Source organism: Diabrotica undecimpunctata, chromosome 1 (assembly GCF_040954645.1).
Source record: "Diabrotica undecimpunctata isolate CICGRU chromosome 1, icDiaUnde3, whole genome shotgun sequence".
NCBI classification, from domain to species: domain Eukaryota; kingdom Metazoa; phylum Arthropoda; class Insecta; order Coleoptera; family Chrysomelidae; genus Diabrotica; species Diabrotica undecimpunctata.
The window spans coordinates 123,513,623-123,634,866 of record NC_092803.1 but is presented as its reverse complement, the minus strand read 5'-3'; the positions used below and the strand labels follow the sequence as shown (position 1 = coordinate 123,634,866).

The following is a 121,244-nucleotide window of genomic DNA, read 5'->3' as shown; positions in this document are numbered from 1 at the left end:
CTCGTGATTAAATATTTCAAGAACAATAACAAATAATGCCTTAAGATCAACAAATTCCATCACATAAAATAAGTGGGATTATATAACTAATGAATCTTCTTCTTCTTTACGTGCCATCTCTGCGACGGAGGTTGGCAATCATCATGGCCATTCTGATCTTAGATGCTGCCGCTGGCGAATTTCAAATCGGACACATGTGTAAGCCATGTCGCTTAACCTGTTAATAAAACATTACGTAAGATTACCCAAATATCCAACCGCTTCTTGAATAGAGGTCCTTTGAACGCCTTAAGACGATTAAATATATTGTAGAACGGCCTGAATTATCAGCCCTCACAATTTACACAACATTAACCAATTAAATGTTTCCAAATTATGACCTGTTTTAGTCACTGTTTCATAGTCTCTATGACGTATTAATGACTTAATCATAAAAAATGTCAGACGAATACCAGATTATGAGATAAGTTTATATGGAATCATATGGCACGGAATACATCATTTGAAAACTCTGATATCAGTAGAATTTGTGCAATACTGTCGCGGCGTTTCAAAATGTCAACCGTTCAACGTTCAAGGGAGACAGTTGAAACAAAAGTTTAGATTACCCCTACTAATTTGGTAGTCTTCGCTTTTATAAAAATAAATTAAATTAATTTTTCCAATTTCCCATATATTCTGGCAGAATTCATTTGTTTCTTTATTGGCATCTGTCAAAAATATGAAAAATGTCGATAATGTCTTATTTTTGGCAAATGTTATTAAAGAAAAAAAGGAAATTATGTCAAATATTAAATAAGTTATGGGTTTTATTAAGGACATCCGTTTTCAAATATTGTATTACTTGTATGATCCTATTTAAAATTATCTTTTATCTACAAAAGAAGCATTCGTTCGCGTTTTTAATGATAATATCACTAAAACACAATAAAAACTATGAACAGTTGTCTTAGTTCAGTTACCCAAAAGTTTATTAATTTAGTTTTCTGTTTCACAAAATAGTTAACGAGGAGGGGAGGGGATTTTTAGAAGGCCCCTTAAACTTAATTTAAATATTAATTTAAAAAATATTGCACAGCAATTAGTTCAAAATAATCTTGCCAATCGGTCTATTAAGCAAGCAAATAAAACATATGTGAGTAATAACAAAAAGTAGCCAAGACTTTGCTTGTCTATACAAACTATTTAAAGCGATGTCTTTTGCAAACGAACAATTTTCTCTTCAGGTATCCCATCTTTTTAAATAACAGATTTTAAAACGTTACGTAAATGTAGAAACCTTTATCAAAATATAGCATGTGAGAAAGTAAAGGATAATATACAGAACAGTACCAAGGAAACCGAAGGGGAAAGAACAATAAACACAAATAGAAGAAATAATAAACCATCGTTTACCCCAAAAATTAAGGATTGGCAAGGGAAAAGAAGAACGCTTAGATAAAGTACATTAACAGATCGCATGAAGAATACGAAGTACAAAAAAATGAGAAATAGAACAAATAACACAATTAGTGTAAAAACATACTGGAAAAACATCTCGATAGAAATGGAACACGTTTTACACAGAACTTACAAGAAGGTCTGGAACATGATATAAAAGAACAACTATAAAAAAATTGACGAACCGAAAATCTCTAGGTATAGATAATACTTCTAATGAATTACTTAAATATAAAGGCCCAGTGATCGAAAAAGAACTAATAAAACTATACGTAAAATAGAACGAACTGTAATAATACCTGTCGAATAAAAAACTAGAATAACTACACCGATATACAAAAAAAGCTGAAAATCGTACCCGAAGAATTACAGAGACGTAACTTTACTTACATTAAATTTTAGAAAATATAAAGAATAAGAACATAATGGCGTCTACAAAGAGAACTTAAGTCTCATCTGGCATGATGCAATGAGAGAGCCTTAGCCGACGCATTTTGAACATAATAATACAGCAATAATTGTATAAATCAGATGATGATTTTCAATTATTTAGTGGTAGAGACATCGAACCGCAGAAGTATAATGAATGAAGTGGACAATCCCTTCAAAAAAAGCCCCAAGAATATCAAGTCGTTTACGGAACATAATATGGAGAAATAATCCACATGACAAAAGTAAAAAGTAAATTTATAGGAATTGCGTCAGGTCCATTGGCGCCCGATTGGCGCTGCTGAGACTAGAGCATAATTATCAAAAACAAAAATTAAATTTAGAATCGCATAGATGAAAATGTTACGAACAGTAAAGGGAAGCACATTAAATGATAGAATAAGTAACGAAGACAATATAATATAATAAGGCTGTCAGTTTGTCAGAGTGAGGCTCAGCTATTGAATACCCCGTAGAACGGATGGATGCTGATCTAATTGCTAAATCTAAATCTAGATGGTAGGTCCCCAAAACGTTGGTATGACAGAAGGGACAGGACCTCGTCCAATTACACGAAGAATGACGTAAATATAATGAGTTTTTTAACGTAAAACAGTTTAGTAGATAAAACGAGGCATCGAAGAAGAGTCCTTATCATAGTAGGCTGTAAAAACTAAACGTTCTGGGTGCGTGATTGGGCTACTTCCACAGAATAAATATTGTTATTAGTAGCCACTTTCATTGTAAAAAAGTTTACATCTTCGAAATATGGCAAAAAAAATCATTTAATACTAAAATTATAATAAAAATTAGATAACAATACAGAACTTGTTGAAAATCATTGACATTTGGATCCAAAAAAACAATGACCCACACTTTCTTTTAATTTTACACCTGCTTTAACAAAAACGTTCCATAAGGTTTGATTTTGTTTTGAGTTGAATATTATTTGAAATTTTGATTTCCTTGGTAAAAGTTTGGAAAATTTTCATCAATACTTTCAATTTTTATTTCAAGACTTAAAATGATGCCTTCTGGAAAAAAAATAAATTATATAAAAAGATGAAAACCTGAAGTTTAAATTTAAACATATAATATTGAATGGTATAATTCGAATTATTTTTATTTTCTTTAGAAAAGTATTAATAGATATTAAAATTGTTGTTATATTTATAACGACCCACTAAGAGTTAATATTAATTTTCTTTTTTGTATTCTGATCCCTACGAATGGAGAGATTTGCCAAGGGTGGCCAGGGCTCGAATTGGACTGCAGAACCATAGGATAAATGGATGCTGTCACTTGTAAATTCTACCTGAAAGTCTTTTACTAGGACGTCGGAAAGATTTCTGGCCACAACGTGACCCGAATTAAGTACTCATTATACCACAATGCAGTAAGCCATTCTGCTCAACGATCTCAAGTTTAGTTGTAATACCAATACCGTTTGTTAATTCGAAATAACCTTTTAACTTTTACAATTGTTCTTATCTGTTGAAATTTTGTAAAAATACTGAAACAGATCGATTTTTATTTGAAAAGGGTCATCTTTTAACGATATAGACATCCGTCATTATCACCCTCTCACTTCCAGTACCACAAATCCTTAATTTTATATAGGGAATAGACCATTTGTGGCATGTTTCATTAGACAGGTATTTCGCTGGAGCATTAGACATCCATGATTTTCCTTTTCATATTAACTTTTTGTGAAAACTATTAGTCGTCAAGGCTAGGAACGACTTTCAAAATTTTGACCAACTGCACAGAGCATTAACTTCATCAAGATAAGCAACTTCATCACTCATATATAATAAAACTAATTAAAAAATTTCATGAAACGGGATTAGTGGCGGATGAAGAAAAGGGAGCGTAAAAAACTTGTTTCTTACGCCCCTGAAAAAAGGACTGAAGCGGCAGAAATTGCGCTAATGAAAATCTTTGAGTTTTCTACGAAACACATACCAAATAACTATGAAAGTAAACGTATGGGCAGGAAATTATGGAAATTGTACTGTTGGGCTATTCTTTTTGCAACAAAATTTCAACGGAGGAGCAAGTCTAGAATTATTAAAGTTAATCCCATTTTGACAGATATCATCGAAAATGATAACAGGTATTCAGAAGATGATTTATTTGTCCAGTAAGACGGCGCAACTCCGCATTATAGCATAAACGTAAGGCGATAGTTTAATGAACGGTTTCCTAGGCAATGGATCGGATGAATAAGTTTTATTATTAGTAAAAAATTATAATATTAAAAAAAATATTAAAAATTATTTTAAAAGTAAATTTGAAAACATAACCGCCAAACAAATTTGATTATAAAGACAACTCCTTAATTTAAAATAATCTGTTTTAAAAACAATTTCTGGAGTGAAAATCGAAGCGTCAAACAACAGTTATGAAATGTAATTTTCATTATAATCAAATTTTGGCTTATATATTATATTATACTATATTATATTAAGATAGATGGCACAGGTAAAATACCAACAGACTGGCTAAAATCAACATTAGTAGCATTACCAAAAAAATCGAATTCCTCACAATGCGATGATTATCGAATATTAAGCTTGATGTCTCATGTCCTTAAAACTTTTCTCAGAATTATCCATATACGAATTTACAAGAAGTGCGAATTCCAGATGTTGCGTTAACGCAACGATACAGAGACATGAATGTAGATGTATATGCATGTTTTATTGACTAGCGAAAAGCATTTGATTGCGTTAACCATCAAACGATGATCGAAATTCTGAGAACAACTGGAGTTAACGAACAAGACTTGCGAATTATCTCAGAACTATACTGGCACCAAACAGCAACAATTGAAATAGAGCTCATAACATCCGAAGATAATACAAATCCGACGAGGAGTGAGACAGGGTTGCGTCTTATCACCGCTACTATTTAATTTGTATTCGAAGTCTGTATTCAGAGAAGCATTAGACGAGGTCAAAGGCGGAATTAAGATTAACGGAATCAGCATAGACAACATCAGATATGCTGATGATATCGTCTTAATAGCAAGCAACGAACAAGAACTACAAAATATAATAAATGCGGTAGTTCACCACAGCGAAATGTTCGGTTTACATCTAAACGTTTCCAAAACTAAAACTTTGGTATTTTTAAACACACCAATAAACGTACATGTGTATGCCAAGGGTCAATTAATAGTACAGGTAAATTCCATAAAATATTTGGGAGCAAATATCAATAGTCAGTGTAATCCAAAAAAAAATCCTATCAAGGAAAGCATTCATGAGCATGAAAACAATTTTTACAAGATCAGACCTTAGTCTGCAGTTTAGAATCCGAATCATCAGATGTTACGTATTTTCTGTCTTACTGTATGGCTGTGAAAGTTGGACAATGGACTCTGAAATAGAAAAAAGAATAGATGCCTTTGAGATGTATATATACAGGCGAATGTTGAGAATTCTATGGGTACTAAGAGTTACTAATGTTGAGGTACTTCGTCGCATGTGTAAACAAAAAGAATTACTAAGAATAATCAAAGAGAGGAAAATGCAATACTTGGGTCATGTGTTGAGAGGCGAAAGATATGAATTACTTCAAGTTATACTGGAAGGAAAAGTACAGGGCAAAAGATCAGTAGGAAGACGCCAGAACTCATGGCAAAGTTTTTTCGCATACCCAATATTTTTGTGAAATAAATAAAATACGTGGACACTTCGGTGACGAATAAGGTTCTTAAAAAAACTTCTCAAAAAATATCTTCTAGATCTTCTGTCAGTTTATTTGTCGATGCAGACAGTGTTATAATGACTGTAACTCCAATATCGATGGGAATCATTAGCAGTGGCTGGGTGTTATATAGATTACTCCGTAAGAAACAAGAAGAATACAGCTAGAACAATATTAAGCTCCATAGTATATAATTTTAATAATTGCACATCAATCCTGCAATCAAAGCACAAAATAAACTTAGCATTATTATTTTTCATGTGAGAACTGATGAAAGTAATATTGATATATATTTGCGTAAACGTATATGTCTACGTAAACGTTTTTAACTCCATATTTGTTCATATATTAAACTTTTTTTCACTGAGCATTACAAACTCCACAGAAATACCCAACAGTAACATTTTTGTATTGTAAAGTAAAAACGTTTAATTTAGTTTTGGCAACATTATTTTTAATTTCTATAAATACCATTCTAAGCTCTCTTTATTTTACATTCCAGCTGTGATCCAATTAGTATAACATTAAAGGAGACAATTATAAATGTATTTACTAAACAGGAAGGTTAACTAAGTATATCACAAGAAGCACCAACGTTTGCATTTCGAGTTGACAAAAATTCAAATCATACCAAACACTTTTCTTTGACTAATGAACCAAACGAAAATAAATTAGGATATCACGCAGTTGCCAACTTTTGCCGGTAACTCGATGTGGGATAAATCTTTTTCTATTATTTCGTCGTCTTCAATCCTAAAAAATATAAAAACTTGATTAAATATGTTATTAAACAATGCAGATTTTATGAATATATGGATACACTAGATTTTAGAGTCTTTACCGGGACCAGATACTGCCAATTCAAGTAACCGAACGGCTAAGTAACCGAAAAAAATATAAAACGCAATGTTTTGTCACCGGGAAACAGAAATATGTTTCTATACATCTATTTAGATACAAATAATTCTATAAAAAGAGAATGATACAAAATCTCTGATTAGTAATAACCCAGTTCTTCTTCTTGCGAAATATCGAAGACATTTGTTTTTTCATTTATTCATGGATACTCTTTTGACGTTTTCATCAAAATACTTTTCGCTTTTCCTTAACATTATTGCCTTTCGTACCCGGATTTACCTTACTAAGTCAATTATTTGTAAGATGTCCCACAAATTTCCTGTGCTGTCGTCCATGCTTCCCATGTAGCAAAATTTATAAAATTATTCCAATTTTTTTCCTTCTACAGTTATGTTAGCATTTGTATTTGTTCTATTCTTTTATTTATGTAAGTGTAGCCAACTTTGTGACTACTAATTCAATTTGGTTTTTTGTCTTGTTACGTCAGCCCTTGGCCTACGATTAAACCGGAGGTGGGCGTTCAATGACCCAGATATTCTAGAAGTAGGTTCACCGATGCTGCAGCTGTCAGCTCTCGATTGTTCCACGCTGTTGGATGTACCGGCACTCTGACTCGTCAAACAATCCATTCAAGGGAACTCCAAATAACGGTTCACTAAATATTTTTATATATATATATATATATATATATATATATATATATATATATATATATATATATATATATAGGTAAATTTTGATTGTAAGAACTTAATCTGAATAATAAACTTGTATTGTTAAATAATAAATAAATGTATATTATAAATTAAGTAGTTGCGTTTTAATATTAGTGTAAATGAATTAAATAGCGTTAAAAATAACTGTTAGAAGATACATAAACTAAAAACTGTAAATAATTTAAATAAAAATATTCCAGTTAAATTCCTATATCATCACCTTAGCTCATTATGCCTTTATCGGCGACATAAAATCAGCTCTGAAAATAATGCGGACTTTAAAACAACTGAAATTATTGTAAATATTTAGTTCGATTAGGTAAATATATTTTAATGGCATAAAGTTCTAACAGAAGAGTGAATGAATTTTTAACAGAAAAGTGTAAATATGAAATACAATTCAATGTCGGTAAATAGTTTTCTGCGGAGAGCGGCACCTCATTCCCTCCGCCAGCAGCCACTGTGTATTAAACTAATATTCAAATACAATGTTTTGTTTCTTTAGATATGTTAGATAATGATGACCAACAATAGCTTATGCAGACGATATTGCTGTCCTGCAAAGAAGTAAGTTTGAGAACACACTATGTGACAGATTACAAGTTGCTCTCAAAGTAATAGAAACATGGTGCAAGGAATACTCACTATCTATAAATCCTAAGAATTCGTAAATGGTCCTCTTCACCAGAAAAAGAAGAATCACGGGCTTAATACCCTCCAGGATTCTAAACTACAGTCTAAACTTTCCTGACAAGATGAAATACCTTGGTATTACCCTTGACAGGAAGTTAACGTGGAACTCCTACTTAGATAGTAAAGCTAAAAGAGCATATATTGCTCATTAGAAGTGTCAACGAAGGGTCGGACACACCTGGAGCCTTTCGCCCATCTACACTGCTGTCATTAGGCCAATGTTAACTTACGGAACTATTCCTTGAGTACCAAAAGTGCTACAGGCAACAGCGATCAACAAACTAGACCATATTCAGCGGATAGCTTACCTAAATATAATTGCCATGAAAACACCACCAACTACTTCAATGCAGTTGCTCATTGGCATTACCTCTCTAGACATATGTCAAAGAGGTGGCACTGGTGACAATGATGTGAAAACCTCGATGTAGGAATGGTACAACTGAGAACTGGTTTCTGGCGGGGAGAGCTGGTTGCGCTACCCCTGATATAGGCAGGCTGCGACTCAATTAAACCTAAGTTTGTTTTTAACAAACCCTACAAAATCGAAACAAGACAGTATAGGGAGTCAAACGTAGCAAATGCGTATTGCACATACACCCATGGCTCCAAAATGGAAGAAGGCTCAGGATGCAGGATATACTCCAGATCATTTGACAGTTGGTTTTTTAACTGGTCATTGTCAAGTAAGCAAACACCTCCACACACTGGGGCTAGTAGACCAACCTCTATACAGGAAGTGTGAGCGAGAAGACGAAACTAGAGCATGTCCTATGTGAATGCCCGGAGTTATCGTTAATACAGGAGATGTCCCCTGATGACGTCCACCTTCTTAGAAATGGCAGGGTGGACAGTGAGCTAAGGATGAAAACTCCCTGGGAGGATGCACAATGGGTCAATTGTGGCCCGAGAGCTGTGGGACTGAACCTCCCTACTCTACAGATACAGATTAAGACCAACCTTACTTAACGCCTGTATTAACACACCGTGTCTTACATTATCTTTTTGGTAATCGATAAAGCAAATAAAGACATCCCTCCTCTGGTCAAAGCATTTTAGCACCAATCCTCCTCCTCCTAAGTGCCTTCTCTGTTGAGGTTGGCGATCAATATGGCAAATTTCTCTCTATTCTGAGCTTGATGAATTAATTCATTTCCTTTTGTGTGGGTCCAATCTCGGATGTTTTGTAGCCAAGATTTTTTCTTTCGTCCTATGCCCCTTTTACCTTCAATCTTGCCTTCTAATATTACCTGGAGCTGCTCAAATTCCCTATGGCGCATTATGTGTCCTAGATATGACGTCTTTCTAATTTTAATAGTATTGACCAAATGAGGGCGTGTGTTCATTGCTCTCAGTACTTCTTCATTCGTAGTTCTGCTGCTGCAGCTTATTCTTAGCATTCGGCGGTACATCCACATTTCAAATGAATTTAATTTGTTGACGTCATGATTTGTGTTCTCAATCTTATTGAGACTGATAGCTTGGGGTTACAGAGCATTTTACGCATATTCATGAAACCAGATCTTGCTATTTCAATGCGTCTTCTAATTTCTTTTGAGTGGTCTAGTTGACTATTTAGTTCTCTGCCCAGGTATATGAAGCTTTGGGAATTCTGAAGCACCAATAACTGCGTGCAAACAAGTGCAAAAAAGAATGCTTTGAGTACGTGACTCATTCAGCTGATTAGGCAATTCACTGATCAGCATTCACTGAAAGTTGATATTAGCCAATCTAATGGTATTTTTCTGCACTTACGTTGTTGGGTTCTACAGCTTTATTATTTTTTAAACCTGTGATCACATATTCCACTTCTGATTTTAATATTGGTGGGCCAGTTCAATATGTATTTTCATTCGTAGTACCTAAGTTATGATCGTGACAGAAAACGTCTAGTATATACGTTTGCCAGAGTTCGCATAGTTCGTTGTGATCTGTGATGATCTTATTCTCTTTTGTTATTTCTCAGGATTATGTTTTTTAATATTCCATATTATTTTTATTTGAGCTATAAGGGGGTTATGCTTAATATGCAAAGACGTATGCCTTTATTGAGTTGATACTATTTTTATATCTAGTATTAATCTTCAAGTAGTACATTTGGTTTTATACGGTTTGATCTGCAGTATGTTTTGGTGATGTCCAGGTCTACAGTTTTCGATTTGGAAGATTAACAAACGTATGTATATGATTACCATGTCTAGCTCTTTACAAAATTGAATTAGACAGTTTCCTAATTCAATTTTGCCAATTTGATTTCGGTTAACATAGAAATAATAAATATATAACAGTGTAAACAAACTTTTTAAAGACTATTTACAAGAATGAATGGCCAATATCATTAGAAACGATCACAAAGCTCATACTTGAAAAAATTTGACAGTTAAATTCAACTTACGCTTTTTCTTGGCTATCCAAATGATGAACTAATTCGTCCCTCTTATTAACTATTTGAACTAATTCCTCTAGTAACACTTGTTCTCTGTTCCGTTGCTCTTCCGTTTTCCTCCAGTCTTCAATTGACGCTATTTTCTGCAATTCTTCATTAAGCATTTTATACCTTGTTTCAAGGTCCGCTTCTTTCTCCCTAAAACAAATAATTAATCGAGATTATTAATTTTGTGCCCATAAATTATTGACAGACATATATAAAGAGGTAAAATTTAAATATTGTTATCATTTTTAATAATGTCTCTAGACATCGGAAAATACACAAAATTAATAATACAAAATAAACTACGCAAATCGCAAAATTTGACTGCCATAAAACTCTGGACCAAATTGAAACCATTTTAGAAACTACCACTACTATTATATATTATTATAGCATCGTAATATACTCGGTGCGTTATCTAGATCTATGACCGTTTCTGTAAAACACGTTTTGTCGATGACTCACGATCCATAAAGTTACACGTTGCATCTATAGTCGGGCAATTTTCAATTAAAGGTGACTAATCTACAAATTGAACTAAACGGTAGTGGCAAAATCCATGTAAAATGTCAGCAGTAAATTCTTACCGGTGTCATTTTTATTGTGTATCCTTCGCCCATGTAAATATGTAAGAAAGTAAGATAGTCTCATAAAAATTTGCCCCCGTAACAATATAAATTGGTGCGATTCACGAGTGTATAGTGAGACAATTTCATTGAATAGTGTGAAACATCGGTAAACTTATCAATATTTTGCTGGTCTGTATATATTTACGTTCTTAGAAAGAATGGGAATGAGAGAAATTGGATATTTTAGTTTATTCGTTATACATTAAATATTTCTTGGGAATATATTTATTAAATAGACTTTATTATTAACTTTAAAATAGTTTTGAGGTAAGTAAAGTAAATTTGAGGCAAGTTAATTCTTTATATAGTATTAACCTATTAACGGCCGCTCAAAATACAAAGAGAAATTTGACAATTAATTTATTAGACTAGAATAAAAACGCATAAGTTAAGACTCATTTATAACCAAAAAGATTTTTTTTTTCGCATTTTCAAGGAAAACAGTACAATTTTTAGTAAAGTAACATATTGTATCTTAAATGTAAATTAAATTTTAAGGTGAAAATTTTCGAAACATTCGGGGTGTAATTGCATTCTACACCTTTTACATAAATAAATAGTATTACTTTTGCATATCCTACATTCTTGCACTATCGTCTCTTTTTGTAATGTGGCCAATATTGTCGAATCTGGTTTCAACTGGTAAAGCAAATTTAGATTGACGTCCATGTACTAAGTTTGACACTGATGTAGCGGTTTCTTCAGTATTATAAATTATAAATATAAATCTATGTCCTATGTCGGCTCATGCTTTCTTTTATAATGTGCACTTCTTTTCCTCATCCTTTGACCAATGCATATCAACTTGAAGCAGAGTATGTAAGAGAGATAATATACATATGCTAATAATTTTTTTTAAATCTATGTTATTCACTTCAAAATCGTGACGGTTATTCTGCGATGTATAAATATTTGTAAAATATAGAATGCTCTCAATTACTTTTTTATCAAAAAAGAGTGAAAAAACTTCAATATATAACTTGCCTCCATGGTTGGCTTTTAAATTTTCTAAATATCGATCAGACTGATGTTGAATTACTACTGAGCACGAAGGAATATCTGTTGTTAAAACTTGACACAAATTTGGATTTACTATTTTTGTCTGGTTTTTCTTTGCACGTTTTATCTGTGGTTCAGAGGAATATCATAATCAGAATCGTCAGAATTCCCAATCACTTGTATTTCATATGTACCTGCAATATCCGATTTTATTGATTCTTCACAAATAAGATTATCATCAATGCCTTCTACATCAGAAACTTTCTAATCTAATCCCGGTGGCAAATAAACCACATTAAGTGAGTCAGCATTTTCACAATCTGAGTCATCTTCTAACAAAGCTATTAACTCTTTCGTAGTTAGTGCCATCTTCATTTCATATTTCTAGAATTTACTGAAATAAACAAATGCACTACTATATACACGTATTCACATAATAATAGTTTAGCTTACTTCATTTTAATTTATATTAACTTCATACTATATTTTTATATTTATATAAACAAATAAACACAAGGAAACTTTAAATTAAGAAAAACAAATACAACGTTTACAGCACACAGCAATTCTATAAATAGAGAATGATGTGTAATGACGAGATTGTATGTTAAAATTTCAGATTGTTTAGTCTAATGAAAAAAATAAGTATTTTCCAAAGTTTTCTGTTTTTTGAAGTTCTGTATTAGGTACTCTCTAATAAGAATAAAATTTTACTTTAATTTGTTAGACAACTATAAGATACCTGTCAAAAGACACATGATAAATTAATAATTATATTGGTCTTAGATTTAATTTTCACGTAATTACTTATGTGTTTAAATAAATAATTAAATCAGTTCAAATCAAGTTAAAACGAAACAAATATAACGTTTATAGCAGACAGCAATTCTATAAATAGAGAATGAAATGCAACGACGAGATCGTATGTTAAAATTTCAAATTGTTTCGTCTAATGAAAAAATAAGATATTTTGCAAAGATTTTTGTTTTTTGAAGTACTCCATTAGGTACTCTATAATAACAATAAAATTTTACTTTATTTTGTTAGACAACTATAAGATACCTCTTAAAAGACACATGATAATTTAATAATTATATCGGTCTTAGATTTAATTGTTTCGTAATTACTTACGTGTTTAAATAAATAATTAAATTTTTTTTTGGTACGCCTCTGTAAAATTGATAAGTGGAATATGATTTCGTTGAAAAGTTATCGTTAAGGGCTTCGTTAAGTGCGATGTTGCCAAGTAATCACCTTCAATTCAAAATTATTTTAGTATAGAACAACAATAGTTTTACTGTGGAACTAACTATATATCTTAAGAAACATTGTTTATAGAAGAACATACCGTTAGTTTTTCTAGAAACCCGATTCAAATGATTATTAAGAATAAACACTATCACTTCTACTGATGTTCCAAGTTTTAAAAAATACTTACAAAATATTAAGTTGCATCTGCCGCCTGAGCAAAGCATTTTTCTTGTTAACAAACATAAACCATTTGGCCATTAGCGCTTCCTCTTCCTCGCCATTACTATCTCTCGATTCCATAACCGATCGTAGTTGTTTCTCCAAATTGGCAGCTTGTTCATCTATGGAGCGCTGTTCTCGTTCTAAGTCTTCCATTTCTTTGTCAATCCACGAATGAACATCTATACCCATCTTGAAATTAAAAAATATTTTATTCAGAGATATTATAATCTGGAATGGGAAAAAATACAATTTCTAAACTCTATATGGTTATAAAACGGTTAAAAACTGAAATGAGAGAGGTATTAAGAACAAGTATAGGGAAGATGGCACCAATTGGTGCTAAAATGAGAGAGCATAAGTTAAGATGGTTCCTACATTTCAACGTCCAGACAATGAGAAGTTAATCATCTTATACGACGAATTGCTGTTTTGCACGTTCTTGGGATGAGGGAGACCAAAGAAGACCTATGGAGACGCTTAGGTACGACATCTCAGGGATTGTATTGGTATGACCAAAGATAGAAACTTATAGAGAAATGTAATTAGGAAAGCCGACCCCGTATAGGGATAAAGGCAAAGAAAATAATGATTGAAAGTATGGACGAAATTTATTTAAACTAGATTTTAAAAACCAAAAAAGTAAGTTTGATCCATTCTGGCAGTCTTTTCACGAAAGAGATTCCATTCCTATAGATAAAAAAATAAGTTTATAAATTATTATAATGTGTTTGTGTAAATAACTTATCAGTTTTTTTATAACGAATATAGCACGAAGTATACGTATAATCGTATAGCACGATTAATAAGAGTACTTTAAATAGCTTGGCCGCTGATAAAATTAAATATAAAGGAGCTCACCAACTTTGAGCAGAGGGTAAACAACAAGTAATAAATCTTCTTAATGTGCCACACCCAAATTTGAAAATAGGCACCTCATCAGAGTAATAAATAAAAAGAAAAGTAGATATATAAAGAACAAAATATACACACTCCGAATCAAAACTAAACTAAAAACCAAATTTAAACAAAATTATTCTAAAAGAAGATTTAGAAATACTTTACCTCCTTTAATCCCAGTTCATCTGGTAACCTATCCGGAGTGATTCTCTCTCTACCATTTTCTATTGGACTAGATTTGACGGAAGGATCTTCACTATTATTTACATTATTTGAGTATACATTTCCATTCCTTTCTGACCCTTCAATTATAAAAGTATTGTTTAAGATATGGTGTTTATTTGTAATACTATTATAATAATACTGCGGATAAACAATAATATACAATAAATAATTGTAATTTAAAGGAAGTCAACATTTAAACGATTAAATACCTGTACTATTCTGGCGTTCAAATAACTTCTCGTTATCTAACTTTTTCACTTTTTCTTCGCTTTCCATGTAAGCTCTCATAGTCTCCGGACTTATTCTAATGATCTCTGTTGTTGAACCGGAACCCCTTCTGGCATCGGCAATAAGCTTCTTCGCCCTTTCGCGAAGAAGTGCCTGCCTGTCTTCTTCAGACTAAAAAAATTTAAAATATATATAAGGTACTTGTTACAATACTTTATTAAACTATGAAAGAGTGACTAACCATTAGGCCAGTCGAACATATTAATTTGAAACACATTTTTAATAGTACCTACATATCATGATAAAGAAGTCAATTTCATGGCACACTGATACAATAAAGGCCAAAACAGGTGAAATTATACATTCATTTAAATACTTATTTTAATCAAGATTATTTTAAATTTTGTGAAAATTTATTAACAAGTAATAGTTTCTTGAATATATATCTGAATATATATTATATTATAAATATATATTAAAAAAAACTAGAAAAAAAAACGTTCGCAGCATACCATCCTCAAACTGTTTTCCACTGACGGGTATATAGCGATATATTACCGATACCGGTAGATATATTAGCGATAGTTTTTTATACAACCAAAAAATTTACAAAAAATATTTCGTTTTTGTAACCATTTTACAAAATCCCATTTGTTTCCAGATGTTCGTGTTTCGAGAATGTTTCGTTTAAAAATGGTTTGCGCCCAAGTGTTTCATGTGTTCGTTCTTATTAAAATATTTGTCATTTTCCTATTTTTACATAAACATTTCTTCCATTGTGCATAAATACTTTTCCCTCTCACAATTCATTTGCCGTTTATCTTAATTGATAACTAATTTATCGAACACGATACAGTATAGTATTTTTATGTAAAATGTAGGACACAAAATCTGAAAGCACAATTTTTGTCATCGTTCGTAGTAGAACCACTACTTTTTTCTTATAGGGTGTTTTCCTACTTCATATTTGCACGTGGATTACCAGTAATATTTCTATGTTGTTAACCGATGTTTTTCGGTTGAATTAGTGTTTATAGAAATCTGTTATAAATATTTTTTTTATTTTTATATACCAGTAATATTTCCTTTGTCAAGTTAAAAAAAATTAATGCTAGTGAATTATAAAATGTTTAAATTGATAATATTTTATTTGTCTTGCAAACGCAAGGAATGAAACACATGGTACATTAAAAAAAGCTTCGAAAATTTTTCATGTCAGAACTATGAAACATTGCATAAGCACTGATGAATAAATCTTAACTAATGAAATATCTAAGGACAATATCAAGTGATTTAATAACAATACCGTATATATATATATATATATATATATATATATATATATATATATATATATATATATATATATATATATATGTATACTCACTGAATGCTGTAAAAAGTGTCATAAACATGAATACCTTTGTTTACATTATTGTTATAATACGAAGTACACGATTTTTTACGAAGTGACGTTGTGTTTGCAAATTTTGTTCTTGTTTGTAGTCGCGAAAATTCGAAAAACCGAACATCACTTTTCAGGTAAGTCATTTTTGCCAGTTTTATAAATATTAGGTTGTGTTGATGGTCAGTGAAAGCATTTAGTTTATTTAATAGATAAATTATTATACAGTCAGCAATTGTTTTATTAATTTTTTTGTTTTTTGTTATTAAAATTATTTAAATCTAATTTATCCAACTAGGCTTTTTTTTACAGATTTCCTTTTGACAAAGAAAATAAACTCATTATAAAATAAACAAGCATGCCAGTATTTTAGTAAACATATAGGTACCTTCAAGCAGGTCTTTATGACACCCGATAATATATCGAGTATAGAAGGCTGCCTGGTCTATTTATTATACGTCATTGTTTAATAACTTAGTTAGGGCCAGGGCTCGGCTGGCTCTGGGTTTTTACATTCAACCATGCGTCTTTCCAACTAATATTATATTTTTTATTTTTGATGGTTCAGAATATATTTATATCTTTTTGTTGTAACAATTAATTTGCAATATTTTTTAATATATTCAACATTGTCTATTGCAAACCTTTAGCATTCAACATTTTGTCTGATAAAAAGTTATAACGTACAGGAAAGGCATTATACTATCTACAACAGTATTTTAGTATTTTATTTTCTTTCATCTGGTATATTCGTTTTCTATATTTCACCTTATTTTATTTTCCTATTACAAGAACAGTCCCAAATTCGCTCCGAAATGAGAGTGGAGAGGCAAAATTAAGCGTATTCTGAAGCTCAAGGATGTAACAGAATCAAGATTAATAATAAAACAAAACATACCAGCACAACACTGTTTTTTAATCTCGACAAAATATCGTCAACTTATATGTTTACCAGCTGATTAACAGCTTCGTCAGATAAAAAAATTTTAAACTAATTATTTACGCGTGCAAACAATTTGTAATACTTCCATAATATTTATTGCTGACGCTTCTACCAACCCAATTACGATAAGCATTGAGTTCTGCACTCAACATACAGGGTGGCACCTTCGAGGAAGAGAACAGGAGATCTAGCGATAAGCGACCTTCTTAAAACTTTATGGTCATTGATGATCATTTCTTTTATTTCTTCAGCTTCCCTCTGGTCATTGTCGAGGAAATATAATACGTCATAGACGTGACAAAAACGTGAAAACAGAGAGAGAAGAGATTTAGAAAACGAGATCAAGCGATAAGAGACCACTTCTTACAACCCTCTGGTCATTGTAGATCACTTCTTCGGGAAATAAGAAGAGATCTAGAGATAAGAGACCACTTTTTATAACCCCCTGGTCTAGTGTTGTATGTTAAAAAAAATGCCTTGATGGGCCCCTAGGCGAGAAGAGAGTGACCCTGTTTACCTGTTTATTGTTTTGTATATTTATTTTAATATAAACTCAGACAACCTTTTCTACCATGTTGAGTATGGCTGAATGACTAAAAGTCTATGCCAAAAAAAAAACATTTATAGTTCAACCAACTAAGAAAATTGCCAACTTATAGAAGACCACAAGGGTAACAAATCTAAAACCCAACAATTTTTTGGATAAATACATAAATAAACAGGTAAACAGGGTCACTCTCTTCTCGCCTAGGGGCCCATCAAGGCATTTTTTTTAACATACAACACTAGACCAGGGGGTTATAAAAGGTGTATATATATATATATATATATATATATATATATATAAGAATAAGAAAAAAGAAGTACTTGTGACTCGTTTGGAACAAATATATAACTGTTTTGGATGGGTTGGAGTCAATAATAGGGCTATTGGTTAACTATTTTTTTATTCTCGAGCTTTCAATTGTGTTTACAATTATTATCAAGAGCTAAAAAACAAAATACTTACAAGGTTGAACTAAAAAGAAAAAACAATTTTTGTTAACTTACCAAATAAAAATTAGTTTGGTAAGTAAAAATCACTGCTTACATGTTCAAAATATTTAATACAAAAATGTTTTTATCTAATAAATGTTTCTCTGAAAAAAAAAAAAAAAAAAAAAAAAAAAAAAAAAAAAAAAAAAAAAAAAAAAAAAAAAAAAAAAAAATTATTAGATAAAAACATTTTTGTATTAAATATTTTGAACATGTAAACAGTGATTTTTACTTACCAAACTAATTTTTATTTGGTAAGTTAACAAAAATTGTTTTTTCTTTTTAGTTCAACCTTGTAAGTATTTTGTTTTTTAGCTCTTGATAATAATTGTAAACACAATTGAAAGCTCGAGAATAAAAAAATAGTTAACCAATAGCCCTATTATTGACTCCAACCCATCCAAAACAGTTATATATATATATATATATATATATATATATATATATATATATATATATATATATATATATATATATATATATATATATATATATATATATATATATATATATATATATATATATATATATATATAGGTCAGGAAGGGACAAGTTGTAAAAATAGTGTAACGGAATATAGAACTAGTTTTGTCCGGAATAAAACCAGCTTAACGTATGTCAATCATTTGATTCTAAATGGATTTGGTCCCGGCTACGTAAGCAGTGGTTAACACTAAAACCTGAGCCAGGTTACAGTAATGGAAGATGTACAATATGGCTACAGTACAACCGGTTATAACAAGAAACGGCTTTCGAAGAAAAAAATACAAATAGTTTTAAAAAGTACAAATTTAATTTTTAACGAACAGTAAATATTCCATCAGGGAGTATTCGTTTTAAAATGTCTCTTCTGAGGATGCTATTGTACAAGGAAACATGTCAAGTTGATGATAATCTGAAGAAGTTAAAACAGTGTTGTGTTTTATGTTTTGTTTTATTATTGAACCTGAGTATCCATCAACAAAATTTGCAACCAAAGACCAAAAAGGTTAGTCGTAGATAAACGTTGTTCTTGTTTTAAGCACAATGTTTGGATAATAAAATCTGACCTTGTTTTTACTTTGCATCTCTGACAAAATTAATAATAATATTGCTATTTAACTTAAATTTTCTGTTTCTTTTAGTTGAATTTCAATTGTAGGCAGAGGATAATAAGTTTCAATTGTCTGATTGACTGATGTCCAAAATGGAAAGTCAAGAAACGAAATGATATTACGACTAAGTAATAAATTTGAAAATATAACATAAAACAAACAGAAAGCAACAATTTTCAGTATTTTATTTATAAGAAAGAAAATGTCTTGCACCTTTATGTACAGAGTAGTTATCATTAACTATGAAATATATATTGGTACGTACCTTTGACGGTGAGGTTGGATTCGATCCCTCCTTCTTCACCTGTTCCAGCAACGCCCGCGCCCTTTCTCTTTGCTCCGAATGTCTCATAAGAATTTGCTGCAGACGCGTGAAAAAACTTTTAATTGCAAACCAAACCTTCACAATCAAATGTACAAAACACAATTAAAAAATGTACTTAAAATATTAGAAATGACCTCCGAAAAATGAAGTAATGCAAACAAAATGTGACGCATAAATATTCAAGTATGAATCGAACTGAACCAAACGTGTGTTAGATAAGGATAACTTTAAGAGGATTTTAAGTTATTCTTTATAATAGAGTATGTTATTAGAGAATATTCTAATTTAAGTGTTTTTCCTGTTAAATCCTGACGATATTAGAAAGTAGGTATGCTCATCTATAAACAAAAATTTGTTGATTGATGCTGGATTCAATGAAATATGTAATGATGACAGAAAAGCCATTCCAAATAAATCTTTTCAGACTAACAAAAATGAACTATCTTTCTGAAGATTAAACAAAATAATCAAATTATCTGGATGTAATATACCACTGAAATGTAATATAAATGGTGTGTACTACAAATAGTACACACAATTTAGGAAATGAAAGAGAATTACTTGAGTTGCGAGGACAAGTTATCGAAGAGTATAAGTAAACTTTGTATTTGATAGAAAAATGATGAATGTAGTTTAGGTCCATCTATGGTTAAAAGATTCTTTTTTCTATGATTAATTGGTACATATGCACAAGCATACCTATAGAGAAGAGATTAAGTAACGATGCTTGCAGTGCTCGTAGGGGGAAATTCAAAAAGGTACACGGGGATAAAAGAAAGACAGTTAAGATTTGATTTCACGTATAGTGCCTCTCTATATTCGCTTATACGTATTTCATCCTAACAGAACTCATCAGAGCGACTGTTACAGAAGCTCTGAACGTGAAAACAAATCTTTCCCGTGGAAAAAAAGGAACAATAAAATGGCTTCAGTATGGACGCTATAGCGACATCTGATAATAAATCACGAAACTAGAAATCCAAAGATTTCTATTCACGAAATCAAAATCCAGATTTTTGCTTTAATCTGTGCCTCCTAAGAATTGTAAGGCAAAACAGACGATGCTAAAAGATGTAAAGGAGATATACGGAGATATTTATGAAGGATGCGATTTTGGGAGAGGAAATAAAGCTGTTTCTATTAGCATTGTAATTACGAGACGAGAAATCCAACTCACTATTTGGAGAAATTTCACATGGGAAAAAATCACCGATAAAAGTAAAAAAAAAAGTGAAAATTTCGCTGAAAAGCTCGAAAGCGGATGATCATAAGTCGTAGACAATCTGTCGATCGTGTTTGATTCATAGCGCTCAAGTTTTCATGAAAAGTTTACTGAAAGCCAGCCAAAGGTAAGTCATGATTGGTTTTATTCTGGTATCCTTTCTGTTTAGTGGCACGCCAGTAGTATTCATATATTACGCTAACACAGGCTTAACCCTCCCTTCTGTCAAATCTGTTTAGTATCACGGTGCTAAGAATAATTCGTTTATTAAGCCAACAAAGCCTCTCCAACTGTCTCTTAAACTCTCTGTTGATAAGAAGTACTCTTATATTATACAAGCTAGCGAAAAGCTCATTAGTACCTTGCCGCTAAAAGATTCTTATCAAATCTTTATCACACTAGTTTTCTGAGAGTTTCGCCGAAGCTGCTAAAATCATAGTTAAGCAGAACAGTTAGGACTTAAAGAATATTTTTAGTTAGCTAAACGCAATTTTGTTTTCATTGCAGTAAAAGTTAAGTTGTATAAGTAACGTAAGCGGTTGTCAAACATTAGCAGTTTACAGGTAACAAAAAAAATTGACCACAACTTTTTCTTATTATTGTTAGACTTCTTAATTATATATAGAGACTTCTTCTTCTTCTAGTACCGACTTCATTAATGAAGGAACTATTGCAAATTCGTCTCTATCTGCTGCAGGATATTTGTCGTCTACCAGTTTCCCTTCGATTTTATCCTTCATAATCAGCTACAACAACCAGTACTTCTCATTTTTCTAAGTATGTGCCCCAAATATGCTATCTTTCTCCTTTTAATCGGGGTCAAAAGTTCTCTATCTCTTTCCATTCTGTGCAAAACAATTTCGTTTGCAATATGGTCGGTCCGTGGTATTTTCACTTCTAAAAAGCCGCATCTCAAAAGTTTACAGCTTTCTCATTAGTCAACATTAACAGTCCAAGCTTCGACACCGTAAAGAAGAATAGAGTGGATATAACATTTTATCATACGATATAGGATTTGCAGATTGAGACTCTCGTTACTTAGAAATTGCCTCATCTCCAAACGGTTGCTCTTGATAGCTCTATTCTTCATCAAATTTCTCATTTCAGATTTAGATCTTCAGTATTCGAGACTCTCTAAGTACTTCATTTTGTCCACTTATTCAATATTTTCATTTTTCATCTGGATTCTTGTTATGACTTTAACCCTCTTACTGTTAACCAAGGTTTTTGTTTTCTTTATGTTTATTGTTAAACCAAACTATTCCCCAGTATCACAAATTGTGTTTACTAGCGTCTGCAGAGGTTTCTCACTTTAAGCGATAATGACTGTATCAGCGGTATAACGAATGTTATTTATATTTTCACCATTTATCCTGATTCCTTCTGTACAATTCTTAAGTGAATATCTAAATACTCTTCGGAGTATATATTAAATAGTAATTGTGAAAGTACACAGCCTTGTCACATACATCTACTTATCTGTTGCGCATAGGTGCTATTTCCGTCTATGTTACCACATCCTGTTGGTTCCAATAGAGACTATGACTCAATAATTTTAGAGATTAAATATTTAATTTTAAACTGGATTTTCACTTAAAATGAAATTTATACTTCGATTTAGTTATTCTTTACTCAGCCGCAGGAAACAAATACAATAATCTCCTTGCTACCTAGTAAAAACTAATACATGTTTTACTTCTGCATCCAGTCTACTGTATATTTCTTGTTGTCGTTATATTAGACCGCGTAGACCGTTCTTGGCTGATCTTATCTTACAGTAACACGTAATTCTGATGTTGACGTAGTTCGTCAACGTAGTTTCTCTCTATCCATTCCTGTCACATGCTGATCCCACTTCCGTCTTCGCTGTCTTCACTCATTATACAATACTCTGGATGTTATAGAGAATTCTTATTTCGATACTTGGTGTTCTATTTCAGCACTCTACTGCTTTCCCAGCTATTGATCTTAAGGTTTTCATTTCATGACATCTTGATACATAACTCGTTTTATTTGCTTGTTTTCTTACACTTACAATTTAAGATTTCCGTAGCTGGATATTTCTTGTCTAAGAATCTTGCAACTTGTTCTACCATTTCGTTCGTAATTTTTATTTTGCATAGTTTGGGCTCCCTTGTCACCACTAGATGTGATAATGTATTCTGCTGGAACAGTTTTTCTTCTTTTAAGTAATTTTAACATATCTTCCAGCCTAACGAAATCAAAGACTTGTAGTGGTTAGGAGTGATCGGTCGGACCGGTGACTCGATGTGATTTGGAGACAGGCCGTGAAGTACTGCCCTATGCTTTCCATGTTACAGGACAGTATGGTCCCTCACTTTGGAGTTTACACCCTCCTTCATGGTTCACTTTTCTTCGGAGTCGGAGTTGGCTCGGCAGGTTTACAGATAAGTTCAGAATAGACGAGCATCAGACGTTGAACTATACGGACGTAGGATCGGACTTTTATTGAGTCAGACTTTCAGTTTCTATGCATCAGTCTTTCAGGCTGAGATTATTGCGATTTTACTCTGTCCCCAGAAGATAGTTGATAGGAAAGAAAAGATAGTAGCTGCAAAGCAAAAAGCTGCCACTGCATTAATCAACAAAGTAAAAGTGATATGGGTACACTCAGATGTAGAGGAGAACGAGCGAGCCGATGTCCTTGCAATACGAGGCTCGTCTGCTCTACCTCTGGGAAAATGTAGGAAATAAAGATTTTCAAAATGATTATGTCACAAGGAATAGAAGAGGGGGCATAGGTTGACAAAATTAAGGCAAAAATTATTATATCATTTAAAATAATCCATTACGGCCAATGTAAAAAATACACCCAGTTGATGGTGATGGTTTGAAACTAATTGTTGGAAGCTAAACACTACAGCTAGGGAGGTTGAGCATTTGAATACTAGCTACAAGGAATTTTATTAGAATAAAATCAAACAACCAAAAACATGCCAGAAAATAAAAATATATAAGAGCTATATATACTTACAGGATTCGGTTTTGGCAAGTCCGAAAATACATCATCTTTTTTCTCACTGTCTTTGTTTTCCTTACTATCACTTACATCTAATTTATGATTAATATCACCATTCATTTCTGTACACTTGTTATCTGCAACATTATTATCAGCTGGAGGACTTTCCTCATCGTCCGAACCGAACGGATCTGTTAATTCCCTTCTGGTCATAAGTATTGGTTTCTTTACTTCTTGCTTCTTTTCTTCTTTTTTTATAGATTCCTGTTTATCTTTACCCGGAGAAGGAATTACCTATATAAACAATAAAAATCATCAATGATTTGAACTACCAAAATCAGCGTGGTTGCAGACTGGATATAAAAAAAGTTGATTTTCATTTTATCTGAAGATTATTCATTTAATTTCAATACAATAATAAGTATTGGGGTTAATCTGATGGAAAAAATGAAAAGGTATAATTATCTAGAGGTGCCAATAACTGCATTTAACGACTATACTGTTAACATTAAAGCAAGAATAGAGAAAGCACGACGGGCATTCGTTACAATAAAGATAATTTTATCCAGTAAAGCTTGCCTATATATCTAAAAAGGCGTTTAATTATGTTACATGCTGAGTATACTTTATTATGGTGTCAAAACATGGACACCAAACGTAGTAGCCATACAAAAAATGAACTTTTTTGAAATGTGGGAGTACAGACGAATTCTGAGAATAGCATTGGTTAACAGAGGTACCAATAACGAAATATTGAAACGAATGAAAAAAGAACTATAAATGATGATAGTATACAGAAAACTGTCAAAACTTGCATTTTAAATTCCGTTCTGTGTGAAGTTTTAATTTACGTATTTCAAATTTCATCCGGTACAGTTTGTAGATCCACAGTGGAAATAACTGCTTCAAGTCGAATCCTTCATAAAGACATAGGTTTTGGATCATCCATATAGATCTTTCATGGACGTATAATATACGTCTTACAAATGACCCCAAGCGTCATTTCAAAATTCAAATATGTGCTCATAACCTGTGTTTTATATAGAATTATATAGAAATAGGATTATAAAGAAAGGAGTTTTTCAGCCTACAAAAACATTTTAAGTGATAGAAGACACAATTTACAATGGAACATTTAAACCAAAATTTGCTTCTTTTTGCTTCTTTTTACCAAAGTTGAATTTATGATCTGTATTTTATTATTATATTTTATGATTTTGTTTTTTCTATAATTTGTTTTTATTCCATTAACTAGATTTTTATAAAGAAAGCCTATTTCATTCCTTTGTCAAGTGAAACTATACTTTATAAGCGCTTATATTGTTTTAACTTTTTTTGTGATTTTTAATCAGGACTCTACTAACACAATCATAAAGTCAATACTTATATACCAACCTTATTTATTATATTTTTGACGTCTTTCACAATGGTTGGTGACTTCTCCTTAGGCTCCTTCACAGGTTCCGGTTCATTAGTTATTTTAAGAGGTAACCTAAGTTTCGAGGCATCTCCTTTAGGCTCGTTTCTATTGGCAAGATTCATTTCTATCTCTGTTTGATTGTCTTGTTTTTTGTTTTGTTTGGATTTCCGTAAATTCATGATTTCTTGACCGAATACCTGTTTAGTAATATCAGTATCTTTGTCAGTATTGAATTTTCCTATGACGTAGTTCGTTTCTTCTGCAGTTTTTCCAATCTGCTGAACTTCTAGCTGGTGACCGGTGAAGTGCGCCCGAAGTTGGTGGAGGTAGGTCATCACTGCCAACTTATCAGGAACTAAAAATTATTACAGTTTAATTACCGAACATATCTAAAAAGTGCACAAACTATGTAACTGAGAAACACAAAAATAAAGTTTCACAAAGAATGCTTATTATAACACAACTTAAAACTTTTTGCAAGAAGTATTATCTTAATCTTTTTTTTTGTCTACTGTTCTATTGAAATTTACACTCATTACAAATCAACGATATCTGCTGGTAAAAAGTAATATCAAACAAAGATAGTCTCTGAATTTTACATTGTTGAACCTGATAATGCATAAGGTTTGGGACTGGACACAGATTAAAGAATCAAAAATTAATAAATAAAGCACCGACGATGCCGTTATTAACGCACAAAATGAACATGATCTTCAACGATTGCTAAATTATAACTCCAGAATAACCAGAAAGATCTAAAAATAATAAAATAAAATAAGCGAAAACACAATGTAACACCACATTTAAAGAACCAACTACGGTCCTTGGTGGGCCTTTTTAAGTGCCCTATGTCTTTCTATATATTGCATTCTATAACAACAATAGGGTCTTCCTTCTTTATTCTACAAAATAGTTGCGTTGTTCCTGTAGTGATATTTTTTCAAGTTAATTTTTACTTTTTACTAGCCAAATTAATGAAGGTTTTCCATAAAACGTTTCCAATGGTGTTATGATTGTTAATTGGATTATAAATGCTGTGAAGGCATTGTGACTTTAAATAAATTACTGTAACGTTTAGAATTTAAACACCAAAGATGTGATATTTTTATCTACAATTATTAAAACAGTTAAAAATTTGGTAAAACAGGTAATCGCCTGAGAGGATACAGGATCGTACTCCAATTGAGTAGAGCGTACGAATACCTTGTCTTAGGACACTATACTTTCCAAATTTATTATTATTATTAAGTTTATTTAACTTTATTTAATTTTAAATCTATTATTTAAAATTTTCAAATACAGAAATCAGTATGAAACTCCGCGCTAGTCTACAGTACCACCTACTATTAAACTTTTTTATTCAGATTTTTACTGTCAAGTAATTTCTTTTTAAACTGTACCATACGTTTTTCCATCAAAGTAGTAGTCAAAATTAGTACAAGAAGTCAAACAAGAAGGGGCAATGGAAACTTCCTCCAAGCAGATCTTCACAGCTTATAAAAAATTAGAAACGATAGCAGGGATCATAATATATTAAGGATGTCAAGTAACCGAAATTAATTATACAGTTTGATATATAAACGTATCTCCGCAAATGCTTAGTTTTCCGAGATACGGGGTGTTAAAATTTTTCTTACAAACTGACGAAATTTGGTGGGTCTTAAGAGGGCATTTTTCGATATACAATTAAAAATTTTATATTCATCATTAGCGCGAATACGGGTAGTGGTCTATATTGTTTTAAAGAAGAACCAAAAAAAGTGGTAAGTCACTAACATGTTTCAAATAAAAAATCATTTTTAAATTCTTCGTTCAATTTGTGACATGCAGATATTACCGCAGAATGTTACGAATATCATGGACACATCATATCACAAATGAAGGTTCTTGCAAAGGATAGGTCAACAACAACTACTATTAAACTCATTATTAAAGGGAAAACAAAGAAAATTGTCATACTTTGGTCACATAACGCAAAGCGAAAAATACCATATTCTTCAACTTATTACGCAAGGCAAAGTGAAAAGCGGACCAGGCAGATTATGTATTTCGTGACTTACGAACTTGAGACAGCGGACCGGAAAAACTTCGTTGGAATTATTTAGGGAAACCGTAAATAAGGTTTTGTGGGCTAGGGTGATAGCCAACGTCTAATAAGGATAGGGCAATGCAAGAAGAATATATTAATAATGTGGATATTAATAATGTCAAGTGGAGTTATTTATGTGTTTTTCCTAATTTTACTTTTGACATGATCTGACGGTATGAAAGCTAACTTAGACCACATAAATAATCAGAATGCCCACTCTGCTTGTCAAGATAAGTACGCGCATCTCGTTCGTGTAGACGGAATCACTCATGTTTTAAACGGAACCAGTGCTGTTCAGTGACATTCTATCTGGTGTGCATAGAAAAATTAACCTGGTTTAATTTATATACGGCAACTAATATGCACTATTTTATTCGTACTTTTAGTTGAAGAATAGATTCAATTATTTCAAATTAACTAAATTATTAATCTCTAAAAATTTAAATTACAGTTCTGTCGTAGCTTGTCACAAATTTATCAATCCGAGTCTATGTTTCCGTTTAAAATATGGCGATATGGCTGTGCCACAAGTTTGATGACTGTTAAAAGCACAGATCACAAACTGGAGGGAAAACTGTAAACATTTTCTGGTTAAAACTAACTATGACAGACCCCTTAAGGTAAACAGTGACAGATGTCACTGTTTACCTTAAGGATTGATTGATTTTATAAATTAGATATAAATAAAACTTAAATTACTTGGGAAAATTATTTTGATTAATTAGAGTACAATAAAGTAAAATAATTAAACAACACAGTACATTTTAAGACGGTACTGTTCTGAAGAATACTATATGCGTGATCACCAGCTGTGTACCTTAAGATGGGTACAATCGTTGTACAATGTAGATGTACATATGCGAGCCGAACTGTTCGCGAACTGCTCGTGAGCTGTTCGTTGAAAATATGTTTATGTTCGACTATCCAATACCCTAAGTATATAATAACAAACAGAGAATTAATTTACTTCGTTATTCTAAATATTTCGATATTTTTTTACATTATCTGTTATTAATTTCTCTCTTTACTTTTGAATAAGCCGCGCTCGTTCAGCAATTTTGTTTAACCGAATGATCTCATCGCACACTTAGCAGAAACAATTTATAGTCTCGAACACCGTTCAAATTTAACTGCGAACATTCTTTGTGTTCGTCCCAAAAACCGACAGGCTGTGGTTCCTGACGAGCAACGAACGAACAGCTCTCAAGCGGTTCGTCCCGTCGTACAAATAGACGAATATAGCGTTCACAAACGGTTCGCGAACAATTCTGCTCGCATATGTGTATCCACCTTTACATACATATATGTTTAGTCCAAAAGATCAAGAAATTTAAGAAAGCCTATTATTCGTGTCAGTCGCAAAAACATACTAATAGGCTATATCTTAACATTTTAAGATGCCACTATCCTTAATATTATGTTTATATGGGATTAAGCGACAACTGATTGTAATGCAAATTACATTATAATTGTTATTTGACGTTTCGATTTCCAGTCCGGAAATCTTTTTCAAAAAAGATTATTTTAAACTAGTGTGATGTTTTTATAACCAAGTTGTTTGGCGGTTGTTGTTTTCCAACAATTTGAAAACAACACACAATACATAAACACATAATAAATAAACACACAAAACAATCAGAATTTGATATAATCCTGAGACTACAAACATCACCCTCAGAATTGTCAACAATAACCTATGGCTATATGTCTGAAAGATCGAGGCCAAATACGTCAATTTATTGGAGACCAATAAACGCCAAACAACTTGAATTTTTTGAAAACAATTTGCGGAGTGGAAATCAAAACGTTAAATAAAAATTATAAAATTTCATTTTCATACAATCAATTATGATTGACAACAGTTTCAAAACCTTTTAGCCAATGTTTTTATTAGGAAAGTTTTCCACATTGTTGCCCCATTAGCCTTAAAATATTGGAAATGCGAACTGCATATTGAACGTTTTCTTATATATTTTGTATCTGCACAGTATCACTTTAAAGTTAGCTATTTCAAAAAGGTTTTTATATTACCTGCCAGCATGTGCATATCTGTTGGTTCGATAACTCTCGGTATACCCAATCTATCTCCTGCATCAAACGCCTTTTTGCAATTTCCTTTGACATCGTGCGGAGATAAGGAGTTGAATTCACTAAAATAGTAAATAAAAATAAACTTGTCATAATTATACTGCGAACCTTGCTTACATTAGATCAGGTTCAAAGTGATGTATAAGAGCACAAAATGCCATTCCATTTCTCCAGCTCGTAGTCAAATTGGTAACTTTCACACCATTATAATTTTTCGTCATTTCCTTACACCATTCTAATAAATCTTGACCTAAAATAGATTGTTTTATAAATTAATGGTTTAAAAATTTTGCAAACATGGAATTTCATTTAAATAAATTTAGGGGTATACTCCTATTTAGTTTACCATAGATTAAACAGAATCGAAGCAATTGATTTGATACAGCAAATGGATAATTAACCTCAAACAAAAAGGGTTTAATGAGCATACTTCAACTCTTTGCGATGACTATATTAAAATTTAAGAAAAAACATAATAAAATCTCTTCTTCTATCCTTCATTCCAGGGTTTAATTATTTATTGCCTGTTTGGACATCAAACTTCGCTCTATTTCTCAAGGGGCGTCTTACACCTCTTTTTCCTTTCGGTTTGTAATTTAGTATGTTTAGTTAGTAAAATTTCATTAATTATATTTATATGCTGCGTCTATATTGCGTCAAGTATATTGTGATATTTTGATTTGACATCACTTTTGTTTTATTTAAATTCATTTTTAAACTGATTTTCGCATTTTCTTGTTTAAGTTCCTTTAGCACCTAGTGTATTTTCTCTGTATTGTTACTTATGAGTACTATGTCATCGGCAAATCTTAAGTGGGTGATCGACGTGCGAGCCATAATACAGCGGTTTTAAGAACGACGGTTTTACTCGCGGCTCGTTGGTGCTGATCGACTAGCGAGCAAAACAGTCATTGTCCACCGTCCACAGCTAACATGTCGTGTTCAACTGAAAGTGAAGTTTTATGTTACTTCGCTATAGCATACTACGAAATTAAAAAAAAAAGCGGAGACGCCCTAGATGTTGGGTATTTAAAAGTTTAACATATGCGGTAAGTCGAGTTGTTTTGGTTTTGTATTCTGGCGATGTACATTTCCATAAACAAACACAGTCTCGTAAACAATATATAAATTATAAAAAGTCGTGGCTGAGAGTTCGCATATCCATGATTAAAAACTGATTTTTTCACTTCAACGGTCGCTGAAAACTGGCGGTTTTGCTCGCCAGTAGTGATACACGCGCGATTTTAAATGACGAGCCAAGTAAAAAATAAAACAAACTAACGAGCCACAAGCCAGGCTCGTCGGTATATAAAACAGCGGTATTGCAGTGATACACTGGTGAGCTTTACCGACGAGCCACAAAACCGCAGTTTTACTCGCCTGTCGATCAGGACCTTTTGATCTGTCATCGATTTTATTTCTGCGTTGTTCCCAATTTAACTCTTGATTTAATTCTTGAACACATCTAATACAAGAGTAAATAATTTTGTAGAGATAGTGTCTCGCTGTTCAACTCCTCTTTCCGTTCTTGTTTTGCTTGATGTTAGACCTTCTGCTAGTTTTATTTGCACAGTTGCATTTTCTTATATGTATTTTAGAAGTATTTGAGGTAAGATATTTATTAAGTATCTGGAATCAATTATTGCGTTATTCATTCCTTCTAATACGACCCAGAGTTCTATTAAATCGAACGCCTTATTGTAATCCACAAATGCCAAATGAAGAGGTTCATTGTATTCGTTACACTTTTTGATAAGTGTCTTTATTGTCTACAGGTGTTCTATGGTACTATAATCTTTGCAAAATCCCGCTTGTTCAACACGATGGTAACTATCAAACTTATTATTCTGATAGTCTGTTGGTAATTATTTTGGTAAGCAGTTTGTACGGATGTGGTAACAGACTTATTGGTCTGTAATTTTCGAGTTTGTGCTTTTCTCGTTTCTTGGATAGTCAAAGTACCTGTGCATTTTACCAAGACGTTGGAATAGCATCCCTAAAGAGGCGCTTGTTAATTAAGTTAAGATTTTAACTGATTTTAACTTTAATCACAAACAAGAAGATGATACCATAATTGTTGAAAACTATTAATCCGAAGTTGAAAATTCAATAAAAGTACTACATTGCTATATGATTTTACTATTTACATAAATTATAAACTTACCTGGTGTACTCAGTTTTTGTTGATTCTTTGGCGTCTCAATTTGTTCTATAAACTCCAACGGTTGCAAGTGCAAATTGACATTTTTCTTGACGTTCACCTCCACGATTTTAGGTTTTTCAACTTCTATTACGGGCTTCGGAACATTTATCGCATGAATTTCACTTTCGCCTTCTTCTGCGATCAGTTCCAAATTATCCAAGGTCTCCGTGCACTGTTCGGAGTAAAAGTCTTTTTCATTTGTAACGAAGTCGGTTTCTTTAGGAGGGGGAACGGGAAGCGGTCGAACGGGTTTGTTCATGTCGTTTGTTGGCGAAAACGTTTCGGCAGTCGGAGTTTTTTCGTCGGACAGAATACTTGCCACTGAAATAAAAAATATTTTATTGTAGGAGATTTCTTTAACTTTTTATGAGATTTTGTAGATTCGTACTGGGCAAAAAAATTATACCTATATGTACGTTACTTAGGTATACCTACTTTATATAAAATTAGTATGACCTTATGAAACGCAAAGAAAGGAACAATTATGATTTTTTGATGTTCAAAAAGTTGCGAGTATTGAAAATGTTCACCTGAAGACTTTAATCATGTCATTTGTAATTGTCGTTCTTATAAATACCAGCTCGCATCGCCACGAGACAAAATACTGACTTGACATCCTTTTAGATCGTCTGGAGATCAGGTCGAGATTATAATATTGGCGATGTCGAGCAGAGAACACCGCTCTGTCAATGTAGATGTTTCTCTGATAAGTTTGTGCTTTTATTTTTGATTTTCTTATGGTTTTTTTCTGGTTTATCTCTAGTTATCAAGATGATAATCGTAATAACGTAGTAGCTGAAATGCATAGCAAGCATAAAGTGGTAAATGATAATGGCCAAATGCTAATCAGTTTTGCAATGGAAAAAATATAGTAATGAAGAGCACCTAGTTAGAACAAAAAGAAATAAGACAAAGAAACCGAATTTCGCTAAGTTGTTCGTTCACTGAGCACCTTCAAAAAATGATCGCTTGTTACTTCGATTGTAGTAGACACATCGCAAACTGCATAGACAACGATTATCATCACATTAAGCAGGTGTTAAAACCTTTCAAAATCATGTTTCTGTGATATTAGAGACATCATCTACCATTCTACTTATATACTTACTATAACAGACAATGCATGCACTTATAATACATAAACACATAATACATAGACTCACACAATAATCAGAATTTGATATCATCCTGAGGTTAATGGCATCATCCTCAGAATTGTAAACTAAAAGCATGGCTATATACAGACAAGATCGAGGCCAAATTAGTCAACTGTCAATTTTGAAAACAATTACCACTAAACAACTGTTGAACATCTTACTATTTTTAAAATAATCTTTTATAAAAACGATTTCCACAGTGGAAACAGTCCCATAGTGGTATTTCAATATTTTGAAGACCTTTCAAGTCGCATTTTCGAAACGGAATTTGATTAACAGAAAAACGTTGGACACAAGGGTGTACAACACATGGATGTTTCGTATGTTAAGGACACATTAAAAGAACAAATTACAAAAACAAAATTTTAAATATAAACGAACGCTTTCTTCCTACCCAGCTGACATTCAAATTGCGTTGTAAAATCAGAGTAAAAAATAGGATGATAGTTGAATTATTTGTTTAAATAAATATATATATTAATCATTATTTGTTATCTGAAAGTTTAAACATTAGCAAAAATTTTATTTTCTCATTTATTTGCAAATATCCATCTGTTGTTTTGTCGGCAACAATTGTTTAGTTTAACTTAATTTAACATCTATACGCAGAGTAAAAGTTGAGAGAGTAAACAAACCACATAGCGGCATCAAAGGTTAAGGACCATAAGAACAGTAATAATTATACTGTTTAATATAATATCTACTTTTAAAAAAGCTGTAATTAACAATTAAAAGTCTAGCTATAGTGAAAACGATCCTCCGCATATTAAATAAGCGAAGGATACTAATTTTTTAATTAACTTAATTTTTAAATTAGTCTGAAGTAAAAAACTTGCAAATGGGTATCATTAGCGTGACATGATGGGGTTACTTTTTGAGATTGTCCTTTAAAATGAAATCAGAATAGTAACAAGTTAACAACAATCTTCAGAAAAAGTTTTATCAATAGCATATTTTACATGAATTCATAAAAGAGTTTAAAATTAACTTATTAGCCATTAGTAACGAGAATAGGTTATTCGGTTCTTTCCAATCAAAATCTCAACAAAACAGAATTTCTTAAGGATATTATTTAGAGGTTATTATTTGTTTTACTCGTATTTTTTGCTATTCTGTATCATAAAATACTAATTATAAATATTTTCAATATTTGCTCTAGAACTAGAAGTCAATGTTTGGTTATCAGTTGCATCAATGATTAAGAAGTTTACAAATTTTACAAGAAATGTATACACAATGAATAGATCTCACTGCAATAGTGCAAGTTTAATCCAATCTTACTTATTTCTTCAGCAATGTCATTGTTTAATGAGGGGTAGCGTATCAAATTACACAAGTAAGTTTGTGAACTAGTAGCTTGGTTAATATTTCTTTCGTCTTTAACTTGTACCTAACCGATATTAGGTTGGTAACCTATTTAAATATTATTATTAAAATATTAAAGTATAAAATATAAAACATCAAAATATATATTATTATTTGTTTAACAAATCTTACATTACATGGCACCTTCAAATACTTTACTTAATTATATTTAAGAAGGCCAAAACTATTTCAGCCCCAAAAATTCGTTAACGATAATAAAATGGCGTCTCATGTTTTTCAACATGACTGGTGTTATTGACCTTAAAACTTCGATAAATAATCTACAGACCGAGTTCTTCTAAATTTTGAGCTCTTTCACGAAGGTAGACATAAATTTTGATGTCGATATATGCCCACAATAAAAAAGAATACTTACGTGTAAGAAAATCTGTAGAGCAGGATGATAACTGAATTGTCTTAAGACTTGTCATAGAAAATTCGTAAATTTAAGTATTTCGATTTGGTCAAATTTGGCCTGACAATACCATACATTAATAAATGGGAAATTGTATCCGTACCTATAAGGAATCTTTGCAAGGACAACGATCTCATTATCAAAAACCCATAGTACAAGCTACCAGTCCGAGGAATATACACCTGGAAAGTCCCTAAATATGACGGTGAGAACATAGCAAGAAACCAGATTGATTACATCATTATAAATCTAAGATTCCGTAATTCCATAGTATCGGCTAAAGATTACCCAGGTGCAGATATAGCAAATGACCACAAGCTCACTGAGCACCTTCAAAAAATGATCGCTTGCTACTTCGATTGTAGTAGACACATCGCAACCATTCCTTCTGAGGATCGAAGAACTGCATAGACAACGATTATCATCACATTTAGCAGGTGTTAAAACCTTTCAAAATCATATTTCTGTAATATCAGAGACACATCATCTACAATTCTACTTATATACTTACTATAACAGACAATGCATACACATATAATACATAAACACATAATAGATAGCAAAGATTTCGGATTGAAGTCCAATAGGAAGGAGGAAAAGAGGTAGACCCCGAAGATCATGGAGGGATGAAGTGGACGAGGCCATGGAGACGAGACCTTAGAGATGGAGAATGGCAGAACAGAAAAGACTGGAGACGTTGGCTGAAAGAAGGAAGGCGGCGACAGCTGTAAAAATCCTTATATAGATAGATAGACACATAATACATAGACTCACACAACAATCAGAATTTGCTCTACAAGCTACCAGTCCGAAGAATATACACCTGGAAAGTCCCTAGGTATGACGGTGAGAACATAGCAAGAAACCAGATTGACTACATCATTATAAATCTAAGATTCCGTAATTTCATAGTATCGGCTAAAGATTACCCAGGTGCAGATATAGCAAGTGATCACAAGCTCACTGAGCACCTTCAAAAAATGATCGCTTGCTACTTCGATTGTAGTAGACACATCGCAACCATTCCTTCTGAGAATCGAAGAACTGCATAGACAACGATTATCATCACATTTATCAGGTGTTAAAACCTTTCAAAATCATGTTTCTGTAATATCAGAGACACATCATCTACTTACTATAACAGACAATGCATACACATATAATACATAAACACAATACATAGACTCACACAACAATCAGAATTTGCTCTACAAGCTACCAGTCCGAAGAATATACACCTGAAAAGTCCCTAGATATGACGGTGAGAACATAGCAAGAAACCAGATTGACTACATCATTATACATCTAAGATTCAGTAATTCCATATTATCGGCTAAAGATTACCCCGGTGCAGATATAGCAAGTGACCACAACCTTGTTTTATCAGACATGAAACTCAAACTATAGAAAATAAAAACAGCCATCAAAACACCTACAATTAATCTAAGAAGACTAAAAGAAGCTGATCTCCAGATCTTCACCAACAGATCAAAAAAAAAAATCTGGAGGGCCATACATCCCCTAAAAGCAAACAACGAATAACACAAGAAATAAAGTCATTGATATTGGAAGGGACAAAATATAAAAATAATAACGAACAACAATACAAAAACTTAAATAAAACAATCAAACAAAAAATCAAAGAATATACAAAAAAAAAGAAGTATTGAAAACATAATGGGCAAAACAACAAAATAATTGAAAGTGCACAGAAATAAATAGACGGGAAGAATATATAAAAGAGCTATTTAAAAACGATGAAAGATTGGAGACAATAGAACCAAGAGGTAGAAATGGACCTACAATTACCATAAGGAAAACTGAAAAAGCACTAAAACGTATAAAAAATGATAAAGCCATGGGACCGGATGAAATAACTAACTAAATATAAAGAAAAATAAAGAATATAGAACGATCAGCTTGATAAACCATGTTTTAAAAGTCTCCTTGAGAGTGACACATGAACGTTTCTTGAAAAAAAACTAGACGATAGAATAGCAGGAAACCAACTGGGATTTACAAATACTCATAGAACGGTGTCGAGATGGCAAATGTGACGTATTCATATGTCTATTTGACTTTAAGAAAGCCTTCGACAAAATACAACATAGATGGCTTGCAAACATATTACGGAACACAGAAATAGATGATCATTACAAATTTATACCGATATCAGAAAGCCATAAGAAGAAGAGTACGACAAGGATGTGTACTAGCCCCTCTACTTTTTAATACGTGCTCGGAAGAGATGTTTAAAGAGGCACTAGAAAACATTAATGAAAACATATCATTTAACGGAACACTAGTGAATTATCTTAGATATGCAGACGATACAGTACTCCTTGCGAAAAGAAGAGAAGAGCAGCAAATTCTGGTTGATCGCACTACGCAGTAGTGCCTACTGTGAGAGGTATGGAATGGCTTTGAGTAGTCAGTAAGATTGTCAATTATTAAATAATTACAGGTTAAAATAACTTCTTGTTTTACAATAATCTTTTTTGAAAACGGTTTCCGGATTGGAGATCGAAACGTCAAAATAAAGTAAATGTAATTTTTATTACAACCAATTGTGGTTTTAATCCAAAAAAATTACAATATTTTTTCATATCAAACTTTTCATATTCATTTTTTAAGCACGAAATTATAGTAATATTATTTGCATAATTCATATTTTAAGGTAAAACTTAATCATAAAGTCTGAAAAGGTGTTATTATAGACTCGGTTGATATCAAGTTCTGATCTATCTGTGCATATTGTGGGTTGTGTGTTTTCTTTTGATTGTTGATTAGATGATGTGTATGTCGCTCATGCACACATGGCATATGCTTCAAAACTGAGGCCAAGTACGTCTAACTGCCAAGATTTCTTTTATTTCACCATCAATTGACAATAACATTTATAGGTTATACCAATTTTTCATAATTTTATTTCAGCAATTTAAAAAAAAAAACGATTTCCGTTTTGGAAATTGAAAGGTCAAAAACAAAACAAAAATGTAATTTTTGTTGAAATTTATTCTGGTTTATTACCAAGTATAAAATCTTTAGTAAAAAACATGTCACTAGGAAATAATTTCAGACCCATACTCAAACTGACAGTTTTGAAAGCCACAGTCTCTGCATTTCTTGAAAATATCGATGGAATATTCATTCTGCCACTTTTTATAAAATTCAAATACATGAAAAAAATTAATGGTCGCGGAGAAAATATTTTTACAATATTATTCTGAATATTTCTGTTGCCACTCTCATATACTTACCACTAATAGGTGTACTAGCAAAATCCGATCCAGACAAACTATTCGTCATTAACTGAAGATGTTGTGCCACTTCGTGCATACTGTTTTTCATAACGTTGTCGCTTAATGAAAAATCGTCCTCTTCAACATCTTCTAACGCAGCTATGTCATCGCTATTATTGTTCACAGACATAAGAGAAGCCATTGATTGCATATCCTCGTCCCTGTAACACAAAAATTCGACAATAAAATTATTTTGGTCATGAACGAAACCAGGGAAAAGATAATATTCAAAACTTGTTTAACCCAACTTTAAAGATACTCCACTTTGTAAGAATATCAAAAATAAGTATTTACGAATAATTATTTATTTGTAGAAAACTGGGATAGTAAAAAAGATAACATATTAGTAAATATACAAATAAGACGAGGAGAACAACGATGATCTATCTTGTTGACATTATTATTTTATTTATTTATCTCTATACTAAAAATATTTTTCAAATAACTTAATCTTAAAAACGAAGTAAGGAAAATAATAACCAAAAAAACGTGTATTATGTACAAAGAGGCACTATTTTTATTGGCAAAAATATTTTAGGCATATATTCATATGGAAAAGGCGAAAAGCTCGGGTTCCTTTACAAAAATATTCATATGAAATTTTTTTACATAATCTATTCCATGAGATAGGGTTAGAATAAGGTTCCAGAGGTCGTTCAGGCGAAAAGTTGTTTTTAAAAATGTTTTCTAAATTTTAACAATCAATTTTTTCCGCCCGGGCAATTTTTTTGTTTTTGAATTTTTTGGATCATTCTGAACAAAATAAGTCTCTTGTAGTTTTTTTGTAAACTTGATCGTTTTCGAATTATAAATAATTTAAAACAGAAAAACGCAAAATTATGATTTATAAGACTAAAAAATAAACTAAAAAAAAAAATTTTTGAATTCACCAAGGACCTAAATTCAAGTTCAAAACTTGTTCTATCATTTCTTGATAAGTATTTTGGGTCTATTATATTTTAATAATGAAGCGCTTATGACAGGACGGACGACCGGGCTACGGCTTGTATAAGAGAGAGAGAGAGAAGCGAAGAGAACTTATAGGGCTTGTATAAGAATAAGTATTTTGGGTCTATTATATTTTAATAATGAAGTGCTTATGACAGGACGGACGCTCGGGCTACGGCTTGTAGAGAGAGAGAAGCAAGATCTAGGCACAAATTTGTGTTGGTTTAAATTCTCATTGTATAAATGGGCTGAAACAGAAAAACTAAGAAGAGACCTATTTTGTTCAGAATAATTCTAAAAATTCAAAAAAAAAATGTGTCCGGGTCGAAAAAATTGATTGTTACAATTTGTTAAAAAAACAAGAACCCTATTTTGGGGTATCTCATGAAAGTGATTATGCAAAAAAAATCTCATGGGACTATTTTCCGAACGAACCCGAATTTTTCGCCGTTTAATATCTAATTACGTTTTATAAAAAAGCAAGAGGAATGAAAAGAAGTATATCATCTGATTAAAAAATCTGATTAACAAAAGAATAGAAACAGAAAGTATATATTACACTTGTAGCATTGTTTACAAATTATCTTCGTCGACAGTTATATATTAATAATTGCCAGGCGGTTTATTTCCAAGTTTCGTTTAGAAATTAAGACTATTTTTATAATTCAACTATACTTTTTTTATAAATTTGTTATATATGGACTAAGTAAGTGATTGTAATCCTACCAATACGATTACACTATGTGAATTTTTGATTTTGGCAAATTCTTTGTAAAACTGGGTAGTTGTATTTACCATCGTTATTGTATTACTGCTCAAGTCACATTTTACATTATTATCTCCTTTCACCCAATATGAGAGGTCACTTTTTGGCCTTCTTTTATATATATATATATATATATATATATATATATATATATATATATATATATATATATATATATATGTATATATATATATATATATATATATATATATATATATATATATGTATATATATATATATATATATATATATATATTATAGGAGTTACTCAGGGTCCAGAGCTTCAACGAACTATAAAACGTCAGAGAAGATATATTGAAGGGCCCTTATTGTAACTGCACATTGAGACTCGCGTTACAGAGTATCACATGACGAGGGTCCAATCCCACCCATCTCATCGAATTGAATTCACTTCTTACCTTCTCATCCCATTTTTTTTTCATATAGTCAAATGTTATTGATTATGACTTATCAGTTGCGGTTCAAGTCATGCAGGTCCAGCATTGCTGTTGAACAGTTTATTATCATTTGTACTCACATCCAGCAGTGAAAGTGTAAGGAACCAATGAATTCTAACTATAATGAAGATTACATATTTCGCTGTACACAACATGTAAGAAAAAAAAAGAGAGGAACGCTCAGAGTAAGCTGGAGGTGATGTGAAGATACAGAATCAGAAAAAAAGAGACAAATGACAATCGCTGGGAGCGTAGAGCTCAAGCTAGAATCAAACAAAACCAAATATTTTTATCCATTATAAAGTAGAATTACATGTAAGAACAAATCATGGATAAACTGTAAAAACTAAGGTAAACAAAGTTACGATCAAAGCAATAATAGAAAGTTCTAAAAAGTTTAACTTACGTGGCTTTGCCTTCTCTAAGAAATACGCAAGATAAGGTGCAGTCCAGTTTGGCTCCTGTAATTTTTTTGGTAGTTGGCTTAAAGTTTATTTGAAGTTCCGTTTGTGTTGATTCTACGCTGGCGTACTTTCGCATATTTACGTGTGCAATAGCGAGTTGTCTTCGTTTCCCCGCTGGAGGTACCTACAAATTATAAAAAACAAAAAATGTCAATAAGGCTTCATTGTCTTTACGAAGAGTTATTTATTTCAATTACAATTTATTTTCTTAAATTCAACCTTTCTGTTATGTTATTATGTTTTTATAATTTTTATAATTAGTTCTTCCCTATTTTTAGTGCAGTTCGCACCGCCCCCTTGTCTTGCGTTCCGGGTGCTTCGCTCCCCTGGCTCGTAACGGTCCTGTATACATGTAAGTATGCTTTACATGTACAGTGATATTCGTATACTATTTTTTTGAATTTGGTAAATATTGCATGTTCGTTACACCAGTGGTACCAGAACATCATGGGAAAAGCTAGAAGACATCTCGTCAAGGAAATAGCAAAAATAAAAACTTTAGTATTGAACACTATTTACTCCAACGAAAAAATAGCATCATATTTTAAAGTTTCGAGAGCAACTGTGGACCGTAAAAAGAAAAAAACTTGTCAAAAATTTGGATTTGACCCTACTGTGCAAACAAAAATGTGGTCGAAAAACAATTCAACACCACGAGATGAAAGAAAAATTCGAGATATAGTCTTGGCAAACAGAAAACAACCCCGCAGAAATGACAGCTCTTCGGCGAATAAAGGATCTGGAGTTTTCAACCCACATCACACCAGCTATGAAGAAAAAAAGGCTTTAATGGGCTAAAGATCATAAAGATTGGACCATTGATGATTGGAATCAGATAAATAACGTTACTTAACATCGTTCCTCTTTTATATAGTTTACAGTTGATCAGTCTGTCTAAGATTCTAAAATAATAATAATAATATTCCAGGTTTGATTTTCGGATGAATTTACCGTGCCGATCCTCATAGATAGAGCTGAATTTGTGAGAAGACCTGGAGAAAAATGTAAAGCGGATTATGTTGTAAGGACGGTAAAGCACCTCCTGAGAATTTTGGCGTGGTGTATCATAAGCAGTCGAGGAACTGGTAGACTCTACATTGTCGAAGGAACAATGCTGTATTACCAGTACTTGAGAGTATTGCAAACAAAAATGCTTTCCCAGGTCCAGTAGTGGTTCTCGAATAAGAGTTTCATATTTATATATGACTCAGCGCCTTGTCACAAGGCACAAACTGTTACAAAATTCCTTGCTGACAACCAGATAAAGCTGCTCGACTGGCATGACAATTCACCAGATCTGAATCCAATAGAAAATCTTTGGAAGCTCATGAAGAAAGAAATTTCTAATGAAATTATAACCACAAAGCATCAATTGATCGAGCGTTTAATAGCAATATGGTACAGGAGTGAAACAATTCAATAAAATTGCCAGAAATGCATATAAAGTGTGCCAAGAAGGTGCCAGGCAGTGATTGCTGCAAAGGGTGACACTACCAAGTATTAGGCTTAAGGCATAATTTTAAGTGTTTTCATATAATTACTCGTTCCTCTTTAAATATTTATAAGATTTTAAATCACAGTAAAATAGAATTAAGCACAAAACATGTTTAATAGCTCAATTACATACCATTATTAAATAAAAAGTAAAATTTTATGAGCTGGCTCTAATAATTTGATCATCCACTGTATGCTTATATTATTCCTCTATAATACTAGTAAATAACATTGCTTTCGAAGGGTTGCTTTGTCTGTAAATTTTATACTAATATCTATAGAGTTTAAAAAAGTTTTCTATTTTTATGTTTACTGTTTTCTATGAAACGTTTTCGATAATTTGGATTTTGCTTAGTTCTGTTACGTTTACAAAGAAATGGAGCTCCACAGTTTCATTGTGTCGAAAGCTTTTGTAAGTCCATAACTATTTGATATGCTCGACTTTTTATACTGTGGCTTATCTTCTTTTAATTGTTCAAACACAAATTGATAACTGATAATTTTTTAATCTTGTTTTAAAATCACATTTGATCTTTTTTTAAATATAATTAATTTGTTATTTTAATGATTAATTATACTATAAAAATAATGCAATAAAAAATGTTAATATATAGAATGTTGTGATCTTGTGACCTCAGAAAATATTTAGAAAATAATGAATCACTATCAATCTAATTTTTACAACTAATTTGCATAACTCTGTTTTTACAAATATGTAACAATTTTTAAACAATTAAACCAGAAAACAGAGACCACTTTGAGATTCAAGATTTAAGTAGATAGAGTAACTATCAAACAAGAAATAAAATTAGTAGTTAGGTATAGAACTATTAACTTTTGCAATCTTGAGGTGGAAGTTCGAGAACAAGTAATAAGAACAGTAGAAATGGAGGGTACAGACTTTAAACAAAACATTAGCTATGATAAGTAACATCAAAAATAAAAAAAAAATTAACACAGGATACTTCATAAAAGAGGTCCGAAAATGCTTTTTTTTATAGACAGAGAAAGAAGCAAAATCATAAAGCTGGATTTATAGTTTGACGGACTGTAAACGTAGACGCACTGGAAAAAGATCAACATAGAATTTTGTGTAATCTTATTTATAAATGAACGTAAACGCATGACGGAACGCAAGTGAGACGCACTGGAACCGAAGAGTTGGCCAACTTTCATCTCTTACAGTGCATTACTTGCGTCGGGCCAATCTTCTTCTTCTTTTTATATAGACATGACTCTGCCTGTTTTTCAATGTGCCTCCAGTAAGTTGTCGTTCCATCGCTTTCGTGGTCTTCCTACTGATCGTCTTCCTATTGGGGAACCGTCTCTTGCCGTCTTTACTACTCTACTACTGGCCAATCATAAGGAAGAATTTTGTGCTGTTAACCAAAGTGGCCTCCCCTTCATTTTGTAAAGTTGTTTATCAACATATTCGATTTTTGTTGATTATTTGTTAATGGACGGTAAGTTAATAATTTATAAAATATTAATAATAAATAATAAAACGATATCATATTATCATGGTCACCAACTCTAGCCACTGTTTCTACTCATGCGCAAAAATTCCACTCCGTCGATTTATAAATTGAGATAATATTTACAGTACGTTTATTACGTCTCCAGTGCGTCTACGTCTACAGTCCGTCAAACTATAAATCCAGCTTAAGAGTATTGGTATTGTGCTGCCCCCTTCCAAAAATACCATATTCGACACAAATTCGATCATTTTTTTATATTTGGACAAAAAATATTCTCAATATATGTTGTTTCATCTCTTTTTTCAAAATTTCATCCAGGTTTTGGTTGTTGAATTTTAATAATTATTTATTGTATAATATTTATTGTGTAATATAATATGTAACCGTTATACGGGGTTGTAATATATGTAACGGGTATGCCAAAGGAAGCTGGATGGTCGAATATTTCCCGAATTTTACATTGGATCGAAAAACTGAATAACATGCTGTCAATATTTTTCAAAAATGTATCGAATGAGACCACAGACCACCTCTTGTGGTGGGGCGGGGGCAACTCGTGAATTATTAAACGGGAAGCCCCATTGTTTATTGAAGATTTGGATTTCTAATGCAAAAATAAGTAACTTTTATTCGTTACACTTTTTCGAATTGTTGATAGATCGCTTTATAATCCGAAAAATACGATTTATCCTGATACCATAGGAGAATTATGGAAACTATATTATATGTCGAGAAATACATTGTTAAATAAAAAACCAAAATAGAGGTGATTAATATTTTTCAAAAATCTATCGAATGCCACCAAACACGACTCCTCGCGACACGAAAATGTGTTTTTTTGTTTGTTTTTATAGTTTTATTATATATATGCATATTATATATATGCATATTATATATATATATATATATATATATATATATATATATATATATATATATATATATATATGTATATTACCAATATATATACTACTTTTTTCACTTTTGTACATTTATTTTTTGTTTTATTCACACAAAAAATTCAAAGGTCTAATTTATCCTATCCATATCTGAAACGTTTTTCTTTTTCACCATACCAGTTGAGGGTTAAACCATTTTTTTTTTAATTTTCGGTTTTTTAAATACGAAATCTACAGTGGCCCGGAATATTTGATAATCCGGCAACTAGTAGGTTCCGTATGTATCTGATCATGATCATCATCCAGATGTCAGTAAAGTGAGAGTTTACACTTTGGGGATTCCCTTGTTACATCATGTCCCTATTACATCATTGCGAGTTTCGCATTGAAAGGTATTGACCTGTTATAGATATTAACCTGTTATTGTTTTAAATTAATTTTTCTCTTAGCGTTGCTTCGTTTTATAATAAGTTGTTTAAAATTAAGCGACAAATTTTCATCTTAGTCAAGGGATGTATTATTAGGAAGAACAGAAAGAGCGATCGCAATTTGATTGAGGAACTAATCCAAAGAAGAATTCCTGTAAGTGATTATTTAATCCAGGAAAAAGCTCTTCAGTTTTAGTGAACCAGTCAGAGCCACCAACTTCCACTTCCCAAGGTTGTAAAGACTTTTCAGCTAGCAAAGGATGGCTAACCGGGTATATAAAAAGAAATGAACTTCATAATATCAAGATTACAGGAGAGAGTATAGCAGCAGCAAAAATATTTTCACAGGAGCTAGCGAAAATTATTGAAGATGGGGACTATTGTGCCGAACAAGTATTTAACGCTGATGAAACGGGACTGTATTGGAAAAAAATGCCTAACTGCACTTACATCGCAAAGGATGAAAAACTGCAAGTGGACATAAAGCAAGTAAAGATCGATTAAGAACATTATTACTTTGTAGCAATGGATCAGAAGATCGGATGTTGAAACCACTCTTAATAAATAAATCTCTTAGACCACGTGCTTTAAAAGGCAAATATTTAAAACAACTGCGAGTGCATTGGATGGCTTAAAAGAAAGGCTGGGTGACAACAGTTACTTTTACAGAATGGTTCAATAATTGCTTCGTGCCAAAAGCAGAAGACTATATGAAGGAAAAATCTATCGATTTTAAAGTTTTATTAATTATTGACAATGCAGCAGGTCATCCACACTTAAAACATTCAAAAGTTCAAATAGTATTTCTTCCGCCCAATACAACAAGCCGTATTCAGCTATTAGATCAAGGCACAATTGCAACGTTTAAAAAGTATTACATAAAGGCAAAAATCTGCTTCCGGTCAAATAAGACCAAGAACTTTAAATGCCTTTTGGAAAAGGTTTGGCTAGTTTGTGTAACAAGCAATGAAAACATTCACACTATCAGATGAAATAATTAATTTGGCAGAGATGGTTTTCATACCTTCAGCCACAATGACATAGATTGCGACAATTGCTTGTGGATGATGCATTAAGTGACCATGACATAATTAACCAAACTTTAGATTTAGCTTTAGATGGCGTCGTGAGTCTAAAAGATGATAATGATGAGGAAGAAACCAACCCCCACCACTGCCAAATTAATTCGAGAAAGTCTTTTTTTTTTCGATCTTATTAATGACCCCAATTCTGAACGAGCTCTTAAATTATAACGTGAGCTGCAGAACTGCATGTCAGGATATCGTGAGCTACATAAAAAATTACTAGCATCATCATCGCAAAGTTAAATTACTGATTATATTCTCAGAAAAGGAAGAGCTACACAGAACGAGAATGAAGTTTGAGAAAATCCATCGCCTTTACCGCAAATATCTATTGCAGAGACAGTGTCTTGCTTCTGACGATGAAGATGATTTTGAACCACTTCGCGAACGGTGCAAACCATTATCAGACAGAGATAATGATTAAAAATGTAAATTTAAAACTATATGTACCTATTACTTTCCCATAAAATAAAATTAATCAAGTTTTTAATACAAGTTTTTTTAAGCTTTTGTATGAATTTTTTTCAAATATTCGAAGTAATTTATCATGCAGCCTATTTCTTATAATTTCTGCAAATTTTTTTGTTTTTGTCTTGGTTTTATGTAATTTTAGAAGGCTACGGAATGTATCCCTACTTTTTTTAAGGCAAGTAATGTCTTTTTTTATGTGATTTTTTTATATGTGCTTTTCTATGGAACGTATCCAACGTATAAAACGAGACCTCACTATATATATACAGTGTGGAAACCATTTATGGAATAAAATTGTTTGTGTTCTTATACAAAATAATAAAAAACTATGGGACACGTTAACTTTTAAATTTAAATGTGCGCTTTTTAAACATAAATTTAAATGTACAGAGTGATCCACGCAAGTCTGGCATAGTCCATAATCCTTATTTTTAATGAAACACCCTGTATATTTTTATGTTTTTAAAAGATTCTTAACAACCTGATTTCAACGAAGTATATCATGTAGGGTCTATAATGAATAATACATATCTGTCCAGATAGTCTGTGAATTAAACTAAATCAGTAAATAATGCGGATTGTTATCAATCAGTTGTTGGTGTGTTGACATTTTACAATAAAATAATAAATTCCTAATTAAAAGCTAATTTCTTGCAGAAATGAAAAATGAAATATTTAACTAAGACCCACCGAATTGAGATTTTAATGATGATCGGTTACGGGGAGAATTGTAGAAGTCAAGTTGAAGTAGCAAACTTATTGAATCAGAGGTATCCTCAGTTGTCTAATATTGCACAAGGTACTGTGTCTAAAATTTATGCACAATTCAGAGAACTTGGACATGTCAAACCATTAAAAAGAAAAACGAACTTCATTGAAGATGAGGTGAAAGTGGATATTTTGTTAAGTGTCGCAGAGAATCCAACGTCAAGTTCACGTCAAATTCCAAGTCAAAATAATGTGAGTCACACAACTGTCCTAAGGTGTCCCAATGAAGAAAAATTTCATCCATATAAATTGACTTTTGCGCAGGAGCTAACAGAAGACAATCCAGATCTTAGAATGGATTTCTGCGAAAGAATGATGAGTAAAATTAACACAAATGAAATAGCTCTTGGCACAATTCTTTTTTCTGATGAATTAACATTTATATTGAACGGAGAGGTAAACCAACAAAACTGTAGATATTAGTCAGCGGAGAATCCTCATTGGATGCGTGAGACTCAGTATCCTCAAAAGTTAAATGTTTGGGCAGGTATTATAAGAGATCTTATTATGGGTCCTATATTTGTAGATGGTAATTTGACAGCGGAAAAACAGCTAACAGACGATGCTCTTCCTCAGTTGGCTAACTTATATCCAAATCCAATAGATCCAACCCTACTGCATGAAACTGTCTGGTTCCAGCAGGACGGTGCAACACCCCATTATGCTTTAATGGTGAGAAATTACTTGAATGAAATCTTCTTCAATAAATGGATTGGACAAAATGGTACTATTGAGTGACCAGCTAGGTCGCTAGATCTTACGCCTTTGGATTTTTTTTCTGTGAGGTTATCTCGAGAACAAAGTATATGCAATACAACCAACTAGCATTGAAGACTTCAAAGAAAGGATAACTACAGAAATACGGAATATTTCACCTCAAACTTTAAACAAAGTTCGGGACGAGTTTTAAAGGAGACTGTGTTATTACCAACAACAAGGTGGAGAACATTTTGAGCATTTATTTTAATGTAATCCAATCAATTACCTCGGGTATTCTATGAATTAATTGTCTTGAAGAAAATTATATTTAATTTCAAAATTTCACCTTGTATTATTCATAATAGACTCTACATGATATAGCTCGTTGAGATCAGGTTGCTAAGGAGCTTTTAAAAACATAAAAATATACAGGGTGTTCCATTTAAAATACAGATTATGGACTATGCCAGACTTGCGTGGATCACCCTGTACATTTAAATTTATGTTTAAAAAGCGCACATTTGAATTTAAAAGTTAAAGTATCTCAACGTTTTTTATTATTTTCTAAAATAAGGACACAAACAATTTTATTCCATAAGTGGTTTCCACACTGTATATATATATATGTATATATATATATATATATATATATATATATATATATATATATATATATATATAACTAAGGTACACTCGAAGAGTGGTGGGTTTTTCGGTCAAAGTGGAGAAATAAAAGACAAAGACGATGGCTACTTCATCTATTTATTGAAGACGTTTCGCTTTCTGCTCAGAAAGCATCATCAGTTCATCTAAAAAGAACAATATGAAACCAAACATCCATAGAGAAGTTATAACCAAAGTGTGTTACCTTACAAAGACATGTAGCAGTCAGTGATGTTAAAAATATGAAAAAGCTTACAAAGCTGGACATTCAGAGTTAACGTTGTATATAACAATTAATTGAAACTAGGTAAAGTTTGCAATTTGACAAAATTAGCACAGCAAAAGAACATGTGATAAAAATACATGTATATATAAAAAAAAATTTTATAAAAACTTAGTAAAAAACATTAAGGTTTATTTTAAAGTGTAAAGAACTAGAAAGATCATTAGATTGCACTTCCAACAAATTTATTTAAAAATTATATTTTAATTTTAACTTTAGGTAACATTATAAGTTATTAAAGATTAATAGTAATAAAGAAAAAAAAATGAAGTTACCAGTCTTTAGCTTACTGAGGCTGAGCTTACTTATATATATATATATATATATATATATATATATATATATATATATATATATATATGTTTTATATTAGTCTTCTGTTTACATTTTTTACAACTTAAAATAACATTTTCATTTTAACTCATTTATTTCAAGTTTCAGTTTACTTATATAATAAGATTTCTATAATCGTTGAACTGTTGGGCATAAATCTGAAAGGAAACAAAATTGACAAAGTAAAATCGTTACTCATAGATTACATCCCAAAACGATAAATCATATCCATAACGAAAACTACGCGAAGTGATCATTTTTAAAACATGCACCAATAAATTATGTTCCTATTTTTAGCTAGACTATTCTTTGTATTGATGTTATGTATGATTTATTATAGCAGTTTTCAGATTCGTATTGAAAAAGCACTTTCAGCCGAAATGCCTGTTAAATAAATAAACAACAAAACGTCTTAAATATATCACAATGTAACTAAAGGTACAGTCATCGACCTTTGTAAAATAGCCAATGCTTAAAAATAAGTTGACGACTGATATTTTCGCGATAATTGCTTGCAAAGTTGTGAACAAAACAAATTTCTTCAGCTTAATGTAGCTTCTGCGTAGTTAGACAACAGATTAAATCGCTCTATTTATAAACAATATTATCGGTTTATTATTTGCGCCGACATCTTCCGATAAGTTAAATGTCCGTTTATTTACTATAATATATTTTATTGCAAGCTGGCATGCAGAAGATCAATAATCAATATATTTCTGAAGTTATTTTTCATGTGGAATTTTACATTAAAATTATTATGTATTCTGGAAATTAACCACAAATATAATCAGAAATATTTAATTTTTGATTATTTCCATTCCCAGTTTAAAAAATACACAAATTTGCTTTGTTTTTTTTGTTACCTGTTTGTTTTTTACTTGTAAATAAAAAAAATCTTGTAATAGTTTTATTGTATCGGCCTCATTCATTTAGACAACTAAAATTTATAGACTTTAAAGTAGAAGCAAAGAATATAGACACTGCTCAAAATGATCAAATCTTACTAAAAGTCGTATCAGTTTTTTTGGGAACCAGCTGTACAATACTTTTTACAATGTGGGCGTTTGTCTAAACGTACAGCTGAGAATATTAACTATGTTCGAAATGCCCTAGATCACAACCCAGAACATGTATTTCAGTAGTGGCTCAACAAACAGATTTATTACACGGCACATGTGAACTTAAAAAAAAAAGATTTAAAATATAGAGCTTAGGAATTGCAATGTTTTCAGGAGCTGCTTCTCGTAGATTATCAAAGAAGAGTCAATGGTTCAATAATAACCTAAACAATAATGATATCTTTAATATAGTCCTCTTTGAAGGGATGAATGGGAGTCGAATAAAATGAATTTCATAATGGCAGATCAATGCCATTGATACAGACGGCTCTAAAACCGATGAAGAAGTTGAAGCTGAAATATACGGAGGGAAACCAAGGCTAAGCCTTAGTGAAAGTTTTGTCTTTTTACTCTACTATCTTCCAAGCGGAAATTTATGGTATATATATATATATATATATATATATATATATATATATATATATATATATATATATATATATATATATATATATATATATATGTGCCTGTAGGAACTAATCATGAGGAACTGCATGGAAAAATATATAAAAATTATATCTGATATCCAGAAGGGATTAAAAGCACTGGAATTGAATCGGATCGACTCCAAAATAGTTCGGAATTGTCTTCAGAATCTAATTCGGATCAATACTGGTATTGAAGGGAATTAAAAAGCGGACCTAAATGCCAGGGAAGGACAAAAGAAACATTCATTTATAAATGCCAGGGGAGGGCAAAAAACAAACAAATATAAAAAATTAATACAACGTGAATATAATTGCGACGGATCGTCACGACACCAACTGTTTCGTGTCGTGACTGTCCGCTCTTCATTTTACTAAAAAGAAAAAGTAATACAAGGCCCGTATAAAAGCTTCGCTTCAAAAAATCAAGCATTCGATATTTTATCCATTAGTAGAATATAAATTAGAATCAGTCGCATAAATTCAGTATAAGAAATATTAAAACAAACGTAAATATACATAGTATGTTTAGAAAAAAAAAAACAGCAGAAAAAGATTATAATATAATGGAAGGTGAGGTTATAAATTATAATCTAAAACTTTCCCTTCCATATTAATGTTTTCCTTGCATTAAAATAAAAATTGTACAGTAGGCGGAACTGTATACTCCCTCGTCGCGTAAATAGACTCATCAAACTGTTTATAGCGTATAAAACATGTTATGTATGTTTTACAACACTAAAATTAAATAAATCCACATCTTTTTCTATTTCGTGGCACTAGTTCCGTCAGCATTTTACTATAGAGAAAAGGTAATACAACATACAACGCCAGTATAGAAGCTTCGCTTCAATAATAATTATGTTAACGTAAGCGTATTAAGTCAAATGAAATATTGGTTCAAAAGCAAAAGAAATTTAGAAGTGATTTATAATACTTGTCTCAGACTGAAACTAGATGAGAAAGGAACAATTAATAAAATAATCAAAGAATTTTTCAGGTACTTTGAAGTGCAATATCTTTAATTCAGTAATCATCATCGACAAGTTTATTTTGGTTATTTATTATTATTGATTTATTCTGATTGATTACGTCCTTGTTTACAGTGCTGCTGAATGTATAAATAAGTATAATACATTTAAATAGATGAGCATCTCTCAAAATAGACACGTGGGTACCGAAATAATAATTATTGTGTTCTGTTTGTGTTGTAACTGACTGTGTATTATGTATGGTGTATGGTCTACCTACATACTTTTAGATTTAAACACATTGTTTACATATTTAAACTTACATAACTCGTCCGAAATAGTCGCTAAAAATTTTTTAAATAAGAGAACAAAAATATGTATAGAATACACAAAACTTTCTCAAGTAAAATATTTCAAAATGTGCAGAAGTGTTTATGTGTGGGTGGTGAACAGCATTTAGAATATTTGAATAATTTTTGTAATATTTTATCAATTTTATATACAGAAACATACACAGACACAGAAACCAATGAAGAGGACACACAGGGATCGAAAATCTAAATTGAAATGTAAAAGGGCCATAGATTCGATTTATTATTCGAAAGACTACAAAAAATTGTTTAGATAAAGGTATTAGACAACATTATTATATCCAATCCTAGCTTGACTATGCTACTTTATTTCCTCTTGTTTTGCAAGAATAAAAGTTTATATTTGATCCGTACACTGGGTAAAATGTCAGAAGAAGTTACTTCCTAACAAGCAAGTCTGTTATTGGTCGCTTCAAAATTACTGTGAAAGTTATTGTTAAAACGTACGACGCAGGAAACATATACAATGATGGGGCAATAAATATACAGTGTGCCCGTAAAGAATGGAATAAATTCGATATTTCCTAAATGAAAAGCCTTTTTAAAAAAATCTAAATTATGTCGATTTTTAAATTTAATGTTCTACATTTTACAATAAAATTTCATTATACAAGGTGATACACATTACAGTGATGACGTCATCGGCTCTTTTTTTTAAATATAACACCCTGTATTTTAGGACATTTTTAGATCGATAAAAATGAGCTGATTCCAAAAAAGTATAATACTGGGGGTCTAACGGATATAATTTGAAAGATATGCGCTTAGAAAATTAATTTTTATTGATTTATAATATTAATAAATTATAATAAATAACTTTAAAGTAATCCAGTAATTAATACATGACTTAATCTTAAATGTTCGAATTGTAGCCCTTGTGGTATTTGACAGTAACCCAAACGTTGTACAAATTCTTGTAGAACCTTGTTTATGTTTTCTTGAGAAATATTGTTTATTTCTTTACGAATTCTTTCTTTAATGACCCTACATAAAATAATCCAAAAGATTAAGGTCTGGCTACCTCGCGGGCCATTCAATATGTAAACGTCTTCCACTCCACCTGTTCGGAAGTTTGTTCCATCCTGTTGAAACCATAAACTTTTATCAAAACCTCCAAGATTAATTGTACTGGGGAATAAATTAACTAAAGTAAGTACGAGGTACCCACTTAAAAATTGAAGGTATGCTGGCCCGTTTAAATTACCTTCGAAATAGTGGGGTCCAATGATTTTATTTCTTACAATGCCAGCCCATATGTTTACCTTTTGCGGGTATTGTGTATGATATTCCCGCATCCAGTGAAGTTTTCTTTTTCCAGTATCTACAATTCTGACGGTTGACCTTGCCATTTAATTTGAATGTAGCCTCATCAGAAAAAATAATATTTTGAACCAAGAGAGGGTTTCGGTGGCTGTTATCCATCATTATTTCGCAAAATTGTATTCTTTTATCTGGATCATCCTCGTTTAATTCCTGTACAACTGTGCATTTTACTTACTTTTACGTACTTTGTGTACCGTTGTTTTTCAAACATCGAGATCACTAACCTTACGGACAGAAGTGTGCGCATCTTCTTCAAAAGCAAGTAGAACATCTAATGTTGTAACATAATTTACAGAGGGACGACCTGATTTGCGTGCATTTTCAACCGTACCAGTTTCTCGAAATTTCTTTTCAATGTTACTTACTGTTACTGGTACACACTTCCATCTGAGTTCGCGATTTGTCTCCATACCCAATCATTATGAGTATTTCAATTCTTTGCTTTACACTCAAATTCATTTCTACTTAAAATTGATTCTAAGCAATAATACAGAACATTCACGAATTAATACCATTATTGTACTACTTAATTGTTATTGAACGTTACTAAAAATAATTACAATTTACCAAAAACTAGAAGTAGGCTACTTTTTTACAATTGATAATAAATAATTTATTTTCTAAGCGCATATCTTTCAAATTATATCCATTAGACCCGAGTATTATACTTTTTTGAAATCAGCTCATTTTTATCGATCTAAAAATGTCCTAAAATACAGAGTGTTAGATTTAAAAAAAGAGCCGATGACGTCATCACTGTAATGTGTATCACCTTGTATAATGAAATTTTATTGTAAAATGTAGAACATTAAATTTAAAAATCGAGGTGTTTTAGATTTTTTTAAAAAGGCTTTTCATTTAGGAAATATCGAATTTATTCCATACTTTACGGACACACTGTATGTAAGTACCATCAAATAAAATTGCGATTTTGAAACTAAATGCTATTGTTTTGCAACTTTCATTAATATGTATCAACTGTTAAAGTGTGACAGTTGGCTTCTCTCTAGGTTGAAAAAGTTGCTACTTTAACAGTACTCCGATTATACTTAACGAACAGATAATACATTGTTTTCTATACCGATACAAATACTCATATTTATCAGATATCAAGTCAGGAGTGACACGAGTAGTGTCTCTTCAGAAGCAATCCTTCATTTATTATATACACAGATCTAACAACTATAAGACTAAATGCTGACACCGCTTTTCTTAACTACACTATTATGTCGTTTTGTGGTGGATGTGAAAAGTGGCAATCTGATTTTTGTAGAAAAAATTGAGAGATAACTTCAGTAATAATAATTGACTTATACTCTCTGAAATAGGTCGGAAATATTAAAAAAAAAATTAAAATAATTAAAAATTTCTAAAAACATCGTTTTTTTGTTTATAACTTTAAAACAATTTATTTGAACCAAAGTTATACCAAAATAAAATAGTTTTAATTGAATTTTTTATAAGATACGACTGGTTAAAAATGTTTTAATTTATTATCCTTGCTGCATAATAGCAATAAATACAAAAAGAGGAGGGGAAACAACTTTTTTTATTCAATGTTTTTCAACCATTTAGATTGCACTTAGGGCATTCATAATTCTCCCAGAAAATCTTTATACCTAATGTAATAAAACAGTCCACCAAAGTTCATTAAAATCAATTTAATAAATTTTGCAATCTAATTTTTTTTGTGATACAATGGACCCGTAGTAGGATGACAAGGTGGTTGAAGTGCTCATAAATGGGTCCTGCCCCGATCTACCATAAAAAAAATTTTTATTGAAATTCTTTAAAATCCTATACAACAAATCCTAGACCACATAGAAATTAGCCAATTTTTAAACACACAACACACCTAAGTACTTTATATACTTGAAATCTGATTATTTGGAACACCTCAGGAATGTTTTAAAATTGTAAACAATTTTTTGGCTTATATTAAACTATTAGTTTAAATTAAATTCAGAAATCGGCCCGGCGTTGTAAAAGACTAGGATGGTAATCTTTGAACCATTACCTTTTTCTTTCGGAGCTCTTTCTCGATAAAAATTTTCATATCTTCAAAATTAACATAACATACAGCGAGGACGTAAAGGTTTGCATAAATTCAATATTTTTGTAACTAAAAATATTTTGACGAAATTCTCGGACACCTAGACTTATATTTTGGATTGCTCATCGGCTTGTATAATTCAAAATACTGAAGACGTCACCATTTCCATGGAAATTACGGCATCCAGGTTTTTTCAAATAGAACGATAATATTCTCTTTTCGTTTTTGAATTTTGTTTTAAAAAACGATTTCAAAAATATAAGCCACTTATAGTCTAAAATCATCAGTTCGTGAATTAGAAAGAAATGTTTATCACATTTTTTTTATTTTGAGTAACACTTTCTCCCCTTCCTTTTACCCTATCAGGGTGTCGGATATCATTTGAGTAACACAATACATCTAAAAATTAAATGAAATTTTGAAACTGCATCCCGTTTACTTCCTTACAATACCGAAGGCGGTATTGAAATTTTTCTAAAACTATTTAATGTTTCTGGGAGAATGAGTCCTCATTTCGAATGGTATTTTTTAATTCTTCAATAAGTACTCCCTAGTCTATTTATGTATACTTTAGATTTAAAATAAGCCTAAAAGTAAAAATCAAGGGAACCTAAATAGGAGATCTTGCTGGCCACTCTACTAAACTTCCTCGCCTACCTATCCATCTGTTGTGAAAAACAGTATTTAAATATTCACGCAGTACCATCGCATAATGGGGGTGCGCCACCCTGTTGAAACCATATCAAACTACTAGGAATATTTGGATTTTGGTTATCTGGATACAGCGCGGCGATTGCAGGAATAATATCGTTTTGAAGCATTCTAAAACGTTCCTTTAATAAAAAATGGCCCCAAAATATTGTTGCCAACAATATTCCTGCACAAACATGAACTTTTTCCGGATATTGCGTATGCGCCTCCATCATCCAATGAGGATCAGTATCTGACCAACATCTAAAGTTTTGCCTATTAACAGCACCGTTTAAGTAAAATGTTGCTTTGTCTGAAAACACTACATGTTTTACAAATTGTGGGTCATTATTACATCGCTCCATCATCATTTCGAAAAATTCCGTCTTTCGATCATAATCGTCCTCGTTGAGCTCCAGAACTAAATTAACTTTGTACGGGTGCCACTTATTTTTTTTTTTTAAACATTTCATAACCGTAGATTTGCAGATTTGCTTAGTGAGTTTTCCGTGGCAATTTTTTTACTGGACTGTTGTGGATATTCTTTCACAGTTACTGAGGGGGCCTTGTAACTGGCTACCTACATTCGAGGGTTGGAAATCTTTTGATTCCAAGCCTTACTTCAAAGGACTTGTGAGTGGATGTATCTCCATAGGTTTGGTTCTTCAGTGACCGTTGAAGGATAAGGATTGTTAATGTGAGCAAATATAACTCCAGAGAAATAAAATCACCTTTAGTTTATCGACTTATAATTAACTATTTTTAGAGTAGAGAGGTTCAAAACGACCGTAGCTGACAGTACAATATCAAATACTTCTTTCTTTATCACACGTAAAAGAGAAAACCGTATTTATGAGAAAAAAATGCCCGATTTCGGCGTAGAGAAATATTTTGTATATGAATTGAGAGTGTTTTTAAATGCACATGCCTCAAGGGCAATGCTTGAGAACGAACTAATAAAATAATACTTGGTGCGTAAAAGTGTAAATTATCCCTCTTGTATTTAGGTGTGAAAACTATTTAAGAGGCTGTGGCGCCTGGTCGGGTATCCCGAGCAAACTTGATATTAGTGAATATTTTACTTATTCTACACTAAGAAAAGTGTAAAGAACTATATTTTTATTTTATATTTTAAAATGATATGTTCATTTCTGGAACAGTTACCTAATAACAAATTCAACTGCTCATCATCACCAATTGCAGGACGACTTTTATAATTATCTCCTACATAACCGAGATCTCTAAATTACTTTCTATATGAAATAAATAATAAGTTTTATTTCAATTCTATAAATTAAATCTAAAAACATAAAATTATATTGTTGTGGAGTTATTATTAATGTATCATAAAAAAATATTAAAAAAAAAATTAATTTGTAATTAATAATCAAAGATTCTTTAACTAATTATACAGCTTTCGAATGGGAATATTTGTATTTAGAGCGTTAATGGGTACTCGTTTTGTAACTTCATAACAGAACTAAAACATCTTTGGGATTTGATAATGCGTCATTTAGGTGTATCTATTCGAGTTACATCGGATTAAAAAAGAAGAAGAAAACTGCTCCATTTGAAGCCGAGAAAATAAATTACTACGTGTACTACATATACCCTAGTCTATGTAGAATGCGTCCAATCATAACCATAAATTTATAATATCTTATCACAATCTAAATATAGTTAAGAAGATGAAAAATAAAGTAAATGAAACGAAATTCAAACAAAGAGTAGTCTTTCACGGCCAGTGTTTTCTAATAATACATCGGTTTGCGAGCTAAAGGCCGTGGTCAAGAATGATTTATTCCTCACTTTTCGTCTGCGATTGAATAGTTGTAGTTGTTTTTCGAACAGAGGTTAATCGCTGAAATTATTCGCTTCCCTCGGGCCTTCCTCAGAACGACAACTCGGATCGTTGCCTGTTGTCATATTATGTCTAGTCGTTATTTATTATTACTACTTGTGTTATAATATTATAGTTATTATAATATCAGAGTTAGAAATCTGTATTTTAATTAGTTTAAAAGTAAAAATAGTGATATAAAAATGACTTACATCTTCAAGTATGAAAGACCAATCTTTGTCTTCCAGCTCGTTCGTTCTAGGATCTTTGAAGAGCGTAACCGCAACCTGGTGGTTTTCGGGAACTGGCCAAACTACTAAGCCTTTGTAAGGGTTTTGTAGAGTTCGTTCCCAGTTCATTGGCACAGAAGTTACTCTTCTCGATCGCCTCGACCATACTAGCAGCAATTTGTGGGGTTCCCTAAGCATAAAAAATAATTTGTTAGTTCAGAAAAGAGTTATTTTATTATCAATTAATATTATTGGCTATTGCCAAGTTTTCCCTTACAAACTAAATACAACCGATTGTAGTCTTTAAAAAAATACGCAGAATAAGAAATCATTAAGTATCGCAAATATATCCACAGAATATCGCGAGATTTGAAGTAAAACTACCATACTATTGCATGCAATCTGTTTCTCCACTATGCAAGTAGTTCCACCCCGTAACCGATATATTAAAAAGTCAGGCTTACTAATTTATTACCCATACCACATTTTAATCTGGAATCTATTCCACCCAAATGAAAGACCAGCTGCCATTAACGAGGAGCCATTAAAAAGCTTAAGAATAATAAATCACCAGAAATTTATCAAATTTCCAGTGAGCTCTACAAGAATGGTGGCGAGGCTTTGCTACAGATACTGTATTAACTTTTACTTTTTACAAAATGAGACCATGCGCCGTGAATCGTTTTTTAGCATTTTTCCCCCCTGTATATCATTTAAATTTCATAAGGTTTTTAATTACCCCTTCGAGAATTGCATCTTAAAATCTTCGAAGAGAATAAGCACAATCTAAATGTTTATTTATACCGCCAGATTCTTCTATCGAGATAGCTACTGTCTTTTTTTTATTTCGTTTTTCTCTCTTAATCCCGTATGAATTTTAAAATAATATCCAAATAGGCGAGAAAAAGTCCAAGGTCGAGAAATTTTGCATTTAACCGGCAAAAGCAGTGTCCCCTGTTGACTCAGGGAGTTTGAGAACATCATTCTGATTTTGACGACGTCTCGCTTGATTGACCACACCTTAGCCGATATAGGTGTTTCTTTGGTAGTTTTTGTGCTTTTATTTTTGAGAAAGCTATAATATGGTTTTCTTGATTTCTGGTGTATTTCTTGTTATTAAGATGATGAAACATGTCCAACTGTCTCCTTACAAAAGATGGAGTTTAAACAGTGTCCCTCCGTTCCATGGTTTAGTGTGGAATAGGACAAGCTTTAGTGTGGAACCTCTGGAAATCAGTTCATCCATTTATTCGTCAATAAATAAAGCCATATAGACTACAACCAAAGTAATGGTGAAACAAGCATAATTCACTTAAAGTTATTCTATTTTTGGTATGTCTGCTAAAGAAGATTAACAAAAGCTGAAATTTGCTTATCCAGTGATTAGTGAGGTGTTAAAAAGATCCATCAGTGTCAAAAAGGTTAGAAAAATGTTAGACTTATTCACAATCTATTTGTTGAAGCTTGGATGATCAGTTTCGATAACTAAACTTTGCTGTTTATCGTCAGGTCTCCGGAAAGGTTACTTAAAATGATGACGGTTCAAGGAATGTTGACGCTTATTTATGTTATGTTGTTAACATAAGACATTTCCATGGTCTGTTGTAATTAATCTATGCTACTGAAAATAATCACCGTGTCATCGGCATATTTTATGTTGTTAGTGAACTCAGCGTTTATTTGAATGCCCTTTGTTGCATTTTCAAGTTTTTTTTAATATTTCCTCGGAGTGACATTGAAGAGAAATGGCGATAAGATATATATGTATATATATATATATATATATATATATATATATATATATATATATATATATATCTATATATATATATATATATATATATATATATCTATATATATATATATATATATATATATCTATATATATATATATATATATATATATATATATATATATATATATATATATATTGGTACGACTATTAATTACCTTCACATGATTTAATTACTTCTCTGAGTGTAATTATTTTACAGACTTTATAGCACATTTATATCTATGTATAATTTTGGAATCTTTTACCAGCCAGTGTACCGGAAACAAGGGCATTGTATCTATACTCATAGGGACAGTTTCGGTTAATGACAAATAATCTAAAAGATAAACAACCTCAACCAAATTTCACCGATGCGGACCAATTTACATAATGATGTAGAGGGGTCATTTTTAAAATTCTATGATAAATCAACCAAAACCGGAAGGGACTGAAATACTACCAGAGTATGTAAAAAAATAATAGGATAGAAGATGAATATGAATCTCCTAAGAAGGAAAGCGAAAAGAATGCTTTTTACATAGATCTGATGTAATATTTCAAAATAAGAAAAAACTCGAGATAAAAAGAGTTAGTAGCATATATCGCTATTTAAATGGTTTTACTATTGTTGGATATTAGAATTATGGTATAGGTGTAATAAAAGACATTGCAAAGGCATTCGAATTATTTTAATATTTATAAAATAAAGAAAAGTCTGATCCTGAAAAAATATTCATGTGAGTTCAGATAAGTCATCGAATTTTTCTATTTTGTTAAAAGTAAAAACATAATGCATCCAATTGCAAAAACTATTGGAAGAACTGTAAAGGAAGTTCACGTTAGTAAAACGAACAAAAAAATAAACTGAGTCACAACTTAATCGGCATAAGAAGATATATGCGGGGGGCTAAGCAAGAATCAAAAAAACCAGACATGTTATATTATCGGATGTATAAAAAAGTGGTAAAACCAAAAATAACATATCTATCAGAATTATGGTGGCCAATGTTGCAGCAAAAAAATGCCATCCTCAAATTAAGCAACGTGCAAAGACTTGCTTGTCTTGGAATTACAAGGGCTCCGAGGGCATACTAACAGCAGCAATGGATGCCATATTGGACCTTCCCCTTCTGCACATCGTATAAGGGCGAGGCGAGAATGGAATATTGTAGATTGCGAGAAGCAAACTGAGCTAATTGCTCGATCACAGACACAATAACATCATAAATGAAATTACAGATACCATATAAATATCAACATTTAGCATGTGGACAATAATTACACAGAATACGAATAAAATCCACAAGAAAAATTAAATTCCTGTAGTCGGCTGTATACCATCAATCACAAAATATTATTTAAAATCCTTTATAAAAGATATATAATTTAAAATCCCTTCCAGGCTACATCACAGAACGCCTTCGAGCTAAAAAGCCCATCATCAGTGTTTTGTTACTAGGTGCACATGAGTAAAGCCACTAAATACCTGGATAAAAACCCTTTAGATAGTACAAAATTTAATACATATGTCTTACATTTTATTTAAAAATATGTTGTGATATTTGAACTGAATATCTTAGAAATACTTAAACATCACAACATATTGTACGATCTAAAAGGTTTTTGCCCATTTATTTAGTGGCTTTACTATCTGAACCTAGTAACAAAACACTGATGATGGGCTTTTTAGCTCGAAAACGTTCTGTGATGTATCCCGAAGAGGATTTTAAATTATTTACCTTTTATAAAGGATTTTAAATAAACTTTTAGAATACGAATAGTTGCGGAAGAAGATTAAGAAGAAAGGAGGAGTCTTACTTCAACTGAATGGCAATCATAATGATCAGCAGATTGAACGGTACCGAAGTTCCGATATTTTTTTTTTCTGGGAGCTATCTATATACTGGTATATCCATAGGTCTTGTATCAAGGCAAAATCGAACCTTCTCATAGACACGATTCTGTCGAATCTTCCTAACTGTGTTGAACATTTACCGTAGCGACATTTACCGTAGAAGAACTAGTGAAATAAACTTTTATGTACGCTACTCAAAAAATGTTCCTGGATTTGAACTCTAAAGCAAAGAGTTGTATGTATTTATCGGAATTCTTCTGGTTAGCGGGTACGTCCCTGTACCCGCTGAATGTTTTGGGAAGAAGCACTTTTGCACAATACACTAGTTTCTCGCGGTGAGCCAATTAGATTCGGCTACAAAGCTTGGGCCATGTGTACCAGTTAGGCTATTGCTTACAGTTTGACATTTATCAAGAACGAAAAAACAAAGAAATATCTATGAACCCCAGGGTTTTGGAGAATCTGTTCTACTAAACAAGGGAAAATATGGATAGTGTGGTAGATAAAGACAAAAGTATCCTAGGTATAACATGGAAAGATAAATTGTCGTAACGGTGTTGTCAAATGAATTCGGGAGTTAAATGCTTGCAAAAATGCAACGATTTTCTACCAAAGACAAAATGAAAGTAGAGTTAGGTAATTGGTAAGAGAGGGTATATATCCCAATATTACATTGAATGTGTTACTAATGCTAGTCAACTAGCCTGCTCTTATGGATATGATCAAGACAATCTACATTTTAAGCGAGAAAGCGGAATTTCGGAATTTTGGAATACGGAAGCATGTGATAGTTATCAACTTTAGTTTTAGTTTTTTATTTTAGTTCAGTAAGTGTCCAAGAGGTCGTTAACAACCCACTCTCAAAATCATAAACTATATATCAAAAAAAAATTTCAATTTTTAACATTTTTTCATCTCATATTTAATAATTTTGTAACACAAAACATTGATTTGAAATATTTCAATAAAATTTCATAGTTGTGGGTATTAATGGGTTCTTGATATCTTCGTTCTAATAGAAACATTATTTTTTAATGTTTTATATTTTCTTCTTGGAATTAAACCTGAGACAAATATATCTTTGTAAATCTATTAAAGGTCGATATCTTACCTTCGCAATGAAAGTATGATACTTGATACACTCCTGTTTACCTCAATCAAGGTGAGTGGTGAACCAGTTTTTGTTAAACAATTGTTTCTTTATCTCAACAATTACATATCTAAATACAAAAGTAACTGAAGTGTAGCTAGCTATCGAAATATGAAAATGCAATAAAAAGAAAATAACATGATGTTATGTTTTGGAATTTATACACTCGCGATCATAAAATCCGGGTCATCTTCAAAATTTCAAGTTTCTTAAATATTTTTGCCTCTGGTGCAGTAATAACCTTTTTTTTGGCTAATGTATTTTTTATTTGTCATCAATGTTTGTTTTGAAAGAAAAAAATGGTTTTTTATTGTTTTTATTGAAAAAAACAGAAAACAAATCAAATTGTTGATAAAACAGACATACGAAAGAAAATGGAAAATACAGAACGTGGTAAAAAAATCAGTGAAATTTCAGTGACCAATATCGTGTATTGCCTCCCCTTGCTCTAATAACCTCTTGCAGACAACGGGGCATACTCTCAATTTTTCTCCGGATTACATGTAGTGGTATGTTATTCCACTTTCTCACTAACAGATCCTTAAGCTCCTGTCCGTTGTTAGGAGGAGGTGTATGGGTTTGAATACGTTTTTTCAAATCGTCCCAGAGATGTTCGATGGGATTCAGGTCCGGAGACCTAGCTGGCTGGTAATTCCAACTTCGTCCAAGTATTACATACTGATCCTGGCAACGTGCGGTCGCACGTTGTCCGGCATAAAAACGGCGTTTTCTCCAAGCCCTGCCATGTTGGGCATAACATGTTCTTCCGGAATCTCCGTAATGTACCTTCGTGCAGTTAGGGACCCATTTTCGATGAAGGGTAACTCTGTGTGGAAGTCGGAAGATATACCTCCCCAAGCCATGACCGAGCCTCCACCAAATGGCATTCTTGGAGCAATGCAAGCTTGTGAAAATCGTTCACCGGTTCTCCTCCAAACTCTTACACGTCCATCGGATCCAGTTAGGCAGAAACGGGATTCATCTGAGAATAACACTTTGCTACAATCGTTAATTCCCCAATGCGCGTATTGTCGAGGAAAAGCTAATCGTGCAACTCGAGGCACCCGGCGAAGTGGCGGTCCTCTAGCCATTACCCGAGAAGATAGTCAAGAAGAACGAAGTCTTCTTCTGACTGATGCAACACTAAAATTGCGATTTCGTACTTCCTCTAGACGATTTTGATGCATAACCGCAGTTGAGGTCCGGTTTCGTAAAGCCTGAAACACAAGGAAACGGTCATCTAGTGCCTTGGGCCTTCTTCTTCGTTCAGAGCCAGGTCGCCTGGTTAGCAATATTGCCTTCTGAAAGCGTTGAAGCACTCGTTGAACCGTAGAAAGGCTTACGCCAACAGTTCTTGCGACTTGCCGTTGAGTGTGACCGTATTCCACAAGTGCAACAATTTGTGCCGTTTCAACAACAGTCAAAGGCATTTTTGTCAAAAAATAAACACTATTAATGGCACTAATAAACACTAATGGTGGCAATAATAAACGTTTGTCCGTTGCATTTGAACAGAAAGTTGAAGTACAAACGAGACATTTAAAACAAGCGGAGTTACAGGTAGCGTTCATTTTGGGAAGTGTGTACTTTACCGCGAAATCGGCACTATTGGAATTCTTTGTTACAAAGGAAACCGCAAAAATTCTCAGAAACATGCATTAGTTTGTATTTGTGTTATTATTATTTACGATAAAGCTCGTTAAAAATGAAATATCGGTGATTTTCAAGGTGACCCGGATTTTATGATCGCGAGTGTACAAAGAACACTCTTTCCATCTTTATATTAACAAAATATGTACCTGTTTTCGTACTTGCTTACATTTTAGATGATTTTAGCTTGTTTCTTTGTTTCAATTAGTTTTCCAATAATATATACAGAGTATTGTCATTTAAAGTGTCGTAATTTGTGTTGTTCTGTACGGTAAAAGCCACAAATACCTATTGCTTCATTAAGTGAATATCGAAGCTTTCTAACTGTTTTATAACACAGTTAGTACGAAGAGTGAGTAGCGTAAAACTTTTCAAGTTCTAAACCAGAAGTTCTCAAACTTTTTTCTCTCGTAGAGCCCTTATCATGTTTTTCGATTTTAGATAGACCCCCTGTTATTCATTTTGAAAGATTTAAATTTATAACAGTAGTGAACACTTTTCACACATTTATTAATCAAATTTAAATCAAAATATTGTATCTGTTCCCCAAAAAAAAAACTAAGCAAAAGATAAATTCATTTAATGGGAGTAATGATCTTAATGGTTTAATAATAAATTATTAATATTTGGCATTAATTTAGGTATGTTTAATCTCAAATCTCCTTTGTTAATGATGTCCAGTTTGTTTTTTTTTGTCATGAGATTTGGGATAACTGGGCTGAAACCCCTTTTTACTAGGTATGAATATGGAAAACCAATTAAAAACTTCCTCTCGGTATTCCATAATACGGGATAAGTAACAGGTATGTCTTTTTGAAGCCATAAGTGTTGATATCATTTTTTATACTGTACCTTAAGTTCATCGTTAGTGGCTATTCAAATCAATTTCTCTTATAATGATCATCCGTTTCGTCAATGCCACTAAATCGATTGATAATCCATTGCGGTATTACCAGCGTCAGAATATCCTCAAATCTAGTTTCAAAATCTGAATAGATGGCCTTCAAATTTTGGACATATATTAAAACATCGTCTTCCTGTCGGATTACCATGGACAAATTGGAGAACTGGGAAAATTCGTACCGTGCAATGTTTTGCTTCATCAGTTAAACTCAGGCAAGCAACGCTGAAATGATCGACTTTGTTTTCATCAAATTTAAACTGTTACCTTGCAATGTCTGTTTTTCTCTTCAATAAATTTTCTTTCAAATTTTCATTTTTTCTATCGAGAAATTCTTAAAAAAGTTTCAAATAGTAAAAAATAGTGTAAAAAATCTTGTAAGGCAAGCCTTTCGACATCCAGCATAGATTAGTGTAAAGAAGTAATTGGTGGAAGTTCTCGCCCAATTTCTTCACAGAACTGCACAAATAAGCGCGTATTCAACGCATTGTCTCAGATTCAGCTGGAGAGATTCATACAATCTTATATTCAAATTTTTATAAACTAAATGTTGTCTATAGATGACGCAGTGTATTGCTAATACTTTTCTGGTACATTTTATTTTAAAAAATTTATAAAATCACGATAACGGCCAACTCAGGTGCTCCATCTGTAGCTACCGATATAATATTTGATGTAGGAATTGCTTTTTTCAAGAAGTAAGCCTTCAAAACGTGATATATTGATTCGCCCTTAGTATCGGTTGTCAAAGTTCTCGTAAATAGCAATTATTCTTCATTGATATGTTGATCTATAATAAAACGAACATATGCCAATAATAATGCTTGACTCGTCCAGCTGTATAGAGAAATGGGTCAAATAATCATACAAGAAGCTTTCAACATCATAACTCAATTCATCAATAAGTCTTTGAACTATGTTGCTGCTTAAAGATTATTTTTAATGTTATCAGATGCAAATTTTTGTATAATCGTTTTTAAAAACTCTTCAACTTCCGGCAAAATTAATTGTTCTCCTATAGTATGCGGTTTTCCAGATTTTGCTAAACATTGTAAGACACTCGCAAACCATCATCGTTTCTTTGTTACGTCGAAGCAAACATTTTGTACAGCGTGGGTCTCTTCTGAAGTTTCCCTGTAAGTGTTCGAAAATATTTGAAATCTCTATCTGTTTTATCAGAGTCACATCTTCTTACTAGATGATCTTCCAGCTTATATGACTTTATAGCGTCACTGCTAAACACTTTGTTACATAAAAGGCACAAAGACATTGAGGAAAAAATGTGTAATTGGGCATGATTTGGATATTAAACTACTAATAACTCTAAGTATTTTCCATCTCCTCTAAAAACCAGTATAAAACTACAGGTAATGTTCTTATTTAGAAGGTGCGTTAAAATTGCTGTATTTTACGAAGGAACGATATCTTGGACGATGAAACTTTGGACTGAATTAATTGGGTTTAATTAGGTCTCCTTCAAGCTAGCATGCAGAAAACTGAGGTAGCTGAGCCCATGAAAGTCTACCATAATGTTAAGCCGATTATGGCGACGTTTTCGATGTACTTACTTGGTGTCCAGCTGAGCAACATCCAGGGCAGGAACGTATTATAACTTCAGCTCAAGATCAATTGTTAGTTTTAGCATAGATACAAGACAACCTACAACTACAGCATCTGTAAGGATTACCGACTTACAGCGGTACACCAAATAACTATAGGTCGATATAATGTAATAAATCTTCAACATGAAGTCAATCTTTATAGTCGAAGACCATTCAGATGCCGAGGTGGTGTATGAGGCGTAATAATCATGGGCAGCAGATCGAACTCTTTTTTCTAAATCGGTTCCTGACAGTTCAGCAGTACCACGATACCATTATTTCACCGACTATTCATCAGTTTGCAAGTGCCGTTGTTAAAAGTTTTCAGCTTATGCATGATAATTCTAAAAAATTAGCTTATTTTCATCTTATTTTTAAAATTTTCAGCATATGCATGATAATTCTCCTCCGCATGTCACACGTATTGTATCAAACTGATTGACCAACGAAAGTATTGATATTTTGCCATGGCCAGCACAATCCCTAGACCTCAATCATATTGAACATGGGACATGCTTCAACAACGAGTCACTCCACAATGGGCTACATTCACAATGCATTACGCTTCCGACTGCTTCTCACAACAGAATGGGCAAATTTACCTTAAGACACAATTTTTTTTAATTCAAACAAATTTTACTTTACATTAAAGACGTTGAAGTAATACAAATGTGTTAGTTCGAGAATAAAATAAACCCTTACACTTTTAATCCTGAGAATATAAAACCATCTTTATTTTTCGATGTGTGTAATTACGGAAGTAAGAAAATGTAGTAACATTATCGCATACACATAACAGCAAATACTTCACAAAAATGAATTCGGAAAGAATATTGATCCTTCTAATCAGATTATAATATTAAGACGCTCTAAGGAGGTTTATTATTAAAAAACAAAATTAGTAAGTATTCTGCTTAATGTTTCATATACTTTACTTTTTTACACCTTTAGTCAGTTTTTAAAATTTTGTATACAGCCTTGTCCAAAGACTTAAATGAAGAAAAATATTATCGAAAATACAATTGAAAATAAATAAACATAACCTCATACAATTCAAAGCCCCTTCTTTATTATTGTGCATAAATCAGTTCAACGTCGTAGATATGATAATTCGATATTAACATTCATGAACCTTCGTTGTAATCTTACAAAAATGGTTCTTTTTATATGCGTACTTCCGTTGTTGTTTTGTCGAGTTTACTTTAGAAAAAATATTTTATTTAGAAGGAATTTTATCTTTTTTATGATTATTATTATTGGAAAATATATTAAAGGTATCTTTGACTATTGTCTACCTTTATCTAAAATCAAATTTGATCAATTTTGTGATTTTTTAGGACACTATACAAAAAATAATTAATAAGACTGCTGAAGATATAAAAAAGATATTTAGTTGAACAAATTTATGAAAATGTCGAAAACAACTGTCAAATATAACAGACCCCTGGTTCTTATTTTTGTTGACTTCCACAAAGCATTTGACAGAATGGAAATAGTCGCTATCTTAAAAGCACTAGCAGAAAACAGAGTAGACCACACGAATGCGACAATTATTCGAAATATATATGCGACAGGGAGATAGTTTGTCGCCAAAGCTAATTATAACTATTTAAAACTACAGTATACTCCCTCTATAACGAACACGGTTATTACGAGGTTTCGCTTATAACGAGGTACATTAGATGTCCCGTGAAATTTCTATTGAACTATAAGCCTCTATAGCGAGGTAAATTTGCTTATAACGAGAGAAAATAAGATTGAAAAACGTGTTTTTTACGTTTTGGCCCGGCCGTAGCTATAAATAAATACCTTTTTTAACTGCGGGCCGCCCGCAATAAACTTCTTACAATTTATGATTCTTAGTCGGAAATGTAAAATTTATGATTCAGAAGTGTCATTGTAGAGGGTTGACCATTCACACCTAATAATATGGGTCCTAATCGACAAGATGTGGAAGGACTCACCAGAACAAGAGTGAGTAAACTACAAGTTCCGGAAAGGGCAATGGAGAGAATAATGTTAGGGATTTCTCTATGTGATAGAATACCCAATGCTACTATCCGCAAAAGATCAGGAGTAGCAGACGTTATTGAAAGGATAATAACACTAAAGTGGAATTGGGCAGGTCATGTAGTAAGATCAGTTGATGACCGGTGGACAAAAAGAATTTTGGAATGGAGACCCCGAATACAAGCTAACAGAAATAGAGGTCGACACTCAACGAGATGGACAGATGACATAAAAAGATTGACTACAAATTGGATTCAGATGGCGCAAAATCGAACTAAGTGGAAAAACATGCGAGAGGCCTATGTTCAGCAGTGGACGTTAGAGGTTAGATGATGATGATGAATCTCCATCACCGCAATTAATTCGATTAACCATGGAATGTTTTCGCACCACGTTTACTCTAAATGATAATACGCATCCACAGAGACATCGTACAGAAGAAGTTGTTGCGGATGTAGAACGCAGCATAGAAGAAAATAATCAGTCTATCCGCCATGTGTACAGCAGATGGATATGTGTCCATCCACTTTATGGAACATTTTGCGGAAAGATCTTGGTTTGCGAGCTTACAAAATCCAAGATCGTGCAAGAATTGAAGCTACACGATCACCTAGCAAGGCGTAGTGTGAATGGGCCCAAAACGAGATTTCTGTTGATTCTAATTTTCATAAGCAAATTTTGTTTAGCGATGAATCTCACTTTTGGTTGAATTGCTATGTAAACAAACAAAACTGCCGTATTTGGATTGAAGATAATCCTCAAGTGTATGTTGAGACACCATTACATAAAGAGAAACTGACTATTTGGTGTGCTTTGTAGGCTGGTGGAATCATAGGTTCGTACTTTTTCAAAAATGATCCTGACTAGAACGTTACAGTCAATGGTGACCGCTAGAGAGCCATGATTACTGACATTTTTATTCCTCATTTGAACAACCATGATGTGCAGGAGCTTTGGATTGAACAAGACGGCGCAACATGTCACACAGCTCGTGCCACAATTGATTTATTAAAAGAAAAGTTTGGTAACCGCATAGTTTTACGTTTCAGACCCGTGAATTGGCCTCCAAGATCGTGCGATTTAACACCGCCAGACTATTTTCTGTGGGAATATGTGAAGTCGCTAGTCGACGCCGATAAGCCTGAATCGATTGACCACTTCTTCTTATTCATGTACCATGTCCTTTCAGAACGTTGGTTACTATCATAGGTATCTTAATTTTATTCAGTGCCAACGTAAATAGCTTACTTGTATCAACACCATACCAATCTCGCAAGGTCTTCAACCATGAGGTTCTTCTTCGTCCTGGAGTGCATTTGCCTGCTATTTTTCCTTGCATGATATTTTGTAGCAACCTATATTTGGGACCTCTCATTACATGTCCGAAATACTCTAGCTTTCTCTGCTTGATGCTTTGTATGATCTCAGTAGTCTTGCTGGGACGTTCTAGTATTGTGAAGTTTCGAATCTTCTCCACCCAGGAAACTTTTAAAATTCTTCTATAGCACCACATTTCGAAAGCCTCAAGGCGATTTAGATCGATGTTATTCACAGTCCAGGACTCGACACCATAAAGTAACGCCGAGAACACGTAGCAGCAAAGTAGGCGGATCCTCAATCCCGATTTTAAGTCTCTGTTACATAACATCTTGAACATCCTTCTAAAAGCCGCTCTAGCCTAGATCTAATTTCGCCGGGACTTTCTGCGTAACAATTTAATTGCTGTCCAAGGTAAACGATTTTATCAACTTGCTCAAGTTTGGTATTATTTACATATTTATATAGACGGTTTTATATGCTGTTGTTTACTTATTACGAGTATTTTGGTTTTCCGTATGTTCAGATCCAGACTTGCCTCGTGTTTTCAGATCTTCATGACTAGAAGCTAGGAGTACTGTTTCGTCCGCATATCGCAACTTATTGATGACTTCACCGTTCACAAGTATTCCTTCTTGTTTTTCAGAAAGTGCTTTTCTGAAAATTCTTTCTGAGTAAACGTTAAAAAGCAGGGGTGACAAGAGGCATCCCTGTCGTACTCCTCTTTTAATATTAAGAGCCTGTGATTCCACACCATCTACTAAAACTGATGTTGTTTGATTCCAATATAAATTTGCAATTATTCAATTATCTCTGCCGTCCAAGCCAATGTATTTTAGAGCTACGATTAATATAGAGTGCTTAACACGATCAAATGCCTTTTGGAAGTCAATAAAACAACAGTATATGTCTACAGATATATATCAACCTAGACACGTGCCTAGGGTCCACCATTTTTGGAGCCCGAAAATTAGTACCACAAATTTTGATTTTATTTGTTATTGTGCTATAAGTAAAAAAGAAATTTAATGGAAGATCATTTTTTTCTTTCTTTTTAGTTTGTAGTCTTTATAATGAGTTCCTATAAACGTTTAAGTGGCAGTGAAAAAAAAACTAAAAGCAGATCGAGATGTGGCAAAACAAACGAAAATATTATTGGATAAATTTTTAACTGGAGTTAGAGAGCATGTTCCAGAAATTAACATATTGTTTTTAAAATATAAAATAAAAATGTAATTCTTTAGACTTTTCTTAGTGTAGAATAAGTAAAATAGTCATTTCATCAAGTTTGCTCGGGACACCCGACTCATTGGCGCCTCAACCTCTTAAATAGTTTTCACACCTAAATAAAATGGGAGTAATCTTCACTTTTACGCATCAAGTAGTATTATCAGCTCAGTTCATTCTCACACATCGCCCTTGAGGCATGTGCATTTTTAAAACACTCTCAATTCATGTGTAAAATATTTCTCTACGCCGAAATCGGTTTTTTATACATACGGTTTTCTCTTTCACGTGTTATAAAGAAAGAATTTTTTGACACTGTATAGTACACTACGGCCGTGTTGGGCCTCTCTACTTTAAAAATATTTAATTATAAGTCGATAAACTTAAAGTGATTTTTATATATTTGCTCACATTAACAATCCTTATCCTTCAACGGTCACTGAAGAACCAAACCTATGGAGATACATCCATACAAAAGTACTTTGAAGTAAGGCTTGGAATCAAAAGATTTCCAACCCTCGAGTGTAGGTAGCCAGTTATAAGGCTCCCTCAGAACAATTACAACAATTTTCATCAATTTCACAATTTTCACCTGCTTAAACTCTAAAAACATTATTTGTATCCGACACTATTCAGCAAAAAGACCAGCAGGAAAAATCAAGCAAATCCAAGATAGTGAAGATCAATCAAAAGGAGAAAATAATTTAAACTTAAAATCGTCTCAAAGTAATGATGAAACTAAGAGTTTTGTAAACGATATTACATTATCGATATCGTTTATCCTCCAAAATCAATAAATGTATCTTTGGAATCATCTTCTGTTCGATGAAACGAAGGGTCAAAACAATTCACAAGAAAATTAACTATTGCCTACTTGTTTTGAACAATTAATAGCGCGGAAAAAGTTAAAAGAGATTGGTTGGCGTTAGCTTATACTGAAACCAACAACTTATTGTACTATTCACGTTTCTGAATTATTTTCCAAGCAAACAGTGCTAATGGCAAAAGGGACGAATGATTGGGAAAATATATATAAAAAATTATCAGAGCCTGAAAACTCCAGTAATCACATTAACTCCATTTTAATTTTTATGACAAGATCTAAAACTACCGGACATATTGACACTGAACGGAAAAAAAATGATAAAAAAATATTGGAAGGGTGTACTAAAACGTGTGATAGCGACAATCAAATTGTTTTCTTCATACTCTTTATCGTTTCGTGGTAAAATGAAGTGTTTTTTTAGTGAAAATAATGATAATTATATGGGTGCTTCGGAATATTTATCCGATTTTGATCCATTTTTGAGGAAACACATGAAAAATATGCAAACAGCGGCACCGATACTATAAACTATTTGTCGTCTACAATATGTGATGAGTTTATTTCTATTATATCGAAAGATTTACAATTCACAATAGTAAACGAAATAAAGGAAGCCAAATTTTACTCTCATATTAATGATTCAAAACCTGATATATCTTACGTAGATCAGAAAAAATTTTGGGATTTCAACTTGGAGAAAGAAAATTTAGAATTTTAAATAATTTTGATTTAGACATCACTAACAACTGTTGGAGACAGAGTTATGATAATGCATTTAATAAGTCAGGTAAATATAAGGAACTCCAATTCAGAATAAAACCACATAATTTTTCTGTCCAATTTATATCATGCGCGAATCATTCATTAAATCTCATTAATTAAATAGAACTTAATATGCTTTGAAACCAAACTAGGGTTTGATTATACAAAATTTTGGTTTCGATATTGCAGAGTTGCCTAGGACCCGCTTTAGCCATAGTCCGCCACTGATAAACATAAAGTAAATAAGCAATAGTTCCCATTAAAACAATGAAGTTGAGTATGGGACTTTTTTTATATATTGTTTATTTATATTGAGTTTAAATAGAACATGAAATTGCTAACCTTAAGTTGCCCTATACCTAAGCTTCCTGAAAGGAGTAAAACTAGGAAATTTACTATAATCATTGATAATATATAAAAAAAAAATAACATACAGATATAGAATAAAGATAAAACAAGATTAAAAATTTTTAAGTGATATTAAACGTTTACTACTAAATTTTGCAACATCATGGACAATACTTAAATTAATGTTCACCAATGATCTTTACATTAGATAGATAGAGCACAATAAACTCTAGAAAAAATATGAAAATTACAGATGTTTATTGACCTTCATGTAGAATATTTTGAAAAACAATAAATCTATTTGTATCCACATTTTATCTCTTAGTCGTATTTTCTTACTACAGATAGAACAATGTTCTAAAGAAGTGTAATTGGTGTACTAACAAGTTGCTAGCGAACACTTTCATGAAAAAAATTAAGGATAAATCCCAAAACGTTATATTTAAAAAAAAATCGTCAAAATTTTTGTGAACTTACTTGGTAAATTAACTGCATTTAAACATAATGTTATACGCAATAATTTATTACAATACGAGAGCTGAACATCTAATCTAATTCTATTTCATTGACTAACTGTTCTGCGAATACAATTTTTAATTGTATAAATAAATAATAATTTAGCAAATCTCAAACAACAAATCTATTTCCTCTTTTTATTGTATAGATACCACTGCAATTTCAAGTTCAATGTTTTTTTATTAATACCCAAACAAAAATAAATTTCACAGGCCAGAGTCATTGTCTCTTCACAAAGCAACAAAAATACTTCCTTTCGACGAAAAATAGTGAATTCCCCATGTGTGATATATATTCTTCTTTACTTCCTGTCTGTTTATAAAATTATTATCTAAAGTCTGGTCATATCCTGAATAGAGATGGACAAATCACATCCGAACTGACCCGGTGATTCACACCTAATATTTTTTTTTATTATCAAAATTGTTGTAGTAAGGTTACGGATCTTGCGAATCCCCGATATCTAATAAAGTACCAAACGGATCCAGAACAAAATTGAGTCAAATTTTTGACAAGAGATGCAAAGACGAATATCCTGTTTAAGATAAAATCCTTACTGATTAGATATCGAAAAGACAATCAAACAAAAAAAGAACTGTATCAAAAAGTATTGTAACAAACACAAAACAAGATTTTAACACAACGGAAACAAAACAAAAATTCAATATAAAAATCATCAGTAAGGGTATACCTATTATAGAATTTAGAATTAAAAAAATCTCGAGTCCGACGGAGAATATATCCAGAGATAATTAAGTATGTATAACCGAAGCTACTCGAAATGCTACGTAGATTCGAAAAATGATTTAACGGTCCAGACGTGGTCCAGAAGAATGGAAACAACCTTGAATATCTCCAAAACATTAGAAATGCATAAAAAACGATTTTAAAAATCGTAGAGAAATACCGTTAACACCGGCTTTGAGGTAGTTTATATTCCAGATTGATCAGGAACCTAATAGAAATAGACATCAAAGGAAAACAAACCGGAGATCAGACCGGATTCAGAGCTGGACGATGCACTATTAATAATATTTTAATCAGAATAAGGCACACAAACCTGTGAAATTATACTTACGAAAGAATTCAAATAAGGAATTAGGAATAGTAACATTTAAAAAACTAAGGGTTTTGCAGTTTGTCAACTATGGTGAGAAGATGATTATTAACTGATAATTTGTGTTAATAAATTAAAAGCGTTTTTCGTTTTATATATAGCGTGTCCAGAAACTCTCCTGACAAACGAAAGCCGGAGATTCCTCAGATAATTTTAGACGGTTTAACCCAATGTAATTTAGTTTAATTTAGTCCGAAAATGCTTCGTGCTAGAGCTCTTTGAAGATGGCGCCGTGTAAATAGTTTTTTTTTTTAAATACCTCCAGAACCCTTCTATTTAGAAAAACGAAAACTGGTACGATTATTTATCCTTCAGATTTAAATCGTTTCCATTAATCGAGAATTTCTATTACCGTTCATAGGCTGGATAGGTCAACGGTTATTTTAACACATAACTTTTTTGTCTTTAACTATTAAGCATTTGTGATACTAGATTATTAAATTTTTGGGTATTCTAGTACTACAAGGTACTCTTACTTTAAGTCTGTAGGATACACCGTTTTGTAGAAAAATCGATTTGAAAATTTTTCATAAAAGTTAAATTAATAGGTACCTTATATAATTTTAAAATTACCTTTTGTTTCAATTATTGCTGCACACAATTCGTAAACAAAGTTTGGAAAAAGAAACAAAAAAATCAATTTGAAACAAATTTTATTTAAAGGTTTTTAAAAACAAAGTATTTATTACGATGGAACGAAACTAGGAGTAGCACAAAAGAACAAGTATCAAATGTAGATAGTAACAAAAGATGCTCAATGTGATGACCGTTAGTCTCTTTTATATATTCCCAAATACAATAATCGCAAGGATTCAAATCCGGCGACTTTGCTGGCCAAGCAACTGGACCACCCCTTCCAATCCAGTGGCTTTCGTATCTAGTTATTATCAAGAAATTCTCGTACATTCCTGCTCAAGTTGGCCGGACAGCGGTCATGTAAAAACCGTTTTGCCGAGTATTTAAAGGCACATAATTTAACAAATCAGGTAAAATATTTTGGAAGAAATGTAAATAATCAGCACAATTTAAACGAGCAGGCAATTCTACGTGTCCAAGTAGATAATCGTCAACTACTCCTATCCAGACGTTCATACTACACCGATGTTGATCCTTAAATTCTTAAACAACGTGGGGATTGTCACCAACGTACGAATAATAGTGTACATTATGTACATTAAAAATTACATTTTTTGTGAATGTAGCTTCGTCACAAAAAAATGTATCTAAAAAAATTTTTATTTTGATTTTTCTGATTTTGTAACCATAATATAGCGACTTCTTCACGAGCAGGAAAATCTCCTTGTAGCAGTGCTTGTTTCTTTTTTAAATGAAAAGGATATAAATTTTCGTTGCGTAAGATATTTCCTGCGGAAGGTTCTGAAATTGTGGGACCCATGGCATATAATTTTCGAACGCTAATTTCTAAATTTTCCTCAACTTTCCTTAAAATAACATCTTCATGTGCTGCTGTTACATCATTATGTCGCCCTGTTTCATAATTTTTTTGGGAACCATTAATTTATTTCTCTTAATCGGGAAATTTTTCAGTGTATCTACGTTGCTGGTCGAGAGTTACGCCTCATTTTGCAATAAACTATTTGACAATGAAAAACGTAGGTTATACTTCTGTTGACATTTCAAAGCCAACTAATGCAAACAATATTAATTTAACTTTCATGATGAAAAAACGAAAAACTTTTCTCGAAAACGGTGTATCCTACCGACTTAAAATAAGAGTACCTTTTAGTACTAGAATACCTGAAAATCTAATAATCAAATACCACAAATGCTTAAAAGTTGAAAACAAAAAAGTTATGCGGTAAAATAACCATTCACCTTTCCAAAACGGACGGCTATGACCGGTACTAGAAATTAGCAATTAACGGAATCGATTCAACTCTGGTAGATAAATAATCGTACCAGTTTTCGTTTTTCTAAATAGAAGCGTTCTGGAGGTATTTAAAAAAAAACTAATTGCAAGCAGCCATCTTCAAAGAGCCCTAGCTCCCTTAGGAAGCATTTTCGGACTAGGTGAATTCGGTTAAATTCTCTTTAAATTATCTGAGAAATCTCCGGTCTTCGTTTATCAGGAGAGTTTCTGGACACCCTGTATACACAATATAAGTTCATGTCTTGATCTTTCCACTAACTAAATTTTTTATTCTTCTCGCCCATAAAATGCTTAATATTTTGCAAATATTTAGCGTATTCTTCTTTTATCTATTTTTTTTTTTGCCTTGACCTTCTTTAGCATTAATAAGTCAATGATTTAAGTCATATTTTTAATCCTAAACTTAAGACCTCGACTGCAAACTTCTTATTTCAATTTTATGACTGCACTGAAGTTTTTTCAAAACGGATTTTTGTATCTTCAGAGCTAACAAAATATCCAGAATCAGATCCTTGTATTTTCTTCGCGATCAGTTGGTTTGTTATGTATGTTTACAGTTCTATATGCTAAACTGTATGTGTTAAAAGCATAAATTTAGTTTTGATACACTCATATCAGATATGTTCGACTTTAAACTAATAAGTCAAAGAATCTGCATAGTAAGAATAAGGAGTAAATGGGCCAATTTAACTATATTCTTAATTTTCCCGCCAACCGAAGACAATAAATTCTACGACTTCCTAAAAGAATTACACACAATTGTCCTACTCATAACACCCAAATATTATTAGTCGAATTAAATTCAAGAGTAGGTTAAGACGAGTATGTAATACCGGTGACAGGAAGACATAACCTACATGACAATATCAATTACAAGGATCTATTTTTCGACAGATTACAACCAGGTTATCAAAAGCACTCCAATTTAATTTCTGATTTGGACCGTGCAAGAATTATCGATTTTGTTGAAGAAGACCATTCACAGTGGTTCGTGGCGGAAACAGTGACTGTTTCTCAGGAATAGGTTTCTAGAGACAAATTCGATATAGAATAGAGCTCGCCCTAGTTGACCCCGAGTTACCAATGAGCAACATAATAGATATATCAGAGTTTCCATTCAGAGAAATTCTTCTATGTCTGTACCATCCCTCCAAAGAGACTTCAGACATGCTACAGGAGTCAGAGTATCGTTGGCTACAATAAGAAGAATTTTAGAGTCACTTTGAGGAGTCATCGACCAATAAGAGTTCCTCAGCTACAACCTAGACATATTTTGCATCGCCTCCAGAGGGTTCAAGGACAAATACGGCTCCCTCAATAGTTTTGGAATTTTGTGCTTTTTTCAGACGAGACAAGAATCTGTTCAAATAGTGATAGCCGGCAAATTCGTGTTTTGCTCTCGTGCAGCTCTTGTTCGCAAACAAGAGCTGCACAACTAGCACATGCCCATCACATACATGGTAGTGTTATGTTTTGGGCAGGTATTATGGCAGGGGGACGCACGGAATTGGTGGTCATTGACTCAGACGGATTTTCGAACCTCATATGAAATTATGACGAGGAGCTGTGGGTGAAAATTTTGTATTTATGGATGATAACAACCGCCCACATAGAACTCAAGCGGTTAATGACTAGCTTGAGACAAAAGGTATTCGCCGTTTGGAGTGGCCTGCGATGTCTCCAGACATGAACCCCATTGAACATGCATGGGATGGACTCTCCAGAGCTGTTTATGCCCGAAGAAATCCTCCTAGAACCCATCATGAACTTACAAATTGCCTGTAGAGGAGAATGGGAGAATTTTTTAGTTTTAAATTTTTTTTTTTTCATTAATCATCTCTTTTAAGCATCTCTTTTAAAACAAAAAATATCTGTCAACTTTATATTTTTTTTATAAATGATCTATAACAGTAGTTTCTGAAAAGAGTTAATAATAATAGCGAAAATTTTGGGTGATGCATAACTTTTGAAACTATGTGTACTATAAGGCAATACGAAAATCAAACCATGGAAAAACAAATAATGAAAAAATCGTGTATTGATTGATAGAAGGCATACTACAAGCACATAGACGTACGAAGCCAAGCTCAGATCAGTAGATGAAAATCAAAAGATGGAATGCCGCGAAACTTTAAGAAGAAGAGAAAGGAAGACAATACGTATTATAGATTTCAGGTTTTGGAAATGACTAAAAATGAAGGGAAAGATATAGATCAGATATGGTATTTCATAAAAACAGCTATTACATAAGCAGAAGAGAAATGCATTAGAAGACCGACGAAAACAAAGAAATTGTTCGATGAAGTATTCTTAAAGGTCCTAAGGGAAAAAAAAGATAAGAATGAATTACCTGTCGAAACCCTCCGATAAAAAATTGCATAATATAACAGAAACACAGCCGTAGCTAAAAGAACACTAAGAAAAAAAAGGACAATATCTGCAACAACAAATTGAAGAGGTAGAAAAAGAGCATATATACATCAAAATAAATCAATATGAATCAAATGGCACAAATAGAAATAACTCCATCAAGCCTAGAAGAAATTAGCGATGCTATAAAAACTCTAAAAAAAGACAAATCCCAGGTCTGGGCAATATTGATGCAAAACTAGTTATGAACCTAATTAAAATCCATCAACAGTAAAAGCCTAGGAACAAGAAACAACGCTAAAGGAATGGTCTGGCGCTATTAATATACCAAAGCATAGGAAAAGAAAAATAACTCATGTCATTGATGAAAAAATTTGTGTTCTTGACGTTCTTCTTATCTCTTATCTCTAAAAGAAATCAAATAGATCGTTGGAGAACTTTATGTTAAAACTTTTGTCAAACACTCAACAACACAATACGTCTCTATACAGCCACATATTCCAAATTCCAGATGGTTTAAGAAATTTAATACTGCATACTGCCTGTAAATATATAACAACCTTAATAAGATTGAGATTTAGTCACGCTTGTTATCTTGCTCATCTTGCAAAAATCAAAATCTACAATTTAGATTTATGCGAAACATGTCAAGAACAAGGAAATCTGAACTATACTTTTTAAGTATTAGAAATATTTTCAGCATTCAGGAACTCTTTTAAACAACTTGCAATCTCTGCAAATATTTCCTCCGTACCAAATAAAAATAACCTATTGGCTACTAATGATAAAATAGTGTATGATTGTCTGATTAAATTTATACATAATGCAGAATGTGTGTCTGTAGTATATCTCAGCTAATCTCGTTAACCTTTGTTTTTAACACAATTGTTATTTAGCTTCCTTTCCATGACCTATTACTAGTAATGTCTTAATCAAATGTCCTGATGGGTCCTTGGATGAAAAGCGAGTATTCCTGTTTTTCCTGATTATAATTTTATCTTTATTATTTTCTCTTTTTGTTTGATTCATGTGTAGGGATTTTTATGAAGTTTTTCGACTCGAATACATCGAATAGATACACTTTTTGCATTAGCAATTCTTAATATAGACACACTTTTTTATTTAGTATCTATTAATTATATTAGAATATTAATATTAGTAATTTTTCATTTATTTACTTCTCAACACGTAAATAGCTAAGTGCTAAAGCCACAAAATAAATTCATCATATCAAACGCACACCAGATTTTTATAGATTTTAAACAGGTTTATGATTCAATTAATCATCTGAAACTATGGAACTCATAGGTTATAATGGGTTTGGATAAGAAAAGGGCTGTTGTAAGGTAACGCGAATGTGTGTAAATAACTCTATATATTACTATAGATGAGCCTAACTTCGAGATGGTCAAAGAATTCTAATACCTAATACTGACGGAAAACAGATCTTTCCTTGCAATACAACATCTAATAAGGTAAAAACTCCTCTCACAGGGCACCAAAATCAAAATCTAGAAGACCGTAATATGACTAAGTATAGTACCCCAACGAAATGGACACTAACAAAATACGAAATTGATATGATGAATTATTAAATTACTGGTGTGAAAATGCAAGATCCTTCGCGTTACATATGGCCCTTGCAGAGCATGTCAAACTAATGGAGGCGCAGATAGAATAACGAACTAGCTATTCTGTTTGGAAACGAAAATCTAATGGAATACATAAAGGGAGAACATGAGATACAGAGTAAGGACAGCCGACTTATAAACAATGGGTTTTGGGAAAGACCAGATGAGAGAAGACCTGTAGGGCGGCCTGAAGATGTTGGCTGTTCTTTGTCGTAATAAAGACCTAAAATTATGTTAAAATATCTTTAGATCCACGTTTTTTTCCTTGCTTTCTCCAAAATATAGAGGCATATTTTATTTAATAGTAATTACTCTAACATGCCAAAACATGGCAAAAAAAATTGGTTCATGTTTCTTTTGAAAAGTCAAATTGTGTTTCTCTGATATCCTGTTCTAGTTTTCTATCCTATAGCTTGTCAGTCTATATCTATACTTTGAATTTAAGTCCCAATATTTGGAGTGATTCCTATTTTTACTGTGGGTCTACACTTTATGCTCATTAACTGAATAAGTTGAATAGGTTGAGGAGGAGAGAGCTGTTTGTCTTAAGTTGGCATTCAGAATTATATCTGTAATCTTTTAATTAATATCCATAGATTCTAATAAAGACAGCTTAAAACTTTTATTTTGAATGTGGAGAATTTGATAATTGATCGTTAAAAGAATGATTATGATCTAGAAGGTAAAGTGTATACGTAGAATCATCTATTTTCCTATTATTGAAAGCTCTTTTTGTTCTGCTATACGTTTGTTAAAGGTTTTACCTGTTTGACCAATGTAAGTTTTTGGGAAGTCACCACATTAAGTTTATATACACCATCATTTACGTGCTTTTTCTTTTGGTTCTTGTTAATATACATGGATTAAGAACAAGTTAGAGAATATAGTTAACTATACAAATGAAGCAAAGAAACTACCAAAAATTCTTCTTGGGGATAACAGTAACATGTCATTAATATTCGGTCACGGACCTTATAAAATAGGGGGTTTGAGCGGTTCCATGCAAACAAATCTTATAAAACCCCATTCATGTGCATATATTATCTAAAAAATTATATTGAATCTTCCTGATCTAAGCAAATAAATAGTTTTTAAATTCGCTATTTGATTAGTATTTGAACCTCGATAATTCGTTTAACTGATTTACCGGATGAGTGACTCGAAGCTTCGTAGTGACCCGGATCCGTCTAAAATAACTAAGTTTTCCGTCGCTACATACTGCCTTCTTTACTTCCTGTGTATTTATAAATATGTCTGGTAACATCCTGAATATGTATTTCATGCGGCGAATATAATTTTTCATTTGTTTCATTGAATATGACTGATTACTGCGTTGTTTATAATCCCAATTAAATTTCACGTAATTACTTATGTAACTGGAGCTCTTTTAATTGGAGAGGATAATATTTAATACTGTAAAGGTGGATAAATTAGTTTTCATACAAGCTCATTACATAAAAACGGATGCAGAGAGAAAAAACTGAATCCTACACTAATGAACAAAAGTGTATGCCATCTGATAATGTTGGGAACAATGATAATTGGCTCGGGATTCAAACGACGGGAAGGTTGACTACACGTCAAAAAGTTCAAATTTCAAGAATAACAAACACACTGAATCTCATGAGTTCTTTGAGTAAAGATAGGAATATCCAGCAAGACGTTTTAACATGACATTTTTTTGTTAACTCATGATAAAGAGAGATTCTATGTATTCTCAGAAGAATACTAAATTACTTAATCAGTTTTTTTATTCAATAAATATATCAAGGATCTTAATTTTACAGACGCCAACTAGAAAATCAAATTCAAATTCGCTAGAAGTTCAAATTTATTCTCAGGGTTCTTTTGTGAGTTATGAAGTACCTTTGCCTTTTAATACAATCAAAATATATTGATAAAATAAATTGAAAATTTTTATTACGGATATAAAACAAACCAAATATAAATATCGCTCCGCCTTAACCTGTCAATTGAAAACTGCTCTGCCCAAATGTATTCGTATTAAACCGATTAACTTTTAATTTCTTTCAATTCTAAAATTGACTCGGATACTCTCTCGTTAACTCGTTAGCTGAACTCCTTCCTTGGATGTGCTCCCCAAAACGAATCTCGATCTCACGTCCTAACCAAAACGCCCTCATTTTGAATACCAAATTCTCCTAGCCTAAGCTTCTCCCGATACCAATCAGCATACATGAAAACCGCCACTGCTACATTTTTTCAAACACTTTCGAAAACAAAATTACGTTTTAATTCACACAATTTCATTTTTCTCTACCGTTCAAATTCGCCAGCATGCAGTTTTCAAATAGGAGCAGACTGCCCTTATATAAGCCAAACAAATCGCAGAATCTAAACTGGGATTTATAAACATTCTATTTCTCTTCCCAATTCCGATTCAATTTCAGCTCTAGGTCAACACCATCTTCATACATCCGCTTCTATAAACCAAGAATTATCCAAGGAGCCATAGAAATTGAAACAAGGCCAAATTGGGATTACCTTCGACATGGGGACCTCTCATAAAGTTAGTGACCCTACCACTCTGCAACCATTATTCATTAACATTTTGTCTACCTCTTTTCCTTCTTTTCCCGTGTTACTTATGATTACGCCTAAGCATTCAAATTCTGTCACTTTTTCAAAATTAAAGACACCCTCTGCTCCTTTTATTTTGATATGTTTGCTATTATTTACTATGTCTCCTCTTATTTCCATGTATTGTGTTTTTGTTTGGTTTATTGTTAGTCCTCATCTTTTCGCTTCTTGACAAGCCAGATCAGCTTTTCTGGTATTTATTAATGTTTTCATTGCCTCATATAGCATTCTCCAGTTTATAAAGTCGTATACTTTTTTTTTCTCATATTTCATTAATATTTTCCTAATAAATTGTATATTTATATTTCCTTAAGTATTTTATATACCACTTCTAACAGCTAGTTTTTGCACACCGTTTTGTCGGCACAGATAAGGTAGTTATTCCATTGTTTGGGCATTTCCTCCTTTACCAAACTGCTAATATTAAACGGAAGATTCTTTCTTGCAATTTGTCCGTGCTTTCCTTAAAAATCTCAGCTGGGATACCATTTTCTCCTGCCCTCTTGTTACATTTAAGATCTCTTATCATTCTTTAATTTCACTCAGAGTTGGTTCCTCGTACGTCCCCGCATCATCTTCCCAATTCTCATTTCCTTCCAGGTCCGCTTGTTGATCTAGTATTTAACAGATCTTCGAAGAACTCCGCCCATCTATTTTTTCTCTCATCTGTATTCCTCCCTGTTTATCTTGAAGTCGCTCTAATTCGTAATTTAATTCCTGCAACCAACTATTGCCTTATTACGTTTGTTTTCTATTAGTACAGGATCTATGATTTTTACTTTTCCATTAGGGGAGGTCTTTGAGGTATATTTAAAAAAAATATACACCTCAAAGACTGTGAACCAAAGTATTTAATTCCTGTATCCTACCTGTACTTACATATGGATCTCAAACCTGGACATTGACTAAAATAAATATGGAGAAGATCAGAAAAACTCAGAGAGCTATGGAACGACAGACGCTGGGTATCTCACTCAAAGACCATAAAACCAATGAAAACATTCGTAATAGAACAAAAGTAACAGATGCTGTCGAACTGGCAGCTAAACTAAAATGGAAATGGGCTGGACATAACGAACGTCTTACGGATGGCCGATGGAATAAAGAAATCGGGAATTGGCGGTCATATGAAGCCAAAAGACCACGAGGAAGACCGCAAATGCGATGGAGCGACGATATTAAAAGAACTGCAGGGCCAATGTGGAAACGTCTTACAAACAATAGAGATGAATGGCGAGAATTAGGAGAGGCCTATATTCGGCAATCCGAATAGAGAAAAGGGCTTAAAAAAAATTAGGGGAGGTCCATGTTACCTTACGAATGTGTTTATGATCAACACGTGTGCTAGCTATTTTTATTTTGTTCTCTACAGAAAATTCGATTAGATTTTTCTCATTTTCATTTGATTCCTTATGCAAACTTCGTTCCCCTGTTATTCTTCTATATAATTCCTCTTTTCCAACTTTCACATTCATCTCTCCAATGATTACTTTTATATTATATTTCTCTATATTTCCTACTGGGTTGCTTAAATTTTCGTAGAATTGTGTTTTGATTTCCAAATATTTATCTACAGTGAGCGCGTGTGCGTTAATGATAGGTTAATGTTAATGGTGCGTTATTTTTCTATACTTTTCCCTTACTCTCAAGGAATATATTTGATCTGATCTTGCTTGGAAATCTACAACTGCTTTGTTTAGTTTCTTGGATACCATGAATCCCACTCCAAAATATCTCTTGGCCCTTCACTCTTAAACAACTTTCCTATTTTATTACTTCATTGCCTAGTTGCTAGACTTTGCAATATATTCATTTTTAATTTTTTTCCATTTTTGTTACTCCATTCATCCATCTAATCATTCCCATTTTCGCCACATGCATTCGTTGTTCCTCTTTTTGTAACTGCATAAAATTCCCAAAACCGCCGAAAACCCATGTTGACAACATATATCTGACAATGCAGGATAAATCGTTAGAGAGGGTCGACAAGTATAAATACCTCGAAACAATTATAAACTCACAGTTAAATCAAGATGAGGAGATGCAAATCAGAAATAAAATAGCTCAAAAAAGATCTATAAAATACAAGTCAATGTTTACAAATAAGAAATTGAGGGGAATTGAGGAAATTGAGGGGAGAATTTGGGGATTGGGCTTTCAGGCTTTTAGGCTGAAAGCCCAATCCCCAAAAAAATTAGAGGCATTCAAAATGTGGCTATATAGACGTATTCTTAAAATTCCTTGAACTGCAAAAGTCTCAAACGAAGAAGTGTACAGACGAATTGAACATGGCACAAAGCTTATGAACACAATTAAAATAAGAAAAACATCGTATCTGGGCCACTACGAAACGATAAATACTCTGCTACACGTCATCATGCAAGGAAGAGTAGAGCGAAGAAAAGGATTGGAAAGATGGAAGAAATATTGCCTGAGGAATATCAGAAATTGGACTAACCTGGGTGTTGAATAGATATCTCACATTGCAAAATATAGGGAAGCGTTTAAAGTGACCTCCAACCTTCGTTATAAGACGGCACAGTAAGAAGTGTCTGTTATTAAGGTTAGTAATAAAAATGTATACAAAAAAGTGTGCCTTCTTTTTTCCGGATACTCTCTAACTGGACTATACTTAACAAAATTTATCTCAATGAAGATCATTAAATTTTAAGAAAATCTTTTTTGTCAGTGAGTGTATTTGTTAATTAAAATTCTAAAACATATTTGATAATAAATACTATAAAATATATGTGTCTGACTTTGATCCTGAAGCTCGAAGATCAAGGTTAATTATCATAAAAAGTTACTTCGACTCTTTGTTGCAGAAGGTAAATATGAATGGCAAATGTCGTATTGATTCTTAGTCACTTAATAAATACTTATCTTTGTTTTGCTGTAAAAATCATAGGAAGAAATTTATACCATTACTTAAATGTATAAAAGTGAATTCAAATTGACAATTTTCAATATATTCTCATAAAGGACTTTCTGAAAAATATATCTCTGGAATTAAATTGGACAACTGAATAATACGAAGCCATATGTAATTCTCAAATAAAAGCGATCAGTAAATAATATTAAAACAAGATGAAAATAAATGTGGTGATTGCTAATGTGACGGTGCGGAAACCAGCGATTTTGAATGGCCACCAAGAAGTCCAGAGTATAACCCGTTTGATTTTTATTTTTGAGACATATGAAGTATTTGGCTTATACCAGTGAAATTAATTTAAGAGACAATCTCTGGAGAAAAAAAAAACAAAATGCGGCTAATTGTATAAGAATAATGAATAAAATGTTGTTAACATCCGAAAGTCCTTTATTAATAGAATTAGGAAACGCATAGAAGACCTCGAAGGCCACGTAGAATATTTAGTTTGAGATTGCTTTTAATTTAAATGGTTTAAAATTCTTATGTGCCAATTTATTTTATTTATTTCGAAATAGAAGATTGCTTATAGTTTGATATTTGAAATTTATTTCTGAGGCTATCAACTTGTAACTTTCTAGAAAACGGTTAAAATTATTGTGTTGCAAGAGCAGCATTATTACGTATAAATAATTTTTACATCGTATTTTCTAATCAATATTACTAAAACCTTTTGACTCAGTTCATTATCAGGAATCATTCTAAAGACTCCTATAAGAAAATGTAAAATAATAATTAAAATAATATTCCTTGTCTAAATTTATGTCTCTGTGCAAATTTTGATAAAAATTTATAAATACAGAGTGACCAACATAAAGAACATTCAAATAGTCCAAAGCCATATTATAAAAGAGGCTGTAAACATCCAGATTCGAATTAACAAGGTTCATGTACAAAGAAACCAAAAAGGTAAAAATTCTAGATAAAATGCATGGAAAAGCGTATAGAATCTTCAACGATCTAAGGAACCATCCAAATGAAAGGATTCGGATGGTTCTAAGTAAATTGACAAACTACGATGAAATCAAACCGGCAAGGCACAGAAGACCCGGACATCAATTAGTATGGTATCAACCCAAAGAGTGAAAAAAGAAACTTTAAAAGTTAGTCACATAGTAGGAAACAGGACCCAACGGTTTGAAGTAGTCACAATAGGTTAGTTAATAAAATAGGTTAGGTAGGTATAGGAAAAAAAGAGAAATCATTACTAGCAAAAAACAAAAAAAAAACTTGAATTATATTGGTTAGATAAACTGACCCCTACTCTAAGTTCACTTCTTCTTCTTGCGGTACCTATCCGTTCCGGATGTTGGTGATCAGCATAGCTATCCTAACTTTCAAGCCAAGATATTCTTCTCCCTGGTCCTCTCTTTCCAAATACCTCGCCCTGTGTTCATTTCTCATAACATGGCCAAGATATTATAATTTGCGCTCTTTGATTATGTTAGTGATCTCGCATTCCTTGCCCATTCTACGTAGGACCTCAATATTAGTCACGCGATCCTTCCATAAAATTAGTAAGATGCGCCTGTAACACCATATCTCGAAGGCCTTAAGCTTTCCTAAAGCTTCCGAGAGCGTCCATGACTTTTGCATGACTACAGCGACTTTTGAAAAGAAACTTCATCTTTACGAACGCTGATCGTGCTTTCCCTATGCGTTGTTTTATTTCAGTAGAGTGGTCCCCTGACTGTTCATGTTAGTACCAAGATATGTGTAGCTGTTTACCCTGTCAATTGGCTGTTGGTTTACTAAAAGATGTGTATTTAATATTTCGCGCTTACTAACTACCGTGTATTTTGTTTTGTTTGTATTGAGATCCAGCCCATATTCTCGACTTTGACATGTGCGCCATTATTGTTTGTAAATCATCTAGGTTATCTGCAAAAACTACTGCGTCGTCAGCATATCTTATGTTGTTTTCTAGTTGTCCCTGTCATCGAATGCCATAGTCTGTGGACTAGTGCGCATTTCGATGCGCATCGCCCCGCCTCGAATTTTCCCATTGGCACTTGACCTGGAAATCCCTATTTATCGCTCGAATAGCGCATATAAATATTGGCGATTTTCAGGTCAGCCAGGTCAGTCCCTCACGGGCTCTCCGAGAGCTTAGTGCTCTCGGGGCTCTGCTTCCTGCATTTATTTACCATACTCTGTGGCTGAGAATTGTTTCAACTTAACTTGGTGTTTTATTTCGACGAAGAAATTGTCATGTAAGAAATATCTTGCCTTTTTTAAGGCAAGACACCGAAGATAAATATTTTCCAAGTCCATAACCCGAAAATGGACTTAAGTAGGGGAGCTCTCGACAGTATATTCGAAGCCCTCTACAGAGCACCCGGAGACAACAGAAGGTTGTTAGACTCTTAATTGTTCCCCCGAGGTGACATCCCAGTGTTTGCTCGAAGATACGCTTCGAGTACATGTTAAATAACACTGGAGACAGAATGCATCCTTGTCTCACTCCTCTATCTATGGAGGTTGTCTCTGTCAACTGGTCATCCACTTTAATGTTGGCAGTTTAGTTGTAATATAAATTATATATAATTCGCAAGTCTCTATCATCCAATCCCGTTTCTTTCAAGATGGATATGAGCCTGTCATGTTTTACTACATCAAATACCTTTTTGTAGTCGATAAAACAAATATATACATCACAGTTGACATCTCTGCACCTCTGGATAAGCATTTGTATAGCGAATAGAGCTTCTCGGGTGCCTAAGGTATCGCGGAATCCAAATTGTGTCCATGACATTTGTTCTTCACATTTTTTATATATTCTGATATGTGTCACTTTTAAAAAGTAAGTGGCTCATTAGGCTAATTATTCTGTAGTCTTCGCATGTTTTTGCATTTAATTTTTTTTTTTTTTTTGTATAGTTACGAAGGTCGACTTTAACCAGCGTTGGGGAATATTCACAGTTATACATATTTTGTTAAATATAGTCGTTATCTGTTGTGTTCCTTGTTCGTCCATAAGTTTCAGGAATTCTGTATAAAATTTGATAGGCCCTACATCTTTACCATCTTTAGTTTTTCTAATAGCTGCCGTGACTTCTTCAATGGTAATCCGGGGTCCTGTTTGGCATTCTGTCTTCAATAGCAATCTGCCTTTCATCTGCAAATGTTACTTCCATATATTTCTTCCAAGTGTCTTAGTTTCTCCTTCACACTTAGTAGTGGATTACCTTGGTTGTCTGCCAAACATCCAACTCTTCTAGGCTTGTAAAAGCCTGCAGCTTCTTTAACTGTTTTGTGCGTATTGAATGAATCGTATTTCTGTTGTAATAGCTGTATTTCCGCACATTGTTCTCTCAGCTGTGTGTGCTTAGACATTCTGATTGCTTTTTTGAACTCTTTGTCTATTCTTTTGTATAATGTCTTATTTTGATCTTTGACCTTTCGCCTCTCTTCCATCATATCTAGAATCTCATTTTTCATGCACATTTTTTTCTTAATTTTTGGTGGTTTGAGGAATTTTTCTTGTAATGTGAAACTCTATGCAATTTTTCACGCGAAACGCAAGTTCACTTAAAATAATCAAAATGAGAAGAGGGAGAAAAATTGAGTTGGAAGACATAAAAATATTGATTTTGCAATATCTCAATATCTTCTGATCAACATCATAAATTCAAATTATCACCATTCAATACGAAATAAAAAGAAAACAGAGAAAGAATTAAAAGAATAATCTGAAAAGTATAATTACTTTAAGAAGTATATACGACTTGATAAAAATAGCAAATTCCAATAATTAATTCTTGCATTACATGCTCATATAATGATAAGATCAAATTTAGAATATCAAGGACTATAAGCTATAGCGGCCCATGTTTTAATATTGTATTGTTTTTGAGTTTATAAGCCTTCATATGGAATTATTTCTCACTAACTTTTCCTCTGTAACTGCCGCACACATTATCAAAGGCGACGCGGTAACGTCATAATTGTCTTCCCATCACTGATGTTCATCATTATATTTAACCAATGGTCATCATCATCACCATCATTATCATCATCTTTGGCTCGACAATCTTCTATGGATCCTTGTCTGATCTAAGATTTGTCGCCATTCTGTTCGGTTTCTGGCAACATCTAACCACCTAATTCGAGTTGCCCTATGCTTGTTCTTCCTATAGGTGTTCCTGTCGTTAGCTTTTTAGCAATCATGTTTATCAGTCATTCGTATTATGTGTCCGGTCCATCTGAGTCGTTGTGTTTTAATGAACGTTACGATAACTGGTTCATTAAAGAGTGGGAGCCCATAGTATGCCCTATTTGTGGAGTCCATAGTATGCCCTATTTGTAAGATGTATTCGTCTTTTAATTTCTTCGCTTGCTTTGTTGGTTGTAGTCACTAGAGAGCCAAGGTAAGTATGTGAAGCTGTCAACACGTTCAAAGATATGACTTCCAAAGACTGTTTCACGTTTCCCATTTGCTATAGGATCCTTAGTATAATCAATATCTACTTGGTTTTGTCTTTGTTGATGACTAGATCGACCTGTTTCGCCGACGTTTCCGATTCTAGGAACTATTGCTCAACATTTCGCTTGCTACGCCCTATTATGTCAATGTCATCAGCGTTTGCTAAGATTTGTATCGATCTATTGTAAATAGTACCGCTGCGCGCCGTCTCGAATTCGTATGTCTCGAACTGCCTTTTCCAAGGCAATGTTAAATGGGAGGAAGCCAAGGCATCCCCTTGTCTGACTTCATCCTTTATCTCAAAGGATCGAGAATTTTCTCCCTGTATTCTAACGCTGGATTTTAAGTTAGACTTTGTCATTCTCGTTAATCGGATAAGTTTTTCTGGTGTACCAAACTCACGCATTGATTAGTATAGTACTGTTCTCTTGACACTGTCATAGTCATTGGTCACCAGTCATCGGTTATCAGTGATATGTCATCAGTGATAGAAAAACAGTAGCAACCGTTACCGCATCGCCTTTGATAATGTTTCCGCAGTTACAGAAGAAACATTGGGACGAAATAATTCGAAAACACTATAAATATAAGACGAGCAGAAACAACTTGCAATAAGTACATTAAAGACAATATGGTTCTGAAACTATTGCCTAAAGATAAGCTTTTTTTCGAAAACGGATTTCTGACTGAAAGTTAAAACGTCAACAACAAAAAATATTTAATTTAATGTCAATTATGTACAACCATTGTAGATTATTCAAAAAAAAAACTTAAAAACGTATATCATAATGCAGGACAACTACACAGAAAACATAATGATGAAAACCATTACAAGTTAAAAGTATGGAAAGTAGTAGTCGATAGAATATGAAAAATGCAAAACTGGTAACCTCGTTACATTTATTTTCCAAACTACACTACAGCTTTACAAAATATATTTAAAAATAGAGGCAATAAGAGTTAACGTATTATGTTAATTGAATTTTAAATGTATTTCAAAATATTCCAGTCAAGATTTTACAGTTAATGGCAAGTTTTGCTTGATAATTCAAATTATTTTTATCATTGTTTACACAAATATCAAAATGTTAATATCAGTGAAGTGATTAGAAAAGTGCATTGAATTTTTCACAAATTAACTTATAAATTTTGTTCTGAAAGTGTTTTATTGAGACATCTAAACTCTTATCAAATAACGTGTTTGAAATAAAAAATTTGGATTGAAAGATTTTTCCAAACGTTATTAAATTTGTGCAGTATGCATATAACGCATCTAAATAGCATGATGTATTGCCTTATATTCTATCTTCAAGTAGGTATATATTCGCTTAATCTATATTTTTATCCTTCTTTCTTTCAGGTGACGGATTTGGGTTATTTACTTATATCAGTTTTCATTAACTTCCGCCATTCTTATTTATTTTCTTAGATTATTTCCATTTCTTCGAGTGTTTTCGGCTTAATTTTCCTCGTATCTACAATTTATTATACCCATTTCTTTCTTGGTCTGCCTTTTTTACTTTTTGTAATTTTAAGAGGGGTGCGACTCGTCCAATCCTCTCTTACCAACAACTTTCCCTTCAATAAACTTCTTCTTGTACCATACGCTTGACAGCGTATAGGTGTTTCAGTTGCTGTACTAATTAACTACTACAAGTTTTCCCTCCTCAGCCGGTCGAAAAATGTTTCTAAACCAGAAGTTTAATTTTTTTCTTGGTCCCTTCTATCCTCAATCTTGCCGGTCAGTATAATTTCTCGGATGGAATAGAGAATATTTTGATTTACGTAAGAAGTGTCCCAAATAAGAAACATTCCAGTTGAATTGGCATAACTAGATTATGGCGTGCATTATCAAAAGCCCCCATTGATCATTCATCATAATTCCCAAGTATTTAAAGGTTTTCACTTGATCGATTGGAGCATTATCTACTTGCAGTTGTATTCTTAAAAGTGCGTTTTTTCTTATTGCCATGCATTTAATTTTTCCAGCATTTATCTTCAAGCCATATATTTTTTCTACGGTGTTTATTTTATTTAACATCAACTGCATATCATGTTCGTTGTCTGTTATTATCGCGGTGTCGTCAGCGTACCGAATGTTATTTATCGGGAACCCGTTTGCCTTTATTCCACACTCATAAATAGGTTATGTAGGTATAGGAAAAAAAGAGAAAATCCAAAAACACATACTTACACGAGGCACGTGAGAGCACTATATACTTGAGAATGCATGTCTCACCCCCTATGTTATGTAACTACTGCTTCATACCATTTAATCAACTTTTTTCTGAGTTTTAGATTATCAAAAGAAGGAGAGAAATTTTTTCTCACAGGTAACCCCGATGAAGTGACCGCGATTCCCGAACGTTGAGGTTGTCCGTTAGCTTAGGGTACGGACATTCCGAAGATACATCGTAACTACTACACAATAGTGACAACAGTCTTCAAGTGAAAAGTAGTGGATTATTTGTAATTATTTTAAATCGCCAACTTTCGGCTCATCCTCTAAATAAAAAAGGCAGTATCTAGGAGAATACCATCACCTATTTAAAGAGCTTAAGAAACACCACTTAGACAGATTTTATGCTTATATTAGAATGAGTCTAGATACATTTCAATATATTTATCATACCATCCGTATCTCTGGCGAATGTCACGTGGTTTGAAAACCACCAATAAACTTGTAATTTAACACGCGATCAACAGTTCGATCGCGATGTAAAACAAACTATTTGGTTCTGGCATCGACATCACTGTAAACCGCGATGATAGGTCATAAAGGTGAACGGGTGAAACATCTTTGGTATGTGCAATCTCGTAAGAAAATGAAGGTTTGTTTTGATATCGAAAAACAGGTAGAAAGGTTCATAGTACCACCCGTACTAAGGCCGCATCGCCACCGAAAGGCCTCTGGGATGCCCCATTTCTGCATGCAACCAAGATCAAAAAACAAGTAAAGTCTCCCCAACGTAGGGAGGTATCGTCTCACCAAGGCCTCATTGGTCTTCCCTTCCGACACGAAAATACCTTACTCAGGAGGAGCTAAGATTTACTTTGTTGGGCGCGTGTGTATGTGTTTTAGTTATTTTTATATTTGATAATCCTCACATCAATTATCTCTGCTTATGTAACTTTTTTTGTTGTCATCTTGATATATTTCGTTTCCATTTTTTAAATTTTCATCATAAAACTAATAAAACTATAATCACTTTACCTTAACCCATTTTATAATAAAGATTTTGTAATATAAATAATGTGGCAATAAAGTAGTTTTACAGACATCAAAATAATAGTAACATATTGATTTTTAAAAGCAAACAATATGACAATAAAATTATTATTGGTTTTATTGTTTGCTTTAATAGCTTTGTATATTATTTATTATCAATTAAGAGATTTAAAATTTTAAAACCTCCAAGTTGTAAGGAATCGTTATTTAATATTGCATGGAGAAAGGAAGTTAGCTATTTGGTTGCTGAACGGACCTTATTTCCAATTATTTACATTCAATAAAAGTAATTTAATTTTTTGATTATATCCCTCTCCTTCAAATATCTCCTAAAATATATATGTACAGATACAGAAAAGCTGAAGACAGTCTGAAAAAACAGTCATAAAGGATGACAGTGAAATTGTAAACCATATTTTATAAATATGCTTTGTCACACTTATTAGTAATATATCTTTTTATTTTTACCTAAAATTAAACTTAAAAAAATCATGTGCATGATTCATCAACTATTCGAAAAAAAAAAAATCTTCGAGTAAACTTCGCCTCTGGAAGCTCTGTCTACTTATTTTGATCCACAACCTCTTGTAAAAGTAAATATTGTTACCCCTTTTATAACTAGTTTTGTTTTCAATCTTCCATTTAATACAATACATATTCTATGTTACCTAAAAGTCCAATTTATATTAGGTTTGGACTTCATTAAGAATACTCCAAGTTTATTATCACTTGAGAATATGAGCAAAAACAGTTTAAAAAGAAATAAAATCGATGAAAACAATAGCACACACCACACATAAAAAAAGAAGTCATAATGTTAAAGATATTCTTTCAAGTGATATAGAGTGATCCCTGTCGGAGGAAAATTAATAACAATAATTAATTAGTTACTAATTAATAATTAGTAACAATATCACTGTTCAAACAATTTGGTAATCATTACTGTACATGTTTAAGGGCATCTAAGGAATGATGGTAAGCAGATAAGCATGTGACTGTTTAAATCAGTGATCAAGACTCAGTAGTCAAATGGCACAGGAATTACATTCAGAGCGGTTCAACACCTCTTTAGGTCTTTTCAAAGGATTTTAGCCCCATCACGTCAACCAAAATGAGCACACCTACTGAGAGAAAACAAAACGCTGAAATCATGAGAAAGATTTGATTAAGCCTCAAATGTTTCTTCAGGCTATGTCTTTTTTTTTCATGCAGAATAGAAAGAATATGGTTTATTGATACAGGAGAAATAAGCATTTAAGTATCGGCGTATGGACAAAATTTCCCTAGAAATTAATTATGAAGTGAGTTATCATTGGACCACATCTAGTTGGCCAATTTTTCATTAAAGCAAAAGGCATCACATAGCTTGTAGCACCCACTGCTGAACATATTCTCTACTCCATTAAACCTCTCCATTGTTATCGATCTTGTGCTGATTAAATTTAGTTTGTTGTAATCCTTTGTATAGCTACCTGTATATGACTGAAATTTGAGACTCCACTCCATTATACTTTATGCATTTAGTATGTAATTCATTCTTGTCATTTTATTTCTGACATTCAAATAGATTTAATAATAGTTGGTTAAGTATTAAGGCATTCATTATACTATAAGAAAAGTCAATGTTAATATTTTTCTTATTTTCCTTGATGGAACTATTAAGTAGCGGATAATATTGACAAACAAAATTATTAAGTGGCAACCAGTTTCTACCTATACCAGAATTTTTTATTGAGTGATATATTCAACAAAATGGATCTTAGTCTGGAAGAATGGCACAGATCACATAAAATTAATGTAAATTACTGACAATGATTTGTTATAAAAGTTGATCTAACTAATAAACAACTCATTGAAAACCATTTACTTAACAAATTTCTCCTTATAACTAAAAAAGATGAAAAAGTTTATATTATACAGAAGTATATGGAGGAAGGTGTGGTTGCAGATATTACATTTGATATTACAACAGTTTTGACTAAATGTGATACATAAGACATCACTATTATTGTCTATTAATTAGTGATTTTCAGAGGACATTATAATATATCAATCACATGAAATATCCATCAGTAGGAGGTACAGTGTACAAGCAGTGTACCTTCAACATGTTCATATGTGGTAATGTTTTATTTGTGATTTCAAACTTTTAGTATCCAACATAATATCAGAAACTAAGATTTTAATGGGTTCACATTCCATCCAAAATTTATTTATCAATCATAGTTTTCTAGAGGACAGTGCCATACATAAAATAGAGCAAAACCCTGGATATACATTATATTAAACAATATAAGTATTCTCTTTGGATTTACAAACCAAAGAAATAATAAAACTGAAAATAGATCATTAACAATATTGTCTATATTTAGATGATAGTACAATTTAGTAAGTATTTAAAGATAAGTACCCAATGTTTAGAAGTCTCTCAATATTGATTTAATTAGGTAAATTCTAATAAACATCATTACCCACTTTCTACTTAATTATTGTTTATTTAAGAAGCATATCAAATGTAAGATAAGTGATCAGAATAGTTCTACAGAATTGATGAACTGTGTAAACAGTGTTATAGGGTTTTTTGTATAATTTAAATGTGAAAGTATATATAAAAGTAAATATACCTGGAGAAAATATATAAATAATCAATTTGATCCTGGTAATATACAGCACAATGAAATATACAGGATACATTACCAGAAATGAAATAAATTGTATACCTTTAGACACATATTTTGGAAAAAAAATTTAAAAACATGTCAATTTTTATTCCACAAAGGATTGAATTAAATTGGACTTAATTATTCAAGTATTTAGAGTTTGTCAATATGAACTTTACATAAAAGATAAAGAACGCTGACACTTTTTTTATGTAAAAGTAGTTACAGGTAAATTGACTGAAACTTTGCAGATAGGTAACTTTGGTCATGCTGATCAAAATTTCTTCTTTTCCATGACCCAAAAATCATTTGTTTCTGAGTTAGAGAGCCTCAAATTGTCGGTTTTAAAGCTATTTGAATAATCTATTTTTGAATAATATACAGGGTGTTAATAAATAAGTGAGAAAAAGTTTAGGGGGTTATTATGCATGAAAAAAATAATGACAGTTTGCTATATAAATGGATTTCCACAACAAATAATTAATTTTCTGAAATACAGGGTGTTTTTCTTACAAACTGATGATTTATTTATTTCTCTGAAACTGGTTAAGATATGCAAATAATCAAGTGTGGTGGGTTTTAAGAGTTAGTTATTACGCATTATTTGACACACAGTTAAGAATGTTATATTCATCATTTGTGCACATATTGGAAAAAGTCTAAATTTAAAAAAAAAATCTGTGCGCCACTGAGAAATACTACAAATTAAAAATCATTTTTGAATTCCTCATTCCTTGTTAAAAATGATTTGTTCAATTTGTGACAAAAGTCTCTCTTACTTATGTTGTTTTCATATGAGGTGTTGTTATACAACAAAATAAAACATGTTGAATCATATTTGAATTTCTTTAATACATTGTCTAGTGGACTAGTGTCAACATTTATCAGTTATTTTATTTAGTTACTCTCAACATTTATCTAATGTCAAATTAATGTTTCTTCATTATTAAGCTTTTAAGTTGCTGTAATATTATTGTTAGTAATTATTAATTAATTCTTCTTTTTACGAAAAGAATGAACAATTTTACAAATGTAGAATTATGAGACATGCATTTTGTCTATGGTCGAAGTAATGGAAACGATTGACAAGCGCAGCAATTGTATGATGAGGAAACTGTGCAACTAGAGGAGGCAGTTCTCGAGTTAATTACAGAGTCACCTGAAGCAAGTATCCAAAAATTGCCAATATTGAGTGTAAGCAACTTCACTTATTTACAATTACACAACAATTACAATTAAACAACAATCAACTGTACATCAGATACAATTCTTAAAGAACATCAACTGTATCTGTTTTGTATCCAATGTGTGCAAGATCTACTACCTAGAGTACCTTTTTTCCACCTATTTTTTGCCAATGAATTGAAGCTCATTTTCAACAGCAGTTTTCAGTAACTTTATTGCTTGGGATAAATAGTGATCACTTAATCGGTTTATATTTCCTCCCACAATAGTGAATCTTACTTTTACTTCCTACAGGAACTTACGGACAACACTTATGGTTAATTCATAATGATGCACCAGCCCATTTTAGCATTAATCTATGTAATTGTGTAGATACAGTGTATCCAAATCGTTGGATTGGTAGGGGGTACAGAAACATTGGTCTGCTCAATTGACCAGATTTAAATCCTCTAGATTTTCGCATTTTTTGCATTTCTAAAGTCCTTAGTTTATTGCATTCCTATTGAAAATGTTGATGACCTGAGGAATCGAATTATATGAGGAATATTTTCAAAAATTCTTATATACTAAAACGCTAAGCCCTTTTCTTGTCCACCACTTTACTCAAAAACCTTATTAGATAATTAAAATATTTTTTCGGAATATTATTAGTATTACATATGAGATTGTCAAGATATACTTTTGGTACAAAAATTCACTTCCGGTTTTGAGATGACCGGAAGTTAAAATTTACTTTAAGTTTTAGACCCCACAATGTATATATGGATCGAAAGGTCTCGTCGAGACGAATCTAAATATGTACTTCCGGTTGCGATCCGACACCGGAAGTGACCCGAAATGCGCATAAATAAAATAAAAATAAAAAATTTCATTTAAAAACTCGATGTCGAGTTGGTCCGCTAGTATGACAACTAATGTAGCTAAGAGCTAAATCTTGTGTCACATTTCAAGGTCATTTTAAACATTTTTTGTAGGTTTGTGCCCATTTCAAATTTCATTAGTGGTACTTTCTGTTATTATTCTGGTTTAATGTTATTGTATTAGATAGTTCTTACGGATGTATTAATAAAAAACATGCATTAAAATGTTTTACTTTTTTGTATAAAAACAGTGCCTTTTATGAAAAAGAAAAGAGAGTGAGTTTATTTTGTCACACATTAAACGAAGAATTCAAAAATGATTTTCGGTTTGACATACCTATCTCAGTGGCGTACCACTTAAAAAAACTAAAACATTACTGTATGAGTACCAATGATAAATATGAAATTCTTAAGTGTAGGGCAAAAATATGCAATACCTATCTCTTAAAATCCACCAAATTTCATTTGCATATCTCAACCAGTTTTTGAGCAATAAATAAATTGTTAGTTTGTAAGAAAAATTCCAACTCATTTACACTCCCTAAAATTAGTTGCACTTATTTAATAACACCATGTATATTATTCAAATACATATATTATTTTTCTAATGGATAAAAATCATTAACACTTTAAACTTCTCAAACTCAGAAACAATTGAATTCTGGTCTTGGGCAATGAAAACTTTTGATTAGCATGACTAAACCTGCCACTCTGCAAAGTTTTGAGCAAATTAACTGAAACAACTTTTAAATAAGAAAAGTGCCAGGGTACTTTCCAAAATCGAAAAAGTTAAGTGCAATAATTAAAACATAATCTGTCACAGCTAAATCTGAGTAGCACATCATTGAAAAGTTTGGCATAAAATCCATTAGTGGACTTCACTATTAACCGTTTATAAACCAGTCTATGCATACACTGTCTCAAAAAATGAAAAAATACAACTCGGATAATCTATCAATTTAACAAGTTCTAACAAAAGATAAGCAGAGAAAACTAAGTATGTATATAAGAAATCACCACCATGGTGCAAAAATAGGTACTTTAAATTGCCATGAGATTATGTATTATTCCAAATGCTATACTACTATTTAAATATGTAAATAATAAAAGTTTAAAACATTTTGCACATTGTATGCAAAAACTGAATGTCACCTGAGGAATAAAAATGTTTTTATCAAGTACTGGAAACTATCAATAACTTAAACAAAGAAGTAGAAAAGTGAAAGAAAGTAAATATGACATTAATTTGTACTTAGTTACTTAAAATTTTATTGTACCAACAAAAACATAACTGTTTTATATTTGAATATGTTAAATGTTCAATAAAATATGATGAATTAAAGACTCACCATTTGGAAGTAAAATCCACTGCGAGCTGATGGTAGGAGACTGTAAACTGAAACTTGGCAGCCCTTTTGTTGACTCGCTGGAGTCTCTTCCAAACAGAGCCCATACTTGAAGCATCCACTCCAACACAAGACTGCATGTTGACAATTATATTTTAAACACTTAATTCACGAAATAATAGAAAATCTACACTACACATGCGGATGCAAACTGTTTAAATAAAAGAAAATAAGCATGCTGTGAAAAATAAACAGGATAAAGTTATCAGTCTTATCAAACTTAGTGAGGAACATGTCGCACTGTGCTGGTAAAAAGTCTGCAGACAAATATTATGTCTCTTAATAAATTTGCCTGCAACGAGCTAATTGTAGTGATCAAACCAAGCGAAATGCGTTATTTAAGGAACTTTGACTTCAAAAACTATTAACCTTCCATTATTCTTTTGACACTAGGGTCATTCAATACAGTGACAAGTGTTATTGGGCACTTTGGGCTCATAATAACCATGCATTAACGTACCTTACACTTTAATTTACTTAATTACGCATTTTGGCAAAAAGATTTGCGGTAAATATCAATAGAAGGATAATTTATTTATAACTTATGACGGAAACAAATTAACAAAATACTTCTAGTTCTTTCACTACTGTCAATACCGTCATTGGTGTAATTGAAACTGTCAATGTCAAAAATATATCATGAGAGATCAGGGAAATTTAGATTATTTCCAGTAGATGGCTTTAAAATATATCAGCTAAATGGCATAGAATAAGAAACAATTGTTTTGTATTTGTGCTTATGGCCAAAAAATACATAAGGTCTGTAGCAGTTACGAAGAGTTAGCATGTTTATTTAATACTCGTTTTGTTTATATTGTGCCTTGTGCCTTATAGCATTTATTGCTACATTTGCCATTGACTGCCATCTAGCAGCAATTCGTAAAATTATTAGATTTTATTTTTATCTGTATGTCAGGCAATCATGTATACACATAAGATACTATATTTTAAAATTATATTTATAAATTTATTAATTTAAAAACGTTAAGATTTTTTTTGTTTAAAACAAGGATCACAGTTAGAACTTACACAGAATATGAACAAATAATATTTGATATAAGTTGAGATGCTTTAGGAAAACACTTTTAATGGACAACACTCACCTGGCTTCATATTTTATATTCTAAACACCGCCATTCGAATGTTAGGTACATTATTTTCTGAGTTTTAATGAATTGATTTGGAAATATTGTTCCTTCCTGACGTTTGGTCTACAGTTGCGGATTGCAGACATTGTCACATCAATTATTTATGTATCGGGTCAATAGGTACCTACTAATAATGTTAATATCTTATTTTTTCCTATCAAAATTTTTTTTATTTGCTTATAAAAAGTTTGCCAATTTTCAAATAGAATCGTGAACAGTAATTCAGTTTTTTCAATATAAGATTAATTAAGCATTTAGAAAATTTGTAATTGGAGAAATTTATCTATTAAGTTGAAACCTTATGTTGAGTATCATTATGATTTTTAAGTTAATATCTTTCTTCTAGGTATTCTATACCTACACGATACTAGAGAAAATAAAAATTATGGAGACATTTAAATAATCAAACAGGTTTTAGCTGAAAGGTTGATCATAGAATTAATAAAGCAGAAATTGCACGTGCTACTGTACAAATATTTGAATCAAACAATATTGAAGAATCAACAATAATTATTAATCTCATAATACAACGGCCTAACAGCCCGAACAAGCAGTTTAACAAGTTAGACGATGGCCGTGAAAGCCTAACGCAGTTTATCAATATTGAAGAATGTTTAAAATAAAGTAATAGTAAGGCCTATCAATAATATAATATTATCACCATTAGCTTTTCTAATTACTAAATAATAGATTGGTATAAAATTAACAAAGAAGCAAAATAACAATCATAATGGGTGATTTCAATACCAAAGTGGGAGTTAAAGCAGTACACAATGTCGTTGGAAACTTTGGTCTCGGCGACGAAGGTACTTGTCCCAGTTTTGCTGGTGATTGGACACCGTTTTTACCAAAGACTTGCCAACTGTCTTATTCATTCGCTCTACCATTATATCCGATTGCAGGTGATAGCTTATAGTTCGTGTTTTCTTCATGCTTAGTCTATCGCAAATTCTTTGGAATAGATGGCTCTCGAGAAGTTTTTTCTTTGGTCACGATGGATCTCTAAATGCACCTCAAATCGGCTGATATACTCTTTGATTAATCTGCAATAGTGGCGGCCTTCTGATCCGGAATTGCATAGATCTCGACGCACTTCATGAAGTAATCCATCACGACCAACGTATACTTGCAAGTATTTTCACTTTCCGGAAATGGCCCGGCAATGTCCAAAGATATTTTTTCAAACGGACTTCCAACATTGTATTGTCTCATAGGAACCTTTCTCATTCAGTAGGGTCCGTTACTTGCAAAACCGTTCCCGAATTCCCTGAAGGGTTTTCTTTACTTCGAAATGCCCTCCTGATGAACTGTGTCCTCTTCTCGGAACCATCATCAGTTTCCAGTACTCGTTTAAGCAAGCCGTCTTTCATGATAAAGGAATCTCACTGAGTCCTTCTTCTTCTTGTAGTTCCTTCTCCTATCGGAGGTTGACTATCATCACAGCTATCCGTACCTTATTGGCGGCTGCTCTAAAAAGATCTACTGAGCTGCAACTATTCCACTCTCTTGGGTTTCTTAGCCAGGAAATTTTGCGTCTTCCTGTGGATCTTTTACCCTTGATTTTACCTTGCATTATGAGCCTTAATATCTTATATTTCGCACCTCTGGTTATGTGGCCTAAATATTCCAGCTTTCTTGTTTTGATGTGCTTTATGACCTCGCAATCTTTTTTCGCCTTGTTTACACTTCTGCACTTGTAACTCGTTGGGTCCATGATATTTTTAAAATCCTTCTATAGCACCGGATGTCACCAATACGTCTTGACTATTAAGCATAGCTTAATATTTCTTGCCAAGACGGTCGCCGATTTTCTTCTTTCCATTTTCGAATTTTCTGTAAAACTAAATCTTTCTCTTGTTCTCCTCTAATCATAGTAGGCCTCTACTCGTCGTTGGCCAGATAATTACCTTTACATTAAAATAGCTGGCACTTCTTGGGGTATAACATCAATTGGACAATTTAAGTTGATTAGAAACAACTTTTAAATTCTTCAGATGGCCTTTAACAGTCTCCCCCAAGATGATTGTGTCGTCTAAATATACCAGGCACTTTTTCTAAGATAACCCTCTCAAAGTATTTTTCATACGTCTCTCAAATGTCGCAGAAGCATTACAGAGTCCAAACGGCATACCGTTAAATTTTCACAATCCAGATCTTGTGGTGAAAGATGTCTTCTTTTTATCTACTAAATAGGTCCATTTATACATGCCAGTATCCAGAATTCAAATCCTTCTTCTTCTTCTTGAAAAAAAAACGAATTCAAATCCAGAGTATAAAATAATTTACTTCCAGCCAATGTGTCCAACGTGTCGTTGATCTGAGGTAGAGGATAACTATCTTTCTTGGTGACATTGTTCAATAAACGGTAGTCCATACAGAACCTTATAGTTTTGTCTTTCTTCTTGACCAGGGCCACCGGAAAGACCCATGGGCTGGTAGAAGGTTCTATCACCCTGTCTTTCTTCATTTCTTTAACTGTCATTTTAGCTGCCTCTGTCTACGCCTGTGGTAAACGTCGAGCTGTTTAACGAATTGCCTTGGCATTACCAGCATTGATTTTATGTTTGATTTTGACAGCGGTAGTCCTTCCTGTCTTTCCTCCTTTGGGTACGAAGATGTCACGATACCGCTAAAGAAATTCCCTTAATGCAATCATTTGGTCGAATTTGTCGTTGGAATTATTGGATGTTGTCTTCTGACCGATTGTGGACGTCAAAGGTACACAGTTTTCTGCTTTTGCCACTTTCTTGATGGTCACTGGGTCGTAATATTGACATTGATAAGTCTTTTTTTAAAACAGGAATTTCTTTAGCAGAAGTAACCAATTCCTTGCCAATTATAATTCCTCGGCCAACCTCCTCGTAATGGTTCCAATGCTTCTTTATAACAGGTGTGCCTTCTTCCACAATTTCCTACAGCCGCACTACTATGATTGTTTCACTTCTTGCAGGCATAACGGTATCTTCTTTAACGGCTGATTGCACGGTGCTGTCATCATATGAATACCGCCTCGTTGCCAACTTTGATTACTGTATTCTTAAAATCCAACTGAAATCCATGCAAATTCATAATATCTATTTCTAATATAATATCCTCGTCGATATCAGCAGCTATGATAGCATGGACGAACTTTTTTGTCCCAATTCCTAATTGGATCTGAATTTCTCGATGGATGTTAGCATTTTAACCTGTGGAAGTGCGCAGTCGGAAACCTCGTTGGTAAACGTTTCTTACGGCTGGTAATAACGGTCGGGCGTATAATGGTTCTGGTCGCCCCAGTAGTCACCAACAATGTATAGTTTTTACCATTTATTCCTTTATCTACATATACACTGTCCTCACGACATTTCAAAGAAGATATTAGTATAAGAGGTTCTGTGGAAAAGTTTCTGGTCGAAGCTCTAATGCCGACCCGTTCTAGTTTTTCTGCTGGTGAGGTTATGGATTTGTACATGTTCCATTTCGCCATATTTCTAACATCATTAACAATATGATCAAATTTGTCTTTATCTTCTTCCTCTTTTAAAGTCCTAACTTTACTGTACCTGTCATAGACCTACGTAAATTATTCATATTTGAGGGCTCATCGACCAGCGTCTTGACAGCGTCGTGACGAGATAATCGCAGTGTTCTCTGCATTTCATGATCACGAAAACCATCATTAAATGTTTGAACAGCTAACTTTTTCATCATAGTCGAGGGCTGTTAGATAAGCATATCGTACTAATATGGCCTTTGAATATTTAGCCTCTTCGAAGTTGTTCGAAATCATCTGTCTTCTCTACGGCTGTGGTCTGCAGAACATCCAAAGCATTTCCTCGGAGAGCAACAATCAGCTTTACAGCCTTTTTTTTTAAGACCATCCATTCGGTCTTGCAGCTGATTCGAACTGGGTCATGTAGTTGTTTCATGACGATTTTCTGTCGAAAGTTGGAACTTTATCAAGAACAGAACCTCCACTCCCTTTAAATGTCGGCCGTGGCTCCTACTTGCATTTTATCTCGTCGTCTTTTGTCTCTGCTCTAATTAATCGAATTCCTCTGCTTGTTGTTGCCATTTCCTCTATATTCTTTTCAATCTCTTTTATCTTTTCTTCAAAATATGGCAGCAACTTGGTTTTTTAATGACGATATTTTATCGTCAAAAGATAACATCTTAGAAGTGTCAAAAATTTCCGACAAGATGTTAGCAGAAGCTTTGCTTTCTGGAGATGTACTATCAGCAGAAACTTTGCTTTTCAAAGAAACAATATCCGTCAAAACTTAAAGATATTATCAGAAACTTTGATTTCTAACGATGTTATATCACTAGAAACTTTGTTTTTCAACGAAATAATCTCCGTCAAAACTTTGAAGATATTACCAGAAACTTTATTTTCTAAAGATGTATTCGACGAAATTACAGCAGCATTCCTGTTCTCAAACACAAGGTATAATTGTAGTTATAACTATCGACTGAATAGACGTAAACCATTTTAGATTATTTAATAGTATAATAATAGCAAATAATATCCAAGAATTAAAGTAAAATGTTAACTATAACCAAACAAAAATAATAAGCGAAAAATAGACAAATATAACAACACAAAATCATATAGAAAACGTCGAGCACTATGTATGTTTAATTCATGTCGTCAAGCTAGTTCCTGCTCTTCGTAAATTTGTATACATGCAATAAATAGCTTCATTTTTATAAATTTAAATACTGAAGGAAGACCCAAACACTAAAATAGGCCACACGCAGGATGATTCGAAGTTTATATTTGGACCTAACGGATGTGGCGATAGAAACGAAAGGTCAAACTCTTATAGAATTTCCCAAAAAAAGCCCCAAAGAAAGTGGAGTTGGCAATTATTAGCTAAATGGCTTAGACAATGGCTTTTACTATCAAAAAAGACGCTGTTCAAGACCTAACTGTATTAAATCAATTTTCTACCGGAAGTGATCATAGAATGGTCAGAGTGAAGCTAGTCTTGATCGTAAAAAAGGAAAGAAGAAATATGGTAACAAGGACTAAAAATGTCACATTCACTGCCATTACTAACATAAGGGTCGTCCTCCTACAATGTGGTCGGACATCAAACGCATACAGCACAACTGGATTCAGGGTGCTCAAGATCGGATGCAATGGGATTACTTATGGGAGTCCTATGTTCAGCAGTGGACTTAAAACGGGTAATGATAATGATGATATGATAAAAGAGAGAAGTGCGCAGCACTTGTATACTATCGGTGTGTACCTATGGATTAGAGACTATGTCTTTTATCACACAGTCTAATAAAAAAACTGGAAACAACACAAAGAGAAATGAAACAAAATATGCTTTGAGTATCACTTAGAGACAAGATTAGAAACACCAAAATAAGACAGAGGCAAAAGTCACGGACAATATAAAGGAGGTGGTAAAAATGAAAATGGTCCGGCCACATAGCCAGATACGGTGATAACAGTTGGATACGGAAAATACTAGAGTGAAGCCCAAGAGAGGCGAAAAAAATACAGACATTTATTTTAAGATAGATATAGACAACATTAGAGCAGTGACAAGCAAACACTAGATGAGATTGGTGAAAAACAGAGAAAGATGGAAGCAATTTGAAGAAAGAAAATATGACACATTCAATGTACATAAAAAAGTAAAAGAAATTACAGGAACTCAAAGAAGACATCAAATAAGTTTGCTTAAGAACAAATACGGAAAGATTATTATAGATTTAACAGAAAAAATTAATAGATGGAGTAAATACATAAGAGAATTGTTTGAGGACAACAGAAATAACATTGTTCAGGTAAATGGTGAAACAGGACCTGAAATCCTAAAATGTGAAGTAGAAGTGGCACTTAGAAATTCCAAAACTGGAAAGGCAAATGGACCTGATGAGGTTCCTACTGAATTGCTAAAGCTCTTGAATGATGACTCAATAGATATAATATTGCACTTATTTAACACAATATACAAAACTGGTATTATACCTCAAGAGTGGCTGTTGTCTACATTCGTTACACTGCCAAAGAAATCCAATGCAAAAGAATATTCAGAACATTAAACAATATCTTTAATGAGCCATCTACTAAAGATATTTCTAAAAGTCATCCACAACCGAGTTTATCAAAAGTTGGATTCAGATATTAGTGATACACAGATGGGGTTCAGAAAGGGATTAGGTACTCGAAAAGCTCTCTTCGGTTTGAATGTTATTACACAAAGATGCCTAGACGTTAATCAGGAAGTAGATCCATGTTTTATCGATTTTGAAAATGCGTTTGACAGAGTACGCCATGATAAGCTAAAAGACATTATTGAAAGAAAGGACATAGATAATAAAGATCTGCGAATAATTCTCAATCTATATTGGAATCAGAAAGCTAACATCAAAATATAAAATAAGATATCACAAGCAATAGAAATATGTAGAGGAGTACGACAGGGATGCATTTTGTAACCGCTGCTATTTAATGTTTATAGTGAAAGCATCTGCCAGGAAACCCTTTTGCAAGCAAACGAAGGAATCGTAATCAATGGAGAGGTTGTAAATAATATTCGATACGCAGACGACACTGTACTAGTCGCAAGAACAGTAGAAGAATTACAACGATTACTTACAAATATAAATATTGCCTGCAACAATTATGGCGTAAGTATGAATATCAAAAAAACCAAGTATATGGTCTTCAGTAAGAACATGACACAACCAGCACATATTAGTATAAACGGCATTCAAATTGAAAAAGTATCAAGTTACAAATACTTGGGTACTTCAATAAACGAAACTGAAGACCAAAACAATGAAATAAAAAGACGTATCGAAATTGCCAGGGCCACTTTTATAAAGATGGGGAAATTCTTCTGCAACAGAGATATAAGCATCCCTTTCCGAATAAGAATGCTAAGGGGCTACGTATTTAACACACTATTATTGTAGAGGCCTGGACTCTCAAGCAGAACAATATAAAAAATATTGAAAGTTTCGAGATGTGGTGCTACCGTCGAATGCTGAAGATAAGTTGGGTTGAAAGAGTTACAAACTTTAAAATAATACGAAGGATAGGAAAAGACCCAGAAATTTTGTCAGCGATCAAACGAAGAAAACTCGAATATTTGGGTCACCTGATGAGAGGACATAAATACGCATTACTTCAAAATATATTGCAAGGAAAAATAGAAGGAAAACGGAATCCAGGCCGTAGAAGAATGTCATGGCTGCGTAATTTGAGAAAGTGGTTTGGCTGTACCACTAATTACCTCTTTAGGTCAGCTGTAAACAAGGTCAGGATAGCCTTGAAAATTTGATAAAATTGCAAGCATATGCAAGCAATATGCCTTAAGCATAAAATTCGCTCCCTAGTTACATGTGAAGAAGCTGCAGGTACTTTATTGAAAACAAATCTACTGGTAATATACTTGTATTATCAAAACAGATTGTACCAATTAACTGGTGTTTTATTGTGTAATACACAAGAAGGGCACAATATACAGTAACTAAAATAAAGAGATATAGCATTTGTAGACTAGGTATTTGCATTGATTTCGCTTTGTAAAATCACTTCAGATGGGGTCTAGCCTAAACTTCACCATCCACTTTTCGCATATAGCCTTTAAAGATCTATTGGTAAAAATAATAAAAATAATAACAAAAAGTTTTGTTTCATTGCAAATATTTTATTTCAATGTATTTAATATAAAAAATATACTTCATCTTCTACAAACTACTGATATAAATATGGCAAAAATAAATATATATAAACTTTTATGTACAACGATCAAATACACCTGACCTTATACAAAAAATCCTAAACATAATACATTATCCATATATCGGGCCTTATCATATCCTACACAGACCTGTCAATTCACACAGTTAAGCTGTCAGTATATAAAACGTCATATTAAAGCTAAAAGTTTTTCTGTCTCCTACAGTTAACAAATGTTTGGTAACTTTACATAAGAACCAGTACACTCTATATTTTAAAATCTTGCAAAATGAAAGGGATATACATCTACAATAATATTTTAATTACTAATTTATTTATAGAACATAGAGAAAGAAAAACTGAGGAACATACGTAGAGAAATAAATATACAGATCAAAGATTCTTAGTCAAAAAGTCTTCATGTCAAAAAGATTAATACAATAATTTTTAAAATATTTAAAGTTTTTAGCCATGACACTATTGTGATTATTTTGTTTTAATTTTATACCTTATTATCTAAAATTTTTGGTATATACAATAAAATAATATTTATGGTAAAATCTAAATAAAATAATCATACATGTCGACTGAAAACTTTCAGTTACTACATTATTTGAAAACTAGTATATTATTTACACTGAATTAAAAAAATATTAAATGTTACGAATAATATCAAGATCAAGATTAGAGAAAGATATGTTTATTTTCAGAGGCAATTTTAAAGAAGTGAAAAGTCAAATTGTAGAAACATTTGGAAAAGATAGAAATTATTAGATGTTATGGACAGTAGAAGACAAAAATCTCTTGTGGTAGGCTGAGCTACTAGTACCAGTTCAACTGCATTAAAAAAACAAATGGTCAAAAACTACGATACGTTGAGTGCTCATATCGAAAGCTGGAGAAAAACAAAAAATGTTAATGCTTATTCAAATTTCTAATATTGGTATCCGCCGTTGGAGGGTGCCCCGGAAGGATATCCTGATGGACCTCCGGATGGGTATCCTCCAACTTGCTCGTAACTGATCTTTGGTTTGTATCCTTCAGTGTCGGCAGTGTATTCAACAGTTTGGAGACGACCATCGGGAAGGAGGACGAAATATTTTCCTTTGGCGACGTCTCCTTGTCTTTGTTCTTCGTGACCGAAGTCATTTCCAGAGGCAGCGTCTTCTACATGGTAAGAGAATTGGTAGTTGGCAGGTTCCTATATTAAATAAAACAAATATAAATGTGTGTCAATAAGAAGCAGCTTCTAGTACTCTAAAAAAAGCGAATAGCAACTTTAATGACGATGCCCTAAACTAAGAGTATATACTAGAGAAGGAACAAAATGTAAATTAAGAATAAGGAAGATACTAAAGAAGGTACTTACTGATTGTTCATCACGACCTCCATATCCAGGTGGGCCATAAGTATTGCTGGGTGGGCCATAAGTGTTGCTAGGAGGTCCATAGGTGTTGCTGGGTGGTCCGTAAGTATTGCTGGGTGGGCCATAGCTACTGCTTGGTGGGCCGTAACTGCTGCTGGGTTTCAGGATAGCTTCGGTCTGCGCTGGCGCTCCATATGTGCTGGCTGGAGTCGACAACCTTGGCGCTCCATATGTGTTCGATGGCAGGTACTGGCTACTTGGTACTGGTGGTTCGGCTAGGACTAAGGCGAAGGCTGATAAGGTGATTAGAGCAATCTGAAACAAAATTGGGAAAAGGTCAATAGTATTCTGTGGATTTACTAAAGGTAGTAATAGGTAACAGAAAACCATGCAATACACAAAGATCGTCTAGTAACAAACCAAGAATATTTTATCGTACAATTAAGCGCATAAATTATAGCAATAAAAATTAATTCATAGGTGATAAGCAAAAATATTCGAAGTCGTGAATATACACTATTGTTAAATACAAATAAAGAATAACGAAACCAACGATCACTCCAAGTGATGAATGTTGTACATAATTAAAGAATAGATATTAGTTATCTAAAGAACATGATATGACCATATATAGAAAAAGTAGTACACCAAAGCAATCATATTCTTGAGTATGCAGTATTAAATAAATAAAGGGCAAAATTGTAAATTTCACCAAAAAGCAGCAAAAAGATTACGTAAACAGAGATGGAGATACTGTTAAGTTACGAGAATGGAAATGGGAAAATAAGACAGGTAACATTTATAGAAAACGAGATATTATCAAAAAAATGAATATTGAAGGGATACGGGCACAAAACGGCACATAGCTTAGGTTAGGTTAGTACATAAATATATATATATATATATATATATATATATATATATATATAACCAAACACTGATAAACCTATGATTAAAGATTGTGTAGATATATTTTTTGTGGAGGTAATTATGATATGTCAACAAGAGCCCAAAAGAAAAAAAATCTAATTAAGTCTATTATTAAGACAAAGAAAAAACAAAGAAGTGCGTTAACTTAAAATAAAATCATGAACACCGTACTATATATTTCAAATACCGATGAAACTCTCGATCTAGTTTTATTATTTATATGATCTTTAGCGATATCATCTCTTACGTTGCACGCATATAAAAATAAATCTTGTTCAGCAAGGCAATTTACTCGAGATTTTATGATAATTACCCATCTTATACGTTTTCATTAGTTATTAAATTGCAATTGGTCTCATTTTACAAGTCCATATTTGGTACAGATTGTGCAAAATTTACCTTACCTATTAAATCTACTCCAGTTTTGCAATTTTTCCAAACAAAACTTAATTGTGTTTTAACTATTGGACATTAAATTGTTCTTTATTTTAATTACCGTATGATTTATGGTTTAAGTCTGGGAGGATCAAGTGCTTTATAATAAAAGTTGAAATTAAGAAATTGAAAACAAAAAACAACAAAGAGATATCCCCTTGCTCCCCGAAATAGAGCTCCAGGAGTTCACGGTATTCAGAGTAAAAAATATGCAACATTGGAGATAATGGTCTCTAACGAATCATTAAGTGTTGGCATAAAAAAAGTGTGAAAACGAATCGAAAAATCATATTCTAAGGTTCTGGAAATTAAAGAATTTGAGAGACACTCTAAAAAAGTTAAATAAAGGTTTAAAATAAATAATAAGTACAATGTAAATAATAAGTGTACTGCAAAACTAACATAGGCGCCGTTCGGTTTCTTCAAATTTAATTGTATTAATTTTATCTTTTGGCAATCCTTTTATGTTGATTGAATGCAACACTATATAATGTTCTTTAAACTGCACAGTAAGCTGACACTATTCTGTATTACTAAACACATAGAATGCTAAATGTTCAACGCTCCTGATAAACTAAATTGTATGTAAAATGTTTATTTTACTACAAATCATTCATTTACGCTCCGAACTGCTGACACAAAACCTTTAAACAACTTCAAAGAAATTTAAAGAAAATAATGAAAACATTTCAAATAAGTGCAAAGGTGTTTGTTATTTGAAACATAATATATTTACCAATAAATTCTATTACTACACAAAAAGCTCATTTTGGCGCCCCCAAACATGAGCGCCCTTCTGCTGTGCATCCTTGCAGGCCCGTTATCGCTGGTCCAGGCGAAAGATTAGTCAATCCGTATTAGAAAATAAAATGGGATATGTGTTTAGAATGTAGCGATGAAAACAAAAGTTTTTGCACTTTTTTTTTAAAGTAATACCAAACGATAGGAAAAATACGGTATTTATTTAGGGTTTCGCTTAGCAAGTCAGAATGATACGTAAAATCACCTTTGATCCAATTTAAAAGAATTCTTTTACTCTTTTAAAACCCTTAAGAAATAATAAATCTTAGGGTGGATAGGTTATCATAAAATTTTAAAGGTTGGTAAGCAAAACACAGAAATACCAGCTAAATAAGAATACGCTACATGAAAAGAAATAAGAGTGTAGCAAACCAAATAAAAAAACAAGATAGAAAACGTACCGGCTGTCTTGATAAAATCAATAAAAGCAGAAGACAAAACTAAGAAATTGTCATAAAATGATTAACTCTAAATTGGCAAAAGAGCTATTCTTAATAGAGCTAAACTAGCAAATAAGATATCCTTATATGAAATCCCATGAGATCAATTCTAGTCATAATGAAATATTTATAGGCAGATATGAATATAAGAAACTGAAATACATTCGGTGGTTGCGCTCGGTTGTGAAATCTTCAAAAGGATTAGCTAAAGAAAGAAGTATGTAATAAATTTTGAAAAACTTACTTTCTCACTTAATGTATAAAAATACTTATACAGAACATATTACTCATATGTAATCAATAAAAAGTCAACTAATTATTCTGATTATTAACATAGCATCGTTTTTCATCTTTTAAGGAATGATATCACTAAGAATGTTTCTTGTAAATACATACATTCCATGCTATACACGGCTAGTTAGTTGACTGAGGTTTTGAGATTTATGAACTAAATAATTTTCATCGATTATTAACTTTAAGAATGTCCTCGTTTTAAAGTCCATAATGAGAAAGAACTATGCAAAAGGTATTCATCATTGACTGGTAATTACACACTACAATTAAATATCATTAAAAAAATCTGTGACTAATAAAAAATAAACTCTCTTAGGAATGTAGTTTTAAGTAATTATTTTTACACATTGCTAGCAGATGATAAAAATAATATTGCATCGTAATGATTGTAAGTTTTTACTCCAGATAATTTAAAAGATAATTATAATAAAATGACACTAAACAGAATGTAATATCAAAACATTAAAGCATGAATAAGACCCTTATAAACGTTCATAGTCAAAAGCAGAGCTAAAATATCAGATACGAAAAGGCTAACTAAAAAAACAGACATGGTGTTTTTGTTGCAGCATAAAGATTGAGATACAATATTAAGTTTAAGTGTAGGGATCATATGGATAAGGTAAACCCAGAAAAAGAACAAAATTGGCAAAACATGAAAAACTGACAGGAAAAGGCTACAACAGAGATGTATCCCAAAAACTATGCATTATCAGTGAAAAAGCAGGATTGATAATATCAAACAGTTTTCTAATGCAATAGAAATAAAAAATAGGTTTCCTATATATTTTTCTTATTTTTTGATTTAATGGATGATCATATAAATACTTTATGTAGTTTCTCTCTACTATTAAACAGACATTTTTCCCATTGTGTTTTTTACGATTTATCGAAGACAGTTGACAATAATTAATTATCGACAGAAATTAAGTAAAAGTTGAAAAAATTATCGTTTTTAGGTGAAAATATAAAAAATCGAAAATATATTTTTTCGTTTCTAATGAACATAAACTAGAATAGAAATAAAATGGGTAATTACACACCAGAAAATCGGTTTATACGTCTCATGTGATGAAAGTAAACTAGAGGTTGAAAGACATTCTAGATTTTTTCAAATTGCTTAAGCAATTATGTGCAATACGTCGAATAACGTTAAAACTATTACTTAGTGGCGGTAGTGACTTAAACGTATCAGTTTTTGCAAAAAGGACAAAAAATTTTAAATTAATATTTTAACTTCACTTCTTTTAATAGCTGCAGTTTTTAAAGATTTAAAAAAGTAATGTCATTACTAGATATATATAAATAAACGTTTGATTATATGTATGGATTAAAGAGCTAGAAAAGCTCATCTCAGCAGCTACTTTATATAAAGTTGGTAAACATAAGACTTAATTTTTAAACATTTAAAGATAAACAATTATTAGAACACGTTAGCACGGATTTTACTATGAAATAATGAAATTATGAAAAAACGTGCTGGTATAGAAACCTGGTATGAGAAACTGTTTCTATAATTATGGACAATTTTTGTTGACGTTAAGACACTACGAGAAAATAAGACAGTATACGTCAATTAAATGACTAGAAATATTAAGACAAGAAATCTTGCAAATACAAAAATTTGTTAACCACTAAAATTATCCAATCGTATCGATCTATATGGTGTGACACTTAAAGAAAGATGGATGTAAATAATGAACATTGTTTAAATATTAGATGTAATTTGCATTTTTTTATTCGATTAGATTGCATAACTTGATTGACATTAAGTGAGGTATTTGTAACAGTATCGATAAAATTTTATAAATGTCACCGATATCGGTAAATTGTGGAATGAGTAAAAATTCATTCAAAACAAACGGCTATTGTTCGAATTAGATAACCCCCTATATATCTACGGTGAATGTAAAAAATTGATTGTTTATTTTTAGAGATTCTTCGGGTCTATAAATAAAGTATATTAAAAATATTTTGCTTTCTTATTAGACATATATAATATAATAAATATTATAAAAGGTTTTAAATAGAAGGTTAATTTTTTGTATTGATGAAAGGAAGGAACTCGTAAAGGGACGAAAAACTTGTAGAAGCATTAGAAATATGGCGTAGCTTAGGAGAGTTGCGTGTTTTATATTAAAAAGACTAAATAAAATAGCACAACTACAAGAAAAAAGAAATGTACATATAGGGAGAAGCAGATCTGAAGAATTTAAAAGTGACAACGATTTAAAATAGGAAGTTTGTTTATAGTAGATATAAAATATTAAACTATACAGTATATGGCAAAAAAAAATAATTAAAAATATAATAAAGAGAAAACATAAAACGAAATATTAAAAGTAAAATGCTAATAGCAAAATAGGCAAATATAAAGTTGACATGATCTATTATACATTAAATAAACAAAATTATATTGTGACCTGTTAAAAGAATCAAAAATAGAATGGGCTGTTTTTAAAACTAACAAGAAGTAGTTAAAATAAAGTTCTGAGATCTACAAAATAAAAACATAATTCTCTGAATAATACATTTACAAATTAACCATATCAATAGTTACAAAATACTAAAATCTTTTATTTGATGTTTTGACTTCCAGATCGGAAGACTCCAAACGGAACTTTATATCTCCAGTTCTGTTTTACTTGGTTTTAAGAAAACTAAAGCTGCATAACAATAGTCTCATGGTTAATCAAATTCAAGCAATTACCTATGAAGACCATCTGACAATAAGAACCTTATACGAGAAGAAAAACTTATGAGAAATTGCATGATTGGATGAAGAAACAAAAAAGAGAAAACCAGAGAAAGAGAACCTAGAAATAAATTAAGAGATACTCGGCAAGTGCACAAAAATTAAAATCTCCAACGATCTAATAAACCCACGATAAGATTTATAATGAAAACAACTACAATGAACAGAAAAAAAATCGAATCTTTTAAATACTAAAAATAAAAATCATGACTCGGACCAAATATAACTAGAAAGGGTTAAAGAAAAGTTAAAAGAAAAATAAACATAAAGCATTAAAAGGAGAAAACCAAGTAAAAGACATCAAAGAAAAATGATTAGAATAGAGAAAATATAATGAGATCACCGCCAGAAATAACTAAAATCGAATAAATTGGCAGAAGGAGGCCCACAAGGAGAAGTTCAAACTGCAGGAAAAGAAAAGTGTGGAATTAATTTACTACCGCAACTAAGACGACACAATCAAAACTGTAAAAAATAATGAGAAGAAGAATAATCCACCTCATGGTGGATTATTGGATAAAATGGATAAAAAAAACGCTACACAGTCTTCATAATATTAATGAATTACAAGATGTAAACGGAAGACATGTTCAAATAGATCTGCGTCGCTATTCTGATCTGGATCGAAAAGTCAAATAAAAGGTTTGAGAAATAGTTTTGAAAGGTAATAATCAACAATGAATATGAAGTCGCTAATGTTGTTGCTTCGCGTATGACTATCTTAACAAGTCAATACGACTAGTGAAGTTAAAAACACAAAATCAATGGAAATGAGAACGCTGATCATGCAGCAAAACTGGCCTGCTCCTTAGAAAATATGGAAAACATACAACTTCACCAAGACCTAAAGGCCAATATCAAGAACAACGTACTAAGCACTTGGCAAACACACTGGAATGTACAAAATACAAAACTACGCACAATTCAATCAACTGTTACCTCCACCACCATGCCACAAATGAGCAGAAAAGACAATATTATCATCAGAAGGCTCAGAATAGTTCACTCTTGTCTTACTCATGGATATCTGATGTCGTCTGAAAACCAACAGTCCAGCACATATTACTAGAATGCGTCCACTACAAACCTCAAAGAGACTACTACAACTTTCCAAATAATTTAAGTGATCTACTTGGTTCTACAAACATGTACAGTGCCATAATTCGTTTCCTACAAGACTGTCACCTTTACTACTTAGTGTAACTATATAAAGATGTTGTTAATGTATCTTAACTTGTACATAACAGATTGTATATGTATGTAAACATAAGTATATTGTAATAAACTTGTACCAGTGTCAATGGCCCATAGTTGCCGAGACACTTTAATTTAAAATAAAAAAAAAAAAAAAAAAAAACACAAAAATAATCATATTTCTTTTGCGTTGCGGATACAAAGTTGCTACAGTAACGAAAATTCCTTTGGTGATTAAGTGTGTTTAGTGACAGTGTGCAATTAAGGTGTACATAAAAAACAAAGTACAAACCAATTTGACACATTATAAGTATAATTTAATAAACGAAAACAAAGGAAAAGCGGCATTAAGAATCGGTAGATAAAACATATAATCAATAAGTAAAATAATCAACTAATACGTGAACTGAAAATATAAGAAATATACTTAATAAGTGCTACATAAACGAAGAAGAAAAGACAGGGCTCTGAAAATATTGGAGAATATTATCACTTCTTTGGTGTGCTACAAAGCAGGAAAAATTCATTAGTGACATATTTATTTGTTTTGTATATGGCCAATAGTATTCAAAATTATCTTAAAATAAGCAATAAAAGAATGGAAACAAAAATGTAGAATTAAGTCCTACTAAACGCGTTAAACAAATATATTGTCTATCGCCAACATTCTTCAAATTATTCTTAAAATAAGAATTGAAGGAATATTAATGTAGTCTAATGAGATGGCCACTTAATGAAACCCGTCTATATATCATTAACTTTGCAAACGATTCAGTATTTTAATGTCTTGGAATTTGCCTATCACCTATGAACACTTGGAAGTTCATATGAGAAGTTTGGACATTACGCTAAAGAAGAATACACGTTAATATGAAAAAGAGTGTGCACATATTCATTGGAGGACAAAAGAAATAATCAACTGAATAATGGACAAATAATAAAACACTACATGTACTATAATTAACAAAAATACTAGACTGAAATTGACTATGAAAGACTATTGAAAGATCAAAAATGAAAAAGTCACAATCATCAAAATAAAAGAAATTATTAGATTGGATAGATTAAAAAAATACTACGATACAAAACAGCAGATAGGTGTAAAAGTTGAAAACTATTAACTAAAGGATATCACATACCAGTTATTAGAAATTAATTAAATTAAACTATTAGATTATTATTAGAGATAATCTTGCCAACGACAATGCCAAGCTTTTAATAAGGCTCTGTATAGTTTCACAAAGATCTTTTCGTCCCATTTATAGACTATGAGAAAGCTTCCAACAAAGTTAAACATACAATCTCATGGACTGTCTAAAGCGAAAAAGACTCAACAAAAATGATATTAACATAGTGAGAACTCTCTATTGGAACGAACAGGAAATAGCAAGAATGTGCAACAGATAAGTGGAGGAGTGAGACAAGGCTGTGTATTTTCACCATTACTATTTAATGTATACTTCAAAGAGTTATTTACACAAGCTCTTGAAGGGATCAAGATAAATGGTGAAAATATAAATAACATTCGTTATACCGACGATACAGTCACTATTACTGAAAGTGAGAAAGACCTTGCAGAAGCTACTAAACACAATTTGTGATACTGAAGAACAGTTTGGTTTAAGAATAAATCTAAAGAGAACAAAGACCATGATTATCAGTAAGAGGGGTAAAGTCATAATAAGGATCCAGATAAAAATGAAGATATTAAACAAGTGGACAAATGAAGTACTTATGAGTCTGGATTACTGAAGATCTAAATCTGAAATCAGAAATTCGATCAAAAATAGAGCAATCAAGAGCAGCGCCTTTTTGAAGATAAGGAAATTTCTGAGTATCCAAAGACTCAATTTGTATTAATAAAATTTAAATATTTAGTATTAAAAGTAAAATGTTATATCCACTCTATTCTTCTTAATTCAACACAACCACCACAAATCTTTTCAGAGCAGCAGTTTGCAAAATACAGATTGCTATGATGGTCGATAACATTCGAAACGGATAGGCACTACAAGAAGAAGATTCTTCTTAGTGGCGCCGAAGCTTGGACTGTTAATTTGGACTTAATGAGAAAGCTAGAAGCTTTTGAGATGCGGATTTTTAGGAGAATTTTGAAAATACCATGGACCGATCATATTACGAACGAAATGGTTTTGCACATAATGGGAAGAGACAGTAAACTTTTGACCACCATTAGAAGAAGAAAGACTGCATATTTGGTGCACATATTTATAAATGATAAGTACGAGTTGTTGAAGCTGATTATGGAAAATAAAATCAAAGGAAAAGGGAGTCCTGGTAGAGGACAAATATCCTGGCTGAAAAACATTCGCGAGTGAACCGGGTTTAAATACATAGATACTTGTAAGAAAAGCAAAAATAAAATAGAGACGAATTAACAATGGTTATAACCAACTTTCATTAGTAGAGTCGGCACAAGAAGAAGATGATGGTGAAGATGATGGTGAAGATGAAGAAAAAATAAAAAATCTAAGGACGAGATGATACACAGGGAAAAGTCCATGAGAAGACATAAATAGAAACAATAAATTATATTAAATATAAGACATTTTATATGAAAAAGTTACAGATACAGTAAACAATATCTGTATTTACACTTTACAGGTATGCAGGTAATATTTTCTTACAATTTAATTGTCTTTAGACTTATAAATTGATTAGATAAGGAAAGTTGAAGACAAAATGTTGGGAAATATGAAGTAGTATATAGTAGAGAGGTTTTACTAAAGATTTTACTTAAGTACTTTAGGTATTTTCTCAAACAACAAAAAATAAAAGAATAGACCATGATGGAATTGATATTGTGTTAGGAGATGATATGTAATAATTCAACAGTAAAGGTTGTCAACAAATATTGTCCTAATAATTCATCAATTAACTTATTGCAACCATGAAACTTAAAAAAGATTTGCTCATTTTTTAACAATAATAAAAATTGTATAATTGGTAAGAATACCAAGAATAAATCGGACATTTCAGAAAGACAGAGGAGGGAGTAGGGGAAAACAGTTATTCCTAGAGTAACAAAATAAGCTAAAGACGATTAACTAAATGCTGTATTAATACAACATGTATATATTTATAATTATACCAAAAATAACAGCTTGAAACTTGAAATAGTAAATTCAATAAAAATATATTTAAATCAATATGAAATGATAAAATAATCATTAAATGTATAATTTTAAACTAAATTAAATTTAATATCGGAAAGCTAATACTAAAATTAACAATATTTTTCTTATATATTTTTATTTTTTAGATTATTTTTAAGATTTGGTTAACTATTAATTTTAAAGTTTTTCCAAAATCTAACGTACCTTCATTTTGATTTTTATCCTACACAAATTTGAAAATAAGCAAAAATGCACCACTAAACTGTAGTGAAAAACTAAATGTATAGATAATATGTAACTATCTCTAAGAGAAATAGAAGTGATCTGATTAGATTTGCTACCACGGGAGCTTTTATACTAAAATCTTCATTATAGTGGGTGCTCTTACACAAAATATTTCACTTTCATCCCAAAACCTTGCTATGAAACCATCACTTGAAAAAATATTTCACCCTACCAGATCATCTCGATCCATCTTGACCCCCCTAGAGAGGGTCAGGGGGGCAGCCCCCTTCTATTTCCATTTCGGCGCCTTCTTCACTCTGAAGATACGGTCTTGCCTTGAAATAGTTCAATTGTTATGTCAGATCAACTGTTTATGCTTTAAATTATTAGGATTCGGCTGAAAGTGATCTTCTTTAGGCCAGTCAAGAACAATGTCTGCAAGAATCATGTCGGGTGTGATAGCGTGCAGTTCGTTACACTTAATAGTAGTAAGATTGTAGTGTTTTGATATTCTCGTCAGGATGGCCAGTGCTCAATCATATTTACATTT

The 121,244-nt window shown here is 32.2% G+C and overlaps 2 protein-coding genes across 5 annotated transcripts; both read right to left on the bottom strand.

The window, feature by feature from the left end:
• Nucleotides 1-5,515: 5,515 nt before the first annotated feature.
• Nucleotides 5,516-100,882, bottom strand: LOC140431516 (EH domain-binding protein 1-like). Of its 4 annotated transcripts, XM_072519430.1 has the most exons (16): nucleotides 100,737-100,882; nucleotides 100,220-100,350; nucleotides 58,016-58,223; nucleotides 40,354-40,535; nucleotides 37,734-37,936; nucleotides 31,498-31,857; nucleotides 29,451-29,583; nucleotides 29,277-29,395; nucleotides 25,132-25,511; nucleotides 23,752-24,030; nucleotides 19,475-19,609; nucleotides 14,714-14,903; nucleotides 14,445-14,581; nucleotides 13,348-13,571; nucleotides 10,246-10,434; nucleotides 5,516-6,336 (listed from the first exon to the last, which is right to left on the bottom strand). In XM_072519430.1, exons 2-16 carry the CDS (start codon nucleotides 100,321-100,323, stop codon nucleotides 6,255-6,257), a joined length of 2,925 nt encoding a protein of 974 aa, XP_072375531.1. In that variant the 5' UTR covers nucleotides 100,324-100,350; nucleotides 100,737-100,882; the 3' UTR covers nucleotides 5,516-6,254. The 4 variants fall into 4 exon arrangements, with proteins under 4 accessions (XP_072375531.1, XP_072375525.1, XP_072375535.1 ...); XM_072519424.1 differs by having other exon boundaries at nucleotides 100,220-100,882; XM_072519434.1 differs by having other exon boundaries at nucleotides 19,475-19,570; nucleotides 100,220-100,882.
• An 8,182-nt stretch (nucleotides 100,883-109,064) lies between these two features.
• On the bottom strand, nucleotides 109,065-120,826 carry LOC140440113 (uncharacterized). The gene is made up of 3 exons (XM_072530402.1): nucleotides 120,674-120,826; nucleotides 110,487-110,798; nucleotides 109,065-110,318 (listed from the first exon to the last, which is right to left on the bottom strand). Exons 1-3 carry the CDS (start codon nucleotides 120,677-120,679, stop codon nucleotides 110,052-110,054), a joined length of 585 nt encoding a protein of 194 aa, XP_072386503.1. The 5' UTR covers nucleotides 120,680-120,826; the 3' UTR covers nucleotides 109,065-110,051.
• Between the last annotated feature and the right edge of the window lie 418 nt (nucleotides 120,827-121,244).

What these genes read in the sequence shown, in the direction of transcription:
- LOC140431516 (XM_072519424.1), bottom strand. Translation starts at nt 100,356, where the DNA reads ATGCAGTCTTGTGTTGGAGTGGATGCTTCAAGTATGGGCTCTGTTTGG. An exon ending in GTGGATTTTACTTCCAAATG is followed by an intron (nt 58,224 to 100,219) that starts GTGAGTCTTTAA and finishes TTTTATGCTTAG; the next exon opens with GGAACCCCACAAATTGCTGC. An exon ending in TTGGATAGCCAAGAAAAAGC is followed by an intron (nt 6,337 to 10,245) that starts GTAAGTTGAATT and finishes TATATTTTTTAG; the next exon opens with GATTGAAGACGACGAAATAA.
- LOC140440113 (XM_072530402.1), bottom strand. An exon ending in GAGGTCGTGATGAACAATCA is followed by an intron (nt 110,319 to 110,486) that starts GTAAGTACCTTC and finishes TATTTAATATAG; the next exon opens with GAACCTGCCAACTACCAATT.